The sequence below is a fragment of the Carcharhinus amblyrhynchos genome, chromosome 14 (genome assembly GCF_965287045.1).
Source record: "Carcharhinus amblyrhynchos chromosome 14, sCarAmb.v2.hapA, whole genome shotgun sequence".
NCBI lineage: Eukaryota > Metazoa > Chordata > Chondrichthyes > Carcharhiniformes > Carcharhinidae > Carcharhinus > Carcharhinus amblyrhynchos.
In genome coordinates, this window is record NC_137337.1 from 70194606 (window position 1) to 70309933 (window position 115328).

The 115328-nt window shown below is 45.3% G+C and overlaps 1 protein-coding gene across 1 annotated transcript; it reads right to left on the bottom strand.

Moving 5' to 3' along the window:
* Nucleotides 1-893: 893 nt before the first annotated feature.
* Nucleotides 894-76101, bottom strand: ttc9 (tetratricopeptide repeat domain 9). Its single transcript, XM_080202053.1, has 3 exons — nucleotides 75469-76101; nucleotides 14866-15048; nucleotides 894-2781 (listed from the first exon to the last, which is right to left on the bottom strand). Exons 1-3 carry the CDS (start codon nucleotides 75893-75895, stop codon nucleotides 2702-2704), a joined length of 690 nt encoding a protein of 229 aa, XP_080058179.1. The 5' UTR covers nucleotides 75896-76101; the 3' UTR covers nucleotides 894-2701.
* Nucleotides 76102-115328: the final 39227 nt, after the last annotated feature.

Here is a 115328-nt window from a genome sequence, read left to right on the forward strand (position 1 = left end):
AATAAGTAAGATAGCGATATGTCTTTTAGACAAGACATTAAGCTAAGTTCTATCTATCTATTCCAGTGATTCAGATGGGTAAATAAGCATAGGGACCTCACCTTGTAAACATTCCTCCCTCAACCAACACCAACAAAACAATCGATGACCCAAATATTCCTATTGCTGTTGTGAGATCTAACCGTGCATCATGCCTGCACATAAATAGCATTAAAATAATGTCTTTGTATAAAGCGTATTGAGACACTGGGGTTGTATGATAAATAAATTTCTATCAATCTGAATCTTTTTAAAGTTTATTTATTAGTGTCACAAATAGGCATACATTAACAATGCATTGAAGTCACTGTGAAAATCCCCTAGTTGCCATATTCTGGCCCCCGTTTGGGTACACTGAGGGAGAATTTTTAGCACGGCCAATGCACTCAACCATGTCTTTCAGATCGTGGGAGTAAACAGGAGAATCTGGAGGAAACCCACACAGATACGGGGAGAATGTGCAGACTCCACACAGACAGTGACCCGAGCCAGGAATCAAACCCGGGTCCCTGGCGCTGAGAGGCAGCAGTGCTAAGCACTGTGCCGATAGCGAGACTCTCTCTTTTGTTTGTGAACACATTTGGGGAAAGATGTCAGTGTACTTAATAATTTTGAGGGGGGAGGAATGAGTACTCCAAAACACTTTGAATGTAAAATCTTACAGACAATTTTCAAAGAACGTCCATTTCTTCATCTTCAAATCGGGATCAAAATATGAAGCAACTTAGTTCCTGTTTCAATGAGTGAACAGTAAGAAGCCTCACAACACCAGGGTAAAGTCCAACTGGTTTATTTGATATCATGAGCTTTCAGAGCGCTGCTCCTTCTTCAGGCCAGTGTTTCAGTGTGTCCAATCACCTGATGAAGGAGCAGTGCTCTGAAAGCTAGTGATTCCAAATAAATCTGTTGGCCTTTAACCCGGTGTTGTGAGACTTCTAACTGCGCCCACCCCAGTCCAACGTAAGCTTCTCCACATCAATAAGAGAAGTCATCTCAGAATATCAGCCTGTTCAACCGTGTACATTTTGTCAGGAATATACTTATTTCTCCCTACGCTCAGCATTAGGCATACCTCAAAATGACTAATGCCGGGATTACAGAGCAAATACTCATCCAGGTGCATCATCTTCTTTAATAATGTATTATTTGATGTATAAATGTTGCAATTATTTTTCTCTGGTATTTCCCGACTATAACATACATTGATGGAAAGAAAATTTGCAAATGTCGGAAGTTTGAAACAGTGGGGGGGGGGGAGAAAATACTTCCAATGTCCAGCTGCTGTGGTCAAGGGTCCCGTCTACAACATTACCTTGCGTCTTTCAAATGTTCACTCTGCAATTTCCAGCAACGTTCTGTTCCGATAACACTTTCTTGGCACCACTGCACGCAGTGGATTCTGAAAATGTTTTGCACTGTTCGCAACACGAGTGAGCAGAATCCGTCGTCCAGTTCTTGGAAAACTGGCAAGTGCGGCATTTGACTTGCCATTTCACTAATGGATGGTTCGGCCTGCCACGCGCCAGATACAGTGGCGAGCCTGGCAAACCGTTAAAACAACACTTCAAAGTCAATGACTTACTAATGAAATTGTGAGCGTTAGCTATCACGCAAAGTCTCACCACCAGTGGATAGATCAACATCCTTAAGTCCCAAGATATTCAAAGTCTACTGTGTTAGAACACACAACTCTGCTTACCGCGCGGCTGCTAATGGACTTGATCACCATAGCAACTAATGGTGAGACCTAAGAACATCCATTGTTATGTGGCAGCTTCTATCAAAAAAATACTTTCCCTCTCTCTCTCTCTCTCTCGACCCCTCCCCCCGCACATTTCTCCAGCTTCCAAATGCACTTTTGGTTGGTTTAATTGTTTCAATCTCTCCGCTAAAGTGATCGAGCATCACAAGACAAGTGCTTTATGTATTTGTACACTAGGGTGCAATCTCGGAGTAATTGCAAACAATGTTTCCGCCCTTCTTTCTTGCCAGTGAGTTTTGCATGCTCAATGCTCACATCTAATTCCACTTCAATAAAAGTTATATATATATATTTCTTTTAATTTAAAGCATGTTTATCAAAATTGATAATAGTCATCGATATTTGTGTCCTCCCACTGTACAAATCTGAATATAATAACGTGTATTATTTTAACTAGTTTAATTAGTAGCAACTCTCAACCTCTCCCTCTATCCCTAAACCTTTCAAGGCTAAATGACAGTGCAAATATACAAGGCTGCTAAAATGTTTTGGATCCTGTCTGTTGTTTTCAGACAATCATCCCGTGTCCAATTTGTGGGACCGCTGTGATGTCATTGCAAAAAAGTGCTTCTCTCTCCATTCCTGTTTTCTCGATAAATGTGTGTCGATGCTCATTGAAAGGTGGGGTGTTTTAAATGGTGCCTTCCTTCACGAGCGACGCAATTGAAAACGCCCTCACAAAGCTTGTCGAAAGTCTTGTAATGACGTCACAGCTTGGGACTGGCTTTCCAGCGAATTCTGCTCGCATCAAATGCCAAACGTCACCTCTGAAGTTCCTCAACTGAGAAACCAGAGTGAGCATTGTGCAGGCAAGCTTTCCAATCCAGGTGGATGGTGAAGCGGGGAGTCCACCAGTCGCCGCACCCACTGTGTCCTCGTGCCTTGGAGTGTCGGATCCCTTTACATCGCTTCCTTCTCCTTCTGCGAGTATCTGCTGAGCTTCATTTCTGCCAGCTGGATGTATCTGATTACATTTGTATCTGTGTTTAAAGAGGAAGAGAATGTGAATGGAAGTGAGCAAGTCTACACAGGCGATGGCTTAGTGGCTGTTCATTTAGAAAATCAGCTAATGATCTGGGGACTCAGGTTCGAATCCTGCCTTGGCAGATGGTGAAACTTGAATTCAATAAGAAATATCTGGAATTAAGAAACTAATGATCACCATGAAATCATTGTCAGAAAACCCATCTGGTTCACGAATGCCCTTTAGGGAAGGAAATCTGCTGTCCTTACCTCTCTTCCACTCATTCCCCCAGCCCCCACGTCTCCATCTGTCACAGTTTACCCTCTGATTTCAGCTTCTCCGCTGTTTGGCCATTCACGCCTTCTATTCTCTCTGTGGGCTGCCATTAGCAGCCTTTCTCCTTGTTTCTGTGGCTATGACTCATCTTTCATTCTCTCACCCTACAGTATAAATATTTCCCACTTTCTGTGCCTTTTAACTTTGACAAAAGGGTCACCTGGACTCGAAACGGCAGCTCTTTTCTCCCCTTCCAGATGCTGCCAGACCTGAGATTTTCCAGCATTTTCTCTTTTGGTACCGTCCTTACTTGGTCTGGTCTACACGTGACTCCAGCAACTGGTTGACTCTCAACTGCCCTCGGGCAACTAGGGATGGGCAATAAACATTGGCCAGCCAGCGACGCCCATATCCCATGAATGAATAAAAAAAAGACAAGTACTAGTTTAATTTAGATTAGTTTTAGTTTAGAATAAGCATCTGCCCTTGATACCATCCAAATAACCAGACATTGAACTCAATAAAAAAACCTATATCTAAAATGTCTAATGCTTTTTGATTATTTTTCTGCATTTCTTCATGGCTGTTTTATTAATTCATGGGATGTAGGCTGGGCCAGCATTTATTGTCCATCCCGAACTATGCTCCATTGCAGAGGGCATTTCAGAGTCAAGCACATTGCTGTGGATCTGGAGTCCCATGTAGGCCAGACCAGGTAAGGATGGGACATGTCTACAGGCTGGATTCAGTACTTGCTCATTGCTTATACATGGAATGTGTTTTTGCCCCTCATTCAACTTCTATCCATAGGCAAATTCAGCACATGCCAACACTATAGACAAGAAAGCCCACCAATGCCTCTACTTTCTCAGAGGATTAAGAAAAATTGGCATGCCAGCTGTACATCTCACCAACTTTTACAGAAGCAGAATAGAAAGCATTCTTTCTGGTTGTATCACAGCTTGGTATGACCCTTGCTCTGTCCAAGGCCGCAAGGAACTACAAAGGGTCGTGAATGAAGCCCAGTCCATCATGCAAACCAGCCTTCCATCCACTGACTCTGTCTACACTTCCCTTCAGGACATACTCTCTTTTGCCTCCTTCCATCGGGAAAAAAATACAAAAGTGCGAGGTTATGTACCGACCGACTCAAGAACAGCTTCTTCCCTGCTGCGATCAGGTACTTCAATGGCCCTACCTCGCATTAAGTTGACCTTTCTCCACGCCTTAGCTATGACTATAACATTACATTCTGCACTCTTTCCTTTTCTTCTCTATGAATGGAATGCTTTGCCTATATAGTGTTCAAGAAACAATACTTTTCATTGTACACCAATACATGTAACATTGGCTCTGTCTACACTTCCCACTGCCTTGGCAAAGCAGCCAGCATAATTAAAGATGCCATGCACTCTGGACATTCTCTCTTTTACCTTCTTCCAATGAGAAAAAGGTACAAAATTCTGAGGTCACGTACCAACCGACTCAAGAACAGCTTCTTCCCTGCTGCTGTCAGACTTTTGAATGGACTTACCTTGCACTAAGTTGATCTTTTTCTACACCCTAGCTCAGATGTAACACTACATTCTGCACTCTCTTGTTTCCTTCTCTATGAACAGTATGTTTTGTCTGTATAGTATGCAAGAAATAATACTTTTCATGTATGTTAATACATGTGACAATAATAAATCAAATCAAATAATAAATCATAACATAGAAACACAGAACATTACAGCACAGTACAGGCCCTTCAGCCCTCAATGTTGTGCCGAGCTACGTCCAATCCCAAGATCGAGCTATCCCCTCCCCATCATTCTGGTGTGCTCCACGTGCCTATCCAATAACTGTTTGAAAGTTCCTAAAGTGTCCGACTTCACTATCACAGCAGGCAGTCTATTCCACACCCCAACCACTCTCTGAGTAAAGAATGCACCTCGGACATCCCTCCTTTATCTCCTACCACAGTTATGCCCCCTAGTAACAGCCACATTCACCCGATGGACACCAGTGAACCAGATGGGTTTTTAATGATATTCGACAATGGTTTCACAGAGGTCATTAGACTTTTTAGATTTAGATTTCTTTAATTGAATTCAAATTTCACCATCTACAGTGATGGACTTTGAACCTGGGTCGCTGAATTACTGGTTCAGTATGTCAAAGCCTCCTCCAATTAGCCTCTGGGGAGAGAGAAAGAGATTAATATTTCAAGTCCATTTGACTCCTGCTGATTCCACAGATGCTGCTGGACCTACTGAGTTATTCCAACATTTTCTGCAAATGGAATTTGTACCATTATCTGAAAAAGAAGAATTATTTATTTATTATTGTCATGAATAGGCTTACATGAACACTGTAATGAAGTTACTGACAATCCCCTCCACACTCTGGCACCATTCGGGTACACAGAGAGACAACTTAGCATGGCTAATGTACCCAACAACCAGCAAGTCTTTCAGACTGTGGGAGGAAACCGAAGCACCCGGAGGAAACCCACGCAGACACAGGGAGAGCGTGCAGGCTCCGCACAGGCAGTGGCCCAAGCTGGGAATCGAACCTGTGTCCCTGGCGTTGTGAGGCAGCAGTGATAACCACTGTGCCACCGTGCTGGTCATGTGCAGGGTCACGGGGACAAGGTGGGGGAGTGACACTAGGTGGATTGCTCGTTTGGTATAGGCACAGCTGTGCTGGAAACCATTCTGTGACTGTAACACAGTAATAATAATGGCCAAGAAATTTATATGCAATATCTGATAGCTGGCAGACTCGTCTGAATGGGAGATTTCCTGTCTCCATGAAAAGTGCTTTTTCTTCATTCATGCAATGTAGGCTTCTTTGGTTAGGCCAGCATTTATTGTCCATTTGCAAATTTCCCTTGAGAAGGTAGCTGCCTTCTTTGAATTGGTGTAGTCCCTGAGGCATATTACATCCATGGTGCTCTTAGAGAGGGCGTTCCAGGATTTTGATCTGGCAACAGTGAAAATATTTCCAATTCAGAACAGTGAGTGACTTTGAGAGGAGCTTTCCTAGAAGCACAGAGCTCCTACAGTGCAGAAGGAGCCCATTCAGCCCATTGAGTCTGCATCAACCCTCTGAAAGAGCATCTTACTGTAGCCCATATCCCTGCCCTATTCCCATAATGCAGGGCATTTACCACGACCAATCCATTTAACCAACACATCTTTAAAGTTTATTTATTTGTCAGAAGTAGGTTTACATTAACATGCAATGAAGTTACTGTGAAAATCCCCTAGTTGCCACACTCCGGCACCTGGTCAGGTACACTGAGGGAAAATTTAGAATGGCCAATCCATCTAACCAGCACATCTTTCGGACTGTGGGTGGAAACCGGAGCACCTGGAGGAAACCCACGCAGATACAGGGAGAACGTACAGACTGCACAGGCAGTGACCCGAGGTGGGAATCGAACCCCGGTCCCTGGCACTGTGAGATAGCAGTGCTAACCACTGTGCCACCATGCCACCCATCTTTGGACACAAAGGAACAATTTAGCCTGGCCAATCCATCTAAACTGCACATCTTTAGAGAGTGGGAAGAAACCGGAGCACCTGGAGGAAACACACACAGTCATGGGAAGACTGTGCAAACTCCACACAGACAGTGACCTGAGGATAGAATTGAACCTGGGGCCCTGGTATTGTGAGGCATCTGTCCTAACTGCTATGGTGTTCAGATGCTGGTGCTCCCATGTGTCTGCTGCCCTTGTCCTTCTGGATGGTAGCAGTCACGCATTTGGAAAATGCAGTTTAAGGAGCCTTGGTGTGTTCCTTAGGCTAATATATCCTATAGAAATTTGAGAGGAATGAGCCTGGTGCAGGCGTGCTTATCCATGATGGACCCTTCTCATTTTACAAATCATTAATCCTACTTGGATCACAGTATAGGATAAAAAGAGGTTGGTATATGATATTGGATTGGAAAAAATGAAGGAAAATCACTGGTGTCAAATGCACGTCCACTCATTGGTCATATAGGAATTAGGAGCAGTAGTGGGCAAACTCAGCCTTTCGAGCCTGCTCCATCATTCAATTAGATCATGGCTGATCTCTCCCTGGTCTCAACTCCACCTCCCCGCCTGTTCCCCTTATCCCTTTTTTTATCAGAAATATATCTGTCTCCTTGAAACCAGTCAATGATTCAGACTCCCCCGCGCTATGGGGTAGCAAGTTCCACAAATTCACCACCCTCTGCGACAAGTAGTTCCTCTTATCTCAGCTTTAAATCTACCACCCTGCAACCTATACCTGTGACCTCTTGCTCGTGAGTGTCCCACAAGGGGAAACATTCGGTCTACATTTACTTTCTCAATCCCTTTTAGAATTTTATATATCTCAATCAGATTCCCTCTCATCCTTTCATACTACAGCGAGTGTAAACCCAAACTGTTCAATCTCTCCTCAAATCCCTTCATCTCCGCAGTTCGCCTGTGGAATGCTACTGAGACACAAAAAAAAGTGTTCAGGCAAAACCTCTTCGAAAAAAAACTTTGGTGAACAGCTTCCTCCCGTTAACAAAAAAAACCCGAATCTCTCAATTTTCAGACAGCAGCCATTAAATAGACAGAAGTTCACACATTTCAACTGTATGTTTAGGATGAAGAATTTAACAAGTTATGGAATAGATAGAAGTAACATCGTACGTTATCCCCGTAGATGCTGAGGGCAAGTACGCACATGCAACCCTGGCCATGCCAGTTGGGCACCACCAGTGTGCCAGGGCAGTGCCAAGGGTTGGGGTCTATGATGGGGGCGGGGGGATATGCAGGGGTGGATCATGTTGGGTGTCCTAATGGGGGGGCATATTAGGAGGGCTCCAATGCCAGTGACCTATGTTGGGGAGGGGGTGCGGGCAAATGCTGCCAATGTGGGGGGGGGGGGGGGCTCCTTACATCTGTGGGGAGAAGGAAGGGGGTCTCCCAGTGCACTGTGAGATCGAGGTGCACCTGTAAAATGGCGCCTGAGTGCTCTGAAGCTGGACTCAGCAGCATGTTTAAGCACCACCCCACTCTGCCCCAGTACTGGCAGGTACCTCACCCTTCTCCGAAAAAGTGACTGAGTGTGGGACGATTGCGGTGTGGAGTGCACCTGAAAGATCAGCGCAGATCACTCCTGTTTTCTCACAGTTAGTAGCTTTTTGTTTTGGAGAATTCCACCCATCAGGTCAGATGACCAAAAGCTTGGTTAGAAAGGGAGGCATAGTGGTATTGTATTCGGATTGGCGGTTGGTGACTAGTGGGGTGCCCCAGGGTTCGGTGCTGGGGCCTCAGCTATTTACCATTTATATAGATGATCTGGAGGAGGGAACCGAGTGTAGGGTGTCGAAATTTGCTGATGACACCAAGATTGGGGGAAAGGCAAATTGTGCGGAGGGTGTGGAGAGTCTGCAGAAGGATCTAGATAGGCTGGGCGAATGGGCCAGGAAATGGCAAATGGAATTTAATGTTGGCAAGTGTGAGGTGGTCCACTTTGGTAGGAATAATGGTAGGAAGGATTATTACTTATGTGGCGAAAAACTGCAGCAGGCGACGGTGCAGAGGGACCTCGGGGTCCTTGTGCATGAGTCGCAAAAACCCAGCTTGCAGGTGCAGCAGGTGGTCAGGAAGGCGAATGGGATGCTGGCCTTCATAGCGAGGGGGATTGAATATAAAAGTAGGGAGGTCTTGCTGCAGCTGTATAGGGCATTGGTGAGGCCGCAGCTGGAGTACTGTGTGCAGTTTTGGGCGCCGCACCTGCGCAAGGATATTTTGGCCCTGGAGGGAGTGCAGAGGAGGTTTACTAGGCTGATACCGGAGTTGAGGGGATTGAGCTATGAGGAGAGGCTGAATAAACTGGGCTTGTACTTGTTAGAGTTTAGAAGAATGAGGGGAGATCTCATTGAGACGTATAAGATGATGAATGGGATGGATAGGATAGAGGTGGAGAGACTCTTCCCGCTCAAAAAAGACAGTAGGACTAGGGGGCACAGCCTCAAGATAAAGGGGAGGCGGTTTAGAACGGAGTTGAGGAGGAACTTCTTCACTCAAAGGGTGGTGAATCTCTGGAATTCTCTGCCCGTTGAAGTGGTGGAGGCTGCCTCGCTAAATATTTTTAAGACGCGGGTTGGTGGGTTTTTGATAAGAGAGGGGATTAAGGGTTATGGGGAGAGGGCGGGAAAGTGGAACTGAGCCACAACAGATCAGCCATGATCTTATTGAATGGCGGGGCAGGCTCGAAGGGCTAGATGGCCTACTCCTGCTCCTATTTCTTATGTTCTTATGTTCTTATGTTCTTATGACTAGCAATCCAAAGAGACCCAGGATAATGATCTGGGGATGTGGGTTCAAATCCCACGATGGTGACTGGTGAAATTTTAGGTTGGATAGCATCACAGCGTCAGGGACCCAGGTTCGATTCCCGGTTTGGGCGACTGCCTGTGCGGAGTCTGCACATTCTCCCCGTGTCTGCGTGTGATTCAAAGAACAAAAGAACAACGAAAATTACAGCACAGAAACAGGCCCTTCGGCCCTCCAAGCCTGCACCGACTATGCTGCCCAACTTAACTCAAACCCCTTACCCTTCTGGGGACCATATCCCCCTATTCCCATCCTATTCATGTACTTGTCAAGACGCCCCTTAAAAGTCACTACCGTACCCGCTTCCACTACCTCTCCAGGCAGCGAGTTCCAGACACCCACTACCCTCTGTGTAAAAAATCTGCCTTGTACATCTCCTTTAAACTTTGCCCCTCACCTCATGTGACGAAGGGGCAGCCAGCGCTCTGAAAGCTAGTGGATTTTGCTACAAAATAAACTGTTGGACTTTAACCTGGTGTTGTGAGACTTTTTACCGTGTTTACCCCAGTCCAGCACCAGCATCTCCACATCATGACTACCTTCACCACCCCAGGGCTTGATGGACGTGGAAGGTGCCTTCGTAATGCAGTCAAACAGGTTGAGTATCAACCTGTAAAATTCTTCCAACACACTCCAGTGGCACGTGGTAAGAGTGGGAGAGACTCCTGGTTAGCCGTGCTTGATGTGGAGTGGCGCCCCTCAAGCTGTAAGCCTTAGCTAACAGTTTAGTAAGTTGTTTAGGGAAAACCTCGCCAAGGGAACAGATAAAAGTCTGCCTTGAATCTAGAGCAAGTGTGGGAGAGGAAAACAATGCCGAGATGACATTAATTCTAAATTTATACCTGCTTTATTTGTAATACTTTAAAATATCTCAGCACTTAAAAGATTTCTTTGCACATCTCTCTCAGCCAGAATCCAGGTCAGTCTTCCGGAACTTTCTTTCTGATGTCAGTCACTTAAGCTCACTACCTCCATCCACAGGCCTAAACAGTTTTGTACGGTGAACACAGATCAGACTAACACACATGAATTAAACCATTGCACGCTACAACTATACTTTCAAATTATTTAATTGATGACCAGGCTTCGAATATCCTGAGATTGTGCAAGATACGTGTTTTTTTTCCCTCTAGCTCTCCCCACAAGGATGGTTAAATATAAAAGCTGCTGAAAGTGCAGGTTTGTGTAGAAGATAGAAAATGCAAAATATTATTTTAAGAGCAAAAATGCATTTCAGCATTCTCTCACATGCTACAGCGCTGGTGCTGATCATTCCTCATGTCTTATTTATCGAAGGTTGAATAATAATCACAGCATAAGCAGAAAGATGCAATTTAAATATCTGACAAAAATCAGCCCCCTGCTCCTGCAGGTACTTTCCTTCAAGTGCTCAGGTTGACCCAAAGTAAATAGATTTCCAAACGCCCTGTGGACTATAGCTGATATTTCATACTGATTTATGCAAAAGGATGTAGAAAGAAAAAGTGATGCTTCAGCATCAGAGCCTAACTGCAAAACAGCGCAGGTCTTAAACTTACTGCTATTGCACCAAAACGATTGAGCCTCCCCCTACGTTAAAGTTTAAAGCTTATTTATTAGTGTCACAATTACAGTAACACTGCAGTGAAGTTTCTGTGAAAATCCCCTAGTTGCCACACTTTGTTTGGGTACATTGATGGAGAATTTAGCACGGCCAATGCACCTAACCAACATATCTCTTGGAGGAAACCAGAGCACCCAGCGGAAACCCCTGCAGAAATGGGGAGAATGTGCAGACTCCACACAGCCGGTGACCCAAGCGGGGAATCAAACCCGGATCCCTGGCGCTCTGAGGCAGCAGTGCCAACCACTGTGCCACCATGTCACCCATACACCTGCATGTCAAGGCATCTCATGTGAAAAACACTGCAGAAGTCTGCAAAGGAGAATGAAAGAAATAATTAAAGGCTATTCCCGTCAGGAAAAAGACACAAAAATCTGGGACCACGTACCAACTGACTCAAGAACAGCTTCTTCCCTGCTGCCATTAGACGTTCAAATGAACCTACCATATATTAAGTTGATCTTTCTCTATACCCTAGCTATGACTGTAGCGCTACATTGTGCACCCTCTCCTCTCCCCGTATACTCTGTCAATGGTATGTTTTATCTGTAAAGCACACAGGAAACAATATTTTTCACTGTATTCCAATACATGTGACAATAAATCTAATCAAATCAAATCAGTGACGCATTTTCTGCTACATTCCGTAAGCTGGGCTCATAGGCATGGCTTAATTTCACTTTCTCTTTCCTCTTTATTCCTGTAACTTCATAATCCCTTCATAAACGAGGGGCAGTAACAGCCCAGGGTGCATTGAAACCATTTCGCTCACATGGATTTTTTCCAAATTCGTAAACATCGCTTTCCACAGGTCTTTTTGCAGTCTTTGCCTCCCTGAGGTTAGTCATTTTTAAAAACGTTTAAAGGATCTCCTGGAAATGCTGAAAGAGTCCAAGAGAACGCCTACTTGTATTTTTAAAGTCAATGCCAGCAATCCAAAGGAAATCAGCATCACCAATGTAGAGAATGTGGCTGCTTTGACGCAATACTTAGCAACCGGCGGCATGGTGGCACAGTGGTTAGCACTGCTGCCTCACAGTTCCACAAACCCAGGTTTGATCTCAGCCTTGGGTGACTGTGTATGTGTAGAGTCCACACACATTCTCCCCGTGCCCGTATGGTTTCCTCCTACACTCCAAAGATTAGATTGATTGGCCATGCTAAATTGCCCCTTAACATCAGGGGGATTACCAGGGTAAATATGTGGGCTTATGGAGAGAAGGCCTGGGATTGTTGTCAGTGTTGATGGGTCGATGGGCCGAATAGCCTCCTTCTGCACTGTCAGGATTCTATCAATCTAACAGAAATAACCTCTGAATAAGTCGACAAGTAAAGCATGGTGGCACAGTGGTTAACACTGCTGTCTCGCAGCAACAGGAACCTGGGTTTGATTCCCAGCTTGGCTCACTGTCTGTGCAGAGTCTGCACATCCTCCTTGTGTCTGTGTGGGTTTTCTCCAGGTGCTCCAGTTTCCTTCCACAGTTTGAACAACATGCTGGCTAGGTGCATTGGCTGTGCTAAATTCTCCCTTAGTGTGTCTGAACAGGCACCGGAGTGTGGCGTCTTGGGAATTTTCACAGTAATGTCATTGCAGTGTTAATCTAAGCTTACTTGTGACACTAATAAATAAACTTTAAGTAAAGGTACAGAAACCTGATGAGAGGGACAAAAATACAATGTACTCCAGTATCTGGGGACCCCAGGCTGAATATTAGTATTCTACATCTTCCATGTGCGAATTCTATTTCCCCTCTGTAAGTACAATATTGCAAAGCAGTAAGCAGATGGTACCTTTCATTTGCCTCATCGTCTTTATCCATACTTTGTCAACCGATACTTTTGAGTAGGAAGGAGGCTTCCCTTGACAATTAAGTTATTTTTCTGAGACAGATACAGAAAGAATGCTGCATTTGCGGTGACTACAAATGTGAAAAAAAAATGTCTTTTGACTGAGAGTTGGCCTTTAGATAGTTGGATGGTGCACTGACCTGGGCTTATACTGTGCATTAGAAAACACAATACTATGTAGAGGGTACGTCCTTCAATAGCAAAGCAGGGTTCTATATTCAGACTTCCTACCTGTACATTTTAAACCTGAGGTACAAATTAAATGTGAGGGTGATTATTTTGCTCTTTTTGATAGAAAATGTGGGTTAATAACCCTGTGTCTTTATGCCGATTTCCTAATCATAGAATCCCTACAGTGCAGAAGGAGGCCATTCAGCCCATCGAGTTTGCACCAGCTACAATCCCACCCAGGCCCTATCCCCGTGATCCCACATATTTATCCTGCTAATCCCTCTAAGCAATGCATCTTGTGTTACTAAGGGGCAATTTAACATGGCCAATGCAGGTAAGCTGCACATCTTTGGACTATGGGAGGAAACTGGAGCACCTGGAGGAACGCACGCAGACATGGGGAGAATGTGCAAACTCTGCACAGACAGTGATCCAAGTCAGGAATCGAACCCTGGTCCCTGGCGTTGTGAGGCAGCAGTGCTAACCACTGTGCCACCGTAAAATGAAGAATATGCTTAACTGAGCACATGTCTGCACTAGGGCTGCCAAACCTCCAGGATTGGCCTGGAGTCACTATGAATTGGACAGTAATCTCTAGGACACTGTGACTCTGGAGAAAAATCATCTGGGACTTCAAAAAAAATTCTTCAATTTTCCATGAACATTTCCCTTTAGCAGATATATAAATAATGAAAATGATTGGGGTTGGGGGTTATTTGGGTGACAATTCCAATTATCCAATTGGGTAATAAGTCCTTCTGCTTTCCAATTGGTGCAGGGAGACAGCAAGGACGGACGTGTTCATAGAATCCGTACAGTGCAGAAGGAGGCCATTCAGCCCATCGAGTCTGCACCGACTCTCTCCCCTCAGTCTATCCCCATAATTTCACCCATGTACCAGTCCACATAGCCTGCACATCTTTGGAGTGTGGGCGGGAACTGAAGCACTCGGAGGAAACTGGGCAGCACGGTGGCACAATGGTTAGCACTGCTGCCTCTCATTGCGAGGGACCCGGGTTCGATTCCCGGCTTGGGTCACTGTCTGTGTGGAGTCTGCACGTTCTCCCCGTGTCGGCTGCATGGGTTTCCTCTGGATGCTCTGGTTTCTTCCCACAATCCAAAGATGTGCAGGTTAGGTGTACTGGCTAAGTTCTCCTTCAGTGTACCCGAACAGGCACTGGAGTGTGGCGACTAGGGGGCTTTTCACAGTAACGTCATTGCAGTGTTACTATAAGCCTACTTGTGACTAATAAATAAACTTCAACTTTCAACTTGAATCCACACTGATATGGGAAGAACGTGCAAAGTCCACACAGTCAATCCACTCAATTGAACCCGGGTCCCTGACACTGTGAGGTACAGAGATTCTTTCCGCTTAGAACGGAAAACAGAACTAGAGGGCACAGCCTCAAAATAAGGGGGGCGGGTCGGCAGTTTCGAACGGAGTTGAGGAGGAACCTCTTCACTCAGAGGGTGGTGAATCTCTGGAATTCTCTGCCCGTTGAAGTGGTGGAGGCTACCTCGTTGAATATATTTAAGTCACGGGTAGATAGATTTCTGATAGACAAGGGAATTAAGGGTTATGGGGAGAAAGCAGGAGAGTGGAACTGATCCACTTTAGAACAGCCATGATCTTATTGAATGGCGGGGCAGGCTCGAAGGGCTAGATGGCCTACTCCTGCTCCTATTTCTTATGTGAGGCAGCAGTGCTAACCACTGTGCTGCCCAATGGCGGGAACATGGGAGCAAGTCATCTGATGAAAGTTCCAGGAATACATCTAATCACTGTTGGCGACCCTGATTCCACATGAACCAACACTTTGCACAGAGTAAAGAGGAAACCTGCTCACCTGCTGGCTCTCGGTTCCTCGCCTCCTTCAGGTAATGTAGAGCCTTATCGTAATCCCCAAGATGGTAATAAGCCACACCAGAGCGATACAGGGCTTTGAAATTATCTCCTTCCTTTTTGAGGACTTTGAGGCAATATTCCTTTACTCGTTCATAATTCACCAGTTCTGCTTGTAGTAAGCAAGCTATTGAGAAAGATGAAGGGAAAAAGAAAGAACACAAGGAATCAGTTGTTAGAACTTTTTAGTAACATACTGGAGCACTGACACAAAAACGAATCTCAAACAAGAAGTTGTGTGTACAGTGATTTTGACAGGGGAGGCGATTATAGAACCCCTACAGTGAGAAGGAAGCCATTCGGCCCATCGAGTCTGCACCAAACACAATCCCACCAGGCCCTATCCTCATAACCCCAGGCATTTACCCTAAATAGTCCCCCTGACACTAATGGGTCATCTAGCATAGCCAATCCACCTAACCCGCATATCTTCGACTGTGGGACGAAATCTAAATTCTGAGCTAATGTTCTGGGGAACAGGGTTCAAATCCCGCCATGGCAAACGGGGGAATTTGAATTCAATACAAATTATCTGGAATTAAGTATCTACTTAATAATGTCATAAAAACCCATCTGGCTCAATACTGCCCTTTAGGTAAGGAAATCTGTCATCCTTACCTGGTCTGGCCTACATGTGACTCCAGAGCCACACCAACTGCCCTCCAAACAAGGGCAACTAGCGATGGACAATAAATGCTGGCCAGCCAGCAACCCCCATATCCTAGGAATGAAATTTTAAAATGTTCATGATTCTGCACTAAGCCCAAAGGCTGCACCTCTTGTGCTGGAGTTTTACAATTAGTTTCCAATTTTTACTTGTACAGTGATGAGACGTAGGCATCGCTGGCTGTTCCAGCAATTATTGCCCATCTCTAGTTGACTCTGAACTGAGTGGCTCGCTCGGCCTTTTCAGAGAGAGGTTAAGAGTCAACCACATTGCTGTTGATCTGGAGTCACATGTAGGCCAGACCAAATAAGGGCGGCAGATTTCCTTCCCCAGAGCACATTAGTGAATCAGATGGTTCTTACAACAATGTTCCAGATTTTTAATTGTAGATTTGTTTTTTCATTGAATTCAAATTCCTTCAGCTGCTGTGGTGGGATTCGAACCCAGAAGTTGCAAAAACCCAGCTTGCAGGTGCAGCAGGTGGTCAGGAGGGCGAATGGGATGCTGGCCTTCATAGCGAGGGGGATTGAATATAAAAGTAGGGAGGTCTTGCTGCGGCTGTATAGGGCATTGGTGAGGCCGCAGCTGGAGTACTGTGTGCAGTTTTGGTCGCCGTACTTACGCAAGGATATTTTGGCCTTGGAGGGAGTGCAGAGGAGGTTTACTAGGCTGATGCCGGAGTTGAGGGGGTTGAGCTGTGAGGAGAGGCTGAATAAATTAGGCTTGTACTCGTTAGAGTTTAGAAGAATGAGGGGAGATCTCATTGAGACGTATAAGATGATGAATGGGATGGATAGGATAGAGGTGGAGAGACTCTTCCCGCTCAGAAAGGATAGTAGGACGAGGGGGCACAGCCTCAAGATAAAGGGGGGGGGCGGTTTAGAACGGAGTTGAGGAGGAACTTCTTCACTCAAAGGGTGGTGAATCTCTGGAATTCTCTGCCCGTTGAAGTGGTGGAGGCTACCTCGCTAAATATTTTTAAGACGCAGGTTGATGGGTTTTTGATAAGAGAGGGGATTAAGGGTTATGGGGAGAGGACGGAAATGTGGAACTGAGCCATGACAGATCAGCAATGATCTTATTGAATGGCGGGGCAGGCTCGAAGGGCTAGATGGCCTACTCCTGCTCCTATTTCTTATGTTCTTATGTTCAGAACCTGGGTTACCAGTCCAGTGACAATACCACTGGACCACTGCCTCCCCTTAATTCATAATAGCTAACATGGTTGGATGTTCAATTAATGGAGGTTACAATGGACATGGCCACCATTGACAAGTTGAGGCAGATTTTTGCTATCTGTGGCATCCTTAGCGTTAGACACTGGCACAGCGTTTACAGCAGAAGGATTTCAAAAAAAAGTTACAAGTCAAATGGTACTCGCCATATTTGGCCAATCAGACGTGGTCAGCAGCTCTTGCGGGCAGGCCTTCCTCAATGAGGCACCACATAAATGCAAGTTGTGCTTGTTACAGATACAGGAAGTTGAGGAAAATGTCTGCTGCAATATTTGGTGTGGCCGAGAGGGGTTGCCAATCTTACACAGTGATAGCATCTACGGGAGGCTAACGAATGATTCATCACATGGCCAAGCAGATAGGTCTGCATAGCATGATGCCACGTGTATAAGGATAAAGACTTCTATATAGGCAATTTTTGGATACAGAACCGGCTAATGTGTAAGGAACAGTGTATGGGGATAAGGGGTTCTTTTCCAGTTTGGTGATCTCTCATAGAATTATAGAATTCCTACAGTGCAGAAGGAGGCCACTCAGCCCATCAAGTCTGCATTGACTCTCTGACAGGGTATCTTACCCAGGCCTTCTCCCCTGCCCCATTCCCACAACCTTATGCGTTTATCATGACCAATGCCCACCTAATGTACACATCTTTGGAGTGTGGAAGGAAACCCACGCAGACACAAGGGAAATGTGCAAACTCCACACAGACAGTCACCCGAGGCCAGATTGAACCCAGCGTTGTGAGGCAGCAGTGCTAACGAGTGGACTTCCACAGGGATCAGTGTGGGACTGCAACTGTTTACAATATATATTAATGACTTGTGAGGAAGGATGTGAATGTACTGTAGTCAGATTTGCAGATAACACTAAAATAGGTGCAAAAGCAAGTTACGAGAGGGGTTCAAACAGTTTGCAAAGTGATATGTTTATTTTGGCAGGGGAAACAAAAGAACAGAGTTGTAATGACTTTAATCAGGCAATTGAGGTTGTCCTGTTAGAATATGAGCTCCCCGATTAAGGGCCAATCAGGGAGTCTCTTGCTTTGTACTTAACCAAGCGTGTCAGTTCCTCTGGGACTCTGTAGACTGCTAACTAAAAGTATTCTGTATGCTGTTGTCAGATTTGTAAATAAAGGGAATTTGGTGAAAGGACTTTTGCCTCTTAGGATTTATTACAAGAGTATTATTTAAACAGAGAAAACAATGCTGAGAGGATGCTTCCCCTTCTTGGTGGTCTAATTCTTGATGCTCTTTTGAGAAGGAAGAGTTTCTTACTATTTACTCCGTCCATACCTGTCAGAATCTTGAATATCTCTATCAAGTCTCTTCTTAGCCTTCTTTTCAAACCATAGAATCATTACAGTGCAAAAAGAGGCCATTCTGCCCATCAGGTCTGCACTGACTTTCCAAAAAAGCTACCCACCCATGCTCTCCCCTTCATCCTATCCCTGTAACCCTGCAAATTTGCCATGGCTAACCCACCTAACTTTCACATCTTTGGGCACCACAGGGCAATTTATCATGGCCAATCCACCTATCCAACACATCTTTGGGCTGTGGGAGGAAACGGGAGCACCCGGAGAAAACCCACGCAGACACGGGGAGAATGTGCAAACTCTACACAGACAGCGACCCAAGCCGGGAACCAAACCCAGGCCTCTGGAGCTGTGAGACAGCAGTGCTAACCACTGTGCCACCCATATGACTGCCAAAAGGATGAGGGCAGGACTTAAGAGATTTTCTGTTATGTTTGGAATGGTGTTTGAACATGTGACACCACATCAGAAACAATGCTAGAATCAGAATCTACTCTAGCTAAAAGAGAAGTGGGTACATGTTGCAAAAAGGAAAATGTAAAAAGATATGAAAAGAACAGAAGTGATGGGTTCAACTGCTTCAGAGAGCTGGTAGTGGTGTGATAGTCAGTATATTTATGCTGTTAAATTCTGATTAAGTGTCAGAGATGGATGACTGATCCTTCACTCACTGCCAGAGAACCATTTGTATAAACTCTAAAGGATTCAGGCGCATTCTGTCCTACCTTTTGTGTAAGACCGCACCCCCCCACCCCCACCACCTCCCCCCCTCCCCCCCACTACCCCATCCCCAGGTATAAAATCTCGTGCATGGTGTATTGGCTTCCATAAATAAGTAGAACCAGGTCTAACTTAAGCTGAAGCAACTGTTTGAAGAATCAGGACTCAGGAATGGAGTAAACCATTTATATCTAGAATCCTGCCCAGCAAAATGTTGGACTGTACAATCTTCAGGAGCAATACACGGATTTACTCTGTAAATTTCCTGCCAGATTTACATAGTAAGTGGGCCGACATTCTAAGATGAAAGATACAGAAGGGTCCAGCGTCTTTCACATGGAGGGTGGTGAGTGTCTGGAAGGAGCTGCCAGAGGTAGTAGTAGAGGTGGGTACAACTTTGTCTTTTAAAATGCAATAAGACAGCTCATAGGATCCTTTCAGTGCAGAAGGCAGCCATTTGGCCCATCGAGACTGCACCGGCAACAATCCCACCCAGCCCCTATCCCATGTAACCTAAGCCCACGTATTTATCCTACTAATTCCCCGAACCAACACATCTTGGGACACCAAGGGGCAATTTAGCATGGCCAATCCACCTAACCTGCACACCTTTGGAGTGTGGGAGGAAATTGGAGCACTGGGAAGAAACCCACGCAGATACGGAGAGAGTGTGCAAACTCCACACGGATCGTGACCCGAGGCAGGAATTGAACCTGGATCCCTGGCGCTGTGATGCAGCAGTGCTGCCCCAGATACATGGATAAGATGGCTATTGAGGGATACAGACCAAATGTGGGCAATTGGGATTAGCTTACTGGTTTGAAACAAAGGACAGCACGGACAAGTTGAGCCGGAAGGCCTGTTTCCATGCTGTAGGCCTCTATGAGTGATTCTTTATAAAACACATTGGGGTGAATTTTCCAATTCCACCTGCCACGGGGATCATGGAAAGATCTGTTGGCCTCTGGCGAGATTTTGTAGCTTTGGGGTGAATGTGGCTGGAAAATCCCACTCATTGTCTCCTGCCAACATGCATGCACACTACCTTATACATGCGTGGTCTCTACAAATGAAGGCCAGTGATGATAGCCACGCCCAGATGCTCGGAAATCATTGGAGCCCCTGGATGGTTGGGTAGTGCTCTGGCACTGCCTCCCTGGCACTGCTTTGCAGGGTGGCACTGCCAGTGTGCCAGATTGGCACTGCCTGGGTACCAGGTTGACAGTATGATAGGGAGAGCCTATAAGGGAGGGGGGGGGGGGGAGGTGGGGGAAGGAGACTCCTGAGGGGGTTCTTAAGAGGGGGCCCATTTGCGACTCCGAAGCAGGGGTGTGGGAGTGGGGCAGGTGTTGGTACCAACAAGTAGGGGGAGTGGGGGGCCTGATGCCATTGAGTGTTGGGGGAGGTGGTCTTATCTAGCGAGTAGGTGGAGGGGGACGATGCGTAGGGTTCTCTGGAGATCGGGGTGGCCTTTAGAAACAGCGCCCCAATAGAATCGTAAAACCCCTATATTGCTGAAGGAGGCCATTCAGCCCATCAATCTCCAAGTAGCCAGCCTCGCCAGCACCCTTAGGTACCCACTCCCAAAAAGAAATTCTAATTGTGGGTGAATTCAGTGAGAATCTCCCCAGGCTCCAAAAACAATGTTGAAGCATGACCGAACTGATCTGTACCAAACCACCCAGTGGGAATCTCATCGGTTTTCCCACTGGGAACAACACATGGAAGTCTTTTGGGACAATTCCGTCTCCTGACTCCATAAGCACGTTCTGTATCCTGGCAAGTTAAAATTTCAACAGCCATTGGAAGTGCTTCAGCAGTGCGTAAAAGGTACACAGTCTTGCACACATTTGCCAATCTGCTGTGCAAAAGAGATCTTAATATAGCAGCATTAATTAAAGTTGCACTTACTCCCTCATTTCATGCCCCAATAGTGCAGTTGTTAGTTCAGGATTTAACCTCGTGAAGTGCTGGGTTTCTTTTTCTGAGTGTGTGAATTTGTAGAATTTAATTATTCATTGGACCTCTGGCAGCCCTTTATAATTCCGTCAAGGTGGTCAGGCGGGGGGCAGGGCTATAAAAATGCGGCGAGCCATTCAAAAGTCCATTGACTGCGGTGGGAATGGAAATGGATGCCAGTGGCAGGAGACATTAAATTCCGCTCCAGAAGTCATTTAGGTGCAAGGTATATACTTACAAGAAGGTTGATGATTTAGGAAAAATACTGATAATTTACAAGCAAACGGAAAATAAATGTATCATTAATATGGACATTTATTGAAGAGGCTTTTAATTCCTTTATATAATGTGCACAGAATTCCTTCAAGGTAATCAGAATTCTACTCATTTTGCATCAATTTGAAAGCAATTTAATCAGCTTCATCCTGACGTAAATTGCTTAGCATAATTAGATTGTAAATTTGCCGCTATTGAAGTTCGTCAGTGATGCTGGGCCATCTCAGAGAAGCAGTCTTTTACACATCAGTCTTGCAAAGGCAGCAATGAAGCTGTATCTGGTCCATAGTCATAGGGTCTCTGCAGTGCAGAAGGAGGCCATTCGACCCATCGAGTCTGCACTGACCCATCTTATCTCACCCAGGCCCAATCACCATAACCTCACATATTTACCCCACTCATCTCTCCAACTCGGACTGGCTGTGCTAAATTTCCCCTCAATCTAACCTGCACATCTTTGGACTGTAGGAGGAAACCAGAGTACCCGGAGGAAACCCACACAGACACAGGGAGAACGTGCAAACTCCACACAGTCAGTGACTAGTCACAGTCAGGCTAGAATTGAACCCAGATCCCTGGCGCTGTGAGGCAGCAGTGCCAACCACTGTGCCACTCAGTTATCCCATTAACCCTTTGTTAACAGTAAAATGTAAGGGGCATTTGGAGGTTCACCTCTGGTCAGAGTGCTGTTTGAAGCTGAAAATATCAGCTGACTCTGTTAACCTGCTTTGGGCTGAATCAACACTGCACACACGGAAATAAAAACCAATTTCTTGGTTTCACTAGAGGTTGGAATCTGAAACAAAAACAGAAAATGCTGGGGAATCTCAGCAGGTCTGGCAGCATCTGTGGAGAGGGAATAGAGCCAATGTTTCAAGTCAGGATGACTCTTATTCACAGCGGAGATGAAGGGGCTTAGATTCATCCAGGCACAAATATTGGCTCTATTCCCTCTCCACAGATACTGTCAGACCTGCTGAGATTTTCCAGCATTTTCTGCTTTTGTTCCTGACTTTACTGCTGAAAAAGGATGGGCGGCACAGGGGTTTGCACCGCTGCCTCACAACCCCAGGGACCCAGATTCAAATCTAGCCTTGGATGGCTGACTCTGTGGAGTCTGCACATCCTCCCCGTGTCTGCATGGGTTTCCTCCGGGTGCTCCAGTTCCCTCCCACACTCCAAAGATGTGCGGGTTAGGAGGATTGGTCATGTTAAATTGCTCCTCAGTGTTCCAAGATGTGTGAATTAGGGGGATTAGTGGAGTAAATATATGGGATTGTAGTGATAGGGTCTGGGTAGGATGCACTGTCGGAGAGCAAGTGCAGGCTTGATGGGCCGAATGGCCTTTTTTGTCCAAAAATGTGCGGGTTAGGTGGATTGGCTATGTTAAATTGCCCCACAAGGATGGGCTGCCTGGTAGTACAGTGGTTAGCACTGCTGCCTCACAGCGCCAGGGACCCAGGTTCAATTCCTGGCTTGGGTCACTGTATGGAGACTGCGCACTCTCCCTGTGTCTGCATGGGTTTCCTCCAGGGTGCTCCGGTTTCCTCCCAAAGACATGCTGGTTCGGTGGGTTGACCATGCTAAATTGCCCCTTAGTGTCAGGGGTACTAGCTAGGGTAAGTGCTTGTGTTGTGGGGATAGGACCCAGGTGGGATTGTGGTCGGTGCAGATTCGCTGGGCCAAACGGGCTTCCTGCTGCAATGTAGGATTCGATTCTAAGGATGCCTTGTGGCGCAGTGAGGACCGTCCCTGCCACTGGGCCAGAAGTTCTGGGTTCGAGTCCGACTCCAACACCAGGACTTGATGGTCATGGGAGAGGTTTAACAGCCAGATCACCAGCTTGTTCCCCAAGGGGTAAAAAAAAAAGTGTGCGTGAAAAGTTATCCAAAAAAAAAACCAAATTAAACAGTGCGCTGGGAAGTCAGAGCACTGAACTGGCTTTATTTGCAACTATTTTTATCATCACCACAATGCTACAGCTGGCATCTAATTGCATCCTTAAAGCGCACTAAGTTTAAACTGCTGCTGAAAGTATAATGAGGCCTTTATTACAGCCCTCCTATAACTCATAATTAGGATTTTACAACCTCTCAAAGTTTTAAATTAACTTACTTCCATAATTACCAAGGTTGTCATTTCACGGAGATTGTGGTACAATGTGGCTGGTGGGGAACCAGGCTGTACTGCAAACCTGGGGTTTCAGTGCAATTCACCTACCAGTCTCGTGGCTGCTGATGTCGCCTGAACTCCCGAGACAAGCCACTGCCTTAACTCAATTTTCCCAAAGCGTTTTTAGCCCTTTGGCAGTTGTCCGCACCCTGCAATTTTTTCCCTGTTCCCCGTCCACGGTGGCACAGTGGTTAGCACTGCTGCCTCGCACAGCCAGGGACCTGGGTTCGATTCCTGGCTTGGGTCACTGTGCGGAGTCTGCATGTTCACCCTGTGTTTGCGTGGGTTTCCTCCAGGTGCTCCAGCTTCCTCCCAAAAGACGTGCTGGTTAGGTGCTAAATATTTCCTCAGTGTACCCAAACAGGAGTGTGGCAACTAGAGGGTTTTCACAATAACTTCATTGCAGCATTAATGTAAGCCTACTTGTGACACTAATAAATAAATAAATCCTTGGTTTACCATTTTGCTTCTCATGCTCCCACTCTGATTTAGAATACCCATTCAGCTGCGATTGTTTCCCTGGATTCTAATCATTTCCCTGGATTTGTCAGGGCCACTCCCAGGGTCAGTAAAATCATGCCCTATGGGGGAATTTAGCATGGTCAATCCACCTAATCTGCATACCTTTGGGCTGTGGCAAACAATACCAATTGGTTGTGGAATGTCTCCTACATTACTAAGACTCCATCAGTCTGTTTTAACAGTAATAGGATCAAATTAATTCATTCCATTTTTGTCACCTTGAACTAGCTCTTTCAGTCATCTCATAGAATCATAGAATTATAGAATCCCTACTGCACAGAAGGAGGCCATTTGGCCCATCGATTCTGCACTGACAACTATCCCACCCAAGCTCTATCCCCTTTACCCCGCATATTTACTTTGCTAATCCCCCTGACACTATTAGCACAGTCAATCCACCTAACCTGCACATCTTTGGACAGTGGGAGGAAACCAGAGCACCCGGAGGAAACCCGCGCAGGCAATGTGCAAACTCCACAGATGGTGTCCCGCGACCGGAATCGAACCCGTGTCCTTGGCGCTGTGAGGCAGTGGTGCTAACCACTGTACAACCCATTGATCCTCCATGCCTGTATCCCATTTTGAGACAGGTCAGTCTTGATAGTCTTTCCAGTTCTTCCTGAACGTTCTTCCACTTCTAGTTTCCTGTAATAATGTACAGGGCTAAGAAAGATTCCCACTCTAGAAAAAGTACCCAAGCCATTGCAGTAATATTTCTCAGATCTTCTGTATAAATGTTGTTTCTGGGCTAAGCCATCATCCTTAATCCTGTACATCCCTAATATTCCTAGATTTCCGCTACACCAACAAATTGCTGCTGTTGCTATCTTTTCTTTGTTAACATTCCCCATAGTTGATATGTCAAATCTGTATGATGTTATGGGGAGAACTATCGCTCCATGAAGCTCTGAGAAGTGATGGAAGAACTCCTGCAAGAACTCCTGCAAAATACTAATTTGTTGTCCTGAAAGAAAGGCAGAATCGATTTTGACAGCAACCTCTTGAACAGTTGTAACAGTAGCACAGTGGTTAGCACTGCCATCTCACAGCGCCAGGGACCTGGGTTCAATTCCTGGCTTGGGTTACTGTCTATGTGGAGTTTGCACGTTCTCCCTGTGTTTGCGTGGGTTTCCTCCCACAGTCCAATGGTGCGTGGGTTAGGCTGCTTGGCCATGCTAAATTGCCCCTTGGTGTCAGGGGGATTAGCAGGGTAAATGGGTGGTGTTGTGGGGATAGGGCCTGAGTGGGATTGTGTTCAGTGCAAAGTTGATGGGCCGAACGGCGTCCTTGTGCACTGTAGGATTCTATGATATCTTACAGAAGACTGCATGAACAGTTAGTTTCCTCAGTGACATGAGTGCAACTGACAGTTCATCAAATGGGACGGCTAGAGTGGCCACGAACTGTCAGATCAAACTGAAAATCACTGAATTGACTAATCTAAGTGCGCATGACTAACTCTGCTCTCCACTATTCCAGGTGCTAAGTTGGTACCTCGTAAAAGAGGGGCAGTGTTATAGAATCCCTACAGTGCAGAAGGTGGCCATTCAGCCCATCGAGTCTGCACCGACCTACCCAGGCCCTATCCCAGTAACCCCGCATATTTACCCTGCTAATCCCTCTGACACTAGGAAAAAACTGACCATGGCCAATCAACCTAACCCGCACATCTTTAGACTGTGGGAGGAAACTGGAGCACCCAGAGGAAACGCACATAGACACAGGGAGAAGGTGCAAACTCCACACAGACAGTGACCCAAGCCAGGAATCGAACCCGGGTCCCTGGTGGTGAGGCAGCAATGCATTGCACAATTTCCAGATGAAATTTTTAACCAAAGCGAAGTGAATTCTCACATCATAGAGCACTGTGATAATGACATTCACGCAGTTAAATGGTATAAATCATCAGACAACAAAAATATTTGAATGCTGTATCCAAAAAGAGGTAGTGTGTTCAAATAGCTGGGAATTTGGGACAAATTGCAAACTACAGATGCATTTTGAAGACGGGCATTTTTTTGGCTTGATGGCATTATTTAAATGGGCACACGCTCTTTACATGAATCAATCACAGCTCATCTCTGGGCAACCTCCAGTATTTGTCGATCTCTCTTGTTGCTTAGTGACCAGAACTGAACATAGCACTCAAAGTCTGGTGAGCACATTTGACCATTTCCTCTGTTTCTAACCTATTATGTTGGCTCTGCAGGTCAGTATTCAACAGGCTTTGCTAATTGCTGCTGTAATTTTGGTTCATCATCTTTAGTATCAAGTCTCTAAATACTCTTGGGTCTCGTTTAAGATCATTCTTGGAGTATATATCAGATTTTTATTCTCCTTTTTATGTGCAGTGCTCTGCATTTGTCTATATTCATTTCATCTTCCTTTTGTTGTGTTGACTTTCATATTTTACCCTTGCTAGTCCCCCTGACACTAAGGGGGCAATTTAGCATGGCCAATCCAGCTAACGCGCACATCTTTGAACTGTGGGAGGAAACCAGAGCACCTGGGGGAAACCCACGCAGACACAGGTAGAATGTGCAAGCTCCACACAGACATTGACCCGAGGCTGGAACCGAACCCAGGCTCTTGGCACTGTGAGGCATCAGTGCTAACTACTGTGTGAAGTTGATTTTTCTCTTCACTCTAACTGTGACTGTAACACTACATTCTGCACTCTCTCCTTTCCTTCTGTATGCACCTTATGCTTTGTCTGCACAGTGTGCAAGAAAGAATACTTTTCACTGTATACCAATACATGTGACAATAATAAATCAAATCTGTGCCACCATAGTCCAGTTCATACGTCAATTGCTAAAATACCTCCCCCAATTCCACTGCCACTGCCAATTTTGGTTTGGTAACATTTGGGGGTGGGGGGGCAACATGATGGCACAGTGGTGAGTACTCACATTGTCGGCCACTTTAAGACTTGAACAGCAGGTTAGGTGTAAAGATTCGCATTCTAATCAGTAATCTGTAAACTGTCTGTGCTTTATAATGCTCTGTCTGAGGCAGAACTCTCCATTCACCTGATGAAGGGGCTAACCCGAAAGCTTGTGAGTTTACTATCAAATAAATCGATTGGACTTAAACCTGGTGTTGTCAGACTTCTTAGTCTCAGAGCACCAGGGACCTGGGTTGAATCCTGGCATTGAGTCACTGTCGGTTAGAGTTTGCATGTTCTCCCCGTGTCTGCATGGGTTTCCTCTAGATGCTTCGGTTTCCTCCCACAGCCCAAAGGTGTGTGGGTTAGGTTGATTGGCTATGCTAAATTGCCACTTAATGTCAGGGGGATTAACAGGGTAAATACGTGGGGTTACAAGGATAGGGTAGTATTGTTATCGGTGCAGGGTGGATGGACCGAATGGCCTCATTCTGCACTGTAGGGATTCTATGATTTGCGAATATGACCAATCTAATTCAGTTTCTAACTAAATTAGACATATTATTGCTCCTGTCTTCGATCTCTGCAGTAACTGTGCCCACTCTGGCTTAGTGGTAACACTCTTGTTTGCTGTCTTGCCTTGGGGTCAAAAAATTGTCAGTTCAAGTCCCACCCTGGATCTTCTCCACAAAAATCAAGGGTGATATTCCAGTGCAGTACTGAGAGTGTGCTGCAGTGCTGGGGGTGCTGTCTTTCAGATGGCCCCATCTGCCCTCTCAGATGGAAGTAAAGGATTGCATAGCACATGGAAGCTTTAGAGAGAGTGCAAAGAAGGTTCACCGGGATGTTGCCTGGTCGCAAGAGCATTGGCTATGATGAGATTGAATAAATTAAAATTGTTTTCACTGGAAAGGCGGAAGCTGAGGGGAGACTTGATAGAGATCTACAAAAATGATGAGAGGCATTGACAGGGTGGGTAGTTAGAGGCTTTTACTCTGGGTGGAAGTGGGCACAGGTTCAAGGGGGAAAGTTTAAGGGACGTGTGCATCGGAAGTTTTTCATGCAGAGAGTGTAGGGTACCTGGAATGTGCTGCCAGAGGTGGTGGTGGAAGCAGGCATATTATCAACATTTAAGAGGCATCTGGATGGATACATGAATAGGGAGGGAATAGAGGGATATGGACTGAGTAAGAGCAGAAGGTTTTCTTAGTTTAATTAAGGCATCATGATTGGTTTGGGCTTGGGGGGCCAATTGGCATGTTCCTGTGCTGTACCCTTCTTTGCTCTTTGTACTATTTCAAAGAAGGGCGGGGGAATTGTTTCTGTATTGTAATGGCTTTAATGAGGTTCACAAGGTGGACCTGTTAGAATATAAGCTCCCTGAGTAACATAGTTAATGTTATCCAATCCGGGAGCCCTGCAGACACAGGGGGAGCGTGCAAACTCCACACAGACAGACATTCTCCCAAGGCTGGAATCGAACCCAGGTCCCTGGCACTGTGAGGCAGCAGTGCTAACCACTGTGCCAACCACTGTGCCATTGTGCTGCCCCATTAATTAGGAATTTAATTGTTCATTGGAGAGACCTGGCCACCCACAGGAACTTGATTTCCCTGCTAACCGAACATTGATTCTACTCTGTGTTGTTTGTCTTTCACTGATTTACTCTCCTTGGTTTTCTTTTCCCCTTTTCTGGGTCTTATGAGCCAAGTTGCATAGACTGTTTGATCATTGATATTTGCAGTGATATTTGCTGTAACCATGCCAGAGCAGAATTTACTGAAGACCTTTCACAGGTGTTAGTCATTGCACTTTTGTGCTGTTTTCTCCTAATCTCTTCCTAAGATCTTTCCTCCTAATATCTATTTTTGTGTAAAGTTTTCTGGATTAGGATTCACCAACACCAAGAAGTCTTCAATTATCTTGATAAAGTAAATAATCATCAAACTGCACAAAATGGTATTGATGAGTTAAACCCAAAACATTCATTTGTGGTACACTAGTGCCAACAGGACCAGATGGCATGCATTTAGAAGCACAAATAGTAAATCTGAAATAAGTAACAGAAAAATTAACTTACATAAAAGAATAGATTTTCATAATGAGAATTTGTTTTTTTAAAAGAGATTGGTTAGCTTAGTTGGCTGGACAGCTGGTTGGTGATGCAGAGCGATACCAACAGTGCGGGTTCAATTCCTGCACCTGCTGAGGTTATGCATGAAGGTTATGCACGCCCCGCATTCTCAGCCTTGCTCCTCACCTGAGGTGTGGTGATCCTCACTTTAAATCACCACCAGTCAATTCTCCAGCTGATGTGGGCCTCACAAAGCATGGGTTTGATTCCCAGTTTGGGCCACTGACTGTGTGGAGTCTGCATGTTCTCCCCGTATCTGCTTCCTTCGGGCGCTCCGCTTTCCTCTCGCAGTCCGAGGGGTGTGCTGGGTAGATGCAATGGCCATGCTAAGTTCTCCCTCAGTGAACCCGAACCGGTGCCAGAATGCGGCAACTAGGGGATTTTCACAGTAACTTCATTGCAATGTTAATGTAAGAGTACTTGTAACATTAATAAATAAACTTCAATAAACCTAGAGTCATCTGGGACTATAGCAACTTTACTTTCATTGTCAAGGCTTAGCAAGGCATTCTTTTTAAATCAGGTTGTAAGGGCTAGGAAACTGGGATCAGGAAGAACGTTAGTTGGATTTGATCCATATAATGAATTTCTGGGATAGGGTATCAAGAAAGGTTACCTGCACATTATAATTGGGTTCCGTTCCCATAGATGTGTTTCTGGATTCAAGGATATGGTGAGAAGGTGGACAAGTTGGGGTAGAGTCAACCAAAAAGCAATGGGCTATTGGGCTTTTACCCAAGAAGTCTTACCTGTGATACAGGCTTGGGAACTGTCAATTATTGTAGAGGTTCTGCACGCTACTGTATTTACACAGTATTTTTTGAACAAGCTGTGCCTATGTGAGATCCTGTAAAAGTATTTAGCAAGATAGTTCATCCCAGGCTAAATCACTTCTTTGCTCCAATGGACATTGAGCTTACGCCATTTGCAGCTATATATCTATCAATTGGGTACCAAGGCATGATAGATAGATAGATCAGTTGATAGATACATAGCTACAAATGCCTTCTTTTATTTATTCAAGGGATGTGAGCATCACTGGCTGGATCAGCATTTATTGCCCATCCCTAGTTGCCGAGGGCAGTAGAAAGTCAACCACATTGCTGTGGCTCTGGAGTCACATGAAGGTTAGACCGGGTAAGGACGACAGATTTCCTTCCTAAGGGATATTAGTGAACCAGATGGGCTTTTACAGCAAATCAACAAGGGTCTTACGGTCATTATTAAACTTTTAATTCCAGATTTTTATTGATTTCAAATTTCACCATCTGCTGCGGTGGGATTCGAACCCAGGTCCCCAGAGCATTACCGAGTCTCTGGACTACCAGTCCTGCGACAACAGCACTATGCCACTGCCTCCTCCAAGTGTACATTATAAAAACAGAAAATGCTGGATAAGCACATGTCTGGCAGCATCAGTGCAGAAACACAGTTAACATTTTTATTCTGTTGATCCTTAGGGTTAATGGACTCAAAGTATTAACTGTGTTCCTCTCTCCACAACTGCAGTCAGACCTGCTGAGTTTATCCTGCATTTTCTGCTTTTATTCCAGATTTCCAGCATCTGCAATATTTTTCTTTTATTCGTGTAATGGGTACAAATAAATTGCCTCCTAAGTTATCCAGTGTGAAGTGTAAGATGGTTAATTAACAATTCCAATTTTCGCAAAATTCAATTGCCTGGTCAAAAGTTACAAGCATTGATTTTTTAAAAAATTAATTTGTGGGATATGGGTGTTGCTGGCCAGCATTTATTGCCCATCCCTAGTTGCCAGAGGGCAGTTGAAAGTCAACCACATTGCTGTGGCTCTGAAGTCACACACAGGCCAGACTGGATAAGCACGGCACATTTCCTTCCCTAAAGGGCATTAGTGAACCAGATGGGTTTTTCCGACAATGGTCATCAGTAGATCTTTTTACTGAATTCAAATTCCACTGTGGCAGGATTCGAACCCGGGTCCCCAGGACATTACCTGAGCTTCTGTATTAATAGTCTAACGATAATAACACTCGGCCATCGCCTCTATGTGTTAGAGCTACTGATACATAAACCGTGCATTGCGAAGTAATGGTTTTGTGTAGGCGATACTGACTTGCTCATTTCTCTAAAATTGCTTCCGGGAGCAAAAAGATACAGGACGTCTCAATACAAACACCAATCATCGGCATGTATTTTTTCCTTCCATTAAAAGGAGCATTTGATGAATTTCTCCCGTTTCCTCAGGCTTGATAGATAAAAGACATTGGTGATGCCAGTCGAGAGAGAGCAGCAGGAGTGAGAGGACACATAAAACAATCTGACACAGACAGAACTGGAACGTGAGACAGTGGGGAAATGATGACAAATGTAGAGAGTCAGGATATCCTTACGAGGATGTGCTTCGAACACCATTAACCCCAGTGATGTTAAGGCTGTGAGCTGGTGCTGCATAATGCCTGCACTGAGCTGAAAAGCAGCAGCCCCAAAATTTTCTACAAACTGATGAATTTTACATCGAGCTATTTTGAGTTCAGAGTCATTGTGTTACGATATAACATTCCGTAGGTTTTATATAATAGGAAAGGTCCATTCAGCCCAAACCCCCTATGTTGCTCTCAATGCTCCACACAAGTCTCCTTGTTTCATCTCACCCTCAATCTCTCCCTTAATGTCAGCAAAACGAAGGAGATAGCCATTGTCTTCAGGTAGTATAGTGGAGGACATGCCCCTGTCTACATCAGTGGGGATGAAGTGGAAATGGTCAAGGATTTTGAGTTTCTAGGTGTCCAGGTCACCAACCACCTTTCCTTGTCCTTCCGCACTGTTGCTATGGTTAAGAAAGCCCAAAGTTTGAAGTCACGTACTAACCGATTCAAGAACAGCTTCTTCCCTGAGGCCGTCAGACTTTTCAATGGACTTACCTTGCATTAAGTTGGTCTTTCTCTGCACCCTAGCTATGACTGTAACACTACATTCTGCACACTCTTGTTTCCTTCTCTGTGAACAGTATGCTTTGTCTGTAAAGTGCGCAAGAAACAATACCTTTCACTGTAGACTAATAAATGTGAAAATAATAAATCAAATCAATGCCTCTACTTTTTCAGGCTAAGGAAATTCGGCATGTTCGCTATGACTCTCACCATATTCTACAGATGCACTATAGAAAGCATCCTTTCTGTATGTATCACAGCTTGGTATGACTCCTGCTCTGACCAAGGTGCAAGAAACTACACAAGGTTATGAACATAGCCCAGTCCATCAGGCAAACCAGCCTCCCATCCACTGACTCTGTCTACACTTCCCACTACCTCGGAAAAGCAGCTAACATAATCAAGGACCCCTCACACCTCAGACATTCTCTCTTCCACCTTCTTCCATCGGGAAAAGATACAAGTCTGTTATCACACAGCAAGCGACTGAAGAACAGCTTTTTCCCTGCTGCCATCAGACTTTTCAACCTCGCACCAAATTGATCCTTCTCTACACCCTAGTTACGATGATATTCTGCACCCTCTCCTTTCCTTCTCCCTATGTACTCAATCAATGGTATGCTTTGTGTGTATAGCATGCAAGAAACAAGACTTTTCACTGTGCACTAATACATGTGACAATAATAAATCAAACCAAGTCACATTATCACTACATCATTCTATTTTTTTCCTCCGTATAAACTTAGCTAGCTTTCCTTTAAGTGTATCTAAGCTGTTCACTCAACTACTTCATGTTGTAGCAACCAGCAAACCGTACCTTCATCGAATCCCTACAATGCAGAAGGAGACTATTTGGCCCATTGAGTCTGCACTGACCACAATCCCACCCAGGCCCTATCCCCATGTATTTACCCCTAACGCTAAGTGTAATTTAGCAATAGCCAAACCACTGAACCTGCACATCTTTGGGGTGTGGGAGGAAACTGCAGCACCCGGAGGAAGTGCACAGGGAGAAAGTGCACAGACATTGACTTAAGCCAGGAATCGAACCCAGGTCCCTGGCGCTGTGGGGCAGCAGTGCTAACCATTGTGCCGAGCCACCTACCTTCTAAAAGCTAATAGGTCTATTACTGAACCTGCTCGCCTTTGAGTAAAATCTAAACTGAACACCACAGACATACATGATTTATAGTTTGCTGATGACTGCATTCTCCACTCTGCACCAGGTTTGTAAATCACTCGCAATCTCCTTGATTGTGCATACAAGAAACTTGGGCTGTCCTTGAATGTTACCGAAACCAAACTCATTTATCAACTCACACCTGGTCAGACAAGTAATCCCCTCTCCTATATGTTCAAGGAGATATTCAGTAATGTGCTGAGTATTTCCCCACACCTGGGCAGCCACCTCTCTCAAAAGGCCACTGCTGACATGGACAGCACAATGGTTAGCACTGCTGCCTCACGTGCCAGGGATCCAGGTTCAATGTTGGCCTTGGGTGAATGTGTGGACTTTGCACATTCTCCCCAGGTCTGTGTGGGTTTCCTCCGGGTATTGCGGTTTCCTCCCACACTCCAAAGATGTGCAGGTTGGCCATGCTAAATTGCCCCTTAGTGTCCCAGAAGCATGTAGATTAGGGGAAGACAGGGTGGACCTGAATGGCTTGCTTTTTCATTTCTTAAAGGCACAGTATCTGCTCAATCCACTCATAGCAGGTGACATCATCTGCTAACCCTTGATTCGAGAATGATGTCTACTCAAGGGTTGTGAGATTCTGCCATGGGTCTTCATGCGACTGAACTGGACGATTCTCAAACCGCTCATTTTTTGGACACATGGGGCAGGAGGTGATGGAGTCCAGAGTGCAGAACTTGCTTCCGACTCTGCAACCACACTGTTGTAACTTTAGAGAGTTGGTGCAGACTCGATGGGCCGAATGGCCTCTTTCTGCACTATACGGATTCTATGATCTACCGCCAGATCGACTCAGCCTTCTACAAACTGTAAATCATTTATGTCTGTGGTGTTCAGTTTCGATTTTACTCAAAGGAGAGCGGGTTTATTGATAGACCTACTAGCATTTAGAAGGTGGGCAGCTCGGTGGCACAATAAGGGCTGCAAGTTAACAAAAGTCCTCGTGTAGTGAACAATTGTCAACACCATACTCCTGTACTGCAATGACACCTGGACTGTGTATCAACAGCATGTAACTTTAGTAGAGAAGTTCCATCCGCGATGCCTCAGAAGCTTTTTCCCAAAGCAGAAATGACAATTAAAAGGGCACAAGTTCAAGGTAAGTGGGGGGAATCCTCAGTGGAAATGTTTGGGGAAGTTTTTTCTACACAGAGGATGGTGGTGGCCTGGAATGCACCGCCAAGTGAAATGGTTGAGGCAGACATGTTAGCGATATTTAAGACTTAGCTGATAGACACACAAACAGACGCAGAATAGAGGCGGTTGGCCTAGGTGGGACAATGTGATCGGCGCAGGCTTGGAGGGCCGAAGGGTCTGTTCCTGTGCTGTACTCCTCTTTGTTCTTATACAATATCCTCCAGAATCAATGGGAGATCATTCAACAATCTCCATCTTCTTTCTTGAAGCCAACTTTATGAGCCTTCAATCAAAAGTTTTACAAAACAAACTTTGATGGATTGGGCATTGCATCCGGATGGCTGGAAAACACCTCCCCCACAAAATTCTGGGGGAACAGAAAGAAAATGCTTCTAAAGACATTCGGAAGTCCTTCTTGGAGCATGATGGCATTGACATTAATGATTGGAGGAACAGGCTACCAATCATTCAAAATGGCAACAACCTGTCCATTTGGCTGCTTCAGTCTTCAGCTTACAACAGTATGGCTGCAGAGTTCTGCACTCTGGACCCACCACCTCACGGGACTCCCTTCCCCGTGCGTCCAAAAAAATGAGTGGGTTAAGAATCATCCAGTTCAAGCACATGAAGACCCATGGTAGAATCTCTCAACTCTTGAGTAGACGTCATCTCGAATTGAGGGTTAGCAGATGATGTCACTGCTATTAGTAGATGGAAAAGATACTGTGCCTTTAAGAAATGTATTTTAATCATGTGTCTCTGCAGGATGTTTTGAGCAGTCCCTGACATTTTGTCAGAGCCATTTTGTCTGTGGCCAGTGTCCTTTATTGTTACTGAAGCAATATAATTGAGATCAGGTTTGTTTTAATCTGAACTAATGCAGCACTCTGGGATTGCAGATTGCAGAGTAGAGCTTGATTGGGATAACTGACAGGTCAGGTCATACAGCTGGGGCCATTTAAATGAGGCCTCCAACTTCTCAGGTTAAAAGATGATGCTTTAATGGAGTATTCTAGCTTACTTGTTTCAGATGCTGTTTGTACTCAAGAGTGAGAGCAGTGTCTCTTGTTTTCCCTCTCGAGAGTTAGAGATTCTACTATCTGAGTTTTAGAAGCTGCAGAGAGAGAGGGGTGGAAGGGAGAGAGAGAGAGAGAAAGAGGGGGGGTGGAAGGGAGAGAGAGAGAGAGAAAAAGAGGGAGGCGGAAGGGAGAGAGAGAGAAAAAGAGAGAGGGAAAGAGGGGGGCGGAAGGGAGAGAGAGAGAGAGAGGGGGGAGAGAAAGAGGGGGGCAGAAGGGGGAGAGAGAGAAAGAGGGGGGCAGGAGAGGGAAGGGGGTGAGGGTGTGCGTGTGGGGGGGTGAGGGTGTGCGTGTGGGGGGGTGAGGGTGTGCGTGTGGGGGGGTGAGGGTGTGCGTGTGGGGGGGTGAGGGTGTGCGTGTGGGGGGGTGAGGGTGTGCGTGTGGGGGGGTGAGGGTGTGCGTGTGGGGGGGTGAGGGTGTGCGTGTGGGGGGGTGAGGGTGTGCGTGTGGGGGGGGTGAGGGTGTGCGTGTGGGGGGGTGAGGGTGTGCGTGTGGGGGGGTGAGGGTGTGCGTGGGGGGGGTGAGGGTGTGCGTGGGGGGGGGTGAGGGTGTGCGTGGGGGGGGGTGAGGGTGTGCGTGGGGGGGTGAGAGTGTATGTGGGGGGGGTGAGGGTGTGTGTGGGGGGGGGTTTGAGAGTGTAGGGGGGTGAGGGTGTGTGGGGTTTGAGGGTGTGTGGGTGGGGGGGCTGAGCGTGTGTGTGTGTGTGTGTGTGTGTGTGTGTGGGGGGGGTGGTGTGAGGGTGTGTGCGGGGAATCGGGGGTGTGCTCGGGAGGGAGGGTGTGCGTGGGGGGGTGAGGGTGTGTGTGTGGGGGGGTGGGTGAGGGTGTGTGTGCGGGGGGGGAGGGTGTGTGGGGGGCAGTGTGTGTGGCATGGGGGAGGAAACTGGGGAGTTGTCCCGGGGTATTGGCCCCTAGCCAACACCGCTGTAAACCACAAAGCACTTCATTACTGTCAGTGGGACTTGGCTTTGTGCAGATTGACGGATACACTTGCTGCGTTGTGCTGGCATCAATTTGACACATCCTGGGAGACACTCAATAAACAAAGTGCCTCCTTTTCTTCAGCCTACTTCAAGATAACACTGACAATGGGTGGGACATCTATCTGACCACACTGGAAGATCAAGGCAGTTGATTGTTTTTTTTAAATAACAAAAGGAACCCTGTTTTTTCTCAACAATGACTTGTGGATTAAATTGTCTTCTTGGCAAGCACTCTACTTCAAAGCCACACGCGTAACTACTAACTACAAAGAAAAATCACATTCTCCTATTCTTCATTAATTGAAAGTCTTCTCCCTTTCTCAACTTCTATTATTGATTCGTGAGACATGGGAATCGCTGACTGGCCAGCATTTATTACCCATTCCGAGTTACCCAAGGGCAGTTGAATGTCAACCACATTGCTGTGGCTGTGGAATCACATGTAGGCCAGACCAGGCAAGGACAGCAGCTTTCCTTTCCTTCTCTAAAGCACATTAGTGAACCAGGTGAGTGTTTTTTTGACAATTGACAATGGTCATCATTAGATGTGGCACAGTGGTTAGCGCTGCTGCCTCATAATGCCAGGGACCTGGGTTCGATTCCCAGCTTGGGTCACTGTCTCTGCGGAGCCTACACGTTCTCCCTGTGTCCATGAGGGTTTCCTCCAGTTTCCCCCCATAGTCCAGAAGACATGCTGGTTAGGTGCAAAGACTGTGCTAAATTCTCCCTCAGTGTACCCAAACAGGCACTGTACTGTGGTGACTAGGGGATTTTCACAGTAACTTCATTGCAGTGTTAATGTGAGCCTAGTTGTGATACTAATAAGTAAAGTTTAAAAAACCTTAAATTCTTAATTTAGATTTTTTTGCTGAATTCAAATTCTACCATCTACCGTGGTGGGATTCGAACCTCGGCTCCCTGAGCATTTCTGGATTAATAGAGTAGCGATAATACCACTAGGCCATCGCCGCCACCAGCTCTCCCCCTCCCCAAGGAGGATAACGCAGGTGTCACCTTCTATAGTGTGCTGCAGGAATTGCTGGCTGTGTGCTTTAGTGACATTGTAAAAGTAGATCTCAGACGTTTGCACAAAAGTGAATCAGAGTTAAGGCATGTATTCCTTGGCTTGCCTGCAGTGCCACTGATGTTGATGCCATGTTATTAAACTTTGCTGTTGAAAGTAGTGATTACTCCTATTAAATTAACCATCACCACCTCCTCCCGGGCCTTGTGGTATCATCAAAGCTAGTGGGGAGAAGAAAATCCAGCAAACAACTTAACAGATCACAGCAGTGCTGTCTTATAATTAAACAGGAACTCCTGTGTTATTTACAAAACACGTTGGACAAGTTCAAAGATCTTACTGCTAAAATTAAGAGACGTTCAAGAAAATTTCAAAAGCAATTCTCTTCTCACACTCTTCGTCTCCCCATCTGCACGAGCTCCCCACACCTATCCCTTGTGGTGGCACAGTGGTTAGCATTGCTGCCTCATAGTGCCAGGGACCCGGGTTCAATTCACGGCGTGGATCACTGTCTGTGCGGAGTCTGCACATTCTCCCCACGTCTGCATAGATTTCCTCTGGGTGCTCCGGTTTCCTCCCACAGTCTGAAAGATGTGTTGGTTAGGTGCTGTGGCCATGCTATATTTTCCCTCAGTGTACCCGAACAGGCGCTGGAACGTGGCAACTAGAGCATTTTCACAGTAACTTCATTGCAATGTTAACGTAAGCCTACTTATGACACCAAAAAATAAACTTTTAGTTTTACCATTATTTTCATCTCCTGAAAACACTTCTAAAATCAACATATCGCATTGAGTTGTTGCTTCAATGCCATTCCATGTGTTTAAGTCAGGGCAGTAAATTTGGACAATTAGTGGCCTGCGAATGGCTAATGCAGTTGCCAGCCACCTTGAATCCAAACTATGAAAGGTTTACTGGATAACAATGATTACAATTTGCATTTATGTGGTGCCATTAACAATGTAAAAGGTCTCATTTCCAGCTGGGACTGGAAAATCCTGCCTGTACAGAGGTAGGAAGTTGAGAGAGTGGATAGACAGACCGACACTCATGGAATCACAGAATCCTACAGTGCAGAAGGAAGCCATTTAGCCCATTGAATCTGTACCGACCACAGTCCCACCAAGGCCCTATCCCCATAACCATACTTATTTACCCAGAACTCCAGCAATGGACAGGCTGGAAAGTCGTAAAAGGTGCACACAGAAGTCCAGAACCAGAGGTCATAGTTTTTGAGGATAAGGGGTAAACCTTTTACAACTGGGGTGAGGAGAAATTTCTTCACCCACAAAAATCTGTGGACGTAGCCACCACAGGAGGTAGTTGAGGCCAAAACATTGTGTGATTTCAAGAAGAAATTAGACATAGCTCTTGGGGGCTAAAGAGATGGGGGAGGGGGGGACAGGATCAGGATATTGAATTTGACAATCAGTCATGATCATCGTGAATGTTGGAGCAGGTTCGAATGGCCTCCTCTTGCTTCTGTTTTCCACGCTTTTAGAAACAGAGCAGGGGCAGAGAGTAAGGGGTGGAAATGGATCACATCATGCAGCAGAAACTATTAAACATCGCATATATTCCCACTCAACTAGCCTTTAACAAGGCTAAATGTGCATTTCTTTGGAACATGAGTAAGTATAGCTGCACTGTGAGAAATCCTTCACACTCCAGCCCCAAGTTTCACACAGTGAACTCACTGGATGGGATTTTCCAGCAGCGCTCACTCCTAAACAAGAAAATCCACCCCCCGAGGTCAACGGACCTTTGCATGGTCCCTACTCCCTCCCAGCCCACCACCACCTTCCCTTCCCCCACCCCGCCTACTACAATTCCCATTTTGGGCAGGACGGAAAAATTCCCTCCACAGTCTTTCCTGAAAGCAAATATTATCAATAGCCCACTGCCACACTTGCTTGATGAGTGTCATGGTAAATGCCACGTCAAGAGAATTAACAAGGCTGCACAGTGGTTAGCACTGCTGCCTCACAGTGCCAGGGACGCAGGTTCCATTCCAGGCTTTGGTAACTGTGTGTGGAACCTGCATGTTCTCCCCATGTCTGCGTGGGTTTCCTGCAGGTGCTGTAGTTTCCTCCCTCAGTCTGAAAGGTGCAATAGCTGTGCTAAATTCTCCCTCAGCATCCCCGAACAGAGTGCGGCAACTAGGAGATTTCCACAGTAACTTCATTGCAGTGTTAATGTAAGCCTACTTGTGACACTAACATCAATAACAGTCTTCAAAATCCTGAAAGATTGACAGGCGAGAAAAGAGAGTCAGTAGCTATCAGAACAAAACTGCAAATGTTGCAGCCTTTGTCTGCACTTGTTTGAAGGTGACAGCTTAAGATGTTCCAATCTTGTCATTTGGAGTCCTAGTCACGTACTGACTGACTTTAATGTGGAAAGTTGTCCTGATGAAAGTGCTTTTCCTCAGAATAAGAAGCTTCATGTCACTCTGTGTGTGCGCTGTGACAGAGAATGCAGTATTCAGCGGCTGCACAACATGGAGCAAAGGGAAAATAGCCAAGATCATAGGTCACTTCAACAAAGGCTAACTAATGGCTTCCATCACCATGGAAACAAACAGTCAAAGCTGTGATCCTTTCAAGGAGAAGGTACGCATCAGTGAGAAAATTCAAATTTCTTTCTCTGAGTGGCTGTCCCTCTCTATCTGCTGCTCCTCAAACATCTCCATCATGACCTTGGTTAATGGCTACGTTCATCATGCAACACACGATGACAAGTTTTCCACTTATTAAAAAATAAGGTGAAAACATCTCTCCGAAAAGGAACCTGCGCCAGAAGCTGCGGAGGATGAAAGGCCCATGGAGGGCCAGACAAACTGACGAGCTCCAAGCCTTTATCGATCAGCTTGACATAAGGAATGTCAATAAAGCCCTGAAGACGGTCTCTAGTCCTCCCTCACACGGCTACTCACCTGCTATCAATGCTGACACGAAATCTCTCAACACTTATAGCGGTAGCACAGTGGTTTAGCACTGCTGCCTCACAGCACCAGGGACCCGGGTCCGATTCCCGGCTTGGGTCACTGTCTGTGTGGAGTTTGCATGTTGTCCCCGTGTCTGTGTGGGTTTTCCGCAGATGCTCCAGTTTCCTCCCACAGTCGGAAAGACGTGCTGGTTAGGCGCACTGACCATGCTAAATTCTCCCTCAGTGGACCTGAATAGGTGCCACTGTGCTACAGCGCTCCCCTGGTTGAAGAGTTTTTTCAATTTTCATGATATGATTTTGACTAATCATCCTCAAAGTCACTCTCAAAATCCTCAAGATCAAAATCTACAACCACACCAAGTTCTACAGAGTCTATTAATATCTGACTACTTTCTCACCTTGTCAAGGGCAACATCTGTAATACAATTCCATGTGCCATGAATCACTGAATCCCCACAGTGCAGAAGGAGGCCATTCGACCCATCGGGTCTGCACTGACCACAATCCCATCCAGGCCCTATCCCCATTACCCCATGTATTTACCCTACCTAGTCCCCCTGGCACTAAGGGGCAATTTAGCATGGCCAATCCACCTAACCCACACATCTCTGAACTGTGGGAGGAAACTGGAGCACCCGGGAGACCCACGCAGACATGGGGAGAATGTCTGTGCAGAACCTGCACAGACACCCAAGCCAGGAATTGAACCCTGATCCCTGGAGCTGTGAGGCAGCAGTGCTAACTATTCTGCCACCATGCCACCCCATTTTTTTTTAAAGTTTATTTATTAGTCGAAAATACACTTACATTTACAGTGCAATGAAGTTACTGTGAAAATCCCCTAGTCGCCACACTCGGGTGCCTGTTGGGGTACACTGAGGGAGCATTTTTAGCATGGCTAATCCACCTAACCAGCACATCTTTGGACTGTGGGAAGAAACTGGAGCACCCAGAGTAAACCCACACGAACACAGGGAGAACATGCAAACTCCACACAGACAGTCACCCAAGCTGGGAATCGAACATGCGCCCCTGGTGCTGTGAGGCAGCAGTGCTAACCACTGTGCCACCATGCCGTAATGGTCTGCACTTAAAGTGATTGCTGAATATATTATGAAAAGTGTCAGGAATTCTTCCTTCTTGTGAAAAAAATAAAAATACTTCTTGGCGATCCCCCACAATTCTTATACTTGGGGCGGCACAGTAACACAGTGGCAAGCACTGCTCCCTCACAGCGCCAAGGACCCGGTTCGGTTCCCAGCTGGCTTGGGTCACTGTCTGTGCGGAGCCTGCACATTCTCCCCATGTCTGCATGGGCTTCCACTGGTTTTCTCCCACAGTCTGAAAGACGTGCTGGTTAGGTGCATTGGCCGTGCTAAATTCACCCTCATTGTATCCGAACAGGCACCGGAGTGTGGTGACTTGAAGATTTTGACAGTAACTTCATTGCAGTGTTAATACTTGTGACACTAATAAATAAACTTCATTTGCTGATGCTTTTTTCAGAAGTGTTTAGATTTCATTTGCTGTTCCCGTCAGGAGAACATCCGGTAGGTTAGGTAAGGGTGAAAATTGAACTTTACCATTTGCAAAACACAGCATTTTCATTTTCCCACTTTTACAGCACCATAATATTGACACCTCTATGATCTACTGCCAGTAGCATACTCTGGCTCATAATTGGGATGAGGATCAGAGATGAAAGCTTCCTCAAGTCGTCTTGGTCTCTCTTACATTGGATCTTCTTGCATTATGTTGCTCTGTCAATGTGTAGCCTTTTTTGATTAGCTTCTTCATCTTCCTGGTTCTTTGAGCCATCTATCACTCTACCTTACAAGTAATAACGTGCAGTGAAATACGAGAAACAAAGCAAATGAAATATGAAAGAATCAGGGATTTATGACACCAATTTAGCACATTCTTTCTTGGAATGTGTGGCCAAGGTTGGTTAAAGCATGTCTCAGTTACAGAGTCAGTGCAAATGCAGTGTAAACAGGGGCCTGGAACACTCTAGTTAAAGGCCAAATCTACTGCAGTGGGAGTGGTTGGGATCACAGAATTGCTGCAGTGCAGAAGGAGACCATTCAGCCCATCACGTCTGCACCGTCTCTCCGAATGAGCAATTTATATAATGCTGCTCTCCCGCCTCCTGTATACTTGCACATTATTCCCCTTCACATAACAGTCTAAAGCCCTTTTGAAAGCCTCAGCTGAACTTGCCTCCACCACATTTCCAGGCAGTGCCATCCAGCATGGTGACACAGCGGTTAGCACTGCTGCCTCACAGCGCTAGGGAGCTGGGTTCGATCCCCGGCTTGGGTCACTGTCTGTGAGGAATCTGCATGTTCTCCCCATGTCTGCATGGGTTTCCTCTGGGTACCTCCCACAGTCCAAAAGACGTGCTGGTTAGGTGCATTGGCCGTGCTAAATTCACTCTGTGTACCTGAACAGATGCCGGAGAGTGGTGACTAGGGGATTTTCACAGTAACTTCATTGCCGTGTTAATGCAAGCCTACTTGTGACACTAATAAATAAACTTTAAACATTGCTGTAAAAGAAGTTTTTATTTGCATTTCACTTTTGCTGCTTTTGCAAATTACTTTAAATCTGTGCCTTCTTGTTCTCGATCCTTTCACAGGTGGGCAGTTTCTCCCTATCTGTTCTGTCCAATCGCTTTACGATTTTGAATGTTTTCATCAGGTCTCTACTCAGTCTTCTCTTCTCCGAGAAAAACATTCCTCCAATCTATACTTGAACTTCCTCATCCCTGGAATAATACTCATAAATCTTTGCTGCACCCTTTCCAATGCCTTCACATCCATTCTAAATGCAGTGTCCAGAACTGGATGCAATGTTAGAATGTAACCACTGATAATATTGGATCAGTTGTAATGTGACCAATGGTAACAAGCTGTAAGGATCAGCTGACCCAGTAAACCATGTAACCAATCACAATATGATGTGATGGTCAGCTGATTTTATGGGCAGCACAGTGGTTAGCACTGCTGCCTTACAGTACCAAGGGCCCAGGTTCACTCCCCAGCTTGGGTCACTGTCTGTGTGGATTTTGCACGTTCTGCCTGTGTCTGCGTGGGTTTCCTCTGGGTGCTCTGCTTTCCGCCCATAGTCCAAAGATGCGAGGATTGGCCGTGCCAAATTGCCTCTTAGGGTCAGGGGCTCAAGCTAGGGTAAATGCATGGGGTTATGGGGATAGGGTTTGGGTGGATTATGGTCGATGCAGACTCCATGGACCAGATGGCCTTCTTCTGCACTGTAGGATTCTATGATTCTGTGACTCAGTATAAATTAGAACATGTTGGGAATTGTGGGGAGCTTGGAATGGCCTAGGGTGAGGCCTCAAGTTTGGAGTAATGAAGTTTCTTTATTAAACATGTTCTTTGATTTATAAGTTGGAGTAAGGTTTGTTATATTTTTGATGCCTACACTGGAAGAGTTCCTTCTGGATCAATAGGCAATACTCCAGCAGAGTCCACACCCGTGTATCGTACACGTTCAACATTATCTCCTTCCTCTTGTATTCTATACCCCATTAATAAAATACTGTATGCTTTACTAATCATGCTCTCAACCTGCCCTACCACTTTCAATGACTTACATCCATAATCAACCCAGGTCCCTCTGTTTCTGCAACTCCCTTTTGAGTTGTACCCTTTATTTTATATTGTCTGTCCATGTTCTTTCTACCAACTTAAAGCACTTCCCATTTCTCCACGTTGAACTTCATCCACTACCTGTTCCACACATTCCACTAATTTGTCTATATCCTTTAACGTTCTGCACTACTCATTGCTCTCAATGCTTTCAAATTTGATATTGTATCACAGAATCTGTACAGTGCAGGAGGCGGTCATTTGGCCCATTGAGCCTGCACCAACAACAATCCCACTCAGGCCCTACCCCAGTAACCCCACAGATCTACACTGCTAATCCCTCTGACACTGGGGTCAATGCAGGATGATCAATCAACGAAACCCGCACATCTTTGGAGCGTGGAAGGGAACCGGAACACCCAGAGGAAACCCACGCAGACACGGAGGGACTGTGCAAACTCCACACAGTCAACCGAGGCCGGAATTGAACCCGGGCCCCTGGCGCTGTGAGGCAGCAGTGCTAACCACTGTGCCACCCTCAAAATTTTGAAGTTGTCCCCTGCATGCCTAGGTTTAAGTCAATAATATAAACAGGGGTTCCAACAGTGAACCCTGGGAAACTCCAGTACAAACCTTCCTCCAGCCCGAAAAACAGCCATCAACTCCTACTGGCTGTTTCTTGTGACTCAGCCAATGTGTATCCATGTTGCTACTTGATTTTCATTCTTTGAGCTATGATGCTTTTGCCAAGCCTGTTGTGTAGCATTGTATCAAAGGCCTTTTAGAAGTTCACCTACACTACATCAACAGCATTGTCCTCATCAACTCTCTCTGTTACCTATTCAAAAAACTGCAGCAGTCAGTTCAGTACAAGTTTCCCTTAGGACATCAATGCTGGCTTTCTTTAATTAATCCTCATTTGTCCATGTGACTATTTTGTCCCAATTATCACTTATCATAGAATCCCTACAGTGCAGAAGGGGGCAATTCGGTCTATCAAGTCTGCACCTACACAATCCCACCCAGGCCCTATCCCTGTAACCCCACATATTTACCCTGCTAATCCCCCTGACAGTAAGACACAATTAATCATGGCCAATCAACCTAACCGGACATCTTTGGACTGTGGGAAGAAACCAGAACACCCAGAGGAAACCCATGCAGACACAGGGAGAATACGCAGACTCCCCACAGACAGTCACCCGAGACCGGAATAGAACCCGGGTCCCTGGCGCTGTGAGGCAGCAATGCTAACAACTGTGCCACCCCCATATATGTAGTAGATTAAGACTGAGACAACCCTGTTTGAAGAGCTGGGGAAGGGGGGAAACAGGAAGATTGAAATTGTTTCCACTACAAATACTCCCATCAACACATTTCTGAAATAAAAGCAGTTGTTAAGCCTTTTCCAAAATGCATTTTTTTTATTTATTCATGGGATGTGGGCATCACCAGCATTTGTTGTTCATCCCTAATTGCCCTTCAGGTAATGGTGAGCTGCTTTCTTGAACCGCTGCAGACCCTGCGGTGTAGGTACGCCCACACACATCGATGCTTTCTGTTATTTACAACTCAGCACCTTGCAAAAGGAAGAAACATCACTTCTCAGTGAACCTGACACATTTTTGCAAAGAACTTACAAATAATTTCAGCACTCCAAACCAGTACAGGTCATGGTTATGCCCTTGCATTCAAGAGCAGGGTACGTTTAAACATTCGTGAATTAAACCTTCTCATCCTTGTGTTCAAATCCCTCTGTCTCCTCTGACCCTCTTGAGATCCCTGCATCCTATCAGAATGCTTGCAGCAAAAGGCAGCCATTTGGCCCATCAAGTCTGCACCAACAACAATCCCACCCCAGGCTCGTCCTCCACAACCCCACACATTTACCCTGCTAATCCCTCCAGCCTACACATCCTGGGACACTAAGGGACAATTTAGCATGGCCAATCAACGTAACTTGCACATCTCTGAACTGTGGGAGGAAACCGGAGCACCCGGAGGAAACCCACACAGACACAGGGAGAACGTGCAAACTCTACACAGACAGTGACCCAAGCCGGGAATCGAACCCAGGTTCTGGGAGCCGTGAGGCAGCAGTGCTAACCACTATACCACCGTGCCTCCAATTTTACACAACCTCCCTTTACGGTATTCCCAAATTGACTGATGTTTCTTGAGCTTCCTTGGCCCCAGGTTCTGGAATTCCCTCCTTAAACCCCTCCTTCTCCCCATCAATGTCCCGCTTTCAAAATGCTCCTTAAAATCCTTTTAACCAAGCTTTCTGTCACATATTCTGTAATCACCTGTGTGTGTGACTCAGGGTCAGATTCTGTCTGATAACCTCCTGTGAAGCGCTTCAGGACATTTTGCCATATTTGAATTGTTTTATTTTTGTCACATGTACTGGGATACAGTGAAAAGTATTGTTCCTTGTGCGCTGTACAGTCAAAATATACTGTTCATATAGTACATAGGGGAGAAGAAAAAGAGAAGTTGCAGAATACAGTGTTGCAATTAGATAGGGCGAAGAGAAAGATCAGCTAGGACCATTCAAAAATGGGACAGCACGGTGGCACAATGGTTAGCACTGCTGCCTCACAGCTCCAAGGACCTGGGTTTGATTCCTGGCTCGGATCACTTGTCTGTGGAGAGTTTGTACATTCTCCCTGTGTCTGCATGGGTTTCCTCCCACAGCTCAAAGATGTGCAGGTTAGGTTGATTGGCCATGCTAAACTGTCCCTTAGCATCCTGGAATGGTTAGAGGGAGTAGCAGGGTAAATATGTCAGGTACGCGGATAGGGTCTCAGTGTGACTGTTGTCAGTGCATGCTCGATGGGCCAAATGGTTTCCATCTGCACAATAGGGCTTCTACGGTAAAAGTCTGATGGTAGAAGGGAGGAAGCTGTTCAAGTCTGTTGGCACCTGTTTTCAGACTTGCATCTACTTCCTGACATAAGAAGGTGGAAGAGAGTACATCTGGGGTGCATGCGGTCCTTGATTATGCTGGCTGCTTTCCTGAGGCAGCAGGAAGTGTAGGCAGAGTCAATGGATGGAAGGCTGGTTTGAGTGATGGATTGGGCTTCATTCACGACCCTGTGTCATTTCTTGTAGTCTTGGTCAGAGCAAGAGTCATTCCAAACTGTGATACATCCAGAAAGGATGCTTTTTATGGTGCATCTAATTGGTGAGAGTCGTAGCTGACATGCTGAACTTCCTTAGCCTCCTGAGAAATTAGAGGCATTGGTGGGCTTTCTTAACTATAGCATTGGTACAGAGCGACCAGGGCTGATTGTTGGTGATCTGATTATCTAGAAACATGAAACTCTCGGAATCCTACAGTGCAGAAGGATTTGGCCCATTGAGTCTGCACCGACCATAATCCCAACCAGGCACTATCCCCTTTACCCCATGCTAGTCTTCCTGACACTAAGGTGCAATTTAACATGGCCAATCCACCTAACCAGCACGTCATTCGGACTGTGGGAGGAAACCAGAGCACGTGGAGGAAACCCACAGCAGCCACAGGGAGAACGTGCAAACTCCGTACAGACACTGAGCCAAGGCAGGAATCGAAACTGTATCCCTAGCGCTGTGAGGCATCAGTGCTAACCACTGTGCCACTCTGCTCTCGACCATCTCCACTTCATCACCGTTGATGTAGACGAGGGCATGTAAAATTCTATTGGTGTAGGCGATGATTTTGCAACCAACATGAGTTGAGCCTCACTTCAAGGGGATGAAGATGGGTGGACAGAAAGGGAGCGACACACACAGACAGAAGCACACATAATCATAGGGAGATTCAAAACCCACACTGACACATCTATAGAGTAATGGAAGCAAATTTACATTGAGTAGATATAGAAGAGATCCACACAGATAATGTGACCAAAGAGATAACGAATGAAAACAGAATTGGCACAAGGCAAGACAAGATACACAAATGGATCCCTTCACTGACTTGTCCAGTTTTAAAGAAAAACAATTTCACTGTTCAGGCTCATTTCTACATCTCTATATTTTGCTAAGGGATGCAGTACAAAAGATGAGGTAGTATTTTTTTGATTGCCCTCCACATGACAGGAATAGTAGTGAGATGGAGTTGAGACAGTTGTTTTCTTTTAACCGTCCCCTGTCAGCTGCCAGGAATGGAATGGAAGACCGGCAGGAAACATAACTGTCTGTTAAAAGGCTGTTCATTATCCTGTGCAATGCTGCAATTCTTTCATGCTTCAATCCTGTCATTTAGAATGATCTACAATTGTCAAATTACGTGTCTTATTTCACCCTCAGTTCTGAAGACAGCCTTGCTGGAGGAGACAACAAAGCAGGCCAAGATAGAATTTCTAAATATTGTCTTCTGATTGCTAACATGTCACCACAATTGGTTCAGCCCCCCTCCCCGCCCCCACCATCCTCCCTCCGATGTTCCGCTATTCCATCTATCTTTGCCATACCAGCTAGAACATGGTTATGCCGGACACTAAGGAACACGGAGCCTAGACAACAAGCAAATTGGCCATGATCATATTATTTATCATTGTCACATGTATTAGTATACAGTGAAAAGTATTGTTTCTTGCGCACTGTACAGGCAAGGCATAGAGAAGGAAAGGACAGAGTGCAGACTGTAGTGTTACAGTCATAGCTAGGGTGTAGAGAAAGATCAGCTTAATGCAAGGTAGGTCCATTCAGAAGTCTGACAGCAGTAGGGGAGAAGCTGTTTTTGAGTCGGTTGGTACACAACCTAAGACTTTTGTATTTTTTTCTCGAAGGAAGAAGTGGAAGAGAGAATGTCCGGGGTGCTGGGGTCCTCGATTATGCTGGCTGTTTTTCCGAGGCGGTGTGAAGTGTAGACAGAGTCAATGGATAGGAGGTTGGTTTGCGTGATGGATTGGGCATATTAAATGGTACAGCAGGTCTGAAGGGTCAAATGGCCATCTCCTGTTTCTAAGTCCTATGTTCCTATGCTGCTAGGATGGTGGGGAGGGCTGTGGAATGAACACTGCTATAACCATTAACAATTCTAAACAACATACTGTGGCCTTTTCCTTCATATGTACTGGAGGTGGCAGGGAATCCGGGTGGGAGTGGGGGGAGGATGGGAGATCTAGACAAATATAGTTTCTCTCTGACATGAGGTGATTTAACCTACCTTTGAGTTGTGCCTCAATGTATTATCTACCAGAAGGTGATCAGTTGAGCTCAGAGATACGAAGTTTGGTTTTCTCCATAAAGTGAGCAGTAACCTTCCTCCCAACAGTTCTTCAATGTCATCCTTGTACTGTGTCAAATTTCAACACATTTCTGAATGCAACCCTTTGAAGTATTTCCTTTTTAGAATGTCTATTTTAATAGTAGGGGGAGGGGGAAATTTTTCTGAAATGTAGTATTTAAAAGGTTTTAACCGGCAAAATGCAAGTTTAGCTCTGATCTGAACATTGGGGAGGCTGTGTCACCAACTTCTATCATAGAAACCCTACCGTGCAGAAGGAGGCCATTCAGCCCATTGGATCCGCACTGACGACAATCCCACCCAGGCCCTATCCCGCTCATATTTACCCCGCTAACTCTCTGTTACATTGTGGGACATGGACAGAGTGGATAGCCAGAAGCTTTTTCCCAGGGTGGAAGAGTCAATTACTAGGGGGCACAGGTTTAAGGTGCGAGGGGGCAAGGTTGGTATATCTCTGGTTGATAGCTCTTGGATAGCTTTCATTCTACAAGTTGTGAATTGTCAGAAGGAAATTTTTTATGTAAGACATAGCAAGAGATAATATCGATTTCAGATATCACATAAGCAATGGCTTTTAACGTATAAACATTTCCATACTACTTTCTGGTTGTATCACAGCTTGATATGGCTTCTGCTTTGCCCATGACCACAAGAAACTACAAAGGGTCACGAACGTAGCCCAGGCCATCACACGAATCAGCCTCCCATTCATTGATTCTGTCTACACTTCCCGCTGCCTCGGAAAAGCAGCCAACATGATTAAGGACGCCACATACCCCCGGACATACTCACTTCCACCTTCTTCTGTTGGGAAAAAGATACAGCAGTCTGAGGTCACGTACCAACCGATTCAAGAACAGCTTCTTCCCCGCTGCCATCAGGCTTTTGAATGGACCTACCTCGCATTAAGTTGATCTTTCTCTGTACCCTAGCCATGACTGTAACACTACATTCTGCACTCCCTCCTTTTCTTCTCTTTGAACACTTCGTCTTATAGTGCGCACGAAACAATGTTTTTCACTGTATACCAATACATATGACAATAATACATCAAATCAAAATGTCTGCATTCTTCATAAACAACAAACGTAATGAGGAATGGATAGAGTTGTGAGTTTGCGCAACGAAAGCAAATGAGATGCTCGATGTCAACATTGGTGACAAACTGGGATCTAATAGGTGTAAATTGGTGGGTTTAGCCCTGATAGTTTCATGGACTAAGAAAGCCAGTGAGCTGATCCCAGCTGAGGAGAAGCCTCTAGTAGTTTCAGTTCCAAGGACCTCTGCCTTTTATTGTTGCCATCGTCATGAATGTCAGGGAAGGATTGAGTTTGCCTGTATAGTTCCTTGTGGTCTGATTTCATAGAGTCCCTGCAGTGTAGGATGTGGCCATTTGGCCTATTGAGCCTGCACCAACCACAATCCCACCCAGGCCCTATCCCCAATACTCCATATATTTACCTTGCAAGTCCCCTGATGCTATGGGACAATTTAGCATAGCCAATCTACCTAACCTGCACATCTTTGTGTCTGTGCGCAGGAAACAATCATTTTTGCTGTATCCCAATACACATGACAAAAATAAAATCAAATCATATCAGCCTGCTGATCAATGAAGGAGAGGCATGGAGAAGCAGGCCAACTGTCTCAAAGGCTGAAGACAAGAGCAACGCTATTTGATTTAAAATCAAGGACCTCATGCACCCTGGACAGACTCACTTTCATCGAGATAAGGATACAAAAGTCTGAGATCACGTACCAACTGACTCAAGAACAGCTTCTTCCCCATTGCCATCAGACTTTTGAATGGACCTACATTATATTAAGCTGATCTTTCTCTACAACCTAGCTATGACTATAACACTACAGTCTGCATCCTCTCCTTTTCTTCTCGATGTAAGGGTGGCATGGTGGCACAGTGGTTGGCACTGCCAGTAACCCAGGTTCGATTCCTGGCTTGGGTCACTGTCTATGTAGATTCTGTACATTCTCCTTGTGTCTGTGTGGGTTTCCTCCCACACTCCTAAGATGTGCAGGTTCGGTTGATTGACTATGCTAAATTGCCCTTTAGTGTCAGGGGGTTAGCAGAATAAATAAGTGGGGTTATAGGGATAGGGCCTGGGTGGGATTGTGGTCAGTGTGGACTTGGTGGGCCAAATGGCCTCTTTCTACACTTTAGGGATTCTATGATTCCATTGTCACACACATTTGATTTATTATTGTTCAATGTATTGGGATACAGTGAAAAGTATTGTTTCCTGTGCCTTATACAGGCAATGCATACTGTTCGTAGAGTACATAGGGGAGAAGGAAAGGAGAGAATGCAGAATGTAGTGTTACAGTCATAACTAGGGTGTAAAGAAAGATCAGCTTAATATAAGATAGGTCCACTCAAAAGTCTGATGGGTTTATGAGAGTTAGAATTGTAAAACAGAGAACGAGGATAAAAGATAAAATGAGGGGTTACGCTGGAGACAGCTCGCAAGAGTAACTTTCCAATGTTTAAATGCCAATGTCCATATTGGGAGAACAGCCAGCCAGCTAGGGTGACAGAGCAGAGAGGAGTTGAACTATACCCCAGTGGGGTTCTGTACATTTATGAGAGAAATGAAGGGAAACTAAAAATCATAATCTGGACACAAAAGCAACTTATTTATCAAGTGAGAATATGGTGGGTTCACCAAACCAGTGAATATTCCAATTCTCAAACCCTTCCCACAATAAGGTATGACGTGGAGATGCTGGTGTTGGATGTACTCTTGCGATCTGTATCAGATACAGGCATTTGAAGAAGTAGTTATGTGTTTGTAAGTTACATTAGCAATGTTTTTATATTCTTTGGTCATCTGGCCAGCGCCTGTGTTTTTTTTGGACGGTGAGTAATAGGCTTTGTTAACCAATTATCCTTCCAGCCCATTAGACTATTGCACTGAGATGAAGAAATTCGCTGTGATTCATCATTTTGTTCGACTCACCCTTGACCTCTGCAAAATAAGAATACCGCCCATATTTGACTACACTTTCCTTTCCAAGGTCATTGAGCATGCTGTCACACCCCAGACCATGCCAATCTTTTACAGAACGCTGTTACTGAATCCCTCCAAATCAATCAATCCATCTCAGCACAGAAAGAACCCTTTCAAAGTCACACATAATATCCTGTTTGACTGTGATCACTATCCTTGGCCAATCTTCAGCCTTTGACCCAGTTGGCCGTTCTCTCCATGTCTCCCCTTTGTTGATGGGCAGGATGATTTGATTATTTTACATTATTATTGTCACATATATTGGGATACAGTGAAACATATTGTTTCCTGTGTGCTATACAGACAAAGCACACCGTTCACAGAGTACATAGGGGAGAGGAAAAGGAGAAGGTGCAGAATATAGTGTTACAGTTGTAACTTGAGCATAGGGAAAGATCAACTTCATATATGCTAGGTCCATTCAAAAGTCTGTTGGCAGCAGCGAAGAAGCTATCCTTGAGTCTGCTGGTACACGATCACAGACTTTTGTATCTTTATTTTGATAGAAGTGAGTATGTGCGGGGTGCACATGGTCCTTGATTATGCTGGCTGCTCTTCTGAGGCAGCAGGAAGTATAGATGGAGTCAATGGATGGGAGGCTGGTTTGTGTGCTACATTGTCAACACTTGGTAGTTTCTTGCGGTCTTAGAGCAAGCGCTGCACCAAGCTGTGATACATCTAGAAAGGATGCTTTCTATGGTGCATCTATAAAAGTTGTTGAAAGACCTAGCAAACATCCCAAATTTCCTTAGCTTCCTGAGAAAGTAGGAGCATTGGTGGGCTTTCCTAACTATAGTGTTGGCATGGAGGGACCAGGACAGATTGGGATTAAAATGGCCTGGTTCCATTCCAATCTCTTTAGTTGAACCAGAGAATCATCTGCCATGAATTTTCTTCCTCCTGCACCATGAGCAATGTGGTCCCCAAGGATCTATCCTTCCTATTTCTCATCTGAATATTGTCTCACAGCGACACCATCCGTCAATGTAATATCGGGTTTCAAGTGCTTTGATGAACCGCAACTCTATCTCACCTACATTTCTTGCTGCTTGTCTGACATCCAGAGCTCCGGTTTCCTCCCACACTCCAAAAATGTGTAAATTAACTAGATTAGCCATGGTAAATGAGCAGGGTTACAGGAATAGGGCTGGGGTTGGGCCTGGGCAAGATGCTCTTTCAGAAGTTGGTGCAGACTCAGTGGGCTGAATGGCCTCCTTCTGCACTGTAGGGATTCCAAGGATATTTGTTTCTGGTTCCTGCTACGCCTAAAATTTGGAACATAAATAGGTGCACATTAAGAATGGGTATTAATTCAGGAGGCCTGTGTTCTTAGATCTTTCATACCATTGATGGAGGATCAGCTAATCATTTCAATGGTTGTAACTAGGCAGTGAGGCAAGTGATTGAGGAAGTGCACACATTACAATATTTTGTTGTAAAACATGACAATTCCCTGGATGGAGGGAGAGCAAAAACAACATCAAAACATTCCAGGATAGTATCGCTTACCATGGACTAAATTTAATGGTTGCAGAAGTTGGTCCGTCCACTGGCTGGAGACTCAGTGGCAATACCACTGTGGCCATTTTTGGGAGCCCTGTTGGGGTTAAGTGCCAGTAAGGCAACTTGTTGGGGGTCTGAGAAATTCTCCAGTATCAGCAGCGCCTCTGTGATCAGTGGCCACTGCTGGTACTGCAGGGCCCAAAGCTGAGGACCATTGTTGGAATGCTTGGACAAAGGTGAGTGAGGCTGGATTGTCCGGCGTGTGGCATTGTGAAATGCAAGAGTTGGGGTTGAGGAGTATCTTCACTCTTTCTCTGCTACTACTGGGTCCCTCTGTTTGGGCACAGGATTCCAGAAGAAGGAGGTAGCCTTCCCCATCCACAGGCCTGCCAGACAGAGTTGACTTGGCGGGGTGGCCACATGACATAGCACTTGCTGGGTGATTCTAGCAAGGGATGGACAAGGTTGTCCAAATTGGCCTCCAAGAGGGAAAGAGCTGTACGTGACCTTATGGATTTAATCAAGGAGGAGCTGGAAAGTGACAGGGTCCTCATTATATGACTCCCCAGTCCATCTCCAAAGAGAATTAAATCTAATCACTTCTATTGTGACTAGTGATGATGTAGATAAAAGGAGTTACTGTTGGGGTGGGGGGGGGGGGGGGGGGGGGAGGGGGGAGGGTGGTGGTGACAGAGATCTGAGTTTATCGTGACAGTGAAGCTATCTATAACATACACTGTCAGTGAAAAGCTATCCTTTCAACCAAGTACCACACTATCTCATTTGCATTATTGAGCCAATCGATCATGTCAGTCACACTCGGTTTAAACCAACAACGAACTAAATCAGTGGAATTAGTAAAAAAAAATGTGAAGGTGGAACAATGTATTGCAAAGATAGCACAGGTGGGGAATGAGTGAGTTGTGGGGGGGGTAAAATCAGGGGTGTGGTTTCCGCCTTCTTCAGTCGGGAAAAGATACAAAATTCTGAGGACACTTACCAACTAACTCTAAAACAGCTTCTTCCCTGCTGCTGCCAGGCTTCTGAATGGACTTACCTCGCATTAAGTTGATCTTTCTCTACACCCCTATCTCAGGCTGTAATGCTACATTCTGCACTCTCTTCTTTCCTTCTCCCCTGTGTACTCTATGAATGGTATGTTTTATCAGTGTAGGCTGGTGCAGTGGTTAACACTGCTGCCTCACAGTGGGATCCAGGTTTAATTCCGACCTCGTGTCATTGTCTGTGTGAAGTTTGCACACTTTCCCTGTGACTGCATGGGTTTCTTCCCACAGTCCGTAGATGTGAGGCTTAGGTTGATTGGCCATGCTAAATTAACCCTAATGTCAGGGGGATTAGCAGGGTAAATACGCGGGAATAGGGCCTGGGTGGGATTGCAGTTGGCGCAGACTAAATCAAACCAAATCAAATGTGTTCCTGAAGACTATGATACAGGGTATTGTAGAAGACACAGCAGCTTCACTCTGATTTCCCCATATGGAGAATTCCTGTGTTATGATCTCCCAGTGGAAGTTCAGCAAATGGAATGCAGTTCGAGCTCAAAACAAATGGCCCAGCTTCCTGTGCACTGACAAGAGATATTGACTTCAGTGTATACCTGCAAATTAATCCACTCAGCCTCTCCGCTGATGTTGCACACTTGGAGTGGGGAGAGAGGAACTTGAATCTTTTTTTTTCCCTAAAAAGGCATCACTTTACAATTCATTGCACCCAGTTCCCTGTAGAACGACCGTACCTTTGGCAGGCACAGGGGGATTGGTACAGAAAGACAGCTGCGTGCATCGATAGCTGTCTACAGAAAAGGCCAAAAATGTCTCCTTTTAGACACTCACTGATCTTCTATAACAGAACGAGCAGTTCGAAACAGCCAAACAAAACGCACCAGTTCTTCAGCTGCATACTCCAGAGATTTCTCACATCAACAAAGCACTGGTGCATCACCAGCTGGCTGGTGCGGTTTGCCCTGTGTAAACACACAGAGGGAGGCCTCAGCTTTGATCATTGCCCTGGACTGAATTAGGAACCTTGTACTGAGTTCACCATTACTAGGATGGAGTGGGGGTGGGGGAAGAGAAGGGCTGGATGGTGCAGTGGGATAGAAAGCCTGATTAAAAATTTGATTTTGACAAAGTGTGTACATTTTGATTTGATTGGATTTATTATTGTCGCATAGAATCCCTACAGTGCAGAAGGAGGCCATTCAGCCCATTGAGTCTGCACTAACCACAGTCCCAACCTGGCCCTCTCCCCATAACCCCATGCATTCCTCCTGACACTAAGGGGCAATTTATCATGGCCAATCCACCTAACCCACACATCTCTGGAGACGGGAGGAAACCGGAGCAAACCCACTGGAAGAATGTGCAAACTCCATACATATGGTGACACAAGATGGGAATTGAACTTGGGTCCCTGGCGCTGCGATGCAGCAGTGCTAACCACTGTGCCACCTACATTGGGATACAGTGGAAAGTATTGTTTCTTGCATGCCATACAGACAAAACGTACCGTTAATAGACTACACAGGGGAGAAGGAAACAAGAGAGTGAAGAGAAAGTGGAAGAGTGTCCTTGATTACATCAGTGACTAACAGTGTGTTGGGGGAAGTAAGGGAGGGAAACATACTTCGCTCAATAAAGTTGCTTCCCCTACCCCACTTTCACAGCTAAACAGCCCAATGACATATCTAGCCACTGAGTTAGTGAAGATCTGTCCAGAATGCAACAGGAGTCACTATCTTCAGGACAGGGAAGTCAGAAAACAAGGGTTTAAAATCATTGGACTTGTGTGAAAGAGTGATTAAGTCAGCTGCTCAGATACTGCTCGTAACATCTCAGGAAGACAGGAAAGAAAATGTAATACTCTCTATCATCCTGGCTATTTTCAATATAACAAACAAAGGCTTTACACTGACTGAAAGCATGACTGGCCACGATTCACACAAAAGGACTTTCTAACCTTCGGGAAACCACAGCAAGCTTGTTATCCCTAGAGAGGTGCTAATGAACCACGTGACTGTCAAAATCAAATTCAAAAGGGAATGCGCAGAGACCCCTTTACATTTATGAGGCAAAGCCTTGACAAGTGGAGATGATCCATCTATGAGGACAAAAGGAACATGTCAGTTGATGAAACATTGACCGTCTGAAAAATCCAGAGCAGCAACCAGAGAGTCCCTTCTGTGCAGGAGGCCATTCAGCCCATCGAGTCTGCAACGACTCTCTGACACAGCATCTTACCCATGCTGTCCTCATAACCGTATGCATTTCCCACTTATCTCCCTTATCGTCTTAGAATACCATCCTGCACGTTTTTGGACTGTGGGAAGAAACCGGAGGAAACCCACGCAGACATGGGGAGAATGTGCAAACTCCACATGGACAGTCACCCAAGGCCAAATCGAGCCCAGGTTTCTGGCGCTGTGTGGTGGCAGTGCTAACCACTGTGCCACCATGCCGCACTTGATATATCCTTTATCTGAACCAAGGAGAAGTAGGAGCTATGTCACATGAACACCCCACTGCTTCCCAACCTCCCAAAGCACCGAGAGCTCGTAGTATTGCCTTGTGAAGCTAATGGAATTACTCTGCCATCTTCAATCAACCCCCGAACAACAGAACCAGAGCTCTGTGCAGGTTTAAATTGCCTGGCTCTGCTCTACACTGTTTTTACTGGAACACCTAAACTTCTGTACTAGTGCCAATTATAAGGCTAGCTCATCACTCCGGGCTTCTCCCATTGTGGAAATCCCATTGTGTTGGGAATGTGGATTATCCCACACCAGCACCAGCCTGCTGACCTCTCTGAAGGATTACACTGCTGGACTGTTGACTCTGGGCTCACATGTAACACTGATTCTTATTTCGTCTGTGGTCTTTACTTTGTACCTTTCTTTCTTTCTTTGGCCTATTCCCCCTTTTATTGCATGAATGGAGAAAGTGGGGAGATGTTGTGAACCCTCTTCCCACATTTTGAGTGCGTGCAAAATAAACTAACCCTCTGAGTTTACCCTACTTTGGGTTTGCTGTACTTAACATTTATTTACTAGGGCACAAAGAGGTGTGTGTGCGTGTGTGTGTGTGTGTGTGTTTGGGGGGGCGGGGTGTGGGGGCTTCACGTTCAAATGTCTAGGGCAGGACATTACACTGGGGGAGAGGTTAGAGTTAGGCATGAAATTACTGTGAAAATCCCCTAGTCACCAAACTCTGGCATCTGTCGGGTACAGTAAGGGAGAATTTAGCATGGCCACTGTACCAAGTCAGTATGTTTGAGCTTAGGCTTATTTATTAGTGTTACAAGTAGGCTCACATTACCACTGTAATGAAGTCACTATGAAAATCCCCTAATTGCAACTCTTTGGTGCATGTTCGAGTACACTAAGGGAGAACTTAGCATGGCCAGTGCAGTTAACCAGCACATCTTTCAGACTGTGGGAGGAAACTGGAGCATCTGGAGGAAACCCACACCAACATGGAGAGAACATGCAAACTCCACAGGGACAGTCACCCAAGGCCGAAACTGAACCCAGGTCCCTGGCACAGTGAGGCAACAGAGCTAACCACTGTGCCACCGCATTGCCATGGGGTTATCAATAAAGAATTGGGTCACACCAAAACTGACGGGTTGGGGAAAATACATCACTGCTTACAAAAGGGGGAAATCAAAAACCAAAACCACCTCTCCATTCACGGAAGGATAGAGAGAAAAAAAAAATCACCTGCTGAAGGCAGTATTTGGATGCTTGTATACGTGACTTGTTCAGTTTTATCAGGCTAACAGGATAACTGAGGAAAGAATGAGATAGAATGGGACTCCAGAACCAACATCAGAATCATGGCCTAACCCTAACCCTAACCTCTCGCCCAGTGTAATGTCCTGTCCTAGACGTTTGATTGGACATGAAGCCTCCACTCCCCACTCTTCACCACACTGATTGGCTAAGTGGGCATGTTTCAATGTATTGTAATGGTGGTGGAAGGAGTGAGCAGACGGTGCACTTCCTCTTCTGCCTCCCTGCTCCGTAGTTAATCGTAAAGCCCACCCTGTCTTTCGATAGAAACGTCAAAACCATCGCTTCACCCACCCTCTGAGGTGCATGTTCCCACCCTTTCAAACAAGTACCAGAAGAGTTCTCCCCTGTGGTGGCACAGTGGTTAGCACTATTGCCTCACAGCGCCAGAGACCCGGGTTCAATCCCGGCCTCGGGTCACCGTCTACGTGGAGTCTGCATGTTTTCTCCATGTCTGAGCAGATTTCCTCCGGCTTCCTCCCACAGTCCAAAGGTGTGGGGGTTAGGTGGACTGGCCGTGCTAAATTGCCCCTGGTGCCAGGAGGATTAACAGGGTAAATAATAAATGGGGTTGCAGGAATAGGGTCTGGGTGGGATTGTGGTTGGTGCAGACCCAATGGACTGAATAGCCTCCTTCTGCATTGTAGGGATTCTAACACCTGGTCCCCAATATTGATCCATTACTAATGACCAATGCCTGTGGGATCTTGCAGTGTGCAAATCAGCAGCTGTATTTCCTACATTATTAGTAACTGCACTTCAAAGACATTTCATTGGCCTGGGGGTCCTAATGTTCCGAGAGCTGCTTCAAAACAAACTCTTCCTTTCTCCCTTTCAAAGGCAGCTCTCATTGGCAAGCCAGCGATGTATAGGGATCCCCCAGCACCCAATTTTAAACTGCTGAAATAGGTGTACCCAGGGATGCCAGCGGTATTTTTATTTAATGATTTCAGACAAAGTGGCAGGAGGACCCTTTCAAGGCAACAAAGCACTTAACTGTCAAGGTGGCGAAGAGATTGAGGAGTTTCTGAATGTCAGAGATCACATCAGTCTGACAAATTAGCTTATTCCTGTTCAGGTCACATCTGTATGGCTTTCCTCTTGTCTGTCAGAGACTGCTTATCAAAGCTTTCATGAGTTTATTCCTTCCTCTACCTTTGAAAACTGAGATCACTTGACAATCAAGATAGCAATGAGTGATTTGTCATGGATCCATAGTCAGTTTCGAATTCCCAGCTATCATCCCTAACTCCCTTGGTACCACTTATCGCTTGACGATGTACTCGAAAGCTCTGTTTAAGATCTCCCGAGAGATGAGGCTGGTAAGGAAATGAGATTGGTGGAATGAGTGTGGTGTCAGCTGCTTGATGGGGACAATGAGCAGGAACAAGGGAGAACTTGCAAGAAACTACAAAGGGTTGTGAACGAAGCCCAGTCCATCACTCAAACCAACCTCCCATCCATTGACTCTGTCTACACTTCCCACTGCCTCGGAAAAGCAGTCAGCATAATTGAGGGCCCCACGTGCCCCAGAATACTTTCTTCCACCTTCTTCCATTGGGATAAAGTACTAAAGTCTGAGATTACACATCAACCGACTCAAGGACAGCTTCTTCCCTGCTGTCATCAGACTATTGAATGGATCTACCTTGTATTAAGTTGATCTTTCTCTGCACACTAGCTATGACTGTAACACTACATCCTGCACGCTCTCTTTTCCTTCTCTATGAACAATATGCTTTGTCTGTATAGCGCACAAGGAACAATACGTTTCACTCTTTTTATATGAGACAATAATAAACCAAATCAGAAACTTGAAGTAATTAATTATTGAGCGGATGTGAGGATTGAAAGAAAATACAAGTGCCTTTATGGTAGCACATTTTTTTAAATTCATTTTTGGGACACGGACATCACTGGCTAGCCAGCATTTATTGCCCAATTCTAATTACCTAAGGGCAGTTGAGAGTCAACCACTTTGCTCAGCATCTGGAGTCAGATGTAGGCCAGGATGTAAGGACGGCAGATTTCCTTCCCTAAAGGACATCAGTGAACCAAATGGGCTTTTCCAATAATCGACAATGGTTTCACGGTCATCCGTAAATTGTTAATTCCAGATAAATTTTTATTGAATGCAAATTCCACCATTTGCCATGGCGGTATTCGAACCCGGGTCCACAGCACATTAGCTGAGTTTCTGGATTAATCCAAAGATGTGAGAGTTAGGTTGATTGGCCATGCAAAGTTGCCCAGTGTCAGGGGGATTAGCAGGGTAAATTGTGGGGGTTACAGGAATAGGGCCTGGATGGGATTGTTGTCAGTGCATGCTCAATGGGCTGAATGGCCTGCTTCTGTACTGTAGAGATTCTATGGTTCTAATAGCATAGATGATCCTTTGAGACCATCACCTCCCCTGAATCTGAAGAACAGATTCAGTCTTGGAGACTTACATCAACAGCACCATTGTAGTCATAACAGCAGATGGGAGAATGATTGTGGGAACCTTAAAGGGATTTAATCAGACAACCAACCTCATCTGGATGAGAGTCACGAGTGAGTAGTTAATTCACAGCAAGGTGCGGAACTAGTTGAACTTAGCTTGTACACAGCCAGCGACAATGGGGCAGTAATTGGTGAAATAGATGATGAATCAGATTCTGTGTTGGATTTCGGAAATATCAGAGCTGAACCTTTAAATTTCGTGGCATATGGGTGGCACAGTGGTTAGCACTGCTGCCTCACAGCGCCAGGGACCCTGGTTCGATTCCCGGTTTGGGTCACTGTAGGTGTGGAATCTGCACATTCTCCCTGTGTCTGTATGGACTTCCTCCGGATGCTCCGGTTTCCTCCCGCAGTCTTAAAGACATGCTAGCTAGGTACATCTACCCAAACAGGTGCCGGAATTTGGCAATTGAATAAACTGGGATTAGATTGAATAAACTGGGATTGTTCTTCCTAGAAAGACAGAGGCTGAGGGGCGACCTGATAGAAATTTATAAAATTATGAGAGATATAGATGAGGTCAACAGTTGGAAGCTTTTTCCCCAAGACAGAACTGATAATTACAAGGGCGCACAAGTTCAAGGGGATAAAGGTCAGTAGAGATGTGCAGGGGAAGCGTTTTTTGTACAAGGAGGGTGATGGAGGCCTGGAACGCTCTGCCAAATGAGGTGGTTAAGGCAGACACATTGGTGACACTTAAGACTCATTTGGATAGATACACGAGCAGGCGGGGAATGGAGGGATACAGGCGGTTGGTGTAAATAGGACATAGGACAATGTGATCAGTGCAGGTTTGGTGGGCCAAAGGGCTATTCTGTGTTGACTAGGAGAATTTCACAGTAACTTCATTGCAGCGTAATGTAAGCCCACTTGTGTGGCGCTAATAAATAAACTTTACATTGAAAAATGCAAGAATTTTGTGAATGCGTGGCTGGCATTGAAAAAGGTGAAAAACTGATGCTTTTACAATAGCATATGCAGACAGTTTGATGTCTGAAGGATGAAATAATATTTATGTATTTGCAGTTTTGAATATGTACATAACTATTTCTTTAAAAATTGATTGTATTGAGGTTTTGCTGATGAATGGAAAATAAACTTAACATACAATTTTAAACTGACAAAGGGGAGATGAAGACATCAACTCAAATGCACTCTTTATATTAAATTTATATTAATATTCCAGCTCCTGATGAAGTGCGGACTACTCTCTTTAATATTGTGGAGTGCACTCCACAGCACAACAGGTTACAGGTGACACACAAAGAAAACCTGGATAACTGGCCCATGTGAATCAAGTAAAGACTCTATGAGGAAGTGGTGGGTTCTACTTTTAGAGTCAACACATGGATTTGCTGCCAGAGATCTGCAGTCTCTGGAAAGGGCTGAAAAAAATAAACCCTCTTAGAGTCCTAGAATCTCTATAGTACAAAAGGAGGCCATTCAGCCCATCGCATCTCCACTGACCACACTCCCACCCGGGCCCTATTCTCGTAACCCCCACATATTTACCCTACTAATCCCCCTTACACTAGGCTTGATTTAATATGGCCAATCAACCTAAGCCACATATCGCTGGAGGAAACTGAAGAACCTGGAGGAAACCCACGCAGACACAGGGAGAATGTGCAGACTCCACATAGAAAGTGACCCGAGGCTGGGAATCGAACCCGGGTTCCTGGTGCTGTGAGGCAGCTGTGCTAACCACTGTGCCACCCAACATGTTACTGCCTGGGATCGAACTGGGGCCTTTCGCCTGGAAGACAGCACACTACAGAAACTCTAAGTTGGCTCATTTACTCCACAGCAGTGTTGCGAAAGTCAGAGTTGATGCTGGCAACAATTCGCATTAATCACAGTGCTCCAAATGGGGCTATTAAAATGGCAATAAGTTGTAGTGTTTAGTGTGCTCAAACTGACATCTTCAGGGCAATGATGAATAGAGAAAATGTCAAAAGTAACAATGGAGGTTTTCAACATGTCAGGCTGGTTCAATCTGCTACAAATAGTTCACATTAAACAGGAACATTACCCACTTAACAAAATCAGCCTTCCGCCAAAATTAATGGGCTGAGCGCTGAACAGGTGCCCACATAAGTGGAACAGGCTGCATTCCAAGAAATGTGAGCAACTTAGTATTGAAACAAATACTGCAAGGAACCGTCTGCATATCAACAGGGCTGCGCAGCTGCTATCAAAGGGTGAATCGAAGAGGAAAGTAGCTCGAGGCTGGGAGCTCCACGCACAAACGCTCACCTCTTCATCAGCTGGACGCAGCATGTTAAAAAGGCTGAAGGGTTGGCTGAGGTCGTTCCCACAGCAAGTGCTGTGGACTTAAATCGCTGATGTTAAACTGCTTCAACCATTTTGTACAGTAACTCTTGTCATTCAGACATGTTACAATAAATATGCCGCTTCTATCCTTTGACAAGACTCCCCAGTTTTGGTGTTTGAAATCAAGGGTTCAGTCAGAAGAGAGAAGAAATGACATCCTCGTCTCGGGGTGGCATGGTGGCACAGTGGTTAGCACTGCTGCCTCACAGCGCCAGGGATCTGGGTTCGATTCCCGGCTTGGGTGCAGGCTGCACACTCTCCCTGTGTCTGTGTGGCTTTCCTCTGGTTTGCTCCCACAGTCTGAAAGATGTGTTGGTTAGGTGCATAGGCCTTGCTAAATTTTTCCTCAATGCACCCGAGTGTGGCGACAAGGGGATTTTCACTTGACTGCAGTGTTAATGTAAGCATACATGTGACACTAATAAATAAACTTTAAACTTTCTCTCTATTCCTAATATTTCCACTGCTCTCCAGAGGTTAGTGAGCAACCGAATCCACGCTGTCCAGCTCTGCATCAATTGTTGGACCTGCCAATTGTAACTAGCCAGGTTCTTAATTGTTTGTCTATTCATAAGGTGTCAAGATAGCTGTGGATATAGAAGGTCATTTCTCCTATCTCAACACATTAGCCCAGAAAGTCTATGAAGACCAACAAGACACCTTTTAAATTCAGCCTTAGCTTTTTCACCACCATTCTTCAAGGATGTCTATTGCGTATTCTTCTTTCCTATGTGAAGTTTGTTCACTGTCCTCCAGTTAGGGAAGTGCATCAAGCAGATATTGAAGACTCCTCTCGCATTCCCACCTCTGTTATTTTAGAGCAGACATTATGATCAAAATTTTCCAGCCTCCCCACTCCCGATGGATTTTCCCATGGGAGAGACAGCCACTGACAGGATCTTCCAGCCTCATCGAAGTCAATGGTAATTTGCATGACTTGTCCGTGGTCAGCACTGTTGCCTCGCAGCACCAGGGTTCGATTCCTGACTTGGATCACTATCTGTGTGGAGTCTGCACGTTCTCTCCGTGTCTACATGGATTTCTTCAGGGTGCTCTGGTTTCATCCCACAGTCCAAATGACTTTGATTTGATTTATTATTGTCACATGTATGAACATACAGTTGAAAGCATGGTTTCTTGCACGCTATACAGACAAAGCACACCGTTCATAGAGAAGGAAACAAGAGAGTGCAGAATGTAGTGTTACAGTCATAGCTGGGATGTAGAGAAAGATCAACTTAGTGAGAGGTAGGTCCATGCAAAAGTCTGACAGCAGCAGGGAAGAAGCTGTTCTTGAGTCAGTTAGTACATGACCTCACGTATCTTTTTCCCAACCAAAGAAGGTGGAAGAGAGAATGTCTGGGGTGCGTGGGTCCTTAATTATGCTGGTTACCCATGCAGAAACGGGGAGAATGTGCAGACTCCACACAGACAGTGACACAAGGTTTGAATTGAACTGGGTCCCTGGCGCTGTGAGGCTGCAGTGCTAACCACCGCGCAGAGTTATTGAAAGCCTACTTGTGACTAATAAATAAACTTTAAACTTTACTTTAAAAGCAAGAAATGTTGGATACCGTCCAGCGTAATTTATAACTGTCACTGTTAGACATCACACTGCAGTTAGACAATGCTGTCACAGGCACCGGTATCTGACAGTGCGCACACATTCTCTTCATATCATTAGTAAAACACTGGTTGCTTGCAACACGTTTATATTATGAGTCTACAGCATTATAATTTTGATCAAATGATCCACAATTATTAACCCATTTGAAAAACAGCCTTATAACCAAAATGGCTGTGAACCAGTGCCCTATATAATTGCCATGATGCGGAGATGCCGGCGTTGGACTGGGGTAAGTACAGTAAGAAGTCTCACAACGTCGCATCTCACATCATGGCTACCATCAACAGCACAAACTGCCAGCTCCAAGTGGAGAGCATCTCCAAGAAGATGATTTTAACCTGGTGCTGTGAGACTTCTTATTATACAATTGCAGCAAATCTTCCTTATCCCTATTCTCTAACCCCTTTGCAATAAAGGCTAATATACAATCGAGTCCACTACTCAATGCTATAGCTTCTACTAAGCAAGGCTGCAATGCATGTGCAAATGTTTAAATAAACGTGAGTGCAGTTGAAGTCACTCAAATGAAAAGCAAAAGTCTTATTACTGAATGCTCGACAACACATTTTATGATTGTGTCTCCTTATCGGGGTGTTCTCTAATTGGCCGCTCACCATTTCCATGGCAACCACTGGGATAAGTAGCAAAAGCGTCAGAGCCTCAGCACCTTTGTCAGGTATCAAAGCCGTGATGCTCACTTTCAAAGTTCACAACCACCTGCAGCTAGACACCCACAAACTGCTACCTCAGTCAAGCAGCTCCGGAAAATACATCTTCCCGTGGCCAGGATTAATTGGAAAACTCCACACCTTCAGGTGATTAAGAACCCAGGGGAAAGTGCAGAAGGAGTTTTCCTTACACCTTTGACTGGTGGCCAGTCACAAGGAGGATGTTGCTGTGGCAGCAGTAGCACATTAGCTGAAGAGGAATGCAACCTTTCTCAGTCTTTTCTTCAAGGAGTCCCAGTAAAATTGAAGGCTGTGGGAATAAGGGAGAAAGGTCTCCGCTAGTTTGAGTCATGCCTAGCACAAAGGAAGATAGTTGTGGTTGTTGGAGGTCAATCAATTCAGCCCCAGGCAACAGGAGTTCCTGAGGGTAGTGTTTTCTTTTTATTCATACATGGGATATGGGTGTCACTAGCTGGCCAGCATTCATTGCCCATTCCTAGTTGTCCTTGAGAAGGTGGTGGTGAGCTGCCTTCTTGAATCACTGCAATCCATGCTCTGTGGGTTGACCCACAATACTGTTAGGGAAGGAATTCCAGGATTTTGACCCAGCCACTGGTGAAACATTTCCAATGATGTGGAGATGCCAGCGTTGGATTGGGATAAACACAGTAAGAAGTCTGACAACACCAGGTTTAAGTCCAACCAATTTATTTGATAGTAAACTCACAAACTTCCAGGGTTTGCCCTTCGCCAGGTGAATGGAGAGTTCTGGCCTCAGGCAGAGCATATAAAGCACAGACAGTTTACAGATTACTGATTAGAATGCGAGTCTTTACAATACACATCTCTTTAACCTATGTGCAAGGCTCTTTCCACTCACATTGTCAGCATCTTTAAGACTTGAATAGCAGGTTAGTTGTGAAGACTCGCATTCTAATCAGTAATCTGTAAACTGTCTGTGCTGTTATATGCTCTGAGGCCAGAATTCTCCATTTACCTGATGAAGGGCAAACCCCGAAAGCCTGTGAGTTTACTATCAAATAAAATGGTTGGACTTAAACCTGGTGTTGTCAGACTTCTTGCTGAAATATTTCCAAGTCAGGTCATTGAATGAATTTGGAGTGGCTTGGAAGGAAGGAAATCTGCCATGCTTACCTGGTCTGGCCTACATGTGACCCCAGAGCCACAGAAATGTGGTTGACTCTCAACTGCCCTCAGGCAACCAAGGATGGGCAATAAATGCTGGTCAGCCAGTGAAGCCCATGTCCCACAAATGAATAAAAAAAAACTTGCAAATGGTGGTGTTCCCATTTATCTGCTGCCATGTGGAAGTGGTCATGGGTTTGAAAGGTTCAGTGTGAGGATCTTTAGTGAATTTATGCAGTAGAGAGAGTAGCTGCTACTGAGCGTCAGTGGTGGAGGGATTGAATGTTTGTAGATGGGCGCTGCTTTGTCCTGGATGGTGTCAAGCTTCTTGAGTGTTGTTGGAGCTGCACCAATCCAGGCAAGTGGGGAATATTCCATCACACTCCTGACTTGTGCCTTGTAGATGGTAGACAGGCTCTGGGGAGTCAGGGGGTGAGTTACTTGCCGCAGTATTCCTAGACTCTGATCTCTCTTGTAGCCACTGTGTGTGTGTGTGTGTGTGTGTGTGTGTGTGTGTGTGTGTGTGTGTGTGTGTGTGTGTGTGTGTGTGTGTGTGGTGAGTCCTAGGCCCAAACATCTTCAGCTGCTTCATTAATGACTTTCCCTCCATCATAATGCCGGGTGGCTGGGGGAGGGGGGAGGGGGGAGGGGGGACTGCTAATATTTGTGCTGTGTTCACTACTGTTCACAGCTTCTCAGATAGGGAAGCAGTGGGTGTCCATATGGAGCAATATCTGGACAGTTTTCAGGCTTGGGGAGCCACTATTGACCAGAAACTTAACTGGCCTAGCTACATAAATACTGTGACTGCAACAGCAGGTCAGAAGCTGAGAAGTCTAAGGTGTGCAAATCAGCTTCTGACACCCCCAAGGGTATCCATCATCTGCAGTGCAAAAGTCAGGAGTGTGATAGAATATTCCCCACTTGCTTGAATGGGTGCAGCTCCAGCAGCATTTAAGAAGCTCGACACCATCCAGGACAAAGCAGCCCACTTGTTCAGCACCCCATTCACTCCCACCACCATGGTACACCTTAGTCACTCTGAACACTAAAATCTAAGTTTCATACTTTTAAAAAAAGTTTTCGATTCCCACTAGAAAAGTGAAAAACCTCATACTTCTCAACATTATACTATCTGCAACCTTGTTACCCACTCAATTCATCTACTTACTTTGTCGCTTCTTTATGCCCTCCTTGTAGCCAACACTTCCTCCTAACTTTGTATCCTCAGCAAACTTAAACACACTATTTACTTAGATGAAAAGATTAAGAGTAATCATGGAATCATAGCTACAGTACAGAAGGAGACCATCCAGTCCATCGGGTCTGCACCAACTCTAACAGACTGTCTTACCCAAACCCTCTCTCCTTAACCCCATGTAACCTACACATTTAGGGACACCAAAAGGGTCAATTTGCCATGGCCAATCCACCTACCTGCACACTTTGGACTGTGGGAGGAAACTAGGACACCCGGAGGAAACCCACACAGACGTGGGGAGCATGTCCAAACTCCACACAGGCAGTCACCCAAGACTGGAATTGAACCTGGGTCCCTGGCACTGTGAGGCAACAGTGCTAACCACTGGGTCACTGTAGATTGTAAATAGCTAAGGTTCCAGTACGGACTCTTGCAACACTCCACTAGTTACAGCCTGCCAAATTGAAAATGCCCTGTTTACCCCTACTCTGTCCATTAACAGTCCTTTATCCTTGTTGATGTATTAGTCCCAACTCCTTTACCCCTCATCTTGCATATTAACTGTTTGTGTGGCACCTTATCAAATGCCTTTGAAAATCCAAGAATGAATTATCTACCTTATTAACTACATCTTTAAAAAACTCTATTGCATTGGCCAAAGATATTCCTTTCATAAATCAACGCTGACTTTGTCTGATCATGCTATAATTTTCCACATGAATTGATAAAACTTCCTTAATAATAGATTCCAGCATTTCCCCAATGACTAATGTCAGATTAATGGGCCTGGTGGGTCCCCATTTTCTTCCTCCCGCCTATTCCAAATATCGATGTCACATTCACTAACTTCCAATTCACTGGGACTGTCCCAGAATCTAGGGAATTTCGGAAAATTATCACCAGTGCGTCCACTATCTCTGCAGCTAACCCAAAGATGATGGGTGGCACGGTGGTGCAATGGTTAGCAGCGTTGCCTCACAGCATCAGGGACTCAAGTTCAATTCCAGCCACAGATCACCATCTGTGAGGAGTTTACATGTTCTCCCGGTGTAGGTTTCCTCCGGGTGCTCTGGTTTCTTCCAACAGTCCAAAGACGCGCAAGTTGGGTGAATTGGCCATGCTAAATTGCTGCTTAGTGTCCACAGATGTGTGGGTTAGATGGATTAGCCATGGTAAATGGGTGGGCATAGAGTGGTAGAGTGGTGGGCCTGGGGTGATCTTTCGGAGAGTCGGTGCAAACTTGATGGGCTGAATGGCCTTCTTTTGCACTGTACGGATTCTATGATTTTGAGATACAACTCATCGAATCCTGGAAATACACTAACTTTGTGTTCCTTAAGTTTCACCACTACCTTTCCTCTGTGGACATTGATTACCTGATATTTCTCAATCTTATTAGCCCCTTGGTAGCCATCCTTTTTCTTATCCATTCATGAGAAATAGGCATCGCTGTCTGGCCAGTATTTATTGCCCGTCCCTAGATGTCCTTGGGGGGCAGTGGAGAGTCAACCACGTTGGTGTGTCTCTGGAGTCACAATGTAGGCCAGACCAGATAAAGGATGGAAGATTTCCTTCCCTAAAAGGATATTAGTGAACCAGATGGGTTTTTCCGACAATCAACAATGGTTTCACGGTCATCAGTAGATTCTTAATTCCAGATTTTTTTTAATTGAATTCAATTTCCACCATTTGCCGTGGCGGGTTTCGATCCTGGGTCCCCAGCACATTAGCTGAGTTTCTGGATTAATATGACAACACCACTAGGCCATCGCCTTTTCTGGGTATAAGTACCAGCAGCACTCTGATAGCGGCAATGGGCATTGCCCAATATCTGTGGCATGATGTGGACAGGATCTCTTTGACACAACAGCACCATCTACAGAAGTTTTGTGGACTACAACACAAAAGTGCCTTTGCCACAGCGCTGAAAAAAAACCCTCGGCTATATTTTGTCTAATCCATTTTCTCCCAAAACCCAGCTCCTACAACACATATATTCGCCAATACACAACCTGTTAATGTTCTGTGAAGATTTTGGCACTCCTAGTCTGCACAGTTGCATGCTATTATCATCAAGGGAAGCAGTTTTACTGACAGCACACACCTAGCTAGACTTACCCGCTCTGCCACAGCCTAAGGTTAGGACCATGATGGATATTCAGGACCAGAATGCAATTGATCTTGGAATTTGAGAATTAAGTTATAATGGGGGAGAAAAATTAAGTGAGCTCACTGAGTACGAGATAATAAAATGGGCTGGGAATCGGGAAAATGGAAATCAAGCCAGAGCCAACAAAAATAACTATGAGCAACTAAGATGGAAGCTAGAGATCTGAAGGGTGATGGCCTGGCACAGGAGAACATCAATGCTGGAGGAATGATAATCTGATAAAATCTAATTCAACTCCAATCACTCCCAGTCTAAGAAGTGTGTCTCTCCTCTGTTTGTACAATCGAAATATAAAACAGTGACGAGGTTAACTCAAAAGAACAATCTGGTCTTCAAAGGTGTTCTGATAAGCACATAAAGAAATGGGGATGTAGCAATTGCAAACTGAGCACCAGTTCAAAGCTGTGCAGGTTAGGTGGATGGGCCATGCTAAATTGCCCCTTAGTGTCCCAAGATGTGCAAGTTAGACAGATTGGCCTTGGGAAATGTGTGGGGTTAGGAAGATATGGCCTGCGTCAGAGAGACAGTGCAGATTAGATAGGCTGAATGGCCTCTTCTGCAGTGTAGGAATTTTAAATGGAGTTAACGTAGTTTTTTCACCTCGCAGGTCACAAGTATTTAGCAACGTTCCTTAATTAGGGAGAGGAAATATTTAGTCAGCATTTCTAACCTCTGGAAAGCGAAAGCTTGGAATGACTCCTGCTCCGCCCAAGACCACAAAAAACTACAAAAGGGTCATGAACGAAGCCCAACCCAATCTCCCAACTTGTCCGCACTTCCCGCTGCCTCAGCAAAGCAGCCAGCATAATTAAGGACCCCATGCACCCCGAACATTCTCTCTTCCGTCGAGATAAAGGTACAAAAGTGGGGTTACGGGAGTAGGGCCTGGGTGGGATTCTGGTCGGTGCAGACTCGATGGGCCAAATGGCCACCTTCTGCACTGTAGGGATTCTGCGATTTCTACGATTCTCTGGGATTGTAGCACACTCAAAGATGTTACAGAATATTTTGTTCTTACCGCTATATTTTTCTTTAACATCTTCTCAGATTTTTCTGACTTCAGAGATGCACTTTTATGTCTCGAGTGATATTTGGAAGCAGTCTGAAGCCATAGACTTGTGCATGTTGCAACTTTCCTGGGTCACTGGGGATCTTCATTGTCCCTATCTAATCTCCGAACGTGATTTATGTCTGTTTGAACATGCAGACTGACTTTGTATTCTCTCCAACCTACTGGAGAATTCCAGAGGAGATTCACAAGAATGATCCCAGGGGTGAAGATCTGTAACTATGCGGATGGATTGGAGATGTTGGGAAGTTTTCCTTGGAGTAAAAAAGGTTGAGAGTAAATTTGATACAGGTACTCAAGGGTCCAAGGTGCAAGGACAGGGTAAATAGTAAGAAACTGTTCCCACTCATGACAGCATCAAGTACTGCAGGGCACAAAATCAAAATATAGTAGTACAAATGATGTGAGGAAACCTTTTTCACCCAGAGTCTTGAATGAATTACCCGAGAGGCTGGAGGAGGCAAGTTTCATAACAGTATTCAAAATGGAATTGGATTGCTATGGGAATAGAAAGAATGTACAAGGCTACGGGGGAAGAGGCAAAGGAGTGGGGCTAGTTTGGTGCCCTTTCAGAGAACCAGTGCAGACTTGATGGGCCAAATGGCCTCCATCTGCACTGTAAAGATTCTGTGATTAACTTCCCTTCATGATGACCGTCAGAATAGACAGTTGTTTTTTAAGAAGTTAGTGATCATTTCAACAGAAATATGTTTGCAGCAGAGGGGGAGAGAGTCAGTGACACTGCCATTTCATCAAGCAGGTCATGGTGCACCTATTTATTTAGAGATTTGCCTTCACTTGTTTACCAGGAGACAACAACCAGATAAAAAGAGCTGCACATTTTGCATAATCTTGGACAGCAACAAGATTTCAGAGTACAGGTCAGTAGAGAATAGCCGAAACCACCTAGCAAGTGTGTACTAGTGACATCTATTGATGTAAATTCAATACTGCAGCAACGTTTGAAAGAAATCACTTGTGTCCACAGGTTGCCGAGATACTCTCTTGCCGAATGTAATTAGAATCACCGGGCAGGATCTTCTGGCCGCACTCGTCCCGAAATTGTAAAATCCCATCCGAGGTCAGCAGATTTTTCTATGGACTTCCCCACGTCTGCTACGAGCCCCATGGCAGGGAGGAAGGGAAAATTCGCCCTATAGAAGGAAGTCTCTCAACACCAAGTTAAAGTCCAACAGGTTTATTTGGAATGTCTCCCACCTGAGGAAGGAGCCACACTCCAAAAGCTCATGATTCCACATAAACCTTTAACCTGGTGTTGCGAGACCTCTTACTGCGCCCATCCCATGCTGGCATCTCCACATCACAGCTATCACAGTTGCCTTATAGAGTCAGAGATATACAACACGGAAACAGGCCCTTTGGCCCAAACCATCCATTCCAACCAGGTTTCCCAAATTAAACTAGTTCCATTTGCCTGTGTTTGGCCCATATCCCTCTAAATCTTTCCCATCCATGTCCCTGTCCGAATCTAACGGACAGGCCAACCACCTCTTGGATAAGTAGATGGATGGCAAGATCTAGTTCTGGTCATCAGCTAAAACTGGCTTTGGGATTTCTTGCTTGTTCAGTGTCTTGCTATTATTACTGCTGTAGTAAATTGAACCTAATCTTCCCAACGATACTTCAGAGTGCCTTGTGACCGCGCTGAAGCTCCTTTGCACAATGTGTTTATTTATTTTGCATGCAATCGGCTGCACTGATCAATGTGTGATCCCTGCTTGACATCATTTGAGCTTTCATGCAAGCACTAACTGCCTATTTTATATGTGGCTATTGATTAACCAACACAGAATCCAAAGCATTTAACTCTAAAAGCTACCAACGCACATTTTGAAGTTTTCATTTCTCCGAAGATCATTAGGCCTTTGGCGAATATCCTCTTCTGAAATATTCATAATGCAGAGCGTACACACCCTACCCTAGCTCAGACTTAAAGCCCAGTACAAATCCTACATCAAAACTGCAGCAGACCATGCCTGTACCTACTGGGCATGCCATGGGTTGGGCAAATTAGCCATGCTAAAGACCTGGGGTCATGGTGGGGTGGGGGTTGCTGGACCTGGGTAAGATGCTCTTGGAGAACTGGTGCAGACTCGGCAGGGCTGGACTTTTCTCACCCCAGAAAATCCCACCTGAAGTCAATGGACCTTCTGCCCCTCGCCCGCTCCTGCCCGTGGTGGGTAGAACAGGAAAATTCACCCCATAGAGATACACAGCACAGAAACAGGCCCTTCAGCCCAACTTGTCCATGCTGACCAGGTTTCTTAAACTGAACTCGTCCCATTTGCCAGGGTTTGGCTCATATCCCTTTAAACATTTCCCATCCATGTACCTGTCCAAATGTCTTTTAAATGGTGTCATTGTACCCATCTCTACCACCTGCTCTGGCAGCTCATTCCATATATACACCACCCTGTGTGAGAAAGTTGTCCCTCAGGTCCCTTTTAAATCTTTCCCCTCTTATCTTAAACCTATACTGTCTAGTTTTGGACTCCCCTACCTTGGGGAAAAGACCTTGGCTATTCACCTGATCCACACCCCTCACGATCTTATAAATTTCTATGAGGTTACCAGTCACCTCTTACGTGCCAGGGGTAAAAAGTTCCAGCCTATCCAGCCTCTCCTTATGATTCAAATTTTCCATTCCCAGTAACATCCTTGCAAAATCTTTTCTTTGCACCCTTCTCAGTTTAATAACATCTTTCCTATAGCACGGCGGCCAGAGTTGTACAAGTAAAGATTCATCAATGGGCAATGTGTCCCTGAGTACCCTCTCAACCATGTCCTCCCCTGCAAGCCAGTGCCTTACTTGATGGGCCAAATGGCCTCCTTCTGCATTGTAAAGATTCTATGGTTGTATGACAAAATGGGTGGGTAGGTGCAAGTATGGGGCTCCTATCAGTCCAATGCAGCGATGGCTGAGAGATTGTTTGACATTCGGTGCTTGGGTAGTTTATCCTGCATTACTTGCGAGTGCTGTAAATTGCTTTGCACGCCAATTTGGAAATGTTGCCAAGCACCAGCTGGCATTAATGCCAGATGCAAGCAGCACACTTCAAAGAGAAATGATGTGTACTGAAATGTCGTCATTTTAATACCAAGCCCAGCCTCAATCTTGTTCCTCATTCAAAATAATATTCTACTGCGTCTCGACATAGATGCCCTGCCCCTAAAACTGAAAGGGATTTGAAAAGCCACAAACATGGAGCAAGCCTGCCATCAGAATATCATTACGAAGCACTTCTGCTGGCATCACATTCTCTAAACATGTCCTTGGTCTCATTACACTGGGTGTAATCAACACCTAGTGATGTCACCCTCTACACAACATGATATCCCAGCACATCCTTTTGGCAAATATCAACGTCCAGTCCAGTATCGAAGGTGAAGGAACAGGGAGGACAGAGAGGTTGAAACAAATTGTGTCCAGAGGGTGTGTACACCACATTAGCTCCAATCTCAGGGTCCCTGTCCTCAGACAACCTTCAATTCTGCTCATTGCGTCAAGGGGATTATACAGCTAAGAGGCGGGGGCAAACAGGGACAAAAAGTAGGGTGAGAAAGGGGGTAGCTTGGGAGGGCAATGAATGGAGGGGAGAGGGGGTAACCTGGGCAATGAATTGGAGAGCGGAGTGGGGGGGGAGGTGGAGAGGGAGTAACGTAGGGGGACAATGAGTGCAGGAGAGGGGGTAATTTTGGGGAGCAATGAGTGAGAGGAGGAATAACTGGGGGACAATGAGTGGGGGAAAGAGGGGGTAACCTGGGGAGGCAATGAATGGGAAGGGAAGGGAAGGGAAGGGGGGGTATCCTGGATGGGGCAATGAGTGGGAAAGGGGGTATCCTGGATGGGGCAATGAGTGGGAAAGGAGGTACCCTGGATGGGGCAATGAGTGGGAAAGGGGGTATCCTGGATGGGGCAATGAGTGGGAAAGGGGGTATCCTGGATGGGGCAATGAGTGGGAGGGAGGGGGTAACCTGGGGGGAAGGGGGTAAGCTGGGTGGGGCAATGAGTGGGAGGGAGGGGGTAACCTGGGGGGAAGGGGGTAAGCTGGGTGGGGCAATGAGTGGGGGGAGGGGGGGTAACCTGGGGGGAAGTGGGTAAGCTGGGTGGGGCAATCAGTGGGGGAGAGGGGCTAATTGAGGGGGCAATCAGTGGGGGAGAGGGGCTAATCTGGTAGCAATGATGGGAAGAGGGGGGTAATTTGGGGACAATGAGTGGGAGCGAGGGGGTAACTCGGGGGAAATGAGTGAGGTGGGGTAACGAGTGGAGGAGACAGGAGTAACCTGGAGGGCAAAGAGTGGGGTGAGGTAATAAGTGGATGGAGCAATGAGTGGGAGGAGAAAAGGGGCTAACCTCCCTTTTCCCACCTTAAAGATTCTCCTGTTAAAAACACAAGGCAGTGAGCTGTGCCATGAATCACTGTCTCTGGGTGGGGGCTGAGGAAAGACAGCCTCACCTGCCAGGCTGTTGTAGCACTCAATCTCGCTGCTGTCCAGCGCCTTCCTCTCCTCCTCGCTCAGCCTGCTTCTCCCGCAGCCCGGCTGCACTGGGGACGGCTCCGGCTCGCTCGCCGCCAGGAAGCCCTTCATCTCCAGCAGCGCCCGGTGATACTTGCCGATGGCTTCCCGGAATTTCTTCTCCTTGTAACACTGGTTGCCCTGGCTCTTGAAGTCCAGCGCTCTCTGGATGCTCTCCTGCGGCTCGGGCTGGCCGTGTTCGCCCCGGATCACACTCAGTGCGCACTTGGACACATTCAGAGAGCCCCCTGTACCTCCACCTCCACCCCCACCCCCTGCTGCTGCTGCTGCTGCTGCCCCACCAGCATCTCCTGGTCGCCCAGGGTTGGAGATGTGCTTGATGCCAGATGGTTTTTTATCTTCCATCTCTTAGCTGCTGCTGAAGATCTGGTTCATGATGCTGCAGACACACAGCTCAGCTCCTGTGCTCTGTGTGTGTGTGTGTGTGTGCGCTTGCAGCCGCTTGCTGGAATTATCCAAGTCACATCCACCCAGGACCTGCCCTGCTCCTCTCTCCTGTGTGTCTGTGAGTGTTGTTTGGAGATTCTTAGCTCTGTATTTCTGACCCGGAAGAGCTGGAGCTATCCACACGTAATCCAACCTGATTTCAGCTTCTAATTAAAGCGATAAGCGTCTGGGGGAAAAAAAAATCACAGATCACAGGAAGAGTTGCGGGGTGGGTGGGAATAGCCCACAGAGGCAAGGCTAATTTCAATTTACATTGAAGGAGTATGGATTCATACAGCTCACACACACTGCTTACAGAGTCCAGGCTAATAAACCTAACTGCAATTTACATTGAAGGAGTGTGGATTCATACAGCTCACACACACACACCACGTACAGAGACAAGGCTAATAACCTCAATTCCAATTTACATTGAAGGAGTGTGGATTCATACAGCTCACACACACAGCTTACAGAGTCCAGGTTAATAAACCAAACTGCAATTTACATTGAAGGAGTGTGGATTCATACAGCTCACAGACACACACTGCATACAGAGATCATTAATAAACCTGCTGCCATCTGATTTTTGAATGGACCTACTTCATATTAAGTTGATCTTTCTTTACACCTTAGTGATTACTGTAACACTGCATTCTACACTCCTTTCGTTCTCTAGTACAGTATGCTTTGTCTATATAGCACACAAGAAACAATACTGTATACTAATACATGTGACAATAATAAATCAAATCAAATAAAACTGCAATTTACATTGAAGGATTATGGATTCATACACCTCACACACACTGCTAAGAAGTCCAATAATAAACCCAATTTCAATTTACGTTGAAGGAGTGTGGATTCATACAGCTCACACACACACTGCTTACAGAGTCCAGGCTAATAAACCCAATTTCAATTTACATTGAAGGAGTGTGGATTCATACAGCTCACACACACACTGCGTACAGAGAGCAATAGTAAACCTGCTGCCATCTGATTTTTGAATGGACCTACCTCATATTAAGTGATCTTCCTCTACACCCTAGTGATGACTGTAACACTACATTCTGCACTCTTCTTTCCTTCTGTACGTACAGTATGCTTTGCCTATACAGCGCACAAGAAGCAATACTTTTCACTGTATACTAATACATGTGACAATAATAAATTAAATCAAATCAAATAAAACTTTAATTTACATTGAAAGCATATAGATTCATACAGCTCACAGACACAGCTTACAGAATCCAGGCTAGTAAACCTAACTGCAATTTACATTGAAGGAGTATGGGTTCACACAGCTCACACACTGCTTACAGAGTCCAGGCTAATACACCAATTCCAATTTACATTGCAGGAGTATAGAACCATACAGCTCACACACACTGCTTACAGAATCCAGGGTAATAAACCTAACTGCAATTTACTTTGAAGAAGTATGAATCCACTTTCTTTTATTCATTCATGGGACATGGGCATCGCTGGCTGGCCATCATTTATTGCCCATTCCTTCAAGGGCAGTTAAGAGTCAACCACATTACTGTGGCACTGGAGTCACAAGTAGGCCAGACCAGGTAAGGATGGCAGATTTCCTTCCCTAAAGGACATTAGAGAACCAGACAGGTTTTTAAACAATTGACAATGGTTTCATGGTCATCAGTAGATTTTTAATTCTGGATGTTTTGTTATTAAATTCGAATGCCACTATCTGCTGTGGCAGGATTTGAACCCAGATCCCCAGAACATTTGCTGAGTTTCTGAATTAAGACCACTAGGCCATCACCCCCTCTCAAGTATATAACGCACACACTTCACACGGCTAATCTTCAGTTAGGATTGTGTGCATTTCAATAGCTTGATTGCTCTAATTTACTGCAGGGTATCTGTTAAAACACACACCCCAGACCAACAGCCTTTTCAATAAACAGGTTTCCATATCGTTATTGCTTTTGGGGTATCAATCCTGAAATTCCCTCAAATCTGGGAGTGATTTGTGTTGGGGGAATGTGCAGTAAGTTGCTCAGGTGGCTACATTTCCACCTGGGAATTAATTTGAATAAAAATTTATCAATGGCCAACGTGCCCTGGGTACCTTCTCAACCGTGCCCTCCCACAGCCAGTGCCCAATATATACCTTCTCCATGGAGAATCGTTGGACAAGTAGTGGGAATCCTAGCTAAATTCCATACATCGCCCACACCTCCAATCTTTCCTCTCCAACACCACTCCCTTCCCATCAAAGTCAAAACCAGTTCCACATCTTCAATAAACTGCGTCAGTACAGCCAATGGTAAATTGTGGGATCTCCCTGGCTTTGTTTAACTCACTCTGCACTTGCTACCAGAAAGGCATCAATTTCAAACCAGTCAACCAAACTGAAACACTAGGGATGCTGGAAATCTGAAATACAACCAGGAAATGCTGGAAAAAAAATCAGCATCTGTGGAAAAAGAAACAGAGTTAACTCTTCAAATCCAATATAACTCTTCTTCAAAACAACAGAGAGAGCTATAGTGGCACAACGGTTCGCGCTGCTGCCTCACAGCTCCAGGGACCTGGGTTCGATTCACAGCTTGAGTCACTGTCTGTGCAGAGTCTGCATGTTCTTCCCATGTCTGCATGGGTTTCCTCCATCCGAAAAGGTTCCTAATTCCAGGGGGGTCTGGGTGACACGGTGGTGCAGGCATTCATATTGCTGCCTCACATTGCCAGGGCAGCGAATACTGTCTGTGAGGAGTCTGCATGTTCACCCAATGCAGGGTTTCCTCTGGGTGCTCCAGTTTCTTCTCATAGCCTGAAAGACATGTTGGTTAGGTGCGTTGGCCATGCTAAACTCTCCCTCAGTGGACCCAAACAGGTGCCAGAGTGCAGTGACTAGGGGATTTTCACAGTAACATCATTGCAATGTTAATGTAAACCTACTTGTGACACTAATAAATAAATTAAACTAGATAGAAACATGATGTATTTTATGCTGTTGAAAAAGGGGACCGGGCATGATGAACAAAATAGTAGGTCATGGATAGGATAGAGGGCAAGGACAATTAAATGACAAAGATGTCATGGAACAACAAGACAAAGAGAATGGTGATGATCATATTAAAGTCTAAATCTTTGAAGCAGAATAGCAGAATAAAGGTCAGTATTGTCTGAGAGCAAAATAGCAGAACGTGTTAAAAGCAGAGAAGAGGCCAGTGCTGTCTGAAAATTATGAGATCAAAATACAGTCCGACAACTGGGGAGGGTGTGAGGGCAGATACTGCCAACCTTCTGAGTTTGTCCAATATTTTCTGTTTTTATTTCAACTCATCACCTGTCTTGTGGCAAATCTCACTTCTAACACGTTGTTTTTGTCTTTAACAGGTTGAAAAAATACAAACGTCAAGCTTTCTAAGTTTTTTTTCCTGTTGTCCTGCCAATCTCCCTGTCACTAGGGTCAATTTTAGCGTGACCAACGAATCTAACCTGTACATCTTCAGACTGTGGGAAGAAACTGAAGCACCCGGAGGAAACCCACATCGACACATGGAGAATGTGCAAACTCCACACAGACAGTTACCTGAGGCCGGTATTGAACTGGTTCCCTGGCACTGAGAGGCAACAGTGCTAACCAGTCTGCCACTCTGTTAATGTGCCACATCTTTCAGAAATGTTCCAATTGCTTCACGCGAAAATGGTTATAGTCGGGCGTAGTGGCTGTAGTTTTGCTGAGGATTATGGTAGCAATCTTGCAGCAATGTCCCACCAAGAGCAGTAAGGCAAATGTTTAACCAAATAGAGCATGTCATACTCACATACAAGTGTCAGATTGAACTCGATACTGCCAGACCTGCTACATTCTTCCAGCATTTTCTGTTTTTATTTCAGATTTCCAGCATCTGCAGTGTTTTGCTTTTTTGCACAATGTTTTGCATTTGATCCTGTTAACAATAACATGAGTTGATCAGAGCTCTTAAAAATATACCCGTAGTGGTTTGAGATGTATAATGAGCATGTTACAATCTGATGTGCTTTGTTCTGAAGATTATGCCTTTCGACAAGAATGGCAATGTGTTAATGTTAAAGCTTACAAAGTAAATATACATTTCCTTTGACCATGCATTTCACTGCAACTGGTCACTGATCATATACTGGAGCTACTGATGATTAAAATTTATTTATTAGTCGTAAATAAGGCTTACATTAACACTGCAATGATGTTACTGTGAAAATCCCTTAGTTGTCACACTCCAGCACCTGTTCGGGTCAATGCACAAACCAGCACGTGGAGAAAACCCATGCGGACACAGGGAGAATGCGTAGACTCCGTGACCCAAGCCAGGAATCAAACCCAGGTCCCTGGCGCTATGAGGCAGCAATGCTGACCACTATGCCACCACGTCACCCAGTTAAGTCAGTAGCTCATTTCTGATAGCACAGTGGTTATAAGAACATAAGAAATAGGAGCAGGAGTAGGCCATCTAGCCCTTTGAGCCTGCCCCGCCATTCAGTAAGATCATGGCTGATCTGTCACGGCTCAGTTCCACCTTCCCGCCCTCTCCCCATAACCCTTAATCCCCTCTCTTATCAAAAACCCATCAACCCGCGTCTAATAATCTGGAGGAGACTTGTTGAAATATCACTGAAACAGGTCTTTGAATTCAATTAAATAAATCTGGAATTAAAAAAATACAATATATTAATTAAAGGTGAACATACATCAAAAGCTGCAACGTTTTTTTAAAAAATCTACTTTACAAATGTGTGGTGGTGGCCTCCACTTGACTCCTGACCTACAGCAATGTGGTTGTGTCTCAAATGCCTTAGCAAGCTAAGTTGTATTCAAGAAGGTGGCAGTTTGCAACCAAGGGCAAGGAGGGACTGTCCTTGCCAGTGATGTGTATATCCTGGCTAGGAATAAGAAAATAACATTGCCTCCTTACTTGGCACAGACGAATGCATTTCAGATGGAATTTAACTTAAACACTGGGTATCAGACTGAAAAATCTGGTTCTCCTGTCCGCTTGTGTATCCTGCATTAGCGTTTAATAGTGATGTGCAGCTTGATGTCTTTGCATTGACAAATGCAACTGATCATCCTTAATTAAGATCAATGTAATCCATAATCCTCCTGATCCATCAGGTAAGCTGTTATATGTGACATGAGCTCTGAAGCCTGATGTAATGCTGGCTGCTGATACTTCTGCATACCCCAATAAGGATCTTCTACTTCCAATGTGCAATCTGAGTTTACTGCGAACCTATCTACCATATATTGCACTTGATGTGGCGTCAACTCCAACTGAATGCATTATTTAAGTTGGGGTAGGCTTACAACAACATTGAATACTTACAGTCAGAAATAAACCACATTCATAGAACAGAATCATAGTAGCCCTACAGTGCAGAAGGAGGCCATTCAGCTTACTGGGATGTTTAGCAATGGTACCACACAGCACCAGGGAACCAGGTTCAATTCCAGCCTTGGGTCACTGTCTTTGTGGAGTTTGAACATTCTCCTTGTATCTGTGTGGGTTTCCTTTTGGTGCTCCGGTTTCCTTCCACACCCCAAAGATGTGGAAGTTAGGTGGATTGACCATGCTAAATTATCCCTTAATGTCAGGTAGGCCAGCTGGGTAAATACATGGGGTTAATGGTTTCATGATTCTTAATTCCAGATACTTTTTACTGAATTCAAATTAATTTGCAGGATTCAAACACCCATCCCCAGAACTGGCTGCTCTGGTTTCCTTCCACAGTCCAAAGATGTGCCGGTTAGATGGATTGGCCATGCTAAATTTCCCCTTAGTGGGGCTAGCTAGGGTAAATGCATGGAGTAATTGGGATAGGACCTGGGTGGGATTGTGGTCAGTGCAGACTCGATGGCCTGAATGGCCTTCTTCTGCACTATAGGATTCTATGATCCTAACATTACCTGAGTTTCTGGATTAATAGTCTAATGGTAATAAAATTAGGCCTCCCCTAAATAACGTGGCTCTATGTTTGCAACTAAGAAGTTAGCTGCACCAAAATAAAGTATGTGTTTATCTGAAAGACTTTAAGATAAATGTTGATGATCATATGTAGGATAAGGAAAGAGATTTAAAACTTAAGTCATATAGAATTGCAGAAAAAGTTTTAATTGGCGTAAACCAAGCCTCAGAATTATGAATTGTTTTTAACTGGATATTTACATGACAAACAAAAGACAGAAATGGAACACAAAGATATGCTCATAAAAATGTTTCTTGAGAACAAAATATTTTTGAATTATTCATTTTATTATTATTGATGTCCTGAACTTCAAATATTTTACCATTTGGAAATTGAGTAATATAACATCAGAACATTTTGACACCCTGTATATGAGGAAGGAAAACAACTGACAATATACAGTGTTAAGGTTTCTTCCTAAAACTGATTGTGTTTAGCACAAAAGTCAACCTCCAGAGACGTGCTTACAAACTGAAACGCAACACACTGCACAAAGTAACTGTGATAGCTTTGTTATGTGTTGAATTAGCTAGGGTACTTTTGATTGTTGGGGTGTATGAAGAAAGTAAGGTGATGGGAAAAAAAGGCATAGTTCAGGTTAATAACTGCAAATTTAATTTATTAAGAAGTAAAATTATACAGAAGCAAAAATAGATTAACAGATAAGAAAAACATGTTTGACTGATAAATTAATTGGAATTCTCTGTCCAATATGATTAGATTATTCTAAATTCTTTGTGTCCTCTAACCAATTCTTTAGTATGTATTTTGGTCTGATATATATACAAATCAGAATGGTGATGATGAAGGCTGGCGTGGAAAATGCAAACATTATGCTAAAATCACTGATATGACTGGGGTAGAAGTAATGTCTTATGCAACGGTTGGTAACAGTAATGGGTTTAATGATTTGCTATGATGAAGGAGGATAAAGCAGGTTATTACATGAGATAACCCGAAACCCAGTGTCTTAGCTTTCCCTCCTTTGCCTGGTTGAGCACAGGAAAGATAATCTAACACTTCTGGAATTGTACCTGGGTCCCTGATGCTGTAAGGCAGCAGTGCGGACCGCTGTGCCACTGTGCCATCCCAGGCGCACACCTTCTGAGACCAGTCATGCATTGTGCTGTCCTGATTTCGCTCCACTGTGGATGTGTTTTTTTTGCTGTGGGGGTAGGATTCCGGCATATGGGCCCAATAACAATATGCTACGTAATGTATTCCAAAGAGATTCCCAACGTTGAGAAGTGTCCCGCTACTGTCGGGCAGACGGGACAAATATTTCCTACTTTTACAGTGACATGAAATGCGACTTTAGCCTTCTCGCAATATTTACCAGTCTCTTTGCCAAACCCGCCCGATGTGAATGGGAGCGGAAATCCTGGCCTTTATATTTGAATCCCTCCCATCGCACAATTCCAATTAAAGTCCCAAATGTCACTTTCAGTTATTGTGGTTCAATAACCTTGTTAATCCCTCAACTGCTCAGTCTGGTGGCATGGTGGCACAGTGGTCAGCACTGCTACCTCACAGTGCTAGGGACCCTGGTTCAATTAGGCCTTGGGTGACTGTGTGGAGTCTACACTTTCTCCCCGTGTCTATGTGGGTTTCCTCTGGGTGCTCTAGTTCTCTCCCATAGTCCAAAGACGTGCGGATTGGGTTGATTGGCCATACTAAATTCACCCTAGTGTCATGGGGATAAAGTTTAAAGTTTATTTATTAGTCACAAGTAGGCTTACGTTAACATTACAATGAAGTTTCTGTGAAAATCCCCTAGTCGCCACACTCTGGCTCCTGTTCAGGTACACTGGGGGAGAATTTGGCATGCCAATGTACCTAACCTGCACATTATTGGACTGTGGGAGGAAACCCACACAGGCATGGGGAGAATGTGCAAACTCTACACAGACGGTGACCCAAGCAGGAATCGAACCTGGGTTCCTGGCACTGTGAGACAGCAGTGCTAATCATGATGCCACCGTGCAGGATAAATGTATGGAGTTACAGGAATAGGACCTGGGTGGAATTGTGGTCGATACAAATTTAATGGGCCGAATGGCCTCCTTCTGCACTGTAGGGTTTCTACGATTCCCTGACAACATCTTCCTTCAACACCTGCCCTTCATTTTCCTGTTTGGTAGGGCTAATCTTCTTTGTTTCCATCCTTACCACTCAACTTAAAGATAAAGTATGCTTAATACAGGCTTCTCTTCTCATTCTTGTACAGTTAACTCTGGAGACTCCAAATTTCCTTGAACCCCATCCTCTTCATCATCTACTTGACCTTTTGGAAATATCATATAACGTTGATGGATCATAGGGTGGCACGGTGGCACTGTGCTTAGCACTGCTGCCTCACAGCGAAAGGACTTGGGTTCGATTCCCGGCTTGGGTCACTGTTTGTGTGGAGTTTCCAGGCCCTTTACTCCCACAGTCCAAAGATGTTCAGGTTAGGTGGATTGGCAATGCGTTATTGTCCCTTAGTGTCCCAAGATATGTAGGTTAGGAGATTAATGGTGTAATTACGTGAGGTCTCTGGAATTCTCTGCCCGTTGAAGTGGTGGAGGCTGCCTCGCTAAATATTTTTAAGACGCGGGTTGATGGGTTTTTGATAGGAGAGGGGATTAAGGGTTATGGGGAGAGGGCGGGAAAGTGGAACTGAGCAGCGACAGATCAGCCATGATCTTATTGAATGGCGGGGCAGGCTCGAAGGGCTGGATGGCCTACTCCTGCTCCTATTTCTTATGTTCTTATGTTACGGGAAAGGGCCTGGTGTGATGTCTGTTGGTACAGATTCGATGGCCTGACCAACCTTCTTCTGCTCCGTATGGATTCTATGATTCTATTCTATGATCAACCTCTAAACGATACACTTCACTGCCCCTCCTCTACCTTTGCCGATACCGCCACTGTCTCTATCTTAGATTGCTCAATATTCCAGTCAATAACTAACTGTAATTTCCTGCAGTTAAACATTGGAAACAGCAGTAGCAACAGTTAGCATTTATATCTCACATTTAATGCCGCAAAGTGCGTTATCAATAAGAACGCTTTAACTATGAACCGCAGACTAGGATATCAAGACAGCTGAGGACAGGTTTGGTCAAAGAGGTAGGTTGTAAGGAATGACTTAAAGGAGGAGATAGGGACAATGGATTAGGGAGGAAACTCCAAAGTTTAGAGATAGGGCAGATAAAAATAAGATTATAAAGTGCTTTTCCATCACAAAACAATACCTACTTCCAGCTTCATAACATTGTCCAGCTCTGTCTCTATGTTAGTCCATCTGCTGCTGAAATCCTCATCCATATGTTTGTCACCTCTGAGTTTGACTATTGCGGTGCCGGTCCCCCAATCTCGACTTTCCAAAAACCCAAAACTCTGCATTATCCCGCACTGCACCAAGTCTCACTCTTCCAATGGATGGGATTAGTAGGATATATTAAGTGTGGTGATTATGTTCCTGGACTAATAATTCAGAGGATGTGAGTTGCAATCCCACAGTTTGAAAGTTGAATTCAGTTTTGAAATTTTGGAAATTAAAAGTTGCCATTGATAAAAGTGAAAGCAAAATACCACAGATCAGAGAATCCCTACAGTGCAGAAGGAGGCCATCTGGCCCATCAAGTCTACACCAACAACAATCCCACCCAGGCCCTATCCCTTTAACCCCATCTGTTCACCCTGCTAGTCCTCCTAACACTAGAGGGAAATTTAGCATGGCCAATCAACCTAACCTGCACATCTTTGGAGTGTGGAGGAAATCCATGCAGACACGGGGAGAACGTGCAGACTCCACACAGACCTGAGGCCGGAATTGAACCCAACTCCCTGGTGCTCTGAGGAGCAGTGTTAACCACTGTACTGCCCTGCTGGACGCTGGAAGTCTGAAATTAAAAGCAAAAATGTTGGGAAAGCTCAGCAGAGAAGAGCAGAATTTCTTCAAGGAAGGCATTCCCGGAAGAGAAATGGCAGCAAATTAAACACAAAAATAAAAGCAAAATATTGCGGATGCTGGAAATCTGGATTAAAAATGCTGGAAGAAACTCAGCTCCGAAGAAAAGAAAGAGTCACGGAATTGTGTCAGTGCAGAATGAGGCCATTCGGCCCATCATGTCTGCACTAGCTCCCCAAATGAGCATCATGACTTAGTGCTATTCCCCTGTCTCTCCCCTGTACTCCTGCACATTGTTTCTATTCAGGTAATCATCGAATGCCCTCAAGAATGCCTCAATTGCACCTGCCTCCACCACACTTCCAGACTGTGCTTTCCAAATCCTAATCACTCGCTGTGCGAACAAATTTTTTCTCACATCACATTTACCTCTTTTGCAAATCACTTTAAATTTGTGTCCTCACATTCTCAATCCTTTTATGAGTGGAAGCACTTTCTCCCTCTTCACTCTGTCCAGCCCCCTCATGATTTTGAAATCTCTATCAAATCTCCTCTCTTCTCTCAAGGAGAATGGTCTCAACCTCTCCAATCTATCCTCATAACTGAAGTTTCTCATCCCTGGACTGCAGACACGGGGACAAGTCTGCCTAATGTACTGGTAGGTATGTGCATGAGAAATTCAATTTAAAAGTAACCCAGCTTCAAAGCTCTATTACTCGGGACGGCATGGTGGCACAGTGGTGAGCACTGATGCTTCACAGCATTAGGAACCTGGGTTCGATTCCCAGTTTGGGTCACTGTCTGTGTGGAGTCTGCACGTTGTCCCCATGTACATGTGTCTGTGGTTTCCTCCCACTGCCCGAACGACATGTTAAATTCTCTCTCAGTGTGTCGGAACATGGCGACTAGAGGATTTTCACAGTAACTTTACTGCAGTATTAATGCAAACCTATTTGCGACACTAATAATTAAACTTAAAAAAAAACATTAGTTAATGTCACTCTATTGTCTTGCAATTTTTTAATGAGAACTTCAGGCCTGACATCTTCAGAAGTTTCGGGGTGTTGCGTTGTCTGAAGTGGAAGTCTTGAGGTTGTAGAATTGGCTTTGCAATGGTGATGGCTTCCACTGTCAAATTGCCAGAGGTTGCTTTAACCGCTGAGTTTATGGGGTGGAATCGCTGTTTACAGGCAGGAAAGAAGGGCCCTTTCCCATGATCCTGCAGGCATGGCAATTTGAAACATCCTTGATACTAATAGCAGAAGAGTGGCTGTTACTAAATGCCTCTCTCTCTCTGGGTTGAATCTCCTTCAAGATGGTTCTGTATCGATTTACCGCTACCTGATCTTTTCAATGCTGGGAAGGCAAGATGGTCACTATCACCATGTGCCCTGTACAAGAATGCCCAGTTACTTTCCAGATAAAGTAACTGATCATTCCATTACCGTTATCCAAAGCTTTTTTATATCCTGTAGTGATCAAAATGAGCGGCGCGGTAGCAGGTTGGCACTGCTGCCTCACAGCACCAGGGACCCAGGTTCAATTCCAGCCTCGGGTGACTGTGTGGAGTTTACACGTTATCAACATGATTGCATGGGTTTTGCTCTTGGTGCTCTGGTTGCCTCCCACAGCCCAAAGATGTGCAGGTTAGGTGGATTGGCCATGCTAAATTGGCCCTTAATGTGCAAAGATGTGCGGGTTAGGTGGATTTGCCATGCTAAATTGGCCATGTTAAATTGCCCCTTAAGGTCCAAAGATGTGTGGGTTAGGTGGATTGGCCATGCTAAATTGGCCATGTTAAATTGCCCCTTAATGTCCAAAGATGTGTGGGTTAGGTGGATTGGCCATGCTAAATTGGCCATGCTAAATTGCCCCTTAATGTCCAAAGGTGGGCGGGTTAGGTGGATTTGCCATGCTAAATTGGCCATGCTAAGTTGCCCCTTAATGTCCAAAGATGTGCGGGTTAGGTGGATTGGCCATGCTAAATTGCCCCTTAATGTCCAAAGATGTGCGGGTTAGGTGGATTGGCCATGGTGAATGTGTGAGTTACGGGGATAGAGTGGAGGGGAAAGCATAAGTGGGATGATCTTTTGGAAAGTTGATGCAGGTGGGCAGAATGGTCTCTTTCTCACTGTAATGATTCTATGATTCTAAAAGAAGGCCCAGAGGAGAGTTGACAGAAGTATTCAAGATTCTGATGGGTTAAGGCTGGGTGGGTGAGGGGGAAGAGCAGGGGCATTGTGGTCGTGGCTAAGGTGCAGAATCGGAGAATCAGTGCAAATCCAAGGGGCTGAATGGCTTCCTTCTGCACTGTGGGATAACCATGTGGTGTAATGCCAGCATTTAGATTTGTTTTTCATTTCTTGCTAATGCTCGATTTTCTTTCCCCAGCAAGTATTAGGTGACAACATTCATTGTTTGGTATCATAGCATTGGAAGCACACTCGTGCTGCGAGGTGCCCGCACCCAAAATATTAACCTGCCTTTTCACAAGAACCGGCTGCATATTTAAAGGCCATTCAGGGGAAGCGAAAGTGATTTTACTCAAAGAGCGAGGCACGTCAAAATAGGCCACGTTTTTAAACTGAAATGAGTGGCAAACAAAGAAAATCGGCAGATCTGAATTTTAATTCGGCTGTCGCAGTGTGAGTGTAATGAGGATCCTCAAAGTCTTTCACCTGGTGTCAGGGCCTGTCAACTCCTCCCAACAAGACAAAGAAAAAGCACGGATTTACATCGAGAAACATTTCAGTCAGCAAGTGTCATTTCAATCTGCGAGATGCTGAATAATTGCGTTCAATTATTTAAGGCAAAGGTTTGCTATTTGCCTGCCTCTTCCCAGAGAAGGCACGCACTTTCATTCATGTGCTAAAGCACATGCAAGCTTGACACAGATGCATATTAAATTTTTGTTCACAGTGTCTTCTGCTTCAACATTACCATCGGATTCTGTCAAATCGGACAACAGCTTTAATTATTTACCATCTTCAAAATTCTTCTTTTCAGTCAAACAGTCCTCAACTTCCTTTGAAAAGAGTGAGATTCGTGGAATCATAGAATCCCTACAGCGCACGAAGAGGCCATTCGGCCCATTGAGCCTGCACTGACAACAATCAATTGGTGTATTTAAAGCACTTCTCGGGCCCTTTATGCAGGGCAGCACCCACAGAGCGGGGAGGAGGCCACCAACTTCAATGAGGTGGCCTCTTTGTGTGAGTGTCACAGTGGGTTAGCACTGCTGCCTCACAGCACCAGGGACCTGGGTTCAATTCTGGCCTTGGGCAACTATGCGAAGTTTGCACATTCTCCCTGTGTCTGCATGGGTTTCCTCCGGGTGCTTCAATTTCGTCCCACAGTGCAAAGATGTGTGGGTTAAGTTGATTGACCGTGCTAAATTGCTCCTTAGGTTCAGTAGGGTAAATATGTGGGGTTATAGGGATAGGGCCTGCAATTGTTGGCATTGCAGACCCAATGAGCCAAATGGCCTCAATCTGCATTCTAGGGATTCTATGAGTGAGTGGGAGCCATCAGAGCTGGAAGCTCCATAGCAGGAACAGTTGCCCCCACAGCTTTGTCAGTCCCCCTCCGGAGATTTCCCCTCTGATCAGCAGGTCTTTCTCCCTCATTTATCCAGAAAGCTATTCAATACCTCTCCAAGATCTTTTGAGGTACCTCTGGTGCGAGGCAGCTTCTTGCGAGCTGTCCCCAGCGTATCCCAAATTCAACTCTCGTTCAATGCTTTTAAAACAAGCTCTTTTAAACTTCCCAATAATGGTTTTGTAAAATCTCCTATTGGTAACTGTAACACTATATTCTGCACCTCTCCTTTCCTTCTCCCCTCTGTACTCTATGAACGGTATGCTTTGTCTGTATAGCACGCAAGAAACAATACTTTTCACTGTGTACTAACACATGTGACAATAATAAATTAAATCAATCAATTCAATTCAATTCAAGATCCCCAACTAGTCCACAGCAGTCCCCACCTTGGCCTGCTGAGGTTGCAGAACTGCCAGCTCCTTGATCCTGCCAAGGGGACTAAGAGCCTTCCTCCCAACCCAAATTGGGATGATGATGGAATCACAGGGCTTCCAGGAGTGACAGTGTGACGATGTTAGTAAAAGTGAAAATGAGCTATGGGGCATGGTAAGCGCGGCACAGTGGCACAGTGGTTAGCACCGCTGCCTCACAGCACCAGGGGCCCGGGTGTGATTTCTGGCTTGGGTCACTGTCTGTGTGGAGTTTGCAACTATTCTCCCTGTATCTGTGTGGATTTCCTCCCACAGCCCAAAGATGTGCAGGTTAGATTTTTTGGCCATGCTAAATTGTCCCTTAGTGTCAGAGGAACTAGCTGAGGTAAATGCATGGAGTTATGAGATAGGGCCTGGGTGAGATTGTGGTTGGTGCACACTCAATGAGCCAATGCCCTCCTTCTGTACTGAATAATTCTATGGTGACAATGGAGATTTCACTATACATATGTGGGATGTGTGGGCAATGCACAGGTTGGGTGGGGGGGGGGTGGGTATGGAGATGGGTAAAGTGAAATGATGTGAAGATTAAAGTTGTTGAGGAAGTAGAGATACTTAATGCAGGATATGAGAAGAGAGATTATTTTGTGGAGGAACTTGAGATGGGATGGGAGGCTCGTTATAGATAACAATATTTTTATAGGAAAGGGAAAATATGGCAAAATCGAAGCACAGATGAAGAACCAGTTGAACTAATGATTAGCGCTGCTGCCTCACAGTGCCAGGGACCGGGGTTCAATTTTGGCTTTGGGTGACTGTGTGGAGTTTGCACGTTCTCCCTGTATCTGCATGGGCTTCCTCCAGGTTTTCCTCCTACACTCCAAAGATGTGCAGGTTAAGTGAATTGGGCACATTAAATTGCCCCGTAGTGTCCAAAGATGTGCAGGTTAGAGGGTTAGACATGGTACATATGTGGGAATACATATATGAGGGAAAGCGTGACTTGGGTAAAAGATGTAAAAAAGTTTGAGTCAGCAACAGTAAAGGAACAATGATATAGTTCCAAGCTAGGATGGTATGGGGCTTGGGGGGGGAACATCCAGTTGGTGGTATTCCCATGCTTCTGCTGCCCCTGTCCTTCTAAGTGATAGATGTCACGTGTTATGAAGGTGCTGTTGAAGGAGCCTTAGTGAGTTGCCGCAGTGCATCTTGTAGATGGAACATATTGCTGCCACAGCGCATTGGTGGTGTAGGGAGTGAAAGTTGATATTGGTGAATGGAATGCTGATCAAACAGAGCTGCTTTGTCCTGGATAGTGTCAAGCTTCTTGAATGTTAGAATAGAATCATAGAATCCTTACAGTATAGAAGGAGGCCATTCAGCCCATCAAATCTGTACCGAACACCCAAGCCCTATTTCCATAACACTCATTTGCCCAACTAATCCCCTGACACAAGGGTCAATTTAGCTTGGCCAATCAATCTAACCTGCTCACTCTTGGACTGTGGGAGGAAACTAAAGCACCCAGAGGAAACCCAAATGGACAGAGAGAGAATGTGCAAGTGCCACACGAGGCTGGAACTGAACCTGGGTCCTTGGTGCTGTGAGGCAGCAGCGCTAACCAGTGTGCCAGTGTGCACCACTGTGTTGTTGGAGCTGCACTCATCGCGGCAAAACATATCTAAATATTACCCTGAAACAAATAGTTTCTCAACAATGCCAAATAACCAGACACCACCCTGTCAATGTCACGTATCCAGACATTGCTCGGAGCAGACCACACACCCAGACATTCCTCAGGTCATCTCGCACACTCAGACATTGACACGTATCCGGGCATCATTGTAAAATGCCACGTTTCCCTGGCACTGCCCTGCCAATGCTTTGCGAATCATCAGACAGTACAGCAAAGCAATTAAACATTGAAGGAGATTACAGAAAGATAAAGCTGGAGACTTGCGAGCAATTCTTAGATCAGTATGATATTTCCCATGTGTCTTTGTAGTCTTTCATGGGAAGTGGGCTGGCCAGTATTTATTATTGCAGGCCATGTTGTGTAGGTGCACCCACAGTTCTGTTTGGCGAGGGGATTGATAAAAACGACAACTGCCTGATAGTTTGAACATACCTCTCTTTCCGGGCCCTGTCTGCAGGTTCACTGCAGCGATGGATCGCAGCCAGCCAAGCTTGTTGCAATAATATTTCTTCCCCTTGTCCCTGTACAGTAACGTTGTTGCTTAAGTATTCCACAAGAATTTCAATCTAATGAACCACTGGATGGAAAATGCATAAATAAATTGTTGTTCTGTTTGTCTTTTTAATACTGCGATAATTTTTATGAATTAGGGCTTTGATGCATGCAGTAAAGCCATCAATATTCTCTCCCGATACAGGCTGTTTGTGATATTCAGCTCACAAAATAAAATACAGCTTTACGACCTGTTATTTTGCAGGTTGGAGATCTGGACTAGAAACCACGCAGCAAAAGGGTTCACTAAGTTGGTTCCTGGGATAAGCGGAGGTGCGACTGTGGGCGGCTAAGTAAGTTGGGTCTATATTCTCTGTAGCTGAGAAGGATGAGGAGTGATTCCATTGCAATGTGTGAGATTCTGAACAGGCTTGACAGGGTAGACATGAGAGTTTTTAAAAAAAAGCAAATTACAATACATGCTGGAATCTGAAACCAAAAGAGAAAATGCTGGAAAAACTCTTTTGGATTATCTGGACTCGAAGTATCAGCTCTTTTCTCTCCTTACAGATGCTGCCAGACCTGCTGAGATTTCCCAGCATTTTCCCTTTTGGTTGGAGAGGTCTTTTTAAATTTATTTTTTATCCATATAGAGCAGGAGGAGACCATTTGACCCATCAAGTCTGCACCAACCACAATCCCACACAGGTTCTATTTCTGTAACCCCACACATTTACCCTGCTAATCCACCTGACACTAAGGTCAATTGAGCAATCTAATCTTTGGACTGTGGAAGGAAACTGGAGGAAACCCAGGCAGACATGGGGAGAAGGTGCAAACTCCACACAGACAGTGACCCAAGGCTGGAAGTGAACCTGGGTCCGTAGCCCTGTGAAGTCATATGAGGACAGACTAAGTCAGTTAGGATTATATTCATTGGAGTTGGAAGAGTGAGAGGGAGCCTCACAGAAACTTATAAAATTCTAATAGAGTTAGACAGAATAGATTCAAAAAGAATATTTGAATCAAAAAGAATATTGAAGAGTGGCACGTAGCACAGTCGTGAGCACTGCTGCTTCACAGCTCCAGGGACCTGGGTTCAATTCCTGGCTTGGGTCATTGTCTGTGTGGAGTTTGCACATTCTTCTCGTGTCTGCGTGGGTTTCCTCCGGACGCTCCGGTTTCCTTCCACAATCCAAAGATGTGCAGGTTAGGTTGGTTGGCCATGCTAAAATTACCTGTTAGTGTGCTGAGATGCGTAGGTCGCAGGGATTAGTGGGTAAATATGTAGGGATATGGGGGTAGGGCCTGGGTGGGATTGTGGTTGGTGCAGACTCGATGGGCCAAATGGCCTCTTTCTGCACTGTAGGGTTTCTATTCTGTTCTACTTCTAATATTCCGGATGACGGGGGAGTCCCGAACTAAGGGTTGTAGTTTGAGGATAAATCTTTTACAACTGAGGTGAGGAGAAATTTCTTCACCCAGAGAGTGGTGGATGTGTTGCATTCACTACCACGGAAAGTAGTTGAGGCCAAAACGTTGTGTGATTTCAAGAAGAAATTAGATACAGCTCTTGGGGTTAAAGAGATCAAGAGATATGGGGGGGGAAGGGGGGAAATCAGGATGTTGAATTCAATAATCAGCATGATCAAAATGAGTGGCGGAGCAGGCTTGAAGGGCCAAATGGCCTACTGCTGCTTCTAGTTTCTATGAATATATTTAAAGCTGAGACAGACAGATTCTTAGGGGTGGATTTTACCGTTTCACCCACCACGGGAATTGGAGCAGGCAAGGGCGGACTGTGCAAAACTCCGTTGAACTGGGGTGGGGTTTTCCAGTTTCGGGGTGAACATGGCTGGAATATTCCGCCTTTGGTCTCTTGGGGAACGAAGGGGAAGCGGGCAGGGAAAATGAGATTGAAGTTTAAGGTCAGCCACGATGATATTGAATGACAGAGAAGGCTCAGCTGGCCACTTGGCTCGGCTCCTAATTCCTGTGTTCTCTTACTGTCCTTAAGTTTAAAGTTACATCATGGGATTCCTGGAAACTGCTTTCATCGGGCAACAAATGCAACCAAATCTCACCTGATTCAACAATATATAGAACCCCCATGAATTAAATGGCCTGAATTGGTCAGGACTCTGGTCTAGGCACAATGTCTTTCATGTTTAAAGTTTATTTATTAGTGTCACAAGTAGGCTTACATTAACTCTGCAATGCAATTACTGCATAAATCCCCTGGTTGCCACACTCCGGTGCCTGTTCGGGTACATTGAAGGAGAATTTAGCATGGCCAATGCATCTAACCGGTATGTCTTTTGAATGGTGGAAGGAAACCGGAGCACCCGGAGGAAACCCACGCAGACACGGGTAGAACAAGTGGACCCTGCACAGACAGTGACCCACGCCAGCAATCGAACCTGGGTCCCAGGCACTGTGAGGCAGCAGTGCTAACGGCTGTGCCAAAAGTCATTAACATAGAGATTGATAGATTTCTGATTTCCGATCATTCGTGGTCGTATAGAATGGTGGAGTAGGCTCAGTGGGCTAAATGGCCTACTTTTGTCCCTATGTTCCTATGAATTACCAATAGGATTGTCAGCTTGCATTAGAATAAGCAAGCTGTCCCTGCCTTTAAACAGCTAATATTTTCCACTAGTTTATATATATATAGAAATGTATATTTTATATGTATATAGGTAGCCAGCATAAAGCATTCCAGTATATTGGATTCCCTTATATTTTCATGTCATCGTTATTTTTACTTAAACGGAAATAGGAAACTGGCAGGACTACAGCAGTACCTCAGGAGAGTTGGAAAACATTACTGGAGGCAAGCAAAAATAAACCAATAAAAAATTAATAAAAAGTGAAGCCTAATGTGTACGCTGATGGAACTTGAGAAAGAGAAAATGGAGGCTTCAACCATAATTTTCCATAACATCTTTGGAAAGGCAAATCGTGTCAAAGGGCAGGTATGTGATGCAGAGCGGTGCCATGTGGATGGGTTCAATTCCCGGGCCGGCTGAGGTTATTCATGAAGGCCCCGCCTTCTGAATCTTGCCCCTCACCTGGGGAGTGGTGATCCTCAGGTCAAATCACGCCCAGTCAGCTCTCCCTCTCAAAAAAGAGAGAACAGCCTATAGTCATCTAAGACTACGGCCACCATAGTCGCAGCCCTTTTGAGGTCAAGGGCAGCACGGTGGTACATGGTCAGCATTGCTGCCTCACATCGCCAGAGACCCATGTTCGATTCCCGGCTTGGATCACTGTGTGTGTGGAGTCTGCACGTTCTCCCCGCGTCTCTGTGAGTTTCCTCCGGGTACTCCAATTTCACAGTCCGAAATAGTGCTGGATAGGTGAATTGGCCATGCTAAATTCTCCCACAGTGTACCCGAACAGGTGCCGGAGTGAGGGACTGGGGGATTTTCACAGTAGCTTCATTGCAGTATTAATGTAAGCCTACTTGCGACACTAAACAATAAACTTTCAAACTCTTGAAGGGAAAGTGATGAATCAGATTATAGGCCGATTAATCTCACTTTGATTGGGGGTGGAATTCTCACAGGGAATGCTGTTAATGAACTTTAGGAAAATCATTGATCTAATCGGGGCCATCATCACGGGTTTGTAAAAGGGCAGGTTCTCAAGGGCAACTAGCGATGGGCAATAAATGCTGGCCTAGCCAGCGATGCCCATAGTTCCGTGAAATAATTTTTTAAAAAGGCCAAGCTTGAATAATTTAATTGAATTTTCCAAGGAACTCGTGGAAAGAGAAATGGAGTGAAAGTTGCACTTATGGATTTTTAGATGCGGTCTGTTAAAAGTGCCACGTAAGTTATTCGCTGCTGAAGGCAAATGACTTCCAAGGAGTCTGTGGGGATGCCTCCGGGCTGTCCCACTGCCAACGTGTGTTCAAATGAACTTTTGCTGGCAGTAAGGCAGGGGGAGGGGGGGGAAACGTCTGCCCTTCACCCGGGATGATGTCCCACCTTGGAGAGCTGCCGACTAGTCTGATTGGCCTGCAGCGCTCCAGTCCCTGCAGTGGTCAGAAGAGGAACACAGTAAAAAGTCTGACAACACCAGGTTTTAATCCAACCGATTTATTTGATAGTAAACGCACAAGCTTTCGGGGTTAGTCCCTTCGTCAGGTGAATGGAGAGTTCTGGCCTCAGACAGAGCATATAAAGCACAGACTGTTTAGAGATTACTGATTAGAATGCGAATCCTTACACCTAACCTGCTGTTCAAGACCTGAAGTGGCTGACAATGTGAGTGGAAGGAGCACTGATCACAGGTTAGAGAGATGTGTATTGTCTCCAGACAGTACAGTAAGTGAGGTTTTGCAAACCCAGGCAAGGCACTATCTGTAACCCCCGTGACTTGCCTGGGTTTGCAAAACCTCACTTACTGTGCTGTCTGGAGACAATACACATCTCTAACCTGTGATCAGTGCTCCTTCCACTCACATTGTCAGCCACTTCAGGTCTTGAACAGCAGGTTAGGTGTAAAGATTCGCATTCTAATCAGTAATCTCTAAACAGTCTGTGCTTTATATGCTCTGCCTGAGGCTAGAACTCTCCATTCACCTGACGAAGGGACTAACCCCGAAAGCTTGTGCGTTTACTATCAAATAAATCGGTTGGATTAAAACCTGGTGTTGTCAGACTTTTTACTGTGTTTACGCCAGTCCAACGCTGGCATACCCACATCAGAAGAGGAACTGCATGGAGCTGCCTGGCACTAAAAGGTCCCAGGAACCAGAGACCCAGCGAAGTGTAAGGGGTCCCAGGACAGGGAGGGTAGGGAAGGCCTGAGAGGGTTGTGATAGGGCATTTGGGATCTCGGGGATAGGCCAGGGATTGGGGTGGGGGGTGGAAGAAGGTCCAGATCACTGGACCATAAGGGCAGGATGTTCCCAGTCAGTCGGGAGCCTCTGTTCTCTAGAATTTAGAAGAATGAGAGGCGATCTCACTAAGACATCCAAGATTCTGAAGAGGCTCACCAAGAGAGTGATTTGCTGATTGGGGAGTCTAAAACATGGTGGCACAGTCTCAGGATAAGGGGCTGACCATGTAGGACTGAGGGAAGGATGGCATAGTGGTTAGCATTGCTGCATCACAGTGCCAGGGATCTGGGTTTGATTCCTGGCTTGAGTCATTGTCTGATTGAAGTTCGCATGTTTTCCCCGTGTCTGCCTGGGTTTCCTCCCACAGTCCCAAGATGTGCAGGTTAGGTGGATTGGCCATGCTGAATTGGCATCTAGTGTCAGGGGGACCAGTGTGCGTAAATACGTGGAGATAGGGCCAGGGTGGGATTGTGAACAAAGAACAAAAACAGCCTGGGAAACAGGCCCTTCGGCCCAACGAGCCCGCGCCGCCATTTTAACATTACCAGTCCCCCCTCCACCCATGATTGTGGTCAGTTCAGACCCGATGGGCCGAATGGCTTCCTTCAGCTCTGTAGCATTCTAAGATTCTATGAAATTTCTTGACTGAAAGAGTTGGAATTTGCTACCGTTACATGGTTGTGGAAGTTCCATCAGTGAATAGATTTAAGGTTGAGATAGACAGAGTCTTGGTCTCTCAGGGAGTGAAGGGTTATGGGGAGCAGACAGGGTAATGGAGTTGAAACCAGAATCATGCATGATCATATTGAATGGCAGAGCAGGCTCGACGGGGTATGTGATCTACTCCTGCTCCTATGCTGTATGTTCTTGCACTCATACCAAACATTGTTCAATGGAAAGAAATGTCAAAATTTTGCTGATGTCTAAGCCAACAGCGCAATCCCACCGCAAGTTTCCTGGTGGTAGGGGTGCATTGAACAGTAAACCCCACTGACAATGGTGGGACCATAAGATCCTGTCGCCAGTGAGTGCTGCACTGCCTCCTGCTGCCATGAAACATGTTGCAGAGTAGAAGAAGATCCCACCCAGTGAATTAGGTTTAACATTAATGTTAAAAGAAAGGTTCCTGGAATGGCTTTGATTGTGAATCTATCAGGTATTTATTAATACTAAACTTGTGTAGAGTATAGGGCTAATGGTAGGACTCTGAATAGTGTTGATGAACAGAGGGATCTAGGTGTATGTGTACATAGATCCCTGAAAGTTGGGAATCAAGTCGATAAAGTTGTTAGGAAGGCATAGGTGTCTTGGCGTTTATTGGTAGGGGGATTGAATTTAGGAGCCGCAACGTCATGTTGCAACTGTACAAAACTCTGGTGCGTCCGCACTTGGAGTATTGTGTACAGTCCTGGTCCCCACATTATAGGGAGGATGTGGAGGCATTGGAGAGGGTGCAGAGGAGGTTTACCAGGATGTTGCCTGGTATGGAGGGAAGGTCCTATGAGGAGAGACTGAGGGATTTGGGGTTGTTTTCGTCAGAAAGAAGACGGCTAAGAGGGGACCTTATTGAAACATATAAGATGATTAGAGGTTTAGATAGGGTGGACAGTGATAGCCTTTTTCCTCGGATGGAGAAAGCTAGCACGAGGGGGCATAGCTTTAAATTAAGGGGTGGTAGGTATAGGACGGATGTCAGGGGTAGGTTCTTTACCCAGAGGGTGGTGAGGGATTGGAATGCCCTGCCTGCTGCAGTTGTAGATGCGCCTAGTTTGGGGACGTTTAAGAGATCCGTGGATAGGTTTATGGATGGAAAGGGATTGGTTTAGGTTAGAGGGTCATTGCTTTTTTAATTGGTCGGCGCAACATCGTAGGCCGAAGGGCCTGTTCTGCGCTGTAATGTTCTATGTTCTATGATCCCAGGAAGGTTATCATTCAGGTTACAGCTGAAGGAAAGTACTCACGGTCAAAATGGATAAGCTCAGGTATGGTGAAACAACTTTATATGGTGGCATTGCATCAGGGAAGTGAGGTTCCTTGTCCCCCACCATTTTTTTATTCATTGATGGGACATGGGCGTCACTGGTGGGCCAGCATTTATTGACCATCCCTAGTTGTCCTTGAGAAGGTGATGGTGAGCTGCCTTCTTGAATCGCTGCAGTCCATGTTCTGTGGGTTGACCCACAATGCCGTTAAGAAGGGAATTCCAGGATTTTGACCCCGTGATTGCAAAGGAACGGCGATATTTTTCATGCTGATGAGTGCCTTGGAGCAGAACTTGTAGGTGATGGTGTCCTCATGTATCTGTCACCCTTGTCCTTCTAGATGGAAGTGGTCATGGGTTTGGAAGGTAATGTCTAAGGATCTTTGGTGAATTACTGCAGTGCTACTGAGCGTCGATGGTGGGTGGATTGGGTGCTTGTGGAAGTGATGCCAATTGAGCTTTGTCCTGGATGGTGTCAAGCTTCTTGGGTATTGTTGGATCTGCACCCATCCAGGCAAGTGAGGAGTATTCTATCGCAGTCCCGACTTGTACCTTGTAGATAGTGGATAGTCTTTGGGGAGTCAGGAGCTGAGTTACTTGCTGAAGTATTTCCAACCTCTGACCTGCAGTTGTAGCAGGTCAGAGATTGTGTTTATGTGGCGATTCTAGTTGAGTTTCCCCAGGGTTATCATTGATTTAAGTAAAGGTTGGATACACAGGGCAATAGGATTGGTTAAATAACTGCTATTACCAGGCTGCTTTGGCATTGCCAGGAGCCGGGGCGTGCTGCCCCAGTGCCACAGACAGCACATAGCTCAAGAGAGAGAGGGAGAGAGAGAACAAACAGGTTATAACTTTAAAAAAAAACTTGATTAAGTTTTTTATGGATCAAAATATTTTCTATTGAATAAATGCAGAATTTGGAAAATTAAGTAAAACTACAAAATAATTGGGCCAGCATGGTGGCACAGTGGTTAACACTGCTGCCTCACAGCTCCAGCGACCCCGGTTCAATTCCCAGCCTTGGGTCACTATGTGGAGTTTGCACATTCTCCCCGTGTCTGCGTGGGTTTCCTCCGGGTGCTCCAGTTTGCTCCCACACTCCAAAGATGTGCAGGTTTAGGTGGATTGGCCATGCTAAATTAACTCTAGTGTCAGCTTGAGTAAATGCATGAGGTTATAGGGATAGGGCCTGGGTGGGATTGTAGTTGGTGCAGACTTGATGGGCTGAATGACCTCCTTCTGCACTGTAAGATATTCATTTTTTTCTCTCATTCCTTAAGCATTTATCATTGCTTACCTAAAGTACTAACGACTGATCTAAGCACATTGAATTACTGTTTAAAGTTGCAATTTTGGAACTAAAGGGAAGCAATGAGCAACCTGGAACTCAATTTACGAGCAAGTCACATCAAAGGTGTCAGCTGGTCAGGCTGACTAGATTAAATTTTATTCACAATGAAGCTCACACGATATCCCTGTGTCAACAAACCTAAAACTCAAGCGAAAACCTTCAAATGAATTCTCTTTCATTAGGCAAGGTATGTGTGTTTTTTTCACAACCAGTTGTACTTCGATTTACAACCCTGGAGTGCGGAGGGCCTCATTTCAAAAGAATTGGGAGTCACAAGTAATCTGACTGAACTCAATGGAATCACTCAAGAGAGGCATAATTTACTTCAGGCCGGAACAGTTGTGTAATGTTAATACAGTTGAGTCATTTTCATCCAGAATGTGGAGAATGTTCCCTTATTTGTATTCAGGGAGAATTTCCTGAATCAAATTCCTCCATGGATTAGACTTTAGAGTTAGATACCAAGTCTGACAATGTCTAACAGTGAATAATTTTTGTTGTGAGTACTCCTCGACAGAACATCTTCTTTTCTCCCCAAGAGGCATTAACTCCAACTGCAAACGTTTCTGTTGATTGTACAGTTGTGAATCTAAACTGATGACTCAATTTTTTTTCGCTGTTCCAGTAGTAGGAAGCAGACTTTAATCTTAATTCGACAGATGATGCTGAGGTGATTGAAGCTGTTGTGTTTCCATTAAGAGAGCCCAGTTTGTGCCACAGAAGTGTCTTTTTAAATGACATATGTGGCAAGGTGTATGCTTAAAATATTAACGTTATATACCTGAGTACATTTGGAAATCTGTGTCTGCGTTGGGGTAGAATTAGTTAGTGACAACAATAACAGCAAATGGAGGAAAGAATGCTTGCATCCAATATACCAGGAAGGCCTGGTTCAGTTCCAATCCTTAGCTGACTAGGCCTGCGGTAACTATGGAAACATGGGCCCAACAGTCCTCCTGTTTATTTACGGTTGAAAATGAAATCTCCACTCTTGAAACTTCAAATTACAAGCTACTCAGACAAGGGGGAAATGATTTCGGTCTTAATGCAAACCAAATACTAGAAAGCATCTGTCTCTCTATGCATTTACATACCTCTGTCACTGCATCTTGCTTATCTGAATCTTTTATTTATCAGCACAGAAAGCAATAATCACAATTTCCAGAAAGAGATTTGTTCTTTTTACTGTATTTCAAGTAAACTACAACTGTTTACACTTTTATTAACACGCTAAATGGGGGAATGAGCATCTAATGTGGCCAGCAGTGGGTGTGTAAACATCAGGAGATGCAAGAATTTTGCCATTTGGAAAAGGGCAGTTCAGCAGGTGTCAAAGCCGCACAGCAGAACTATTTAAAGAAATTGATAAATTATCAAAAAAATTACAAGGATGTTACCGGGAAAGTTTGAATCATAAAGAGAGGCTGGATAGACTGGGACTTTTTTCCCTGGAGTGTAGGAGGATGAGGGGTGATCTTATAGGAGGTTTATAGATCTTTTCCCAAGGGTAGGGGAGTCCAAAACTAGAGGGCATAGGTTAAAGATGAGAGGGTAAAGATTTGAAAGGGAACCTGAGGGGTAACTTTTTCACACAGAGGGTGGTGTGTGTATAGAATGAGCTGCCAGAGGAGGTGATAGAGGCGAGTACAATTACAACATTTAAAATATATTTGGACAGGTACACGGAACGGTTTAGTGGGATATGGGCTAAATGCAGGCAAATGGGACTAGTTCAGTTTAGGAAGCCTAGTCGGCATGGATGAGTTGGGCCCAAGGGTCTGTTTCTGTGCTGTATATCTCTATGGTTCTATGGCTCTGAGGTTGTATGCTAAACAGAGAACTGTTTCACAGCATTTAGCTGTCTCACCACGTGCTGAATTTGGCACGGTGGTTAGCACTGCTGCCTCACTGTGCCAGGAACCTGGGTTCAATCCTTGGCTTGGGTCACTTTCTGTGTGGAATCTGCACGTTCCCCCTATGTCTGCGTGGGTTTCCTCTGGGCGCTCTGGTTTTTTCCCACAGTCCGAAAGACATGCTGGTTGGGTGCGTCGGCCATGCTAAATTCTCCCTCAGTGTACCCAAACAGGTATGGCGACTAGAGGATTTTCACAGTAACTTCATTGCAGTGTTAACGTAAGCCTACTTGTGACATTGACAAATAAACTTTAAAACTGAATTCATTGATAAACTTGTGGTGCGAACAAGCAGAGTGATACCTTTAAATGGTGGAGAGAGGAATGACTCTTGCTTATTCTTGGAATTTAATTTTCATTAGGTTTTGCTGGTTTTTAGCTATGAGTCATGAGTGATCGGTGGATTGGGGGGGGGTGGGGTGCGGGGGTCACCTTGGCTGGAGGATACGAGGGAGAACAAGGCAGCTGCAAAGAGGAAAAACTGTGAGAAGTGGAATCATAAAGGAGGACCAGTGTGGCACAAGAGATCGCACTCACAGTAGGTATTCCCCCAGGATCACCATCTTCTGCCTGAACATGTTTGGGCAGCAACGTCTCAAGAATCTTCACTTCATCAAGGGTGCTGTTAAAGACCTGCATCACCTTCTCTAGGCACAAATCAAGCCAAAGACACAGTTCAAGGACATCACTGTGAAGCAATACTGTGGCCTTTAGCTTTTATACTATGGGTTACTCTTTTCCCTTTGCTGGCTCGTGGGACATGGTGGCATACTGGTTAGCCATTGCGACCACACAGCTCCAGTGACATGAGTTTGATTCCCGGCTTGAGTCACTGTCTATGTGGAGTTTGCATATTCTCTCTGTGTCTGTGTGAATTTCCTCCGGGTGCTCTGGTTTCCTCCCACACTCCAAAGGTGTGCGAGTTAGGTGCATAGCCCATGTTAAATTGCCCCTTAGTGTCCAGGGATACATAGATTAGAGGGCTCTGTGGGGTGAATATGTGGATTTAAGGGCATGGGGCCTGGGAAAGATTGTTGTCAGTGTGGACTCAACGGCCTCTTTTTGCACTGTGGGGTTTCTATGATTCTATGACATGGGTGTCACTGACTGGCCAGCATTTATTGCCCATCCCTAGTTGCCTGAGGGCAGTTGAGAGTCAACCACATTGTTGTGGCTCTAGAGTCACATGCAGGCCAGACCAGGTAAGGATGGTAGATTTCCCTCCCTAAAGAACATTGGTGAACCAAATAGGCTTTTCCGACAATTGACAATGGTTTTACGGTCATCAGTAGATTCTTAATTCTGGATATTTTTCATTGAATTCAAATTCCACCATCTGCCACGGCGGGGTTTGAACCCAGGTCCCCAGAACATTAGCTGAGTTTCTGGATTAATAGTCGAGCAATAATACCACTGGACCATTGCCTCCCCAGTGTGGGCTGCAACAAATGGTGCCAGCAATGTTGCCCAGTTGACAGTGCAACAATACCAGGGAAATGACTGAGATTCTCTACTGACATCACAAAGCAAATGAAGAAAAGCATGACAAACTTTTCCGGGATGCTAGATGCCCTAGATTGTACCTAAAATTGTCTATCTATCTAGTCCCCTCTTGCCAGCCTGGCATCCTTGTCAACAGAAAAGAATATCACTCATCCCGTGGCACAGTGGTTAGATTCCCAGCTTGGGTCACTGCCTGTGTAGAGTTTGTACATTCTCCCCGTGTCTGTGTTGGTTTTCTCCAGGTGCTCCAGTTTCCTCCCACGTACTAAGATGTGATGGTGAGGTGGATTGGCCATGCTAAATTGCTCCTTAGTGTCAGGGGGACTAGCCAGAGTAAATGTATAGGGTTATGGGGATAAGGCCTGGGTGAGATTGTGGTCAGTGCAGACTGGATGGTCTGAATGGCCTCCTTCGGCACTATGGGATTCTATGATCCGGCTTGTTTGCAACCACAGACAGGCATCATGCAGGCCTGTGACTTTGTATCCTGGAAGCAGTCATGTCCCATTCAGAAATACGCATACTCCATACCAATAGTCACTCGCGACCAGAATCAAACCTGGGTCCCTGGCGCTGTGAGGCAGCAGTGTCACACAGATGGTGCCACCAGGTCGGCTGATTATCTTGCCACATGAATATTATATGTGGCTGAAACACCACTAACATGGTCTCATGATGACCACAAAACCATTTGTTGTAAAATCCCATCTGGCTCACTAATGTCCTTTTGGGAAGGAAATCTGCCCTCCTTACCTGGTCTGGCCTACATGTGACTCTGCAGCACTGTGGTTGACTCTCAAATGCCATTTGAAATGGAGGGCAGTTGGAGATGGGCAATAAATGCTGGCCTGGTCGGTGACGCCCGTATCCTGTCTAATGAATTTTTAAAAATCTCTCCACAGCTTTGTCCATGTCTATCGCTACAATAGCCTCCAGCCCCACAATCTTCTCAGATCTGTGTTCCTCCAATTTTAATTGCCCCGCTGCTGGAGTAAATGCTCTAGAAGGAATTCCTCCCTGAACCTCTCAGCACCTCTACCTCTCTCCACCCCTGCTGATGGAATTTCAATTCATTTAGTTAGAATCTGGAATTGAAAGCTAGCCTTAGTAATGGTGACCATGAAACTATCATAGAATCCCTACAGTGCAGAAGGAGGTTATTCAGCCCATCGAGACTACATCAACCACAATCCCAACCAGGCCCTATTCCTGTAACCCTACACATTTACCCTGCTTAACCTCCCCCAACACTAGGGTGAATTTAGCATGGCCAATCAACCTAACCTTTGGGACTGTGGGAGGAAACCGGAGTGCCTGGAAGAAAACCACGCAGACACGGGGAGAATGTACAAACTCCACACAGAGACCCGAGGCCGGAATTGAACCTGGCTCCCTGGTACTGTGAGGCAGCAGTGCTAACCACTGTGCCCTCCTGCCACCCCACTGCGTGTTATAAAAATTGCCAAAGTGGATGCTATGACAGGCAACTCAGACAGACATAACGGTAGGAACTGAGTCTGGGGAAAGTGTGGCGAAAAGATGTGTCTCTGAAAACAGAGCTCTCTCACAACCTGTAGTGTAACAAAGGGGCTGAAGATGCCTCGTTCCTACCTGGTCCTGTTCCTCTTACTCCTCCATAAGATCATAAGACATAGGAGCAGAATTAGGCCACTCAGCCCATCAAGTCTGCTCTGCCATTCAATCATGGCTGACATTTTTCTCATCCCCATTCTCCTACCTTTTCCCCATAACCCCTGATCCTCTTATTAATCAAGATCCTATCTATCTCTGTGTTAAAGATGCTCAATGACCTGGCCTCCACAGCCTTCTGCGGCAAAGAGTTCCACAGATTCACCACTCTCTGGCTGAAGAAATTCCTCCTCATCTCTGTTTTAAAGGATCATTCCTTTAGTTTGAGGTTGTGCCCTCTGGTTCTAGTTGTTCCTACTAGTGGAAACATCCTCTCCATGTCCACTCTATCCAGGCCTTGCAGTATCCTATAAATTTCAATGAGATCCCCATCATCCTTCTAAACTTCAATGAGTACAGACCCAGAGTCCTCAACCATTCCTCATACAACAAGCTCTTCATTCCAGGGATCATTCTTGTAAACCTCCTCTGGACCCTTTCCAAGGCTAGCGCATCCTTCCTTTGATATGGGGCCCAAAACTGCTCACAACGCTCCAAATGGGGTCTGACCAGAGGCTTATACAGCCTCAGAAGTACATCCTTACTCTTGTATTCTAGCCCAATTGACATGAATGCTAACATTGCATTTGCCTTTCTAACTACCGACTGAACCTGCACATCAACCTTAAGAGAATCTTGAACAAGGACTCCCAGGTCCCTTTGTACTTCTGCTTTCCTAAGCATTTCCCCATTTAAAAACTAGTTTATATCTCCATTGCTCCTTTCAAAGCGCATAATCTCACACTTCTTCACATTGTATTCCATCTGCCACTTCTTTGCCCACTTTCCTAACCTGTCCAAGTCCTTCTGCAGCCCCTCTTCTTCCTCAATACTACCTGTCCCTCTACATATCTTTGTGTCATCTACAAACTTAGCAACAGTGTCTTCACTTCCTTCTTCCAAATCGTTAATGTATACTGTGAAAACTTTTGGTCCTAGTACTGACCCCTGAGGCACACAACTAGTCATCGGCTGCCATCTTGAAAAAGACTCCTTTATCCCCACTCTCTGCCTTTGGCAGTCAGCCAATCCTCTATCCATGCCAGAATCTTACCCTTAGCATCATGGGCACTTTACTTATTTAACAGTCCCCTATGCAGCATCTTGTCAAAGGCCTTTCAGAAATCTAAATAAATCAGATCCGCTGGTTCTCCTTTATCTAACTTCCTTGTTATCTCCTCAAAGAACTCTCACAGATTTGTCAGACATGACGTCCCCTTGACAAAGCCGTGCTGACTCAGTCCTATTTTATCATGCACTTCCAAGTACTCCACGATCTCATCTTTAATAATGGACTTTAAAATCTTGCCAATGACCGAAGTCAGGCTAACCAGCCTATAATTTCCCGTCTGCTGCCTCCCTCCCTTCTTAAACAGCAGTGTTAGATTAGCAGTCCTCTGGGACCCTCCCTGACTCCAGTGATTCCTGAAAGATCACCACCAATGCCTCCACAATTTCCTCAGCTATCGCTTTTAGACCCTGGAGTGTAGTCCACCTGGCCCAGGTCACTTATCCACCTTCAGACCTTTCAGTTTCCCCAGAACCTTCTCCTTAGTGATTGCTACTACACTCACCTCTCCAAAGATGTGAGGGTTAGGTGCATTGCCCAGGCTTAATTGCCCCTTAGTGTCAGGGGAAGTAGTTATAGTAAATGCATGGGATTATGAGGATAGGGTGTGATTGTGGCCAATGGCCAAATGGCGCCCTCCTGTACTGGAAGAATTCTATGATTCTATGAACAATAGACAAATGAAGTTTTCAAATATATGTTTTGATGTGGAGATTCCACTCTGTCCTGTTCCTAGTTTCCTGCAGTGTACATCAGAAAGTAAACTGAAATATCAGTCATGTTTTTGCCACAACAATAAAAATAACCTGTATTTATATAACACCTTGAGTGCAATAAACAGGACAAAGCTGTTCACAGGAACATTTTTTTAAGCAAAATTTGACACCAAATCTCATAAAGAGATAATGGGGAGGGAATTCCATCCATGATATTTTATATTCCGCCGCTGCCTCAGAACTCGCCATGGCGGGGGAGTGTAAAATTCTGGCCAACATCACTTCCATACTTGTGGGATGCCACAGTTGTGGTTGCATTTTCATCATTTCTATGCTGTTGTTTAACAAAACCAGCTGTTGATACAGTTAATCAAGTCCTCACCACTGCCCCTTTCCCCTGATTCCCACACAAAGTCAGCAGAGTGAATAGTTAAAGTTTATTTATTAGTCACAAGTAAGGCTTATATTAACACTGCAGTGAAGTTACTGTGAAAATCCCTTGGTCGCCACATTCCGGTGCCTATTTGGGTCAATGCACCTAACCAGCATGTTTTTCAGAATGTGGGAAGAAACTGAAGCACCCAGGGGAAACCCACACAGACATGAGGAGAATGTGCAAACTCCACACCGACAGTCACCCAAGCTGGGAATTGAACCCGGGTGCCTGGCACTGTAAGATAGCAGTGCTAACCACTGTGCCACCCTCATAGCGTAGAATCATAGAAGAATTGTAGAATCGTAGTATAATGATTCAATCAGGCCATTGGGGTTGGCTGATTGGAATATGAACTCCCCTACTGAGGAGTCAAATCATGGGCCAATCAGGGAGTCTCTTCCTTGTATTTAACTGGGAGTGTCAGTTCCTCTGGCACTCCTGAAGATAGACTGCTGACTGTGAACAGTCTACGTACTGCTGTTGGAATTGTAATTAAAGAGATTTTGGTGAAGAGATGTCTACCTCTGAAGACTTATTACACATAGACTACCTGTAGTACAGAAGGAAGCCATTTGGCCCATTGGATCTGCACCGAATCTCCGACAGAGTACTTTACTCAAGCCCAACCCCAAGCCCTATTGCCTTAGCCCCACGTATTTATCCTGCTAATTTCACTAACCTACACATCTTGTGACACTATGGGGCAATTTAGCATGGCCCGTCCACCTAACCCACACATCTTTGGACTGTGGGACGAAACCAGAGCACCTGGACGAAACCCACGCAGACATGGGGAGAACATGCAAAATCCATGCAGTCACCGAAGGCTGGAATCGAGCTGGGGTCCCTGACACTGTGAGGCAGCAGTGCTAAACACTGTGCCAACTGATGAATGCCCCACCTATGTTAAGAAAGTAAGGTGAATAGCAATTTAAAACAAGTCACTGACAAAATGGCAAAAAAAAGAATCCGAATTTATAAAATGCTTCCATTGTTGCAGCACTCCCTTGTGTCAACAAATATTTGTTTATGTTCCAGTGTAGGAAAGCAGATAGCTCCCAGGCCTCCCAGATCCTACCTTCAGCCACGTGTAACAGGTCCACAGAGAACATGTCACAAATGGGAAGTCTGAAAACCTGGCCATAGCTGACACCCTGTTGCCACACTGAGCAAGTGCTGGAGGTACAAGTCTGGCTTACAAGATGAAAGCCCTGCGGGTGCTAATGTATTCAATATCACAAGGAAAACACAAGATGTGCGTCCCTTCTGTTGGTTAACTTTCTCCCAAGCAAATTAAAATTCCAACTCTATCTGCAGGGAACATCGAAATATATAAGATAGGAGAAAGAGGAGGCCATTCGGCCCTTTGAGCCTGCTCTGCCATTCATCACCATCATGGCTGATCATCCAACTCAACAGCCTAATCCTGCTTTCACCCCATAACCTTTGATCCCATTCGCCCCAAGTGCTTTATCCAGCTGCCTCTTGAATACGTTCAATGTTTTGGCATCAACTACTTCCTGTGGTAATGAATTCCACAGGCTCACCGCTCTTTGGGTGAAGAAATGTCTCCTCATCTCTGTCCTAAAGGGTCTACCCTGAATCCTCAGACTGTGACCCCTGGTTCTGGACTACCCCTCCATCAGGAGCACTCTCTCTGCATCTGTCCTATCTAGTCCTGTTAGAATTTCATAAGTCTCTTTGAGATCCCTTCTCATTTGTCTGAACTCAAGCGAAATCAGGGGCAGGCTGCAATTTTCACTGCCTTGGCTCAATTACATCCTTGTTAAACCACTTCAATCAGCTTCTTTTTACAAACAAATTAGATTCCAGTGAAAGCAATTCCTTGACAGTCTATGACTGACCAGTCACCTATTTGAATTGGTCAAGAGTTATGCACAATGGCTGAATAGTTTCTGGATTGTGGTGAATTTGTTGACATCTGTAATATGGAAAAGCTTTTGGGGGTGAGTGTGTAAATGTTCGTTCTGCTTCCCAGTGAAGGGGCAGCACTAACACACCAACAGCTACATAAAATATTACAGAGACAGAGATGGGGTGGCACGATGGCACAGTGGTTAGCACCGCTGCCTCACAATACATCTTTAAACTCCTTAACCTATGCTTAATCCTCTCTCTCCACTCACATTATCTGTATCTTTAAGACTTGATTACCTGTAAAGACTTGCATTCCAACCATTAACTTGTAAATTGAGTTTGTATCTATATATGCCCTGTTTGTGAATACAGCTCCTCATTCACCTGAAGAAGGAGTGAGACTCTGAAAGCTTGTGCTGCCAACCTGGTGTTGTGAGTCTTCTTACTGTGCCTCACAGGATGCAGGTTCTATTCCCTGCTTGGGCCACTGTATGTGTGGAGTTTGCACATTCTCCCCATGTCTGCGTGGGTTTTCCCTGGGTGCTCTGGTTTCCATCTACAGTCCGAAAGATGTGTGGGTTTGGAGGATTGGCCATGCTAAATTGCCCCTTAGTGTTAAGAGGGACTAGCTAGTGTACATGCACGGGGTTAGAGCCTGGGTGGGATTGTGGTTGGTGCAAACTCGATGGGCTGAATGGTTTCCTTCTGCACTATAGGGATTCTGTGATTCTAAAAAAAATTTCTGCAATGTACTACGTGTATGGGTGACACAATGGTACAGTGGTTAGCACTGCTGCTTTATAGCACCAGGGAACTAGGTTCAATTCTGACCTCGGGTCATGTCTGAGTGGAGTTTATGCATTCTCCCCATGTCTGCATGGGTTTCCTCCGGTGCTCAGGTTCCCTCCCACAATCCAAAGACGTGGAGGTTAGGTGGATTGGCCATGCCAAATTGACCCTTAGTATCGAGGGGACTAGCAAGGTAAATACGTAGGTAGTGGGGATAGGACTTGAGTGGGATTATTATCGGTGCAGGCACAATGGGCCGAATGGCCTTCTTATGCACTGTAGGGAATATAATTCTATGATACACAGAGGAAGACCATTCACTCAGCATGACTGTGCTGACCTCATTGCCATATTCAGGTTCCGACTCCCAGCCACGCTTTACAGATGCAAGTTAGGCGTGACAAAGACCTATGATGAAGGGGAGAGGCCAGAACTAATCATGATCGGGGGAGATCAGAAGCTGGCACACAAGAACCAAGGTTTTCTTGCGCAATCCAGAGAGTCACACCTGTTCCTTGATCCACAGAGGGCTGTTAAAACACTTTAAAACTAACTCTACCTCTTCTGGCCCCTGACCCAGGCTCCAGCATGTCTGACCTGAATGGGAATCACCCTTGATCCCCTGTTCAGGCCCTGAGTTGAAGTATCAGTTGGAGCCTCCATAGCAACTAAGGAGATCAATCCTGGGTAATTGTTGGAACCCGGCCAGCTCAGAATGGATGTCCTGCTTGCCTATAATTTCAAATTACAGAAGGTCAGATTGGAGTGGCTAAGTCCCCACTCCATTTTAACTGCTGCCCTCCTGTCACTGGCCAGGTTTCAGCTCAGAAGATGTGACTGCGGACATCCCATCCATTCGCTTTATTAATCCTGTCCCTGATAAATATGAATATACAACACCTTTGTTCAAGAGAAGACCAGGCAGATTAATGGAGATAAATCTTGAGTGTCACTGAAAAAAGAGGCTTATCGAAGCTTTTCATCTTGCACTCATCAGGACACTTTTCAAGACTATTAATATAAGGAGAAAACAACAATTCCACTTCATGTGTCATCCATTGACTCTGTCTACACTTCCTGCTACGTCGAAAAAGCAGCCAGCACAATCAAAAGCCCCATGCACCCGGATGTAATCTCTTCCATCTTCTTCTGTCATGGAAAAGATACAAAAGTCTGAGGTCATGTACCAACCGACTCAAGAACAGATTCTCCCCTGCTGCCATCAGACTTTTAAATGGACCTGCTTTGCATTAAGTTGATCTTTCTCGACACCCTAGCTGTGACTGTAACACTACATTCTGAACTCTCTCCCTTCCTTCTCTATGAATGGTATGCTTTGTCTGTATAGTGCGCAAGAAACAATACTTTTCATTGTATACTAATACATGTGACACTAATACATCAAATCAAAAGAGAGTGTTGATTGTTTGGCAAGTGGAGGATGATTGATGGGGGCATTGCTATGGAGAATGCACCAGTTTATGGTGACTGACAGATAACTGCCAGACATTGTTTGAAATTTAAACCAGGTAACTTGACCCTGTTTGGTCACAACAGTGTCAACGAATGGCTGACATTTATTTTGTTCAGCTGAAACAGACACAATATGTGTACATGTTCTTTCTGTCTGCAAATGACAGGGCCCTGTGTTTTAACATATGTAGTTCCTGATGTACACAAATGTGCCACAGTGCAAGCCCAACTGACAATCTTGAATTGGTTGTCAGTGTAATTTTTAGCACAATGTGGATTATTTAACAAATGTTGTCCAATCGCACAATCACATCTAATGTTGGACGCCGCTTTTGGGGTTTTGGAAGGAAAGGTTGGTTGGGTACAGTCTGTACCTTGCCCATTGCAAACAGTGGAAAGGACATGCTGTTTGATACGATCTGTTAGTTTTTGGCACATACGGCCTACACACCCAGCATCACACTGGCACTGAAATTCAAACACCACATTACTCACTTGTGTGATGGGCAAAATGTCTATTTGGCTTAAGGCAGCACCTTGTTGGAGATGAATACTACTTGCGTTGCTACTGCACAGTAGCAGCATGAAATAAATAGCTTCACCCATAGCTCAAATTTTTCAGGTACATTACTGAGGTAGACTGGGCACTTTTTGGGGCTGAAAGGGATGGCCTTAAGTTAGGCCCATTCATGATTTAGCACAGAGTGCAGCACAAAATGTATTGATTTGATTTGATGTATTAGTGTCACATGTATTAGTATGCGATGAAAAGTACTGTTTTTTGCGCTATATAGACAAAGCATACCGTTCATAGAGAAGGAAAAGAGAGAGTGCAGAATGTAGTGTTACAGTCTTAGTTAGGGTGTAGAGAAAGATCAACTTAATGTGAGGAAGGTCCATTCAAAAGTCTGACGACAGCAGGGGAGAAGCTATTCTTGAATCAGTTGGTAGTGACCTCAGGCATGAGGGAGAAGGAAAGGAGAGGATGCAGAATGTAGTGTTACAGCCACAACTAGGGTGTGGAGTAAGTTCAGCTTAATATAAGGTAGGTCAGTTCAAAAGTTTGATGGCAGCAGGGAAGAAGCTGTTCTTGAGTTGATAGGTATGTGATTTCAGACTTTTGTATCTTTTTCCTGATGGAAGAAGGTGGAAGAAAGAATGTCTGGGGAACGTGGGGTCCTTGACTATGCTGGCTACTTTTAATCTGATCAGGGAAGGCATTCTCATTAAGGAAATGATCTGATTAGGTACCCACTAGCTCGCAGGATGCCTTTGATGTGGCCTCTTTCAAGCTTGCTTGGTGAGCACATTGCTCTGGACCTTTTTACAGGTTTGTCTATAAGACCAATCATATAGCTTTGTGGAACTGTCAGAATCAGAATGTAGATATTGAACAGTGAAGTAGATGAAATAACTCCTCCAAGGCCAATGTCTCTCACCAGATTTAGATACATTTACACGGACAGCTACACTCGGACAGGTTTCCTCTCATACAGAGTATGAACACAGAGTGCAGTAACCCTGACACTCCACATTATATACACATGCAGGGCTCTCTGACTGGACAAGCCATTACAGTCTTAATAGAAACTTAGAAACTAGAAGGAGGAATAGGCCATTCGGTCCTTCGAGCTTGCTCCACCATTCATTATGATCATGGACGATCATCAAATTCAATATCCTGATTGCACCCCCCATATCCCTCGATCCCTTTAGCCCCAAGAGCTATATCTAATTTCCACTTGAAATCTCACAATGTTTTGGCCTCAATTACTTTCTGTGGGAGTGAATTCCACACATACACCACCCTCTGGGTGAAGAAATTTCTCCTCACCTCAGCCCTAAAAGGTTTGCCTCTTATCCTCAAACTATGACTCCTAGTTTTGGATTCCCCCACCATCGGGAACATTCTTTCTGAATCTTCACTGTCTAATCCTGTTAGAATTTTATAAGTTTCTACGAGAGCCCCTCTCACTCTTCAAAACGCCAATGAACATAATCCTATCTGATTTAGTCTCTCCTCGTATGACAGACATGCCATCCCAGGAATCAGCCTTGTAAACCTTCGCTGCACCCTCTCTATGGCAAGGACATCTTTCTTCAGATAAGAACACCAAAACTGCACACAATACCCCAGCTGTGGCCTCACCAACACCCTATACAATTGTCATAAAATCTGGGAGCTCGTATTCTAAGTGGTCAACATCGTAGGCTTGATAAAAAAACAGTACAGTAGACTTGTGGTAGATGTATGTTTGGGAACCTCCAGCAGATTCTCAGCTGGTATATCAAGGAAGGGGAGAAATAAATCTGGAAAATTCCTTCCCTATTTCAGCTAAAGAAAATCATAACATATAGGCTGAATGGTAAGTCGCTCTGCTTCCATGTTTGTTGTTGCCAACTCTTTGGCATAACTGTTGTTTTGCACTCACTGCATGGTGGACATGTAGTGATCACTGCTTGAGCGCCTTGGAAGGTGTTACTACATTAAAGGCGCTATATAAATGCAGTTTGTTTTTGTTGCTGCTGTCAAGCCAGCAGGATTCAAGCGCTACAAAATTAATACACTGGAACAAAAGAACTGTACCAACAGGAGACTGCTCATTACTGAAACAGCCTCGGGGTAACAGTCTTCGGTTGACCTTTAGAGCTAATCGTCTGAGAGACAGAGAGCAATCAGTTCCAATGATGCTTTCCATCAATTCTGTGGCAATGGGTTCAAATCGTATTTGTGCTCCGGCATACGCTACAACCTATTAGGAATAACACAGCTCACGGCGAGAGATGGAATACAGTCATAGAGTCATAGAGGTTTACAGCATGGAAACAGGCCCTTTGACCCAACTTGTCCATGTTGCCCTTTTTTTTCAAATTCCTAAACTAATCCCAATTGCACACATATGGCCCATATCCCTCTGTACCCATTTTATCCATGTAACTATCTAAATGTTTTTTAAAAGACAGAATTGTACCCGCCTCTACTATTACGTCTGGCAGCTTGTTCCAGACACTCACCACCATCTGTGTGGAAAAATTGCCCCTCTGGACACTTTCGTATTTCTCCCCTCTCACCTTAAACCTATGCCATCTAGTTTTAGACTCCCCCATCTTTGGGAAAAAATATTGACCAACTAGCTGATCTGTGCCCCTCGTTATTTTAATGAGTGCCCCAAAATGTCTCACTGGTGAAGGCTCCATTTGTGATTTATTGTGGGACAGCATTGGTTAGAATCATAAAATCCTTACAGTGCAGAAAGAGGCCATTTGGCCCATCGAGGCTGTACAGACAACAATCCCACCCAGACCCACACCTAGCCCCGTAACTCCATGCATTCACCCGGCTAGTTCCCTTGACACTAAGGGGATAATTTAATGTGGCCAATCCACCTAATCCGCACATCTTTGGACTGTGGGAGCAAACCGGTGCACCCGAAGGAAATCCATGCAAACCGGAGCAGCCAGAGGAACCCCACGCAGTATGTGCAACCTCCACACAGGCAGTCACCCGAGATCGGAATTGAACCTAGATCCCTCATGCTGTGAGGCAGCAGTGCTAATAACTATGCCACCACTGAGGCCACCAGTCTGAAAAGTTAACTCCGCAGAAAGGGGAAGAAAACAGCAAAACCTGGGAAACAAGAATACTGACCTGAAATGTTTCTTCCCATT

Bases quoted from the DNA above. Each gene is read 5' to 3' on its own strand.
- ttc9 (XM_080202053.1), bottom strand. From the start codon at position 75,895: ATGGAAGATAAAAAACCATCTGGCATCAAGCACATCTCCAACCCTGGG. The intron at 15,049-75,468 runs GTGAGGCTGTCT...CTTTCTCAATAG, and splicing joins GTGCTACAACAGCCTGGCAG to CTTGCTTACTACAAGCAGAA. The intron at 2,782-14,865 runs GTGAGCAGGTTT...CTTTAAACACAG, and splicing joins GAGGAACCGAGAGCCAGCAG to ATACAAATGTAATCAGATAC.